Source organism: Helianthus annuus, chromosome 4 (genome assembly GCF_002127325.2).
Source record: "Helianthus annuus cultivar XRQ/B chromosome 4, HanXRQr2.0-SUNRISE, whole genome shotgun sequence".
NCBI lineage: Eukaryota > Viridiplantae > Streptophyta > Magnoliopsida > Asterales > Asteraceae > Helianthus > Helianthus annuus.
Genome location: NC_035436.2, coordinates 165,459,486 through 165,603,664, shown reverse-complemented (window position 1 = coordinate 165,603,664; position 144,179 = coordinate 165,459,486). Strand labels below are relative to the sequence as shown.

Below are 144,179 nucleotides of genomic sequence, written 5' to 3'. Positions count from 1 at the left end.
GTTTTGTATATGAAATACTTACAACATCGTTGTTTTAGGAGGGGTTTGCCATCCTTGATTCTTAAAGGGGGAGAATAAATGATGATCGCGCAGAGGAGGTCGTGTCCGACTTTCGTTCTTATCCCAAGGAACCATTGTTGCCAGACCTGAACGGGGTAAGAATTTATTTACTTATTTGAGTTAGGCATTAGATTTACCGTCGCCTTTTAGCCATTGACGTTTTTCCGTTTGATGTGCCTGGCGTTGAATACGCTTACGGATATCCGGGTTACGAACATGGGTATGAAGCTGACGATGAGGATAACAACTCATGTTGACCTTCCGGTCGACTACGACCTCTCACCACCGCCGCTGCAGCAGCAGGGGGTGCCTCAGTACCCCCAACACGTTTATTACGACGATTTGCATCCAGCTATGGCTGTGGCGTTACAGCGGATGGAGGACCCGCAGGCCCGGATAGACGCCCACCACACATGTATCGAGGACCTTTTGTTATGGGTGATTCGGGGGTATATCCAGATAGATGTGCATCGTGGCCTCCAACCCCTACCAATACCGGAGCGCCGACCCTTTCTGGCTTATTAGCTTCCGTCAGGTGCTGGTCAGGATCCGCAGCCGTTAGGCGCAGGTCTAAATCTCATTCACAATAAGGTTATTTATAAGGTTTAAGAAGGTGGGATGATGACAAATCATTCCTCCATCCCAGAAAATAAAACAAAAAGTTTGCTCCTACTAAAACTCTCTGCACTAAAACCTGTTTATTTTATATTTTAATTTGTGCCAAAATGTAATCTAGTAAATGTACCAACAATAATAGCTGTAACTTACCATTAATCGAAAGTTGTGAGATATTGAGTATGTTTGGCAAAAGTAGTTGGTACTGGTGACTGGAAGCTGGTAGCTGGTAGCTGTAGCTTTTTAGATATATTTGATGTTTGGTAGAGTAGCCGGAGCTTTTAATAAAATATATAAAATGACAAAAATAGACATCACTAAAAATTTAAAAAGTTTGTGCATTAAAAAGTTTATTATCTTTAAAGGTTAAAATAGTCATTTTTCCCTAAAGGCTTGTAGCTCTTTCTAAACTCTACTTTTTTTTTTTGAAAGGCCTTTTTTTTAAAGGATGAGCGTTTAACCAAAAGATTCAAGCTCCTAGCCTAAAAGCTTTAAGCTCCTTCAACCAAACAAGGTTTTTATTGTGTATAAGCTTTTTCTTAAAAGTTTAAAGATAGAAGCTATAAAAGCTTCATACCAAACATATTATAGTCGTAACACAAGAGCAAAAAGGTAAGAAAAAGTAGCACAAGCCCCTTAAAAGTATTTATACACTCCTGTAAAAAAATATAGGTTACACTAACGGGGCAAACAAAAATGTAAAAAAAGCTTATGGATAAGAAAAATCCAACTCGTTTAAGAAATCGAAACTTAGTAAAGACTTGAGATAGGTTATAGGCCTGAGTCATGAACTCATGGCTCAAATCTATATATTGCTAGCCCAAATAAAGGTCCAATGGATTAAATAAAATTCCAAAATTCATGGCCCAAATCTAAGTGTAGCTAGCCCATTTCAACTTCCCCGTATAATTACGAAACAGCCCTTATCTATTCTCTGTCGATAAGGCTATTGAGAGAAGAGGATAACATAACAGCAACCAAAAAAACACATCAGGAAAACAATGGCGTGTGTATCCTCTCTGTGTACAACATTTGCAGCACAGAGTACAATACCTTCCTTCTCTCTCCTCAATTCTGCTCGAGCTACACGAAGCTCTCTCTCTCTAAAACAAACTGCTACTTCTGCACTGAAACCCTCAACTGCATCAGGCCTTCTTCACTGCTCCTTCGTATCTTCATCACTCTCTCTCTCCTCTTCTTCATCCGCATTCTCCGGTAACTTTTCATTGCCCTAATTTTGAAATTAGAGTAAAATTAGCAATTCATTCACGAAATTTCATGTTTTATTGTTCAATATGTTAGTCTGTTAGGGTTAATTTGGTTAATTTATCGATTAATTTCATGTAGATAGTTTAAATTTTAATATACTGTGCAAAGTTAGGGTTTTGCATGTTATAGTGTATAGGAGATTCTTGTTTTGGGGTTTGTTGACTTTAAAAAGTCAAAGCAGTATGCAATGGTTGAAGAATAGTTGCAAATTGATTATAGGTTCATCGTTGGGGTTGGACTTGAGTTCTAGGAGTGGGTTGGAATCGGAAAAGAGGCGTGTTTTGGTGGTTAGGGCTGGGAAGAAGTTTCAGCTTGCTCAAACAAAGAGGAACAAGTCGCGAAAGTCGTTGGCACGCGTTCATGGTTTTCGTTTGAGGATGAAGACTACTAGTGGACGAGCGGTGTTGAAGCGTAGGAGAGCGAAGGGCCGTTGGATTCTCTGCACTAAATCGAACCCAAGCAGTGGAAAACGGGCTTGATTGAGTGAGTAAGTTGCTGCTTTAGGTCAACTACAGTGGCCTATTTTATGCCGTTTTTTTGTATTTGTGTAATCCTTGTTTTACATTTTGATGTCATGTCACTTGTTGAAACATCTCTTATGTGACCATTTCTGTTAAGCAATATATCTTCAATAGTTGTAACTTTCGTATAGACTTTTGTTTTATGCATACTGACCCCTTGAAGGTTATATAGACGTTATCATATTGGGAATGCCCTAAGAATTGATGATAGAATAGCATTTCATTTATGGAATATGTACACAAGTTCCTTTCACATCTTTTAATTACAAACATATGTATGAACAAGATTACATATAAAACATTTCGAGTTGTGAGGAAAGATAGATTGTGAGCAACACAAAGACCTTGAATACTTTCATCAACCTTATGCTGTTGGATAAGATGAATCCATAGCAATACCACACAGGCCTTCTTTAGCACTAACATCTCTTTCCATCATTATGTATCCGTTATCTCCCCAAGTCGCACCCCATGAGTTCTTCACCAACCAATACTTTGTACCATCATCGGCTATTCCATACCCGACTGCTGTTACACCATGATCCAAATCAGTCCCACAATCTCCAGTAAAAACTCAACTCGAGTAAAACTGAAAATCAGCTCCACTTGCATCTATAGAAACTGACACGGGTTGATTCGCCACTTCCTGTAACAATGCCTTTTCACTGTTAGCCGGCACCTTTTCATACCCACTAATTTTGGCAGCGTGAACGGATTCTTCCTTGGTGTTGCAGGTTCCATCCGCAGCTTGGTATGGGTATCCTGCTTCCGTGTTGATGCCTTTGTTTTTTATGATGAACTCAAACCCGTCTTCCATGTATCCGCCTTCGCATCCTTGGTCTTCGCTTGTTTTGTCACAATCTACTATCTCTTGCTCAGAGAGCGAAATCAATTTTCCGGTTGTGATTTGAATGATCCCTTCAGTTGCAGCTATTGTTGAGAATGCCCAGCAGCTTCCTGTTTATAAGTATAATGGAAATTATTTAAATGGAACAGCTTCATGCTTAATTGTAATTTACAAGTTCCGCTAACCGTTCGTTTGCATATAAGAAATATATATTTGGACGTTTAAATAGCTTACCGCATTGACCTTGATCTTTGACCGGGGTAACCGCGCCTTTTTTCCTCCAATCCATGCTGGACGGAATTACAGTCACGTTTTTCATACCTAAATGGTGTGGCCCGAGTTGATTCAAGATCAGAGGGGACCTTGAAGCCGTTACGAGCAGCCTTGAACTCCTCATTTGTTTGGTCAGCAAACTGGTTAACACTCAGCTTGTAAGGACGGTTTCTGGCATTGTTGAATGATTCTATATATTCGACATTGTTGCTGAATATCTTGAATCGCATTTCTTTCTCCACATCATCTCTATATACACGTCCATACTGAGCCATCCATTGTTGGTGCTGTTGTAACATGGTCTCTTGATTTAGTGTCCGCGATGTGACTTGACATGCACACATCACAAAAACAAGCAGGGCTGCTACGATAACCGATCTTGATGATGAACTCATGACTAGTTTTGGTTTGCACAAGAGGGCTATGATTAATGTAAGGTTTGATGCTCTAAAATGAAGAAAGTTGGTTTATAAATAGTGAAAAGGAGCTTGACTACGTAGTTGGTATGGCAGGGAAAGATGTAACAAAAGACTACGTCGAAACTGTCTTGCCACAAAGTTGAACCATGATTTGTTTTTCTCTTAGGAATTCGTATATCATAGAAAATATTACTTAGAAATATTGCAATTTCATTTATAGGTGTTTAGTCATATGGGTCAGCTTGTAATTACATTTTTAACGGCAAACTAAACTGCTTCTAAATATCCCTATATCTGCAACATGCACCTAACATGATTTGAACTCTTCACCTCTTAGATAGAAGGAAGACACCTTACCACCACAAAATGCGTGTTGGGGACGACTTTAGTTTTCTGTAGTATCATAACCCAGTTATTGGGAGTCATGTAATATCTTACTTCTAATAAACGATTTCAAAGAATGGTATGCGTCAACACCATATCATCTCTCATAAAATCGTTTTTAATTATAAATGAGCTTTTTTTTATTATTTTTAAATCGGGTTAATATCACATAGCATGACAACATTGTCTTTTAAAACCCTTACCTTAATATCCGCCCTTACTTTAAATATATCTTTAAGTTACCATTATTTTTGTTAGATTAGATCTTGTAACACCCTGAAAATTTCGTCCAATTACGTAACGACATGTGTCCAATTCTCCAACTAATCCCGACTACGTGGAGGGAGAAGCCTCCAACTAATCCCGATTATGTGGAAGGAGGAAGGACCTACACTGTACGTTCACTGAAACGTGTCCCGAATCCCCGACTGATCCCGAATCTAGGAAGGAGAGGGACTATTATTGTGCGTTAACTAAAACGCGTCTCAGATATCCAACTAATCCCCACTGTGTGGAAGGACAGAGACTAATATTGCACATATCAATAACTTATTAAACCGAAGGTGTCTATTAGTCAACCATCTATTCAAAGAGTATATTTTGTATTTATTGTATTATTATTCGTGTATATCCTCTGATTGATACATTCCTACTTTAGCCTATAGTTAGTTAGGGTATCTTCTGTATATATAGGTGCTTTATGTTTTGAATGAGACACACAGAAAGTATTCGATCCCTTTTCATGGTATCAGAGCATTGCTCTGAACCCTAACTAACTCTCCGATTCCTTGTGAGGCTATGGTCTCACCTTCTTTCTTCTAGTTTTTTTCACTGTTACCTTCCCCTTTTGTCTGCACTATGGGCGACAAAGGAGAAAACTCCAACAAACCTGCACTTGCTGCCCTTCATCCGGTTTACACCGTGAACAAAATATTCAACACAAAGTCTGTGTGTTGGATGGCACCAAGGTTACTTACTCATCATGGGTAAAGTTATTTCAGTTGAATGCCCGTGGCTACAAGGTTCTCGACCACATCGATGGAACCAAGCCACCGGCAAAAGAAGATCCAAACTACGAGTTATGGATGGAGATAGACGCAATCGTGGTACAGTGGATCTATGGATCCCTGTCGGATGAGATCCTTGTTCGCGTTCTTGAACATGAGTCCACTGCGCTTGAAGCATGGACTCAGATCAAAAACATTTTTTTGAACAACAAAGGATCCCGGGCTGCGGCTTTGGAACATGCTTTCACAAACCTCACTCTAAAATCCGTGCCTTCCTTCCAAGCATACTGTCAGAAGCTAAAGGAAATTGCTGGGCAATTGTCAGATGTTGAAAGCCCGGTAAGTGAAAACCGTTTAGTTATCCAGCTTGTTCGCGGACTCCCTCCGGAGTATGACACCGTGGCCGCCCAACTCAACCAGTCACTCCCCTCGTGGGAGGTGGCTATTAACCTATTAGATCTTGAAGAGCGCCGTCAGTCGGCTCGGGAAACCCCACCCATTGTTGCTGCTGCCATTGAACCACCCCCACCCGCTCCTGCCAATGATCAACAGCCTCCGCATCGGGACACTGGAAGGCGTGGGCCATCCAGATTCTCCAACCAGCAGCGCCGCCACAACGGGCCCAGGCCCAATCGCAACAATCCTTCTCAGTCTCCATCACAGGCCCAAGGTAACACCAACTCTAGCCGTAATGGACCCTGGAATGCTCCTAACAACTATGGGCCCACTCCCTGGTGGGCCAACTCCTATGGGCCGCCTACAGGCTGGGCTCCACCACCGTGTCCATACCCAACCCAAGCAGGTTGGGCCACTCCTTGGCAACAAGGCCCATGGCAGCCCAATAGCAAATCTAACACCAACCGGGCCTCATCCTCTCGTGCTCCACCACAGGCCCACTTAACAGACTTCGAACCTCTCCAGCCTACTGATATTGGTGAGGCGTTTCAAGCTTTGGCTGTCGACTCGGATGATCTGGAATGGCATATGGATACCGAAGCTTCCAATCACCTAAGTGCAGATCCAGGTATATGTTCCAACTCTCCTAATGTTAATTCCATTAAATCCATACTTGTCGGTAATGGCCACAAAATGCCAATACTTGGATCGGGAAACATCAATTTCCCTCATTCCCAACATAACCTTCGCCTTAACAATGTCCTTTATGCTCCGAAAGTTATCAAAAACCTTATCTCTGTTAAACAATTTACACGTGATAATCTTGTGTCTGTGGAATTTGACCCCTTTGGATTTCATGTGAAGGACTTCAAGACTGGGAGGATATTGACCCGTCACAACAGTGATGACAGCCACCTCTACCCTGTCATTGTCCCCGCTACTGTTCCCGCACCATCCGTTTTTGCTGCTACTGCTCTCGACTCATGGCATGATCGACTAGGCCACTCGGGAGTTTCAATTGTTGATTTCCTTGTTTCAAATAAATTTATTTCAAGTAATAAAACTAGTCGAATGTTTTGCAATTCTTGTCAACTCGCCAAGCATAAACGCTTGCCTTTTGCTTTATCTAATTCCACTACTGTTTTACCTTTTGATATTGTGCACTGCGATTTGTGGACGCCACCAATTGTGTCAAAAAGTGGTTATAAATATTACATGATCATAATTGATGACTATACAAACTATACATGGCTCTTTCCTCTTAGATACAAATCTGAAACCGTGACAAAATTTATAAAATTCTACACCTACATCAAAACCCAATTTCATTTGCCCATAAAATCCTTCCAATGTGACAACGGTGGCGAATTTGATAATCAGCAATTTAAAAATTTTGCCTCCACAAACGGTATTCAGTTTCGTTTTTCGTGTCCACATACCTCACAACAAAATGGCAAATCCGAACATATGATCCGCCGTATCAATGAAATCATGCTATCCATTCTTACTCACGCATCCGTCCCAAGCACATATTGGGTCGAAGCCGCGCATACGGCGGTATATCACCATAATATTTTGCCCACTAAAATCCTAAACCAACACACTCCTACCGCCGCTTTGTATTTACGACACCCAACATACGATCACCTACGGGTGTTCGGGTGTGCATGCTTTCCAAATCACTCATCAACTCGTCCACATAAGCTCTCCCTTCGTTCTTCTTTATGCGTTTTTCTTGGGTATCCCGCTGATTACCGTGGGTATAGATGCTTAAACATCCAAACTGGGAAAACTTTCTTTTCCCGCCATGTAACTTTTGATGAGACCAGCTTCCCCTTCTCTCAAACTCATCCCATCTCTGATTATTCTCCTCTTGAACAAGACCTATCCACAACTATTTTCACCCATCCCAACACATTCCACTCTCCAACACCTAAGTCAAACCCCACTGTTCCTATTAACTCTACCAACCCGATACTCACCACTCCTCTCAACCAAACCCCTCATACAAACGCACCTCAACACATCGATCCTCAAACCACTTCGGCACAATCCTCTCCGCCGACCCAACCCACTTCGTCGGCCCAACCCACCTCGCCGACCCACTTCACTTCCGCTCCCCATTTATCTCCACTACCTCCGCCACCGACCCACCACATGACAACTCGTCTCAAAGCCGATATAACCAAACCGAAACACCCTATCAACCTTCACACCAACATCCAACCCACCATCTCCCCTATTCCTAAATCACACCTCACCGCCCTTACCGATCCAAATTGGCGACAGGCTATGAATGATGAGTATAGGGCCTTAATGGAAAATAACACATGGGAGTTAGTTCCCCGACCGAATGATGCACACATCATCCGTTGTATGTGGCTTTATCGACACAAATTTCATGCAAATGGTTCTCTACAAAGGTATAAAGCTCGCCTTGTAGTTAACAGAAAACCGCAACAGGTTGGCATTGATTGTTTTGATACCTTCAGTCCGGTAGTAAAACCCACAACCATTCGGACCGTCCTTAGCATTGCCGTTTCACGAAATTGGCTCATTCACCAACTAGACGTCAAGAATGCTTTTCTACACGGGGACTTGAATGAAATGGTTTATATGTTCCAACCACCCGGGTTTGTGGACAAACAACATCCGTCTTTTGTTTGTCGGTTACGAAAATCTTTGTACGGTCTGAAACAAGCCCCGCGAGCTTGGTATCACAGGTTTGCCACTTTCATTACGCGATGCGGTTTTCTAGTACCTCATGTGACACATCTCTGTTCGTCTATCGCAAAGGATCACGCTTGGCATACTTATTACTATACGTTGATGATATTATACTAACAGCTTCTGATGACAGCTTTCTTCATGATATAATTACTTCTCTGTCAACAGAGTTTGCCATGACAGACTTGAGCAACCTACATCATTTCTTGGGCATTCAAGAAACGAGGACTCAAGATGGCTTACTTCTGTCCCAAGGCTCTTATGTTCGAGATATACTTGCGCGCGCAAACATGTCAACGTGCAAGCCATGTAACACCCCATGCGACACAGACTCAAAACTAAGTGCTAATATAGGTGCTCCAATGTCCGACGGTACACTTTACAGAAGCCTGGCCGGGGCATTACAGTATCTAACTTTTACTCGGCCCGACATCTCATACGCAGTTCAACAAGTGTGTTTATTCATGCACGCACCCCGCGAACCCCATTTTCAATATCTCAAGCAGATTCTCCGATATTTAAAAGGGACTGCCGATCATGCTCTTCATATTAAACCCTCCAAGTCGTTTAATCTAACAGCATATTCAGATGCGGACCGGGGGGGCTGCCCAGACTCGAGGCGTTCTACTTCCGGTTATTGCGTTTTTATGGGAGATAGTCAGGTATCTTGGTCCTCAAAACGTCAAAACACTGTATCTCGCTCGAGTGCCGAAGCCGAATACAGAGGTGTCGCAGACGCAGCAGCTGAAACGAGTTGGCTTCGTAATCTACTACTTGAACTACACATACTAACACACGAAACCACCATCATATTTTGTGACAACGTTTCTGCCGTGTATTTATCTGGTAATCCGGTTCAGCATCAACGAACAAAACACGTAGAGATTGACATCTATTTTGTTCGAGAACGAGCTCGTATTGGCGACATTAGAGTTTTACATATTCCAGCCGATTACCAGTATGCAGACATTTTCACCAAGGGTCTCCCTAAGCAGTTATTCAACAGATTTAAGTCCAGTCTGTGCGTTCGTAACACTTCCGCTACGACTAAGGGGGCCTATTAGTCAACCATCTATTCAAAGAGTATATTTTGTATTTATTGTATTATTATTCGTGTATATCCTCTGATTGATACATTCTTACTTTAGCCTATAGTTAGTTAGGGTATCTTCTGTATATATAGGTGCTTTACGTTTTGAATGAGACACACAGAAAGTATTCGATCCCTTTTCAGTGTCAAATGTGCAAAATTCTTATTCTTGAAGTCCTTACGGACCGTAAGGCCTTGTGGCTTACGGACCGTAAGGCATTTGAAATATTGTGCGCCAAGAGGTCTTACGAACCGTAAGGCATCAATGCTTACGGTCCGCATGGTAGAGTGATGGGCAAGTAAAGCTAGGTTCTTACGGACCGTAAGAGCATGATGTTTACGGTCCGTAAGGGACCTGCAGACAGCAAACACCTGGCTGTCTTTGCTGCTGTTCTGCCACCTTGCAACTATTCTTGCCACCATCTTTTCCCTTCTTCCACATGCATGAGCACTTGGCAACACCTGAGGACCCCTGGAAACACTTGGCATTATCCTCTTCACCTCCATTGGCTATAAATAGCAAGCTCCTACTTGCTTATTCACTCTCATCTCTCTAAACCTTTCTTAGAGCTTTCCTTTGGACAAGAGGACTCCCCTCTCAGTAGTTTTCTGCTCAACACTTCCAAGTAAGTGTTTCTCCTAAGTTCTTGTATATTTATTTTGATTATTTGAAGTTTAAAGTTAAACAGTTGACTTTCTGTTTGACTTTAGCTTCTGACCAAATTGGTCAAGGTAAAGTTCAACCCGAACTTTCCTATGTGATCGTAATAACGTTGGTATGATCGCTCTATTATCATACCCTCGGATAATCACGTTTACTAGTTGAATTGTTAAGTCGAGCGTGCTACGTAAAAGTTAAATTTTTGACTAAATGGCAAATGGTTTCTATAACTTATAATTAAATTGTTTTAACATATATACAAGTTTTACAACTTATATAAACTAATAATAGCATGCCCAACTTGTTCACTTCAATATAGAACTTCATTCTATGTCAAAAGTCAATCAGTTTGACTTTTGCTTTAACTTTTGATTCTGACACGTTTGGTCAACGTTTAAGCCTGTTTTAAACTTTCTTTAAGCCAAAATTATTGTTGAATATAACTCTCTGATGTTATACCATATATTGTCGAAAATGACCACAATACCCTTATGTGGTCAAAGTAGCTAATAAAATGGTTTCAATCTAAACTAAGTTATAAACCGACTTTTGAACAGAATATATATCAACTAAAGATATAATTTTGATGCTTAGACTTGTCATAAGCCCATCCGACTTTCCGAACCCGTCTTACGCGCATAACTAGTTATGCGAACCTAGTTCGCATAAATTAGGCTTAATGGTTCAAAACCTTTTAAAACCTTTCAAAATCAGAATATTGGTTTTACTTAACCTTTATCCAATGAGTCCTTATACTCGGATAAGTATGAACCACGGTTCAAAACCTTTTAAAACATTTTAAAATTAGAATATTGGTTTACTTAACCTTTATCCAATGAGTCCTTACACTCGGATAGGTATGAACCACATTCTAACCGATCTACGTTTAATCTAGCAAACCGATCTTATTCTTAATTAACGGGTCGTGTCTAAGGAACTAACCTATGACCCGTATACATTCTAACTAATAACTGAATCTGTTCACTCCGGACTATAGAACCCCCCCCCCCCCCCCGATATTCTGAATTGAGTTTTAATACTTTGACTTTACGACTTTTACTATACTAAAACCGTTATCAGTTGGAAGCTAGCAAAAAGGTAAATACTCTTAACTTATTTTGTTTTTAAACTTGGGGTATGGCGAATATGCCACTTGGAGCGAGTATTACATAAATGAGTCGCCTATGATAACTCATAAATGTAAGAACTCGGTTTAATCCGTTTTATCTGATAACTAAAACAATTGGGGGTTATTGGTACCGTGTCCGGGCATCCCGACTCATGAACTATTATGGCTATACAGAATAACGCGTCGGGGTAGGCATACTGACTGTAGACATGTTATTCAACTTTGGTGTGTACCTTAATCATTATAGCACTGAAAATGACCGGCTTTGATATCTGGTTCCCATTGTATGACAAATATGTAAATCTGGTGACAAGATTAAATCCCAAGAAATATTAAATGATTACCTACGGGTTTTCTCTATGTACAAAATCATTTTTGAAAAACTATTTTCAAAATGAGTCAGTTAATTGTATTTACCAGCGAAAGCTTGCGTATTTTCAAAAGATTGAACTGCATGTACCAAACCTTGATATTAGGCTGGGAATCCGGGTCAGCTATGATAAAGGCTATGGAATTTGCAACTCCTAGCTTAAGGCCTATGATGTCTAAGCTTCGTTTTATCTCGATCCCGCTTGTGGGCTTAAACTTGAACACTTGAACAACTTTTATTTGTATATTCCACACTTTTTATGTTATGAATATTTTTACACTTAATACTTCCGCTACATTATTATTAAATTGTGATACTTTTATCCAATCGTCACGACCATCCGGGCCCACCGGAAATCGGGGTGTGACAGATCTGCTAAACATTCCCCCAAAATCCACCCTTACTTCAAATATATCTTTAATTTATATTTTATAATAATATTGTTATTTTTTTTTATTAAACCTTACCAAAAATAGATTTTTATGATTTTTATATTATGATGATAATGATAATTTTTAATTATATTACCAAAAAAACGCAGAATCAACAATTTTTTTTTAAGTATAATGATAGATAGCATGATACATTTGAAACAAACTTTGAGTTACAATAAAGAATGATTAAATGTAAACGCAAACATGAGTTTAGATATTTTTACCATATTTAAACTTATGACGTGGTCAACAATTTTTTCATATTTAAACTTAGGCTATAGGGTATGGTCATGATCTTTATGGACTCCATGATCCTCCACATCAACGCCATGTCACTTGCTTTTAATTCATCATTCAAAACCACTACCCTATGGGTATGGTCATGACCCAAACCACTATTCTTTTATTTTAATTTATTTATAAAAAAGGAAAAAGAAATATTAAAAAAGGAAAGGAGGCTCATGGTTGCCATGGTTTAATCCATGCCAACCATGGTGGATGAAGCAAGGGGATGGTGTAGCAATTTATTAATGATCCTACATGGCAATTAATGACCCAATCATGCTACGTTTAACAGTATAGTCCAACGGTTTAGTAATATAAACCAACAATTTTTGAAATCATACGTGAAGCAAGAGGGTTAATTGTGTAACAAAATAATGACAAATAAATATATAGGTGATATCTAAGTATTTTTTTAAATGTTTAATTACATGATGTAAATTTATTTAAGAAGATTCTTAAAGAATTAATGATTAAGCACTTTATACCTTCCTTGGCTACTAATTAGTATAATTAAGAGGTTGCAAATTTGTGTCATAATTATCAAGGGCACCTAACTACTTGTCTTATCATGCTCTGCAAACAACCGGTTTTCATTATTTAACTTGTGTAATAACTATCATCTAGCTACATGATATAGAACAACGGAGTGTAAAATATATCAAAAACTTTTTTTTTGAGAACGGCAAGGAACGACGTGCCAACCACCGTGACACCGCGCGCTGTGGCCAAGGTCGACCACTCGAGCGCCGCCAGCCCATTGGCTCTCCCAGATGCGCGGAAACCTGACCTCCACCCGCCCGAAGGCACGACAGTGGAATAATCGGTAGAACCTCACCTCTAGGGCTGGCAATTTTACAAGAATACACGACACGAACCTACACGAAGTTAACAGGCATCGTGTATGGCCTTAACAGATATCGTGTACCAAACAGGTAGACAAGAGATTACCTGTTAATTTTCGTGTATAAACAGGTTAAATACCTGTTTACCTGTTAATACCCGTTAGTACAGGATAAGAAATTAAATTAAATAAAACTCACCAGCCATGTGCGTGTGGTTCCTTAATTCCTTTCTATTTGCATTCCTCATTCAATTCAAAAAAAATTAAAAAAAAAAAATAAAAAAATAAAATAAAATAAAATAAAACCCTAAACTCCCTCTGTAACTCTCAGATAGCATGTCGTGTTCGTGTTTTTGTTCGTTTTAACAAATATTAACAGGTAATTTTCGTGTATAACAGTCGAACAATCATGTTAACAGGTATTAACAGGTAATTTTCGTGTATATCGTGTCGTGTTCGTGTTTGAAAAAAAGGACACGATAAGTTATCGTGTCGTGTTCGTGTATGGGATTTCGTGTATCGTGTCTTATCGTGTACCGGTATACACGATATGCCAGCCCTACTCACCTCCCATCCAAGACGAACCGGCACCACCTGTATTCGCTCTTCACCTGGATGCCGCAGGAAATAATGGGAACCTGGGTCACAGAGAACACCAAATCTTTCCCCAACAACTCCACCAGTATCTCATTGGCAGAATATATCAAAAACTAAAAAAGAATCATAGCAATATACAACATTGGTTTAAACTATTGACATCCCAAGTACTCAAGCAAGATGATATTATAAACTAGAAGTACTACCTAAGTCATAAGAGATAGTACCACCTGTGTAGTCAAGGTGAGCACCATATCTAACCCGAGTAGTGGAAAACTGGCTTGATTGAGTAAGTTGCTACTTTGGGTCACCATATCTTATGTGACCATTTCAGTTACACATTATATATATCTTCTAAAGACTTCTAAAGACCTCTGGCTTAGGTTGGTTTTAAAGGGTGCCTCACACATCACTCTGCATGAAGCGCGCATTCTAAAATCAAGATGTTTACCACTGCGTCACCCCTTTAACTGTTATACGTTTACATATTGGAAATGGTCTATGAACTAAGAAGCATGATAATAGAATATCATTTCATTAATGGAGTATGTACACAGGTTCTTTTTCACATGTTTTAATTACAAACATACATATGAACATGATTACATATTCAACATTTCAAGCTGTGAGGTAACATAGATTGTGACCAACACAAAGATCTTGAATACTCTCTTGAACCTTATGCTGTTGGATAAGATGAATCCATAGCAATCCCACACAGGCCTTCTTTAGCACTAACATCTCTTTCCATCATTATGTATCCGTTATCTCCCCAACTCGCACCCCACGAGTTCTTCACCAACCAATACTTTGTACCATCATCAGTTATTCCATACCCGACTGCTGTTACACCATGATCCAAATCAGTCCCACAATCTCCAGTAAAAACCCCACTCGAGTAAAACTGAAAATCAGCTCCACTTGCATCAATAGAAACTGACACGGGTTGATTCGCCACTGCCTGTAACAATGCCTTTTCACTGTTAACGGGAACCTTTTCGTATCCACTAATTTTGGCAGCGCGAACGGATTCTTCCTTGGTGTTGCAGGTTCCATCGGCAGCTGTGTATGGGTATCCTGCTTCCGTGTTGATGCCTTTGTTTTTTGTGATGAACTCAAACCCGTCTTCCATGTATCCGCCTTCGCATCCTTGGTCTTCGCTTGTTTTGTCACAATCTACTATCTCTTGCTCAGAGAGCGAAATCAATTTTCCGGTTGTGATTTGAGTGATCCCTTCTGTTGCAGCTATTGTTGAGAATGCCCAACAGCTTCCTGTTTATAAGTATGTAAGGAATGGAAATTATATAAACTAGTTTTTTAGGTCGTGCGTTGTGGCGAAACCGAGCAAATGATAATGTAAAACAAACGTGATTTAAAAATAACGCATGTTGTTTAGAAATCCAAACCATTAGAATAATCTAGTCGTATCGTTTTATGATACCAAATAAATACTTTATTTAGAGTACAACTTCGTTTTTAACAAAACATATAGCATAATGTCAGGAAAAAAATCAAGCACAACTCCGTACTTAAGTTTTTAGAAAAAAGTTATAAATGTAAATTACTAAAGAAGTATCAAATTTATCGATAAATTAATATATGTTCTAAAAAAAAGAAAAAAAGAATTATTAAAAAATGATATAGGAAATATATGGTTTTAAAAAAGGGAAAAATAAAAAAAAATGTTATTAAAAGTCAGTATAATAATAAACTATTATCATATATTAGATAAAAGAAAATAAAAAAAAACTATATATTTTTCATAAAAATAAAGTTACTATTTATCGTCATTCGTTAACAATATTTATATAATATAATTTATATAATATTTTTTTTTGAACGGCAAATTTTGAACACTGACGGATTACTGGAGTATCATCGTGCCATCAGCGAAACCAACCGATCATATCCGTCTCCACTAGGCATAAAACCGATACACCAATTCAGGAGGAAACCCTATAAGAAATCCCCCTTGTGGGAATTGAACCTAGGACCTATTGGTCCCAAAACCTTATCCCACCCTAAGATGCCACTAGGCCTAAAAAGTCATGGGCAACAATATTTATATAATGGAACAGCTTCATGCTTAATTGTAATTTACAAGTTCCACTAACCGTTCGTATGCATATAAGAAATATATATTTAGACGCTTAAATAACTTACCGCATTGACCTTGATCTTTGACCGGGGTGACCGCGCCTTTTTTCCTCCAATCCATGCTGGACGGAATTACAGTCACGTTTTCATACCTAAATGGTGTGGCCCGAGTTGATTCAAGATCAGACGGGACCTTGAAGCCGTTACGAGCAGCCTTGAACTCCTCATTTGTTTGGTCAGCAAACTGGTTAACACTCAGCTTGTATGGACGGTTTCCGGCATTGTTGAATGATTCTATATATTCGACATTGTTGCTGAATATCTTGAATCGCATTTCTTTCTCCACATCATCTCTATATACGCGCCCATACTGAGCCATCCATTGTTGGTGCCGTTGTAACATGGTCTCTTGGTTTAGTGTCCGCGATGTGACTTGACATGCACACATCGCAAAAACAAGCAGGACCGCTACGATAACCGATCTTGATGAACTCATAACTAGTTTTGGTTTGCACAAGAGGGCTATGATTAATGTAAGGTTTGATGCTCTCAAATCAAGAAAGTTGGTTTATAAATAGGGAAAAGGAGCTTTACTACGTAGTTGTTATGGCAAGGAAAGATGTAACAGAAGACTACGTCGAAACTGTCTTACCAGAAAGTTGAACCTTGATGTGTTTTTCCTTTTGGAATTCGCTTATTACAAAAAAAATAATTTAGAAATATTGCAATTTTATTCAACGGTAGCTTAATTAAGACACAAGACAAATTAAACACACATATATAAAACAAATCAGACGTCTTTCTTTCTTGAGCTCTCCACCTCACCATGTCCCGTGGGGACGGCTTCGGTGTATGTAGATAATCTAATTATTGGGAGTCATGTAATATTATATAATATAGAATAATGGAGTATAGAACACATTGGTTTAAACTATTGACACACAAGTATTCAAGTAGGATGACATAAAGTAGGATGACATAAAATACTGTTATGTGATTATGTCCAAGGTTTGATGCAAAACTACAATTGAGTTGGTGGTCTCACTGGAAGCTGTCTCTCTATTTCAACAGGGTAGCTAGGGGTAAGGATGACTTTATCTTACCTTCCTCAGACCCAACTTAGCTTTGCCATTGGTGAGATATATTAAGTATGATGATGATGAAGATGATACTACCTAGGTCATATTTGAAAATACCACATTGTAGTCAAAGGTGAGCACCTATTTAGCCTAGGCGTATAGAACAAACAAAAGGCGGCTTCGTGATCAGGCGAGGTTAGGTGAGCGCCTTGTCCCTTGCATTGATATGGTCTGAACCAGCCTAAAGATGTCAAAATATGACTGCACCATTAAAAGTTGAGCTAGACTAGTCTCCTGTACGTGGCAGAAACAGTTAATTTGAATGAGTTGTTGCTACTCTAGTCTCCTCCTTAGAATCCTTATCTGATTGTTATATTGTCACTAAGAACTTTTATGTTTTATGAGGTGAGATAGGTTGAGATTTAAAGACATTACATGTTTACTACTGAGAACCAAATTAAGTTGAATTTTAAATCTTGAAATCTAAAATGTTTAAAGACATCACAAGTTTACTATTGATAACTTGAAATAAATTAAATTTTAACTCAATGCCACCAAGAATCCCAGAATCCACCATGCTTAAAGAGAGATGACAGTCATTCACGAGTTGCAAGTAAAGTTCATTTGAGCCTGTGAGTTTTCTCTGGACTCTTGGTGATAGGATGAGATACAGTGAGATCCGTTTTGTGGTCAAACAAAAAATAGGACTTTGGATATACATTTCTAAGAGCTATAAAACAAAAACAGCACGTAGTTGAATAACCATTTGTGTGTTCTCACAAAATGTAGGACTTGGGATATACATTTCAAGACTCGAAGATGGATACATATGGATGCAGGGAGATATCGAACCTAAAGAAGGGATATGTGTGCTATGATCGCTTCTTATCAACTACCTAAATACGCAGCCTTGAATATATCAGCATAATGTATACAAATTGGGAAACTCAGTTTGATTAAATGAATAACCTTTAACACCCCAGATTGCACCTACCCTTTTCCCCTTCTACTTCACCGGCGAAATCAGTTCAGCTCTGGCGAACGGCCACCGACGATTGCCCCAATCAATGATAATGGAATCCACTGTCGAGTTGCACAACGAACATGTCCGTGGTACATATATCAAGCACATTTTATTACACCAGTGTTGATTTCAGTCCACTGTAAGTTAGGGATCACTACCGTCGTTTTGATTAAAAATCCCTTCATTGATAATGTGGTCGTTTGTTTGTGTTTATTCGATTGTAGCTGGAGTAATGGTCGAGAAGACCAGCAACCACCGCACAGTGGTTCTGGTCAGGGTGGTCCTGCGGTGCTTGAACAACATTTCTATTAACTTTGGAGCGGTGTTCCCTCAATCGCCCCAACAATCACGTCAACAGTCCCCATCACCACAGAATGCCATCATCCCAATGTCCGGTCCGACTTCACCACCACCACCATCACCAGAACAGAGCATCACCCATCTTCCCAAGACTAGTGTAATACTAGTCTTGGTTATTTTGATTAATGCTCCTATTATTTAGTGATATATAATTATGACATGGATACATATAATTATGGTTGGAATGTGTGTACATTTGCTTAACTTAAACTTTTGTTTTCTATAATTATGGTTAAGATAATGATGATTATCATTTGGATGTCTTAATATATATAAATCTAGTGTGAGGTTCATTGGGGAACACTAAAAAAGTGGGGAACAGTGGGAAACCGACTCAAACGAACTCCGATTGGACTCATTCCAGCGGCGTTGGAACTGGCTCGTCGAATCCTAACTAGGATCTCTTAACCCTAAACCCTAAATCATAACCCCTAAACCCTAAATATAGGGTTTGGCTTTTAGGGTTTAGCTTTAGGGTTTAGCTTTAGGGTTTAGGGTTTAGCTTTAGAGTTTAGCTTTAAGGTTTAGGGTTTAGCTTTAGATTTAGCCTTTAGGGTTTAGCTTTTAGGGTTTATAGTTTAGATTTTACGATTTAGCTTAGGTTTTAGCCTTATTTTTTAGCTTTAGGGTTTAGAGTTTTGGAGTTAGGATTTAGGGTTTAGGGTTAAAAGATCCTAGTTAGGGTTCGACGAGCCGGTTCCAACGCCGCTGGAATGAGTCCAATCGGAGTTCGTTTGAGTCGGTTCCCCGTTGTTCCCCACTTTTTTAGTGTTCCCCAATGAACCTTCCTCTATAAATCTATTATGATTAACTGTATGATGATTATGTTTTGTGATGAACTATATGATGATGATGCTTTATGATGAACTTAATAATGATATATGATTAAGTGTACGATGATGCTTTATGATGATGATGATAATACGATTAAGTGTATGATGATGATTTATGATTAAACTTTATTATGATGATGATGTATGATGATCATGATCACACATATGGTCATAATCAAGATATTTCATTACCATCTGATCCATGAACCTCCCGCTTGCAGTATGCACATATAATGTATGTATGTGTGGGTGCTCGGGAGGCAAAAGTGAAAGTGCACTATCGTTAAAAGATGGGGATGGTTAATCATGCATCATGTGGTGGCGTTGATAGCCAAAAGACAAGGGGTACATGCACTAATCGGCATTTGTCTCAATTGTTGAGTGTTATGTGCCTTATGTTCAAGGCTTGATGCAAAATTACTATCGAGTCGGGGCTTTCACTGGAAGCAGCTCTCTATTCTGCGGGGTAGAGGTAAGGCTGTCTACATCTTACCCTCATCAGACCCTACTTTAGCTTTGCTATTGGTGGGATTTACTGAGTATGATGATGATGATCTGATCCATCAACATGATCATAATCATACATATATACATCATAATGTGCATAGTGTGATGTATGACGATGATGGTCATATGTATGTCTTTCATTGGTCATCTATATGATGATGATGATGATGATGATGATGATGATGATGATGAACATCATGGTCATGATCATACTCATACACATGATCCTCATAATCCTAATAATGTGCATAGTGTGCATATGTGATGTATGATGATGATCATCATATATATGACACTGGTCAACTGGATGATTCTTGGGCTATGGATTCTGGTTCTTTGTTTCACGCCATGCACAGCGGGGAGACGATGGTGAATCTGAAAAAAAGGAGACTTTGGAAAGGTACGATTAGCTAACGGTCATGTTCTTAATGTTACGGGTATGGGAGATGTCAATCTGAAGACTCCATTGGGCACTACATGGAACTTAAAGAACGTCAGGGTAATTCCAGGTTTAACGAAGAAACTTATTTCTGTTAGTCAACTGGAGAAACAGGGACTAGATGTTAAGTTTGGTGGTGGGAAGTGGAAGGCGATTGATGGAAATCTTGTTGTTGCCTGTGGGAGGAGACGAGGATCGTTGTATCTAGTTGAGATACCTGCTGAGGGAGTAGCCGTCCCTCTACAACATAAAGTCTGGTTCACTGAATCTAGTAAGCGGAAGAGGGTTCAATTTGCAAACTTGAATCCTGGTGCTTTGGGGATGTCAGTTGAATGTGGTCGGGGGTCTAAGTTTAAGCCAGTCAGGGGATTTGGTGATAGTGGGAGCATGGGTCGTGTTTCGGGTACAATCACAAAGAACCGTTGGGTTTTGAAGACGAAGATTCCGACTGAAGAAAAAAGCTCTCCTGGAAATGGTTTGCAAAATGTGGAGAGTGGTATTAATTCTCGGTGTATCTCTAGAGCTGCTGGATCGTGCAAGCCAGTTGAGATAGAGAATGGGTCTGATAAGACTGTTGGGTTGGAGCTTGTGGGAGCTTCAACTGGTCTCTCAGTTACTTGATGAGAGGTGTGGTTGCAACTAGGTGGCTTGGATGTGACTGAAGTCTTAGCTTGTTCTTGGAACTGGAGGCTGGGAAGACTTGAACGTAAAGATTACTGAAGTTACTGGTGATGGGTTTCTTGGATGCACTTTGTGGACTATGCAAAGCCTCCGAGTGGGAGATTGTTGGGTTCGTAGGCTTTAGGGTAGACGACCCTAATTAGGGTTAGCCTGCCCTAGTTAGGGTTAGCCGGCCCTAGTTATTAGGCCCACTTAGTTAACTTGTTGACCAAGTAGGAAACCCTAATCTTGTTCTATAAATATCTATGATGTAATTGTAGTCTGTATCATTCTGAAAACAGTTGTGAGCATCTAATAAAAGTGAAACCCTAGTTGCAACCCGTGGACGTAGGTCACCTTGACCGAACCACGTAAATTCTCGTGTTCTTTATTTTCTGCTAGTGTGTGTGTGTTTGTTCCGCTTCCGCTCGAGCCTACTCTGATCCGATACCCCTAACAGATACGCGTGGAAAAGGTGTGCTTTAAAGGTACGTGACTGTAGTCACGTTAAATTATGCATAAATGTTTGGGTTTATTGTATAAAATGAAGTTGTAGAGTAATAGATGTGTTTGATGTGTCTTAAGTGGCGTAGTTCACTCGACCATCAAACGGGTCAAAATAAAGGTTTGGAATTGGGTTTGACTTGTTAATAAAGTGATGGTGTTCACTAGATAGTCAAACGGGTCGGATCAATGCCATAAAAGGGTATTATGAAAGTAGCGACTTGAAGGTCTCGTAAGTTGTTAAGTGTTGGATTGCACTACGCTTACGAAACTAGCTATGATACTTTAAGTTGTGAATCCGGGGTATTGGGTCAAATAATAAGAAGTATGTTACAAAGGTCGTTTAAAACGGAATGTTGAATTCCGAGGAAATGAGCTTTTAGTTCCAAGGAAACATAAAGCCATGAATGACGCAAATACACCAAGATGTACAAGCCCGGGGACTTGGGTAATTGCATCTAAAAGGTTTTAGAATGAGAAATTGGAATTATGCACATATAGTTAACGAGTCGAATAATTTAAAACAAGGATTTTGTAAACCATTTATTTGTAATTCGGTTTTTATAATATGAAATTGACATGGGTAGGTCTGTAATTTTATTACGGACTCATAGGAAAAAGAATCGGTTAAAACGGACTAGCGAGTAAAAAGTTATGACCTTTTGAAGTTGGAAAATGTAAATTTCCGGAGCTGGGCAGAAGTGCATGTTTTAAACCTGCACCTGCTAGAAAAGGGGTTCTTCCGCGCCACCCGGAAGATCTCATTCGAACCTCCGCGACACTCGGAAGCCGCCGCGACACGCGCGGCCGACGAGAATTCTCTCGCGACACGCGGCAGAACAGAAATTGGAAAATAATTATTTTTTATTATTTTGACACAGGAACTTGTTTATGCATTTCGTTTAAATGTCAAAACTAACATTTTAACTGGTTTTGACCCTAGGTAATGATGTGGACATTCCGGATGGTGATCAAGCATGCTTTCAAGAACCGAACACTAATTTTTGAAGCTTCCGCGTTAAACTTAACTTCGTCTAGACTATAATGATATTGTAAATGATTTGTTAACTATGTTTTGGAATGTTTAAACTAGTCGGTGGTTGACTAGTAGGTATTACCTTAAAACTTGTTTGGTATGTTTCATGAATATGTATGGTCTACAATGTTGATACATGATGTGTGGACGCGACTCGACGTGACACAACTCGTCTTAACAACGACTTTCCTCCGTCGTGTGTAAGAAGATCACAAGCAGACCAAGGCATCAAAGGATTATGGATCTTAGTCCTTGGACTGGAAAGCTAAACAGATCAGCGAAACAAGAAATGACTTGGGCTTAACCATCTCGGCGAAACACAATTGGGCCTAAGCCCATGAACGACGAAACATGATGGATGTCGGCGAAACAGAAGTGTTTCGTCGACCTTGATTGCATTTCGTCGATAGTATGTGTGTTTCGCCGTAGTTCTGATTCGCCAATTTCGTTTCGTAGTGTCTGGTGCTATAAATAGTCTGAAGTCAGACAGAACTCATTAGGAGAGCACACAGAGAGCACTGAACACACACACGAGAGTTTGAGAGAGTTTGCAAAATACAATTGTAAACATTGCTTTGTAACTGACCTTTCATACGTATTAATACAGAGGTGTTAATTGGTGAATATTGTGTGTTGTTTATTTGCGTGTTCTATCTCGGTTGGATTCCGCACAACCGGGGTGGTTTGTATACAAGGATTAGGCGACTAGATCCTCCTAGCCGGACCTACAAGTGGTATCAGAGCCTTGGCTCTTCTCCTTGTTAAAACCGAGGTGTTCTTGGTTTGTTTTTCGGGTTTTGAAAAGTTAAATTTTCTGGAAAGACATCTTAAATCGGAGTAAATCTTGGTGTTTTGCTTTATGTTTTGTTAAAAACCTTGTTATTTCTCATGCTCACATGTTAGTTTTTGGTTTTTATTAAACATTTTAGCAAAATCGAGTGTTTCGGAAAGTTTGGTTTCACCGGAAAACTCATAGTTTTACCGGAAAGTTCATAGTGTTCTTCACAATCTTCAAGTGTTCTTCATAAAAATCTACTTTTTGATCCTTGAAAGTTACTTGTGAAACTTGTTTGTGTGTTGGAAACTGGTATTTGATTAAAATATTAGAATCCATACTTGTTTGGTGAAACAAGTATGTCCTGAGCCGAAAGTAGCGTACTGTTGTGTCAGAAAAGGACAAGGCTTGAAAAGTTTACCAACCACTGACATCTTTTTCGACAAAACAGAGAATCAACGAAACAAGTTTGTTTCGCCAAACATCTCATCGACGAAACACAGATTTGTTTCGTCATTCTGATAGGGCTTGTTTCGTTGAGATCATCTTGGGCCCAGAATCCAATTTGTTCTGTTTCGTCAATTATTAAGCCCAACATCCTTTTCGTCGCTAAGTTTAAAAACCATTTGTTTTCGTCAAGTGTTGGGCTCTGTTTCATCAAGTTGAAAGCCCAAAGGGACTACTCGCCTGTTTCGTTGACACAAGAAAGCCCAAAATTGTTTAACTTGTTCCGTCAATTGTCAAGCCCATATTAAAAACTATTTCGCCGATTACTTGGGCCAAAATTCTCATAACTTATTTCGCCGACAGTGACTGGGCTTCACTTGTTTGTTTCGTCAGCCCATATCAATTTCTTGTTTCGTCAAGTTTAAGATTACCAAGCCTGTTTCGTGGAACTTGTTTCGTCGAAACACTTGTAATTTTTAAACAGAAGGTGTGCAATTGTGATTTAACTGTTTGTTTGAGGTGTGATTTTCAGGTATTCATTTTTCTTTATCAAATATGAATCCGAGTTGGTGGGGTACTCCGTCTCCGGATGAGGAAAAGTATAGGAATACGAGTTTATCTCCTTCATGGGCCGAATCTCCCGTATCGGTATCTTCGCAATCCAATGCTGTATCTACCGGTCAATGGGCGTTTGTATCAAATCAGACACCTAGTATTCAAAGCATCCTATTGAGCGAGAGCGAAACCGGAAGTTTGAATCGACCTCCAAAGTTGATGCATTTAAATGAGTATCCGGGATGGGTTGATAGGTTCTACACATACGTGCTGGGGCAAAATACAGAATTGTGGTTACGTTTCACCACAGATTTTGATCAAACGATAGAGGTTGCCGGTTTATCTGCTGCTACGTTTGCCGATCTTCCTGAAGATCAGAAAAAGACGTATGATCTGGAAAAGAAAGCATACGCCATTCTTACTCAGGCATTAAGCAAAGATATTTACCATCAGTTTGTCAGTTTCAAGACAACGAAGAAATTGTGGGATGCGTTGAAGACCAGGGGGTAGGAAATGAAGCAACACGCCAATTGCGACACGACTTACTCAAGAAAGAATTCGATGGCTTCACATGTATGGATAAGGAATCGTTGGGAGACATGACAAGTCGGTTCTATCACTTGCTTACAGAGTTGGGTAATTTTGGAGTAGTGACAACTCCAGTAGAGGTAGTGAAGAAGTTTCCTGATGCGTTGCCACCCCAATGGAATAGTTTCTTGGAGATTTTAAAATACAATGGAGTTTTGGCTATAACAAACATCAACGACTTCGTGCAGCTTTTGGAGAACAAGGATCAAGAAGAAACTCTAAAGGCAAAGAAGGTTCCAGTTCCACAAAATCCAGAAATGTATTATGGAACCTCCAGCACCTCTTCTGCAAGACCAGTCTCTCATGCTCCTCTTCAGACGGCATTTGTAACAAGCACAGATCTATATGGCAATCAGATACAGGTTCCTGTCAAGCCAGCTCCAACAACAGATCTGTATGGAAATCCTCTACAGCCAGTTCCACAACAGCAAGTCTATCGGCCATCTACCGTAGTAATTGATCTATACGGGAATCCACTTCCTGCACAACAACAAGCATGTTATGGAAGCACGTCATCTGCTGGTCAGCCATCTAAGCCAAATACAGTACGGCTCGACACTTCAAGCTTTTCGAAAGTCAGTGTTGAAGTAGCTAAAGAACATATGGAGCTACTAAACACTTTGGTGAGCGCGTATTGTGGGTTAGTAGAAGGTCAGATTGGGAACATCAATCTGACACAAGAAGACTATCAGCAGATTGATAAGGAGGAGATGGATTTGATGGACATCAAATGGGCTTTCGCAAGTGCTGTAAGGAGGGCAAAGGATTTCGTGGAGAGAACGGGCAGAACCAGCTTGGAAAGCAAGAAAGACACTAAGTATGGGTTCGATAAGCAGGCTGTCAAGTGTTTTGACTGTGGTGAACGTGGTCATTTTAAAAGGGAATGTACAAAGCCCGCTCAGCATGGAAACCAGAATCTGTTCAGAAATAAGGGCAACCAACAGAATCAGAACAGGAACAATGAGCGTACGTTGATACCTGTCAACAACCCAAGTTAAGCAGGACCATCAAATGCCAACCAGGCTCTTGTGGTTCAAGTAGATGAAGGTTGTGATTGGTCAATTCAGTTGAGTAATGATACTCCGGATGGAACAGCTTGTTTTGCTGAGGTTGTCAAGGGTTTAAATCACACCAGTGGTGGAGAATCTTCCGCCAATGGTGGTGAATCTTCCGAAGATGAGGACACTTCTGGTTACAGTAGAAGTTCAGATGAAGAATCCTCGAGTTCAGGCGATGATCAGGTGGATGACACATCAAGTGCGTCAGTTGATGCAGATATTGATGAGCTTTTGGAAGAAGCTGCAGCAGGAACAAATAGAAGATCTATTTTGGTGGATCAAGCTGCTTATTCTTCGTCTTCTCTGCATTCAGCCTTTATGGCTAATGTCGACAGTTCATCAAGTCAGGTATGTGTCGATGAACCCACTGCTGTTATCTGTGACAATTGTGATAGTTTGAGTGTTAAATGTGCTGATTTAGAAGCAAACATGTCTGAGTTGCAAGGCAAACATGATGCTTTACAAGCTAGTTTGTTTGACTTGCAAGACAAACATGTTTCATTGAATGCCAAGTGGTGTGAATTGCAAAGCAAACACGAGGCTTTGCAAGAAAAGTATGATGTGACATTCATCCACAACCAGAAATTGACCGTGGATCTTTCCAAGTGCACAGAAGCCAACATGTTTTATGAAAACCATGAAAAGGAGTTTAAATCGGTAATTGAGAAATTAAAGAAAGATAAAACCGAATTAACTAAAATGGTTTCCAGAAAGCAAACTGACATTAATTTGTATATAACTCGCCTTGAAATAATGCAAAAAGAGATGGCTTGTGTGAAAACGGAAAGTGAGGCGATCCAACTTAAGCTAGACAGTTATTTGAGCTCTAGCTATGTGTTGGATCACCTCATTGATGTTCAGAAAGAGAAACGGGATGTCACATGCATAGGTTACAAGAAATGTCCACCACCCGTGAGACACAATTATGATGCCATGCCTGACGAGGAAGATAGAACTTTCTTTGAACCATCTGTTCCTTTGGATGTAAAGGAATTTGCAACAGGGCTTGGATACAGGAAAGAAGTATCATCCGATTCAGATGTGTCAGCAGATACATGTGTGTCTTCTGCTGAACCGAATCAGGATCCTCCAGTTATTATTGAGGATGCTGATTCTTCTGATGATGAATCCGATGATACTAACGCATCAAAGTCTGATGCGGAAATCAAAGAAGAGGACATACCTCTTGAGAATCATATTCTATGTGATCCTGCTGCAAAACCCGCTAAGACTGTTGCAATAGAGTCCTCGTCTGCAAACGAGTTGGAGAGTGTGAATTTGCTGTACACTCTTGTTGGTGATGATAAAATTTATTCTGACAAAGATTTTCCTATTAAGAATGTTAATCAATCCTTAATCAATAAAGTCTTTGAAAATTCGACAAGTAAGTTTTTGGGAAAGACAGGATCACATGTTATAGTAACACAGTGCCCTCCTATTCCAAAGGCCGAAGTTCGAAAACAATATGGCAATCAGAAATTACCGACTGAGAGAAAGCAGCAAAATCATACTAAAACAAAAGGAAAATTACCGGCTCAAGGTCAAAAGAAGCCGAATTAAAAGAAGAACAAGCAGGTGGACTTTGTGAAATCAAAGGGAACGGACAAAATCGAAACATTTGAAAACAAATCTAACTTAGATTTTGTTAAACAAGCAACAATTTTGAAAAGAAATGAACCAAACAGTTCGAAACCTAGTACCTCGGGATCACAAAGTTCATCATCGGCAAGACGATCACATGATACTTCGGGGTTTGTTGAACGAAGATCATGTTTTGAATGTGGTACAATTGGACATGTAATTCGAAATCGTCCATATCTTCATAAACAAAAAGGCAAAGTTGATGATCCCCGTGACCAAACTGACCGCAAGCGATCTGTTTCTGTAAAACAAGATCCCCGTCTTGTAAAAGAAAGGGAAAAGAAACAGAAACGCCAACAGGTCAAGAAAATTGAAAAAGGCGATTAAGACCGATGTGGTTAACAAAACATCTGTTTCTGTCAAACCAGAAAATTCAAAAACTTCAGACAATCATGAAGTTAAGATTTTAATGAATAACACTGGTAAAACAAAACAGACCTGGAAACCAAAAACGGTTATTGAATCAGGGGGATCATCACAGTTTACGAATCATCAAAGAATAGAAGTTATTGTTGTTGATGAAAATGGAAGACCCAAGACCACAATGGCTTGGGTCCCCATCTCCAACTAATTATGTGAGTTCATGTGTAGGGTGTTCCAGGAGGAACTATCAGTAGTCATTGGATTGTTAGTGGGGCATCCAGGCACATGACAGGCGACATGAAGCTTCTCTACGATGTCAAATCTATTAGAGGAGGTTATGTTGCTTTTGCTGGAGATAAGGGCGGATATATTACGGGTGAAGGAATGATATCCAACGGGGTTGTAAGCTTTGATAAGATCAACTTTGTGCAACAACTTGATCACAATCTTCTTAGCGTTTCACAAATCTGTGATAAGCAGTTCTCAGTACACTTTGATGCTAATGGATGTTATGTGCTGAAACCCGGCTTCAAAATTCCAAAAGAATGGATTCTCTTATCTGCTCCAAGGATAAATGATTTGTATGTCCTTGATATGAGACAAGCTATCACTACGTCTGCACAAGCAACCTGTTTCATTTCTAAAGCCACAGAAAAAGACTCAATCTCTTGGCACAGACGAATGGGTCACATTCACTTACGCAAAATGAATCCTTTGGTATCAAATGAATTGTTGAATGGTGTTCCTCTTAAAAACTTCCATCTTCAAGACGTCTGTGTTTCGTGCCAGAAAGGAAAACAAACGAAGAAGCGACACCCGACTAAGAAGATCAACACGGTGGCTGTTCTCTTGAACGCTTGCACATGGATTTGTTCGGTCCTGTCAAGCACAAAAGCATTCGGAACGATCAATATTGCCTCGTAATAACTGATGATTATTCAAGATTTTCTTGGGTGGCGTTCATGGCACACAAGAGTGAAACCTTTGGTTTTATCAAAAACTTGATCATTCAGATTGAGAATTTGTATAAGTTGAAGGTTAGGCGGATACGTAGCGACAATGGTACTGAATTTAAAAATCATGCCATGGCGGAGTTTTGCACTTCAAAAGGTATTCTTCATGAATTTAGTGCAGCTTATACTCCTCAACAGAATGGCGTCGCTGAACGTAAGAACCGCACATTGATCGAGACTGCTAGGACTATGTTGGTAGAGTCGCAGTTGCCCATTCCATTCTGGAGTGAAGCTGTGGCCTCTGCATGTTATACATTGAACCGAGTCCTTACAGTCAAAAGGCACAACAAGACCTGTTATGAGCTTCTTCACAAACGGAAACCAGATTTGTCGTATCTTGAACCGTTTGGAGCTCCATGCACAATTATCGATCCTAATGGAAAGTTTGGGGCAAAAGCAATTGAGGGATACTTTCTTGGTTATGCCACCCCGAACTTAAGAGTCTGGAATCTAGAGACAAAAAGGGTCAAAGAATGGTCTGAAGTCAGAGTACAAAGGCACACATTGCCAGTCAAATGTCCTGGTCAGCCTTGGATGTTTGAGTACGATGACGTTTTCAATTCGATCAATGTTGACGCAGTTGAAGAAAATGCCGCGGCAAGGATGTTTTTCGAGAGTGACAATGCAACAGTTTCACCGGTGGTTCGTCCAATTCTTGTCAATCAAGAACCATCTTCAGTGAACAACAATGCTCTCGACAATGAGGATTTTCACGATGCTACCGAATTGAACGAATCTTCAGAGGATGATGAATATCTAGATGCAGATCAAGAAGCTCCTACAACAGCAGTTCATGGTACTTCAGAGGGTACTCCTCCAGTGGACGCCCCTAGAACAGCTGAAGCTACTGCATCATCCTCTTCGTCAATTCCGGGCATTGATTTAGTTGTTGATCTCAATTTCAACAATCTGGGTATAAATATTCTAGTTCAAGATAATCCAGAAACAAGGATTCACAATAACCATCCTTAACAAAACATCATCGGAAACGTGCAAAGTGGCGTTCAAACAAGAAACATGTTGCGGAACAACAATAATGCAGGCCTGTATGCAGCTATTCGAGAATCTGGGCAACAAAATGATTGGTCTTTCACGTGTTATGTCTCACAGGAAGAGCCAAGAACTTGGAAAGAAGCTATGAAAGATAACTCTTGGGTTGAAGCAATGCAGGAAGAACTGCAACAGTTCCAGAAGCTTGGTGTATGGAAGCTCGTAGAGAAACCTGCTGGTTACAAGAAGATTGGTACCCGTTGGGTGTTGAAATGCAAAAAGGATGACCGTGGGGTAGTTATCCGAAACAAAGCACGTTTAGTCGTTCAAGGTTTTCTTCAGATAGAAGGGATCGACTACAACGAAGTGTATGCACCTGTTGCACGTCTGGAAGCAATTCGGATCTTTCTGGCTTATGCCTCATTCAAAGGATTCAAGGTTTACCAGATGGACGTCAAAAGTGCATTCTTACATGGTGTGGTTGAAGAAGAGGTGTACGTCGAACAGCCTCCAGGCTTTGAAGATCCTATCCATCCCGATCGGGTTTGGTTGCTCAACAAAGCTCTCTATGGTCTACATCAAGCACCACGGGCTTGGTACGCAACCTTATCTAATTATCTGTTGGAGAATGGATTTCGCAGAGGTCTTATCGATTGTACTCTCTTCATCAAAGAACAAGATGGAGATCTTCTACTGGTACAGGTATACGTTGATGATATTATTTTTGGTTCTACTAATGATGTTTTGTGTAGGAATTTCGAGCGCATTATGCAGGATAAATTCGAGATGAGTGCTATGGGGGAAATGACCTTCTTTTTGGGCCTACAAGTGCAACAAACTGAGTCTGGGATATTCATCCATCAGACTAAATGTGTTGGTGACATCTTGAGCCGGTTCCAGATGTCTGATGCAACGCCGATTGGTACCCAATTGCCGCAAAATCACGGAATTACTCCAGACTTGAAGGGTGAATCTGTTAGCCCTTCATACTACCGCGCGATGATCGGATCTCTTATGTACCTCACAGCATCAAGACCAGATATAATGTACCCAACGTGCCTGCTTGCCAGATATCAAGTCAACCCGAAGGCCTTACATCTTGCAGCTGTAAAAAGGATTTTTCGTTATTTGAAGGGTTACCCTGACACCGGTCTATGGTACCCTAGGGATAATACTTTGATTTGATCGCTTTCAGTGATTCTGATTTTGGCGGATGCAAAATCGACGGCAAATCCACAACGGCTGGATGTCAGTTTTTAGGAAATCGCCTAGTCACATGGCAGTGCAAGAAGCAGACGTGCGTCGCTACATCAACATGCGAAGCTGAATACATTGCTGCCTCATGTTGTTGCTCCCAAGTCCTGTGGATCCAACAACAATTACGCGACTACGGTTTTGAATTCCTAACTACTCCTATTTACGTTGATAATTCTTCTGCCTTACAGATCACTAGAAATCCTGTGCAGCATTAAAAGACCAAACACATCGAAATCAAATATCACTTCATACGTGATTGCTTTGATAAAAGGCTAATCGATGTTGTTAAGGTCCACACCAATGACCAACGTGCCGACCTTTTTACCAAAGCATTTGACAAATCAAGATTTGACTTTTTATTATTGGTAAACGTCATTAAGGTCAAGCAAGAGTAAAACCAACATCGGAAAATCATTTTTGTAAATATCTTTGTGTCTTTTAAATTTATCTTAGTTTGTTGATTTTAGGGGGAGTAAATCCAAATTTGAAAATCCAAAAACATCGAAAAAATTTCAAAAACACAAAAACAATAGAAAAACAAAAATGAGTTTCCTGGTGAGAAAAAGAGAAAATGATAGTACATCAGTGGTCTATCCAAACCTCTTTAAACCTAAACTGAAAAACGATAAGCAGCTCTATATAAGATGTATCGGTAGGCTCACAATCATTTTAAAGTGTGCAGGGTGATATAAACCTAAACCGACTGAAGACCAGGTGGGAATCATTCATTGGCATATGGTCTTAGTACCGAAATTTCGTTTGAGAGATTGCCGAGGTTCTGAGATATTCGGTCTTTATGCTGCTTATCATCTGGGTATCATGGTTGTATCTTTTACCCAAAAATAACGGGGACGCAAGTCTAGATCTTCCATGATACTATACATACGTGTACATATTGCATTCGACCTCAATAAGTGATAAACAATCACATGTCCAAACAAATAAGTGATAAAATATCACATTTCTCCGGGAGTCAAGTTCGTCTCTCTACTGTACGAAAGTACTGACCTGTTCACGGACTTGCTCCTGTGCCCTCATGCATATGAAAATCAAGTTCCTCATCAATAAGTGATTATATCACATAGAGCTTGTTTTCAATCAAAATAAGTGAGTTTCTCACATCATATACGGTCAAACAGATGATAATCGGTATACTCACCGGTAAGATGAACCCTCGTGCATACCTTGATACGGGAATGTGTCGTGATGTGGATGAAAACCGGTCGTTAAGTATAAATCATACCTTAACGTATCCCCTCGCCATGATTACATCTGATAAGTTTAGCTTATGTGGACAACAATACCGATAATTGTTATAGGATGCTTATTTTAATGTTAACTAATTGAACAACAAGAGCGTTTTGGCATGACCGTACACTGATATGATTCTCTTACCCTCGAAACTCGCAAAAAGAATGTCTGTAAATATTTATTTACTGCTTTCAGTCTTTACATTTCGAAATATTCAAAAATACCAAAAAGATTTTAGGTGTGTTTTAATATAAACCTTATAAAAGCCAAAAAGATTTTATTTCTATTTTATTTTCGATCGTACGATGTTGGATCTCGAGTCTTTGTTGCCTGAAACCTGAATGAAAACCAAATTGACTAAATCTTCATAAACGTTCAAAATTTGAAAGTTTTGAAAGTTGAAAACTAACATTGACAAATTTGTTAAACTTTCAAACTGTCGGACGGTAGTTGATTGGAACATGGTCATTCGTGTGTCGCTTGTTTATACTAACTATATTCCAAGCAGTTGTTCTCATTATGCGTTTAGATTTCTTGCATGTGCAGATTCTAAAGGCAAGGAGAACATGGTCGATGACAAGCTTCGGAATGAAGACACGACGTGAAGGCACTCAAATGATGAAGATGATCGAGTTGCCGCTGACCATCGTCAACACCACAAGGATCTCAAGCACTATTGATTAAGTCATTCACGAGCATAACTCAAGGGGGAGCTTATGTTAAGGGGGAGTTTGTCAATACACTTCCTACATGAAACGGGGAGTTTGTTGATACACTCTCTGCTTTCAAGACGTGAAGACTTTGAAGATCCTCCGACATAGAGGACATGAAAGGCGAATCTCGCGAGTAGCGTCCAAGGGGGAGTTTGTTGATACATGATGTGTGGACGCGACTCGACGTGACACAACTCGTCTTAACAACGACTTTCCTTCATCGTGTGTTAGAACATCACAAGCAGACCAAGGCATCAAAGGATTATGGATCTTAGTCCTTGGACTGGAAAGCTAAACAGATCGGCGAAACAAGAAATGACTTGGGCTTAACCATCTCGGCGAAACACAATTGGGCCTAAGCCCATGAACGACGAAACATGATGGATGTCGGCGAAACAGAAGTCTTTCGTCGACCTTGATTGCATTTCGTCGATAGTATGTGTGTTTCGCCGTAGTTCTGATTCGCCAATTTCGTTTCGTAGTGTCTGGTGCTATAAATAGTCTGAAGTCAGACAGAACTCATTAGGAGAGCACACAGAGAGCACTAAACACACACACAAGAGTTTGAGAGAGTTTGCAAAATACAATTGTAAACATTGCTTTGTAACTGACCTTTCATACGTATTAATACAGAGGTGTTAATCGGTGAATATTGTGTGTTGTTTATTTGCGTGTTCTATCTCGGTTGGATTCCGCACAACCGGGGTGGTTTGTATACAAGGATTAGGCGACTAGATCCTCCTAGCCGGACCTACATACAAACATGAAAACTTTTTGTAAACTCTGATTTAGTATGAAATTCATGTAAATTAATATTAAATCTCGTCCTTTTAATAAGGGTCTTACATTATTTAACAAATTGGGGACACAGTAACCTAAATGTTAAGTAGAGGGTGGTGGAAGCTAAAGTGAAAGTTGAGAGTGTCAACGGGCAAAATTGATTAGTTAGGGGTGATAAAATTCATTTCCCCTTAAACTTATGACGTGATCAACTTATAACCCAACAATTTTTATCAATATGACCCAATGGTTTATTAATATAACCCAACAATTTTTGAAACTATAAGTAAAGCAAGAGGGTTAATTGTATAACAAAATAATGACAAATAAATTTATTGGTTATATCTAAGTATTTTTTTTCAATGTTTAATTACATGATGTAAATTTAATTTAGTAGATTCTATAAAAATTGATGATTAAGCACTTTATATCGTGGTTGGGTACTAATTAGTATGAGCAAGGGTTGAAAACTTGTGGCATAATTATTAGGGACACCTAACTACTTGTCTTATGCTCTGCAAACAAACGGCTTCGTTATTTAGTCTGTGTAATACACGGGACTATCATCTAGCCATATGATATAGAATAACAGAGTGTAGAATATATCAAAAACTGAAAAAAGAATCGTAGCAATATACCACATTGGTTTAAGCTATTGACATCCCAAGTACTCAAGTAAGATGATATTATAAACTAGAAGTACTACCTAAGTCATAAGAAAAAGTACCACCTGCATGTGTAGTGAAAGGTGAGCACCATATCTAACCCGAGTAGTGGAAAACGGGCTTGATTGAGTAAATTGCTACTTTGGGTCAATCACAATGGCCTATTTTATGCCGGTTTTTGTATTCATGCAGTAATCTTTGTTTTGAATTTGATGTTACTTATTGGAACATATCTTATGTGACCATTTGAGTTGAGCAATATATCTTCAATAGTTGTATCTTTTATATAAAGACATCTGTTTTATGCATAGCGACCTCTGGCTTACCTTGGCTTTTAAAAGGCTCCTCATACGTCACTCGCGCATGAGACGTTCATTCTAAAACCAACATGTTTACTACTACGCCACCCCTTTGAAGGTTATACGTTATCAGATTGTAAACGGTCTATGAACTAAGAAGCATGATAATAGAATATCATTTCGATAATGGAGTATGTACACAGGTTCTTTTTCACATATTTTAATTACAATCATACATATGAACATGATTACATATTCAACATTTCAAGCTGTGAGGTAACATAGATTGTGACCAACACAAAGATCATGAATACTTTTTTCAACCTTATGCTGTTGGATAAGATGAATCCATAGCAATCCCACACAGGCCTTCTTTAGCACTAACATCTCTTTCCATCATTATGTATCCGTTATCTCCCCAACTCGCACCCCATGAGTTCTTCACCAACCAATACTTTGTACCATCATCGGCTATTCCATACCCGACTGCTGTTACACCATGATCCAAATCAGTCCCACAATCTCCAGTAAAAACCCCACTCGAGTAAAATTGAAAATCAGCTCCACTTGCATCTATAGAAACTGACACGGGTTGATTCGCCACTGCCTGTAACAATGCCTTTTCACTGTTAATGGGAACCTTTTCGTACCCACTAATTTTGGCAGCGCGAACGGATTCTTCCTTGGTATTACAGGTCCCATCGGCAGCTGTGTATGGGTATCCTACTTCCGTGTTGATGCCTTTGTTTTTTATGATGAATTCAAACCCGTCTTCCATATATCCGCCTTCGCATCCTTGGTCTTCGCTTGTTTTGTCACAATCTACTATCTCTTGCTCAGAGAGCGAAATCAATTTTCCGGTTGTGATTTGAGTGATCCCTTCGGTTGCAGCTATTGTTGAGAATGCCCAACAACTTCCTGTTTAGAAGAAAATAAGAAATGAAACTTCTCCTCTTGATTGTAATTTACAAGTTCCGCTAACTGTTAAGTAAAAACATGGATGCTTAAATAACTCACCGCATTGACCTTGATCTTTGACCGGGGTGACCGCGCCTTTTTTCCTCCAATCCATGCTGGACGGAACTACAGTCACATTTTCATACCTAAATGGTGTGGCCCGAGTTGATTCAAGATCAGACGGGACCTTGAAGCCGTTACGAGCAGCCTTGAACTCCTCATTTGTTTGGTCAGCAAACTGGTTAACACTCAGCTTGTATGGACGGTTTCCGGCATTGTTGAATGATTCTATATATTCAACATTGTTGCTGAATATCTTGAATCGCATTTCTTTCTCCACATCATCTCTATATACGCGCCCATACTGAGCCATCCATTGTTGGTGCCGTTGTAACATGGTCTCTTGGTTTAGTGTCCGCGATGTGACTTGACATGCACACATCGCAAAAACAAGCAGGACCGCTACGATAACCGATCTTGATGAACTCATAACTAGTTTTGGTTTGCACAAGAGGGCTATGATTAATGTAAGGTTTGATGCTCTCAAATCAAGAAAGTTGGTTTATAAATAGGGAAAAGGAGCTTTACTACGTAGTTGTTATGGCAAGGAAAGATGTAACAGAAGACTACGTCGAAACTGTCTTACCAGAAAGTTGAACCTTGATGTGTTTTTCCTTTTGGAATTCGCGTATTACAAAAAAAATAATTTAGAAATATCGCAATTTTATTCAACGGTAGCTTAATTAAGACACAAGACAAATTAAACACACATATATAAAACAAATCAGACGTCAGTTTTCTTTCTTGAGCTCTCCACCTCACCATGTCCCGTGGGGACGGCTTCGGTGTATGTAGATAATCTAATTATTGGGAGTCATGTAATATTATATAATATAGAATAATGGAGTATAGAACACATTGGTTTAAACTATTGACACACAAGTATTCAAGTAGGATGACATAAAGTACTGTTATGTGCTTATGTCCAAGGATTGATGCAAAACTATAATTGAGTTGGTGGTCTCACTGGAAGCAGCCTCTCTATTCTTACAGGGTAGCTAGGGTTATCTTTGCCATTGGTGAGATATATTAAGTATGATGATGATGATGATACTACCTAGGTCATATTTGAAAATACCACATTGTAGTCAAAGGTGAGCACCTATTTAGCCTAGGCGTATAGAACAAACAAAAGGCGGCTTCGTGATCAGGCGAGGTTAGGTGAGCGCCTTGTCCCTTGCATTGATATGGTCTGAACCAGCCTAAACATGTCAAAATATGACTGCACCATTAAAAGTTGAGCTAGACTAGTCTCCTGTACGTGGCAGAAACAGTTAGTTTGAATGAGTTGTTGCTACTCTAGTCTGCTCCTTAGAATCCTTATCTGATTGTTATATTGTCACTAAGAACTTTTATGTTTTATGAGGTGAGATAGGTTGAGATTTAAAGACATTACATGTTTACTACTGAGAACCAAATTAAGTTGAATTTTAAATCTTGAAATCTAAAATGTTTAAAGACATCACAAGTTTACTATTGATAACTTGAAATAAATTAAATTTTAACTCAATGCCACCAAGAATCCCAGAATCCACCATGCTTAAAGAGAGATGACAGTCATTCACGAGTTGCAAGTAAAGTTCATTTGAGCCTGTGAGTTTTCTCTGGACTCTTGGTGATAGGATGAGATACAGTGAGATCCGTTTTGTGTTCAAACAAAAAATAGGACTTTGGATATACATTTCTAAGAGCTATAAAACAAAAATAGCACGTAGTTGAATAACCATTTGTGTGTTCTCACAAAATGTAGGACTTGGGATATACATTTCAAGACTCGAAGATGGATACATATGGATGCAGGGAGATATCGAACCTAAAGAAGGGATATGTGTGCTATGATCGCTTCTTATCAACTACCTAAATACGCAGCCTTGAATATATCAGCATAATGTATACAAATTGGGAAACTCAGTTTGATTAAATGAATAACCTTCTAACACCCCAGATTTCACCTACCCTTTTCCCCTTCTACTTCACCGGCGAAATCAGTTCAGCTCTGGCGAACGGCCACCGACGACTGCCCCAATCATTGATAATGGAATCCACTGTCGAGTTGCACAACGAACATGTCCGTGGTACATATATCAAGCACATTTTATTACACCAGTGTTGATTTCAGTCCACTGTAAGTTAGGGATCACTACCGTCGTTTTGATTAAAAATCCCTTCATTGATAATGTGGTCGTTTGTTTGTGTTTATTCGATTGTAGCTGGAGTAATGGTCGAGAAGACCAGCAACCACCGCACAGTGGTTCTAGTCAGGGTGGTCCTGCGGTGCTTGAATAACATTTCTATTAACTTTGGAGTGGTGTTCCCTCAATCGCCCCAACAATCACGTCCATAGTCCCCATCACCACAGAATGCCATCATCCCAATGTCCGGTCCGACTTCACCACCACCACCATCACCAGAACAGAGCATCACCCATCTTCCCAAGACTAGTGTAATACTAGTCTTGGTTATTTTGATTAATGCTCCTATTATTTAGTGATATATAATTATGACATGGATACATATAATTATGGTTGGAATGTGTTTACATTTGCTTAACTTAAACTTTTGTTTTGTATAATTATGGTTAAGATAATGATGATTATCATTTGGATGTCTTAATATATATAAATCTAGTGTGAGGTTCATTGGGGAACACTAAAAAAGTGGGGAACAGTGGGAAACCGACTCAAACGAACTCCGATTGGACTCATTCCAGCGGCGTTGGAACTGGCTCGCTGAATCCTAACTAGGATCTCTTAACCCTAAACCCTAAATCATAACCCCTAAACCCTAAATATATAGGGTTTGGCTTTTAGGGTTTAGCTTTAGGGTTTAGCTTTAAGGTTTAGCTTTAGGGTTTAGGGTTTAGCTTTAGAGTTTAGCTTTAAGGTTTAGGGTTTAGCTTTAGATTTAGCCTTTAGGATTTAGCTTTTAGGGTTTATAGTTTAGATTTTACGATTTAGCTTAGGTTTTAGCCTTATTTTTTAGCTTTAGGGTTTAGAGTTTTGGAGTTAGGATTTCGGGTTTAGGGTTTAGGGTTAAGAGATCCTAGTTAGGGTTCGACGAGCCGGTTCCAACGCCGCTGGAATGAGTCCAATCGGAGTTCGTTTGAGTCGTTTCCCCGTTGTTCCCCACTTTTTTAGTGTTCCCCAATGAAGCTTCCTCTATAAATCTATTATGATTAACTGTATGATGATTATGTTTTGTGATGAACTATATGATGATGATGCTTTATGATGAACTTAATAATGATATATGATTAAGTGTACGATGATGCTTTATGATGATGATGATAATACGATTAAGTGTATGATGATGATTTATGATTAAACTGTATTATGATGATGATGTATGATGATCATGATGACACATATGGTCATAATCAAGATATTTCATTACCATCTGATCCATGAACATCCCGCTTGCAGTATGCACATATAATGTATGTATGTGTGGGTGCTCGGGAGGCAAAAGTGAAAGTGCACTAACGTTAAAAGACGGGGATGGTTAATCATGCATCATGTGGTGGCGTTGATAGCCAAAAGACAACGGGTACATGCACTAATCGGCATTTGTCTCAATTGTTGAGTGTTTTGTGCCTTATGTTCAAGGCTTGATGCAAAATTACTATCGAGTCGGGGCTCTCACTGGAAGCAGCCTCTCTATTCTGCGGGGTAGAGGTAAGGCTGTCTACATCTTACCCTCATCAGACCCTACTTTAGCTTTGCTATTGGTGGGATTTACTGAGTATGATGATCTGATCCATCAACATGATCATAATCATACATATATACATCATAATGTGCATAGTGTGATGTATGACGATGATGATCATATGTATGTCTTTCATTGGTCATCTGTATGATGATGATGATGATGATGATGATGATGATGATGATGAACATCATGGTCATGATCATACTCATACACATGATCCTCATAATCCTGATAATGTGCATAGTGTGCATATGTGATGTATGATGATGATCATCATATATATGACACTGGTCAACTGGATGATTCTTGGGCTATGGATTCTGGTTCTTCGTTTCACGCCATGCACAGCGGGGAGACGATGGTGAATCTGAAAAAAGGAGACTTTGGAAAGGTACGATTAGCTAACGGTCATGTTCTTAATGTTACGGGTATGGGAGATGTCAATCTGAAGACTCCATTGGGCACTACATGGAACTTATAGAACGTCAGGGTAATTCCAGGTTTAACGAAGAAACTTATTTCTGTTAGTCAACTGGATAAACAGGGACTAGATGTTAAGTTTGGTGGTGGGAAGTGGTAGGCGATTGATGGAAATCTTGTTGTTGTCTGTGGGAGGAGACGAGGATCGTTGTATCTAGTTGAGATACCTGCTGAGGGAAGTAGCCGTCCCTCTACAACATAAAGTCTGGTTCACTGAATCTAGTAAGCATAAGAGGGTTCAATTTACAAACTTGAATCCTGGTGCTTTGGGGATGTCAGTTGAATGTGGTCGGGGGTCTAAGTTTAAGCCAGTCAGGGGATTTGGTGATAGTGGGAGCATGGGTCGTGTTTCGGGTACAATCACAAAGAACCGTTGGGTTTTGAAGACGAAGATTCCGACTGAAGAAAAAAGCTCTTCTGGAAATGGTTTGCAAAATGTGGAGAGTGGTATTAATTCTCGGTGTATCTATGGAGCTGGTGGATCATGCAAGCCGGTTGAGATAGAGAATGGGTCTGATAAGACTGTTGGGTTGGAGCTTGTGGGAGCTTCAACTGGTCTCTCAGTTACTTGATGAGAGGTGTGGTTGCAACTAGGTGGCTTGGATGTGACTGAAGTCTTAGCTTGTTCTTGGAACTGGAGGCTGGGATGAATTGAACGTAAAGATTACTGAAGTTACTGGTGATGGGTTTCTTGGATGCACTTTGTGGACTATGCAAAGCCTCCGAGTGGGAGATTGTTGGGTTCGTAGGCTTTAGGGTAGCCGGCCCTAATTAGGTTAGCCTGCCCTAGTTAGGGTTAGCCGGCCCTAGTTATTAGGCCCACTTAGTTAACTTGTTGACCAAGTAGGAAACCCTAATCTTGTTCTATAAATACCTATGATGTAATTGTAGTCTGTATCATTCTGAAAATAGTTGTGAGCATCTAATAAAAGTGAAACCCTAGTTACAACCAGTGGACATAGGTCACCTTGACCGAACCACGTAAATTCTCGTGTTCTTTATTTTCTGCTAGTGTGTGTGTTTGTTCCGCTTCCGCTCGAGCCTACTCTGATCCGATACCCCTAATAGATACGCGTGGAAAAGGTGTGCTTTAAAGGTACGTGACTGTAGTCACGTTAAATTATACATAAATGTTTGGGTTTATTGTATAAAATGAAGTTGTAGAGTAATAGATGTGTTTGATGTGTCTTAAGTGGCGTAGTTCACTCGACCATCAAACGGGTCAAAATAAAGGTTTGGAATTGGGTTTGACTTGTTATTAAAGTGATGGTGTTCACTAGATAGTCAAACGGGTCGGATCAATGCCATAAAGGGTATTATGAAAGTAGCGACTTGAAGGTCTCGTAAGTTGTTAAGTGTTGGATTGCACTACGCTTACGAAACTAGCTATGATACTTTAAGTTGTGAATCCGGGGTATTGGGTCAAATAATAAGAAGTACGTTACAAAGGTCGTTTAAAATGGAATGTTGAATTCCGAGGAAATGAGCTTTTAGTTCCAAGGAAACATAAAGCCATGAATGACGCAAATACACCAAGATGTACAAGCCCGGGGACTTGGGTAATTGCATCTAAAAGGTTTTAGAATGAGAAATTGGAATTATGCAAATATAGTTAACGAGTCGAATAATTTAAAACAAGGATTTTGTAAACCATTTATTTGTAATTCGGTTTTTATAATATGAAATTGACATGGGTAGGTCTGTAATTTTATTACGGACTCATAGGAAAAAGAATCGGTTAAAACGGACTAGCGAGTAAAAAGTTATGACCTTTTGAAGTTGGAAAATGTAAATTTCCGGAGCTGGGCAGAAGTGCAGGTTTTAAACCTGCACCTGCTAGAAAAGGGGTTCTTCCGCGCCACTCGGAAGATCTCATTCGAACCTCCGCGACACGCGGAAGCCGCCGCGACACACGCGGCCGACGAGAATTCTCCCCCGACACGCGGCAGAACAGAAATTGGAAAATAATTATTTTTTATTATTTTGACACAGGAACTTGTTTATGCATTTCGTTTAAATATCAAAACTAACATTTTAACAGGTTTTGACCCTAGGTAATGATGTGGACATTCCGGATGGTGATCAAGCATGCTTTCAAGAACCGAACATTAATTTTTGAAGCTTCCGCGTTAAACTTAACTCTGTCTAGACTATAATGATATTGTAAATGATTTGTTAACTATGTTTTGGAATGTTTAAACTAGTCGGTGGTTGACTAGTAGGTATTACCTTAAAACTTGTTTGGTATGTTTCATGAATATGTATGGTCTACAATGTTGATACATGATGTGTGGACGCGACTCGACGTGACACAACTCGTCTTAACGACTTTCCTCCGTCGTGTGTAAGAAGATCACAAGCAGACCAAGGCATCAAAGGATTATGGATCTTAGTCCTTGGACTGGAAAGCTAAACAGATCGGCAAAACAAGAAATGACTTGGGCTTAACCATCTCGGCGAAACACAATTGGGCCTAAGCCCATGAACGACGAAACATGATGGATGTTGGCGAAACAGAAGTGTTTCGTCGACCTTGATTGCATTTCTTCAATAGTATGTGTGTTTCGCCGTAGTTCTGATTCGCCAATTTCATTTCGTAGTGTCTGGTGCTATAAATAGTCTGAAGTCAGACAGAACTCATTAGGAGAGCACACAGAGAGCACTGAACACACACACGAGAGTTTGAGAGAGTTTGCAAAATACAATTGTAAACATTGCTTTGTAACTGACCTTTCATACGTATTAATACAGAGGTGTTAATCGATGAATATTGTGTGTTGTTTATTTGCGTGTTCTATCTCGGTTTGCTATCTCGGTTGGATTCCGCACAACCGGGGTGGTTTGTATACAAGGATTAGGCGACTAGATCCTCCTAGCCGGACCTACAAGTGCTATCAGAGCCTTGGCTCTACTCCTTGTTAAAACCAAGGTGTTCTTGGTTTGTTTTTCGGGTTTTGAAAAGTTACATTTTCTGGAAAGACATCTTAAATCGGAGTAAATCTTGGTGTTTTGCTTTATGTTTTGTTAAAAACCTTGTTATTTCTCATGCTCACATGTTAGTTTTTGGTTTTTATTAAACATTTTAGCAAAATCGAGTGTTTCGGAAAGTTTGGTTTCACCGGAAAACTCATAGTTTTACCGGAAAGTTCATAGTGTTCTTCACAATCTTTAAGTGTTCTTCATAAAAATCTTCTTTTTGATCCTTGAAAGTTACTTGTGAAACTTGTTTGTGTGCTGGAAACTGGTATTTGATTAAAATATTAGAATCCATACTTGTTTTGTTGCGATAGATGTTGGTATGTTCCGTTAATCAGCTTTTATTGTTCGTGCATCCACTTAGTAACTTGGCAAGAGCTTCTATCAAAGATTTTGGCTCATAAACTATGTCCACTTTCAGATCATGCATTGATTCAACATGCGTATGCGTATGTAGGGTATAAAAATAAAGTAAAAAAAAATATAAAACATGTTGTTAAGATTGTGAGAAACCTATATACCACATAGACTATTCCTTGGGCAGCCAAGCATTTGATATCTACATGAATTTGACCATTTGTTGGCATGAAATATATTCACACGCCTGCAAAAATCAATATACACAGAATTTAGTTTATCCAACATTGAAACTCAAAATTGTATCCATCACTCACATTGTTTTTAAGACGATTATCGAGATGCCCGTAATTTCTATTTAGAGCATATGTGATGGCGGTAACAAAGCAAGAGGCCAAAAAGCCACTAGTTTCTTGATTTCGTTCCATCCTAAAATTTCAAAGAAAAAAACAGGTTGATTTTGTATTTCCTTAAATCGGTAAAACAAATTACCAAGTATTACTGAACAACAATTCATGATAACTAGTGGAATAACAACATAATAGTTCACCTTACCCATAATTCACATCCCAAAGTAAGTCGATCATTGGTGGATATTACTGGAAGAACTAGACTTTCTATTGGAATCTGTGAAACACGTGAAAATAAAAATATTGTAGCATCCAAAGATTGAAAGAATATCCATGCACCTGAAAAGAAAAAGTTACCAAATGCTGGAAAAAGTAGTTTAAGTTAGATAATTTCATTCAAATTCTTTCACAACATGTTGCGTAATCTACTTGGCTCCATATGTTTAGTATTCGTATTACTTTTCTCACAAAATTAAAGAAGGATTATTTAGTTAATAAGATAATTTAACCAAAAAAGCACGGTTATGCATACCTGCCTGTTAGGATCTGAGTTTGGTTTTGATTGTGTTTTACGTTTGAAATAAGATGAAGATGAATGAGTTGTGCAGCGGAATTAAAATGGAACAAACTTTTCACAATCAAACAGGAGAAATGCTTTTAACATACAAGTTTAACATAGAATCAAATGATTGAATTTATTTTCAACAACGATTACAATATGCAAGTATGCAACAAACTCCCCCTCAGCCTGAGCTCACAGAATTTGTTCGTGCAAGAAGATGATGGTGAAGAGCTAATAGAACAGTACAGAGCACTGTTCTATTTATAGGCACGAACAAACCACTGAAGCATCTAAGCTGACGTCACCATGAAAGTGACATCTAACCTCCTAACGAACTCTAACCTCTGATCTATACAACCTCTGCTATGCTAACTACTGATATTACATTACATTACATAAAGTAAACAAAACTATTGCTGCATCCTTCCACTGCTGTGAACCCAGCAGTACTTGTCATGATCAGCAGTGCTTGACTCAAGGCAGTAGATTGGGCAGCAGGGCTTTAGTTCTTCATCAGTCTTTGACTTGATCAGTAGTTGTAGGTCAGCAGTTTGTATGATCAGTAGATAGGAGGTCAGCAGATGTTGAATCCACTTTCAAGGGGAGAGACTTGTATACATAACATCTGCTTATTCTGGATCCACTACCTAATCCAGTTTTGGCTTTAATTATCTGTTCCTCTGGTAGGGTTCAATCCCAACAATCTCCCCCTGGAACAGATAATGCCAAAACTCTTCATTATTGTAGATCTTTATTGCCTCATCAGCAGTTCCTTTATTTGCCCTTTGAGTTGAAGTTCAAAGGCTAAGGCATCTATGTCATCATCATCCCTGCTAAGTGGAAGACCAAGGAGATCCTGCAAATCTTCAAGACTCAGGCCAAGAGCTTGTTCCCTTGATATATTCTTCACTTCTCCACTAGACTTGAGCAATGTCAGTACGTGGGTCTGTTTGTCAGTTTTCCACTTTAGTACTTTTGAGTCTGATGGGTTTCTTGGGTGATTTTTATTTGAAGAGGTGTTTGGTGATGCAGGCCTATTCATGACTGTCTGAGCAGTGTTTGCAGATTGTTCCAATCCAAGATCTTCTTCAATCATTACTTTAATACCCTCTTTTACAAGGTCATCACCAGCCATTAGATCTTGGATTGTTTCAGCACCCAACTATTTTTGTGGCCTTCTTTTAAAGATGGCTGCACCAGCTGGAGTAGTGGATCTCCTGATTTGCAGCTTAGATGGTCTTTTTGAAACCTCTGCTTCAGGATAGTCAGGCTTTTGTGGAACTGTTGGATCTTTCTTCCTAAGTTCCTCCAGCTTTTTGTAGGTGGCCCTGACCCTATCTTCTCCCCACTTTGACACAGAATTCTTTGACCCATAATCAGCTGCTATCAGCTCCTCTTTCATTCTCTTCAACTCTAAAGCTTTGTCAGATACAATCTTTTTGAATTTTTCTGGAGGAGTGTGTTTGACCTTATTTTTAATCATTTCTTGGATCCTGGCTGCTTCATTTTCCAGCTCAGAAATGGTCCAGTCTTTGTACATGTATTTCTCTCCTTTGTATTTCTTGTAGGCCATGATGTTATCAATGTAGTCTTTTCTCAAGGACTCATCTGCCCTTTCTGAGATTTGCTGACATACATTTTTAGCAAATTGCTCCAAAGATCTGACCTGTGTGAGTAGAAACTGATAATTTTGCTGAAATTCTCTATCAGATTTCCCTTGTTTATTCTTATTTGAGATATCCTCTGCTTGCTTAGCTTTGATTTTCAAATATTCTTCAATATTGTTTGGCCTGGGATATGCTTCAACTGATGGCAAACTCCTTTTAGCAGGGTCATCCTCATAATAGAAAGATTTGATTTCTTCCCTAACTGCTATGAGTTCCAAAGGAAATAAAACACCTGCAGGAGGTAATGGCTTTTGAATTTGAGCTGAAGAGAGAGGAATGAGATTTGGAATTGTGACAAGTGCTTGAGATTTTGAAGATGTTGGTGGTGGTGAAGGTGGTGATGGTAAGGCAGTGGTTGTAGTGTGTATTGAAGTGGTGTGTGTTGAAATAATAGCAGATGTTGAAACAACTGAAGTACCAGCAGATGTTGATACAACAGGAGTTACAACAACTGTTTGGGTGGAGGTTTGATGTTTGGGGCTTTTGGACGGTGGTTTTGAAGTATGCTTTGTGAGTCTGGATGGTGTGGACTTGGGTTCCCTTACTTTTCTAGTAGGATTTCTTTTTGGCATTGGATTTTGAACATCCTTTAGCCCAGAACAACCCTGCGCATTCAGCTCTATGTAAGCTCTTTTCTCCTCATTCCACCTTGATATATCCTTTGCCGCTCTATCCCTTTTTACACTTATTACTCCTTCATCAAGTGCATTTTGGGTAACATCAACCTTCTTGCTACCATCTGGCAAGGGAATTTTTCTGAGCATAGCATCCTTTTCTGGCTCAACATATAGACCATCATCAATCCCCTTCTTCCTCCACTCCTGAATTTTCTCCCCCTTTTTGGCATTATCTGGGGGAAGTTGATCAATAAAGAGAACTATTAGAGGAGCAGTGCCAGTGGTTGTCAACAGATGGGCCTTTATAGCCTTGATGTCAGCTTGTGTGTTCCTGAAGCTAGACTCCATTGTGTTTCTCAGCTCTTGGACATGTTTTTCATGTTGCTGATCAGCCAGTTGTTGTTGTTGTTGGAGAAAAGGTTGAAAGAAGTTCTAGAGCTCATTTGCAACAGATGCTTGTGGAGCAGATGTTTGAGGTGGAACAACTGTTGTATCAGCAGGGGATTGTACCTTTTGTACTGTTAACAACTGTTGTAGCAGTTCTTTGATTTCTGCAACCGAAATATCCAGTTTTTCAGCACGTTTCGTCAATTCTTGGTACTTTAAACCATCACCCAATTTAATAGGATCATCTGATTTCCCACTAGCGGTGGTTTTATCAGAGTTTGAGGTAGGTGTTGGACCGTCGTGTGACCCTAAATAGTCAGTATGAGTAGTTGTTCATCAAGTACAAAGGCGGAATCAATGTAAAAGATGTCAACACAGCTTGTTCCTTCCTAATTATCTCTTTATTGATCAATCCTGAGCTTTTACACATTCAAATGACAAACGGACAGCACCTCGACTCAGAACATATGACGTGATTCCGCTTCAAATGACACCAGCACACACATATATATATAGTGTGACATCTCGTAATTCGAACCTATTTTTGTGTAACGTTACGTGCTTATGTGAATTATATTAATTGACTGAATCCATGATTATGTTATATGGTATGTGTATTAATTGAATCAATCGCACAAGACTCACCGATCGCACAATGCACGTTCGACCGCACAAGCCCAATTGGGCTACACTCTTATAACCGAAACCGAATGGGCAGCCTAGGTTGGGTTCGGCCTATCCCCCTTTGACCAATTAACAATTAGAGTGTTTGTAACCATCACACATTGTTACCAATACACTTCACACACACAAGTTTACAAACCCTAGTGCTCTCTTTCCCTCTCTTGAAGCCGACGGCGAACATCCCCTTTCGGATCGAAAATCGTTGTTGATCGGATCATTCCCTTCACACTCTTTTAATCGGTTAGTGTTTGGATTCTTCGGTTACCTGTTTGATGATGTTTTGATGTGTGTTTACAATTTTGTATGTTGATCTAGAATTACTGTAAACATGATTGATTGTGTTGATTGTTCATGTTATAATCGGCTCATATATATATATATATATATATATATATATATATATATATATATATACATCTATACTACTTTATAAAGCATATAGGAAGGATAGAAATGGTCATTTGCCACTTTACAAGTCTTTGAAGCCCATTGTACAAACCTGTTAAGCACAAAGTGTTGAAAACTTGTTTTCAACACCTGATGATACCCACGCGGATCTTACCGGATCAACTTGACCCGTTTTTAGTCTGATGGATCCAATATATTCTTTCTATCACTCTCTAAACCACAATTATTTCATCTGCCGCTCCACCTTTCTCTACAAACCCTAGATCCTCCACCGCACCTCCACCTTTCATCCATGGAACCCGTTGTTGCCATCACCGTCTTCTCCCCTTTCATCCATGGAACCGGTACCGTTTTTTACCCTATCTTGTACGTTTTTTTTTAAATCTTTGTCAGATCTGTGATAATACTTTTAAATCTGTGATAATACTTTTAGATCTGTGTTGGTTTTGTGATTTTTTTAATGTTCTGTGAATGGATCAACATAGAGAGTATATATTTTTGTATTGATTAGGGTTTTTGTTTTCTGGAAATTTGAATATAGTTGAAGACGAAGACCGATGAACAGGTGAAAGAGAGAACACTGCGGCTTGGTTCAAGAACCTTCAAATTCAGCCTTAGTGGTACCGTTTTTTACCCTATCTATAGTTTTGTTTGTTAAATTTTATATCATTTAAGTTTTTTATAAACATCAAGGCTGTTAAAGTGAAGAACAGTATATGAGGTTTAAATCACCAGTCTTGCAAAAATGCTAGAAAAGAAAAGAAAAAAACAACATAAATCTACACATTATAAGAAATCTACATATTAGTGAAGTTGGTGCTGTTATTTGGTTTCATTTAAATTCATGTTAAGGTAAGTTAATTGGCATATTACTGTTACCCAACTTGACCCTGCGACACATCTGTTTTCCTATCTTTATTTGTATTAACCTAATTTTTTGGCTTAGTGATTTGGTGGCTACAGCCAAAACTAAGGGATATGCCCAGTGAGGTTCTAGAAGAGGAGGGTTGGGCTCTTGTGTATGACAAATCTGGATAAACTGAGCGGGCCTAAACTACTGAATATGTCGGAACCATCGCAGCTTATGACTGAAGACACACGGGCTGCTCTTTATGTTGCACTCCCGGTTCTTAGTCGAGGAAAGAAATGGGTCCTGCTGTACAGGTATTGCATTTGATTTTGATTGTGTTGTATGGAAGAATTTGTAGTGTTATGTTATTTTTATTTTGTATTTGGTTTTCATATGCAGTACATGGAGGCATGGTATATCTTTGTCAACTTTGTATAGAAGAAGTAATCTTTCCCCCGGGCTAAGTCTGTTGGTAAGTCCGAATTCAACCTGTTTATATCTTTGGGTCAAACTGGTCACAAGGCGTCCAAAGTGTATATTTTAGACATAAAACCTTCTAAATTATCTTTAAACTGAAACTTGATTAACAAATTTCAGGTTGTCGGAGATCATAAAGAGGCGGTGTTTGGTGGTTTAGTTGAGGCACCCTTGAAACCGTTAACTAAGAAAACATATTAGGTATGCTTATTTGAGACCTCCAACCAAGAAAAGATATGAAATATATATTGATTAACTTCTTTTTATTTTTTAATCATTCTTTCACTGGTTGGTGAATACTATACAGGGATCAAATGATACATTTGTTTTCACAAATACCCCTGGTTGTCCTGTTATATTTCGTCCAACAGGTACTGCAATTTTTCTCAATACAGACTTTCCTTGAGATTAGTAGTGGCAAAATGGGCGGGTTGAGAAACATGTGAAAACAAATTTGGGTCAAAACAAATTTGGTAATGAATAGTTGTATTTTTCGTTTACGTGTTGTTTTGATCTGACTGATTGATTCGAGTTCCTTAATTCATTTTGAATGTGTTTGATTTTGTTATGTTTTTTGTGTTCCCTCTAAAGATACACACGCACAGATTCGCATGCTTCCTTGCTGACATGAAGAGAAAGAAAAAACGGCCCACAGCGGCTCAGGTGGTAGTACAACTTCAAAAGGCTTGAAATTTCAAGTAAGTTTATCACTTGAAACTCATTTTGTTCAGTTTATATTTTTCAGTACCTGAAATAAATCAACTAAAATGGAAACCATAACGGGTTTTTAAAATTAAGATGAATAAGAAATACTTTTAATTCTTCAAGTGATATACGGGAGGACTATGAAATATGGAGAGTCAAATTGCCTAGAAACCACAATGAAATACTTAAGTTTTCAAAGTCTCCTGATCTTTACTTCACCATGGGGAAACAGGAAATCACAAGGAATTCCATAATGGAATCCTTCTTAAAGATGACACACTGGTACATAGTTCATTCTCACAAGTTGTTTTGTGTTCAACGGTTTTTTTTTTCTAATTTTAAACAGTATTGAATCAATGATAACAACTTTGCCATCTCTAGACAAGATCGGCCATAAGGCTGGTGGGTATGGAGAGCCTCATCCCCAATGGGATGGGCCCCCACGTCACCGCAACGTAGGAGGGGCTTGAAGGGGATGGACCTAGGGGGTGGGGGGTGAGCCCCTTTATGTATATATATATATGTATGTATGTATAGGTATATGTGAGAGAAGGGAGGCACGGCGAGACTGGCGAGTGGGAGCCGTTTGGATGGGCCGGACCGAGGGGGGCAGTGTGGAGGACCGGCGCCGGGCCTAAGCCGGCCCCCATAACGTCTGGTCTAATTCAGTGCCTACACAGAATAAATATCTGTGCTCTTACTTTTTTTTTTACCATAACTACTTTTCTCTAATTTATAATATTTCACAATTTATATTAACTCAGCAAAATGGGCGGGTCAGGTTGTGTCCCAATCCAAAATGGGTTCGGGTCAAAACTGATTCGAGTGAAAAAGAGCTGAGGTTGGAACATGTCGCTTTAAAAAATATCATTTTTCTTTGGGTCAGAATGATAGGGGTGTTAATTGTTCGGTTACAAACCAAATTAACCGAAAATCAAACATCGATTGGATTTGACTATGGACTACTTTAAAACTTTGACTACTGCTGACTCCAAGCCAGATCTTGATTAAGATCTGTCTAGAACAAATATGAATGTGGTTGACTTCAAATTTAAATTCACTTTCAACATCATTCATCTGTTAACTGACTTTGCCAATACTCTTTTGGTGAGACTTTGTCAGCAGTATACATCAGTATAACGTTCCAGCTCTTTTTGGCCTCATCAGCCATCATATTATACCATATTCACAATTCATCATGGCATCTACCCTCATCCACCTTATACCACCAAGTAACCCGAAAACCCATTGTCCCAGCAAATTTGACTAATCACTCGTGACTGACTCAAATAGAAACTATAAAGGCTTAGACTCATTATGAAAAGACAAAGGGTTTCTAGGTCATGGAATGAACATTAAATTAAAAAAAATGTATTGAGGAGTTATGCATCAAAATAAAATCTAATTTGTTTTGTTGTGTATAACAGTGGTTTTCAATCGGTGATAATGGAGAAAGAAATGATTTCCGGTGGCCGATGATGGCTTTACGCGCAACTTTCAGGTATGTTTATAACCTTTCTTCATCTTATGGTTCAACCACATTGATCCCGAAGCTATTATAAGCTGAATTTGAGAAGAGTTAAACTTAAAAACCATCATGCAGAGGTTAATTAGGCACCTTTGTGAGCATCATGTTGGCTGGAGACAGTTAATTTCAACAGCTGCAGGTAAAAAAAGTCTAAATGTTTCAAAAGTCAACAAATAAAGTGCATAAATTCATTATTGTTAGATTTGAGCCAGGAAGATACGACAGTTAAAAAAGAGCCTGCTGAGTGAAGTGTTAAGGGAAGAGCTTATTGGAAAAGAGTTAAAAAGGTATGGTTGGCTGTTTGACCAAACACGTCGACTTTGACCAAATCCGGGAAAATCTTGAAGACCCAGCAAGTCTATTTTGCTTTTAGCAATTATATGTTGCACACCCAGCAAGTGTATTTTGCTTTTAGCAGTTATATGTTGCATTTTGATATACATAAAGATTGTATTGATGTGTTGCTCATTTGGGTTGACTATAAGCACAAAAGAGTTTGGACGGTTTGTGGTTTAAGAATCTTAGGGTGGAAGGGGTACTCCCCATATCCTTTTTTGAGGATTCTTAGTACCGGTATTTTTGGTACCGATTGGTACCAAGCTCATCCCTACGAGAAATTCTAACATGTGTGTAGGACAACATTTTACTTTAATAGTTGCGCGGCATATACATAAGACCCCGAAGGCCAAAACAATCATTAATAGTGCATAGATTTTGACCATTGTCATTTTGATACTAGATAACAAAATAAATTTGTATAAAAATTATTTATCTCAAAGTAAAACGAATTTGCCTAAACTCACGTGACATAAAAATACTCTTTTTTTAACTATTGGACTAAAATAGATATTTTGAACAAAACACAGTGACTAAAATAGTATTTAACTCTATTTAAAATGAGTCTATTTAAAATGGGTCGATTTTAAATTCTAAATGATTATGTTTATGATAAATATTTTCTCCTTCGTGTGTTAATTTATTGTACTGGGGTAATAATTACCAAGAGTAGTTGACAACTTTTGTGTTAAATTATCATTCTTTTATAAAATACAATACGGATAAGAAATCTAACAGAAGTACCATACAATACGTCACGTGAGGATTGATAAACTAACATAAACGTAGATTGCGTTGTAAATTGTCTCTCCCATCGCATCGCGCGGGTTTCCTACTAGATTTTAGTTATGACCCAATTGAACTGAACCTTCTCATGCACACCCTTAGAATTACTAACAAGTGTTGTGTTTTCCTTTGCATCGCGAGTTTGGTTTTGGTTATGGCTCAAAACCGATCCGCCCTGTACATAGCCCTAAACTTACCAACCTAAGTGATATGTTTCCCGCCGCATCGCGCGGGTAAAAAACTAGTATATATATATATATATATATATATATATATATATATATATATATATATATATATATATATATATATTAATTAGATTATGTTCATATAAATCGGAATTGTATGATAAGGATCTAGAACCGAATGCATGGTTGATATGATGAATCGGTTAGGGTTACATGCTAGTCTTTGAGTTCAATAGTCGAACGATTAGGTTGTATGTTCATATGATACTGATTCATTGTTCTGGAATTGATATGAACGTGTTTGAATGTTGAATAATTGTGATTTGATCTGATTGTGAAACTGCCAAAGTTGTTAGCAATTGTTACGGAGATAATGGACTACAATTAAGGAAAGCTGTTACACACCTAGTCTTGACACGGATTGCGAGTCGAGAACTCACTGTCTCGACTCGAGACCACAACACCGACACAAACAACACAACCCGAGACCACGGTTGCGGGTCCGGTTGCGACTCGAGACCGTGTAGTCTCGACTAGTACATGATGACCCGAGACCTCCTTGTTGCGACTCGAGACATTGAGGCCAGCACAACTCGAGACCGCCTAGTCTCGACTCGAGATCCCTAGTCTCGACTCGAGACCATGAACACGTGCACACTGTTTTGGACTTTGCACACTGTTACAAGCCCAACCATTTGGGCCGCATACTTGGATTTGTTTATGTGACTGTTCTGTTAATGAACTGCTTTAACTATACGTGCATGCTATTATTATTACTTGTGTATAATACGTGTAGAACATAAGTGCACCATTTGATTACGAACCTGACTTGTATGGTAACCATGGTAGGACGTGGTTGACCACTCTTAGTTCAAGTGACCTTTTTGTGTATCTGCCGAGCAAACCAAGGTGAGTTCACACAGCCAAGGCATGGGATTCCCGGGTTGGGAATGGGTTGGAAGATTTGAATTGGATAATTACTCGTACTTACTCTATTTCTAGGCTATATACCATCGTCCTCAGGCTAGTTAGGACACTTACGTAAAACCTACGTAAACTAGTATCTACCACTGTCTCCCGGGTTGGGAGGACACTTACGTAAAACCTACGTAAACTCATACCTACTACTGTCTTCCGTGTCGGAAGGACACTTACGTAAAACCTACGTAAACCCCACGCGTACCACTGTCCTCGGGGAAGGGCACTCACGTAAAACCTACGTGACCTTATACGTATTCCTGTTCTCGGGCTAAGAAGAACACATGGTTGCAAATAGTCTAGTAAGTATAAACATGGGAAGCCCCCAATAGTAAAGATAAATGTGGGAATCCCCCACTGGAAATAAATGTAATCATGGGAAACCCCCTGCTAGTAATACATATAATCAGGGAAACCCCCCCCCCCTCTAGTAGTACATACATACATGGGAAGCCCCCACTAAATGAACATATGATTTGTTATTACGAACTTACTTACTGTGAACTCGCTCAACTAGTTGTTGACTCTCTGCTGCATGCCTTGCAGGACCTTAGGTACATATGGAGCTTGCACAGGGAGGAGCAGGTCGTTGTGGGACATGGATCAAGGATGCCATGTTAAACGTTTAAACATTTGAACTTATGATTCACTTTGGGTTTACATACTTATGCTTCCGCTACTCAAATTATGTTTTGTTTGGTTTGAACATCAATTGTATTGAATTGGGTTTTACGAACTACTTTAATTATTATACACTATGTTCAATATGATTGATGGCTTGATCCTGGTCATGTCACGCCTCCAAGCGGTGGTACTCCGCGTGTGGATTTTGGGGGTGTGACAGATTGGTATCAGAGCCATTGGTTATAGAGAACTTGGTTTTGATAAGGGGAAAACGTTTTTATTAAAACCAGACTATAACCAGTACAGTGCTCTCAACGATCCACAACGACGCTTCGCTCCACGTGCAAGACTCAACATCCTAGGTAATATGGTTTATATTTATTGCCTACATGCTAGAATTACATAGAACTTTGCTCGTAGTATGCTTAGATACACATGATACTATTGCATGAGAATACCTATGTGCTTACACTCTTCTGTCATCGCACTACTCGCGAACCATTCTCACTTATGCTACTTTTACTATGAAGATCATGTCTGGACGTGTTAACATGACTCAAGCCCAGTTGACGGCTCTCATTAACAAACAAGTTGCTGCGGCACTTGCAGCCGCACAAGCAGGAGGTATATCCTGTAGTTATAACTCACTAGGATCTTTAGATCCTACACTCCTAAACCAACTCTCGTGTTTAAACTTTGTCCTATTCGTACGCAATAGGTCAACCCGCACAGCAACCTATCTGCACATTCAAGAACTTCATGGACTGTCGTCCAGGCACATTCAGTGGCACGGAAGGAGTAGTGGGACTACTCCATTGGTTTGAGAAGCTCGAGTCAGTGTTCGAGATGTGTGAATGCCCTGAGGCTCGCAGGGTCAAGTACGCCACTGGCACGATAGAAGGAATTGCGCTAACTTGGTGGAACGCGCAAGTTCAACTCCTAGGGTTGGCAGCTGCTAACGCCACCCCTTGGAACGATTTTAAGGAACTCATTAAAAGGGAATACTGCTCACGTGACGACATCCACAAGTTAGAGGTGGAGTTTTTCAATCAAAAGATGACGGGGTCGGAGATTGAGGCCTACACCAAGCGGTCGAATGAGTTGGCCGTTCTGTGTCCTACTATGGTGGACCCACCTATCAGGCGAATTGAGTTATATCTCAAGGGATTAGCGCCAGAGATTTAGAGCCACGTGACATCGGCTAATCAACAACGTCCAGGATGTTCAACGCCTAGCTCATCGTCTCACTGATCAAGCAGTGGATCAGGACAAGCTACCGAAACGTATCAGCGCTACTACTGCTACCACATCAACCGCTACTCCTGCTACCCCCAGTGACAACAAAAGAAAGTGGGAAGGGGATTCTAGCAAAGGTTCAGCAACAGTTCAGTCTCAGGCTCAGCAACAGAAGACTGACCACTACCAGAGTCCTAGCCAGCAGTCTTCTGGTAGTCGTGGGCAGAGAAGATATCAGGGAAATCATCCAAAGTGCCACAACTGTAACAGGCACCACAGCGGCCAGTGCAGCAAGGGTCGTTGCCAAAGGTGTCTCAAGATGGGCCACGAGGCCAAAGACTGTAGGAGCCCACGGCCTGCGAATCAGAACCAGCAACCGCAACTACCAGCTCCACAAAACCAGCAACAGCGAGGCAACAGGGGATGCTTTCAGTGTGGTGCTGAAGGCCATTTCAAACGTGATTGCCCCCAGTTAAACCAGAACCAGAATCGCAACAACAACAACAATCAGGCAATGGTAACAACGGTGGGAATAATAATGGCAATGAAGCTAGGGGTCGTGCTTTTGTGCTAGGTCGGGGTGACGCAAGGAACGATCCTAACATAGTTATGGGTAAGTTTCTTCTTGACGACTTTTACGTTACTGTTTTGTTTGATTCGGGTGCGGATACAAGTTATATGTCTTTGAAAGTTAGCCAACTGTTAAAACGTGCACCAACTCCCCTAAACACCAAACACGTCGTAGAGTTAGCTAATGGTAAGAGTCTAGAGGCCACGCACATAGTTCAGGGTTGTAATCTTATCCTTGCGGGTCAGACTTTCTCGATCGACCTCATTCCCATAGTTTTGGGTAGTTTCGACATCGTCATCGGGATGGATTGGTTGTCCCAAAATCACGCAGAGATCTTGTGCAAAGATAAGATTGTTCGTACCCCTCGTTCCGGTCAGGAACCTCTCGAAGTTCAAGGCGACAAGAGTGGTGCTGTGGTTGGCATCATCTCCTTTCTAAAGGCTCAGAAGTGTTTACGTAAGGGCCACACTGCCATTCTGGCACTTGTTACCGATGCATCAGCAAAAGAAAAGAAATTGGAGGACATTCCAATAGTTCGCGACTTTCCTCAGGTGTTCCCAGAAGATTTACCTGGCCTACCGCCTCATCGCCAGGTCGAGTTTCAAATCGAGCTAGCTCCTGGAGCAGCACCTATAGCTCGTGCACCGTATCGACTAGCTCCAACAGAATTGGAAGAACTATCAAAGCAGCTACAGGAACTCTTGGATAAGGGATTTATCCGACCTAGCTCTTCGCCTTGGGGAGCTCCAGTGCTATTTGTGAAGAAGAAAGACGGTACTTTCAGGATGTGCATTGACTACCGTGAACTGAACAAGGTAACGGTGAAGAACCGTTATGCTCTTCCACGTATTGATGACTTATTCGACCAGTTGCAAGGGTCGAGCTACTACTCCAAGATAGACTTGAGGTCAGGTTACCATCAGCTGAGAGTCCGGGATGAGGACGTCTCCAAAACAGCATTCAGAACTCGCTACGGCCATTACGAGTTTCTAGTCATGCCATTTGGGCTAACGAACGCACCGGCAGTCTTTATGGACCTTATGAACAGGGTGTGCAAACTCTATCTAGACAAGTTTGTGATTGTATTCATCGACGACATTCTGATCTACTCCAAGAGTCAGGAGGAACATGAGCAGCACTTACGGCTTATCTTGGAACTTCTTCGAAAGGAACAACTGTACGCCAAGTTTTCCAAATGCGACTTCTGGCTTCGTGAAGTCCATTTTCTAGGCCATGTGGTAAACAAGGATGGGATTCATGTTGATCCATCCTAAGTAGATTCGATTAGGAACTGGCCTGCACCGCGTACACCAACGGAAATACGCCAATTCTTGGGTTTGGCAGGTTACTACAGGCGATTCATCAAAGATTTCTCAAAGATTGCGCAGCCGCTTATGTTACTGACACAGAAGGGTGTCACCTATCGTTGGGGTAATACACAGGAAACCGCTTTTCAGCACTTAAAGGATAGACTTTGCAGTGCACCTATCCTCTCATTGCCAGAAGGCACGGACGACTTCGTGGTTTATTGTGATGCATCCATTCAGGGTCTTGGATGTGTGTTAATGCAGCGCGACAAAGTCATTGCTTACGCTTCACGCCAACTTAAGGTTCACGAACGGAACTACACGACGCACGATTTAGAGCTGGGAGCTGTTGTTTTCGCGCTTAAGATATGGCGACATTACCTGTACGGTACCAAGTGCACTATTTACACTGATCACAGGAGTCTCGAGCATATCTTTAAGCAAAAGGATTTGAACATGCGTCAACGAAGATGGGTCGAACTTTTGAATGATTATGAATGCGCCATCAAGTACCATCCAGGCAAAGCCAACGTTGTGGCTGACGCTCTCAGTCGAAAGGACACTTTACCTCGACGCGTACGAGCATTACAGCTCACTATTCAGTCTAGTCTTCCTGCACAGATACGGGATGCTCAGATGGAAGCATTGAAACCAGAAAACGTAAGGACCGAAGCCTTACGCGGCTCAAGGCAACGATTAGAACGGAAGGAAGACGGCGCCTACTATGTAACGGGGCGTATTTGGGTCCCACTATATGGCGGTTTACGAGAACTTGTGATGGAGGAAGCACACAAGTCTCGCTACTCGATACATCCTGGTTCGGATAAGATGTACCACGATATCAGGACGACGTATTGGTGGCCTAGCATGAAGGCCCACGTTGCAACTTATGTCGGCAAATGTTTGACCTGTGCGAGAGTCAAAGCGGAATATCAGAAACCGTCAGGCCTACTCCAGCAACCCAAGATACCACAATGGAAATGGGAAGGAATTTCCATGGATTTTGTTACTGACCCGCCTAGATCCCAGCGTGGGAACGATACCATTTGGGTGATCGTGGATCGACTCACAAAGTCTGCTCATTTCCTGGCAATCAAAGAAACAGACAAGTTTTCCACACTAGCAGACATATACTTGAAGGAAGTAGTCTCAAGGCACGGGGTGCCCACCTCTATTATTTCGGATCGCGATGCACGATTCACTTCAGAACTATGGCAAGCAATGCACAAAGCTTTTGGCTCACAGCTAGACATGAGCACCATATCACCCTCAGACGGATGGACAGTCTGAGCGCACGATACAAACCCTAGAAGACATGCTTCGAGCATGTGTTATCGATTTCGGCAACAGCTGGGAAAAACATCTCCCTTTGGTGGAGTTCTCGTACAATAACAGTTATCACACCAGTATCCAAGCCGCTCCATTCGAGGCATTGTACGGACGTAAATGCCGGTCACCTCTCTGTTGGGCAGAGGTGGGGGATAGTCAGATCACGGGTCCGGAACTTATAGTGGACACCACGGAAAAGATTGCACAAATACGATAGCGCATGGCGGTGGCTCGTGACCGTCAGAAAAGTTACGCTGATAAGCGCAGGAAACCACTCGAATTCCAAGTTGGGGATCGAGTGCTACTCAAAGTCTCACCCTGGAAGGGTTTGGTTCGTTTTGGTAAACGGGGCAAGCTCAATCCGCGGTATGTCGGACCGTTCGAAATCATAGAAAGAATAGACAAAGTAGCCTACAGACTAAACCTACCAGCTGAACTCGGTGTAGTTCACAACGTATTTCACGTGTCGAATCTGAAGAAATGTCTGTCAGATGAGACCCTCATAGTTCTTGTGAAGGAGCTCACTATCGACGAGCAGTTGCGATTCGTCGAGGAACCAGTTGAAATCACGGACCGGGATGTCAAGGTCCTCAAGAACACGAGAATCCCTCTTGTTCGAGTTCGTTGGAACTCCCGTCGTGGCCCAGAGTTCACCTGGGAACGTGAAGATCAGATAAAAGAAAAGTACCCCCAATTGTTCGCGAACAGTACAACCACTACTGAGGCTGAAGCTACCACGGAATTTCGGGACGAGATTCCAGATCAACGGGGGGAGGATGTGACACCCCAGTAAAACCAGTAAACGATACAACTTACCTAGCTTCCTCAGTGAGTACGTACCAAATTTCGGGACGAAATTTCTTTTAAGTTGGGGATAATGTGACAACTCGTAATTCGAACCTATTTTTGTGTAACGTTACGTGCTTATGTGAATTATATTAATTGACTGAATGCATGATTATGTTATATGGTATGTGTATTAATTGAATCAATCGCACAAGACTCACCGATCGCACAATGCACGTCCGACCGCACAAGCCCAATTGGGCTACACTCTTATAACCGAAACCGAATGGGCAGCCCAGGTTGGGTTCGGCCCATCCCCCTTTGACCAATTAACAACTAGAGTGTTTGTAACCATCACACATTGTTACCAATACACTTCACACACACAAGTTTACAAACCCTAGTGCTCTCTTTCCCTCTCTTGAAGCCGACGGAGAACATCCCCTTTCAGATCGAAAATCGTTGTTGATCGGATCATTCCCTTCACACTCTTTTAATCGGTTAGTGTTTGATTCTTCGGTTACCTGTTTGATGATGTTTTGATGTGTGTTTACAATTTTGTATGTTGATCTAGAATTACTGTAACATGATTGATTGTGTTGATTATTCATGTTATAATCGGCTCATATATATATATATATATATATATATATATATATATATATATATATATTAGATTATGTTCATATAAATCGGAATTGTATGATAAGGATCTAGAACCGAATGCATGGTTGATATGATGAATCGGTTAGGGTTACATGCTAGTCTTTGAGTTCAATAGTCGAACAATTAGGTTGTATGTTCATATGATACTGATTCATTGTTCTGGAATTGATATGAACGTGTTTGAATGTTGAATAATTGTGATTTGATCTGATTGTGAAACTGCCAAAGTTGTTAGCAATTGTTACGGAGATAATGGACTACAATTAAGGAAAGTTGTTACACAGCTAGTCTCGACACAGATTGCGAGTCGAGAACTCACTGTCTCGACTCGAGACCACAACACCGACACAAACAGCACAACCCGAGACCACGGTTGCGGGTCCGGTTGCGACTCGAGACCGTGTAGTCTCGACTAGTACATGATGACCTGAGACCTCCTTGTTGCGACTCGAGACATTGAGGCCAGCACAACTCGAGACCGCCTAGTCTCGACTCGAGATCCCTAGTCTCGACTCGAGACCATGAACACGTGCACACTGTTTTGGACTTTGCACACTGTTACAAGCCCAACCATTTGGGCCGCATACTTGGATTTGTTTATGTGACTGTTCTGTTGATGAACTGCTTTAACTATACGTGCATGCTATGATTATTACTTGTGTACAATACGTGTAGAACATAAGTGCACCATTTGATTACGAACCTGACTTGTATGGTAACCATGGTAGGACGTGGTTGACCACTCTTAGTTCAAGTGACCTTTTTGTGTATCTGCCGAGCAAACCAAGGTGAGTTCACACAGCCAAGGCATGGGATTCCCGGGTTGGGAATGGGTTGGAAGATTTGAATTGGATAATTACTCGTACTTACGCTATTGCTAGGCTATATACCATCGTCCTCAGGCTAGTCAGGACACTTACGTAAAACCTACGTAAACTAGTATCTACCACTGTCTCCCGGGTCGGGAGGACACTTACGTAAAACCTACGTAAACTCATACCTACTACTGTCTTCCGGGTCGGAAGGACACTTACGTAAAACCTACGTAAACCCCACGCGTACCACTGTCCTCGGGGAAGGGCACTCACGTAAAACCTACGTGACCTTGTACGTATTCCTGTTCTCGGGCTAAGAAGAACACATGGTTGCAAATAGTCTAGTAAGTATAAACATGGGAAGCCCCCAATAGTAAAGATAAACGTGGGAATCCCCCACTGGAAATAAATGTAATCATGGGAAACCCCCCGCTAGTGATACATATAATCAGAGAAACCCCCCCCCTCTAGTAGTACATACATACATGGGAAGCCCCCACTAAATGAACATACGATTTGTTATTACGAACTTACTTACTGTGAACTCGCTCAACTACTTGTTGACTCTCTGCTGCATGACTTGCAGGACCTTAGGTACATATGGAGCTTGCACAGGGAGGAGCAGGTCGTTGTGGGACATGGATCGTGGATGCCATGATAAACGTTTAAACTTTTGAACTTATGATTCACTTTGGGTTTACATACTTATGCTTCCGCTACTCAAATTATGTTTTGTTTGGTTTGAACATCAATTGTATTGAATTGGGTTTTACGAACTACTTTAATTATTATACACCATGTTCAATTGATTGATGGCTTGATCCTGGTCATGTCACGCCTCCAAGCGGTGGTACTCCGCGTGTGGATTTTGGGGGTGTGACATATAGTTCTGATTTCGCTTGAAGATGACATGTCAGTTTCAAGCGGAATCAACATGTTAATTTCGCTTGAACGGAACATTGTTACTTTCAAGCGGAATCACCCACTTTAACATATTCTAGCTCTAAATTCAACCCTGTTGTGTGCTCAATTATCCTATCTAGACATAAGACTCGATTAAGACGAAGTTAACAGACACTAGATGCACCAACAGTAGGGAGTGTACTCCAAACATCAACCACTGATGCCCCTTTTTTCTTGGTACTGGGGTCTTCTTCTTTCAACACTTGATAATCTTTTGATGGAACCAGTGGTCAGAACAAACTCGCTAGCAGATATCAGAGGTGTTATAGAAGGAATTGCCTCCAAGGAAGTCTTATTGATGTAACCCCTGTCCAAGTGTAAACCAGTGGGTTCAACACTTGTAGTGGCTGCTTCACTTGGAATACCACCAAGAGTTACTTGTAACTCAAGGGGTGTAACCTCCTCAGGTTGTGTTGGTGGGTTAGTAAAGATTGATGCATCAGGCCCAGTCTGTTGTTGAGGCATATTCTCATGAACAGGTGATTGAGAAGGACTGGGTTGTGCCTGGTTCAAATCAATTGCATCCAACAAAAGTTTAGTTGGTGTGGGAATTCTGGATGTAAGGCTGGGTGTAGAAAGAGAATTTGCCCCGGGCAGTGGGCTGTGGATGATGGAAACGAGTGATTCCAGAGCATCATAGAGTGGTGTCCCTTGTTGTACAACCTGTTCTTTTTTAGAAGAGACAGGAGGAGTTTCAGCTATGGTTTGAGATATTTGTACCAACTGCTGTGAGGAAGTAGCAACAGTGGTTTATTATGACTTTTGTGTTGTCACAGGCAGTTGCTCTGGTATCTCATCCTCCAGAGTTGCCTTTTTGATGTGTTTGGGGGGTTTTTTAGTTTTCTTTTTCTGTGTCTTTTTGGGGATTGTAGGTGTGGGTTTCAAAGCAGTTGTTTTGCCACTTTGATCACCTTGAGCAGTGGGCTCAGCAGCAAATACCTGAGGAGCAGTGTTTGCTGCTAAATTCTGCTCAGGCACCTCTGCTTGTGTTTTGCAAGGTGTTGACATTCTTGTAAAAGTTTCAGCAGTTAAGCTGTGCATTTGAAAAGAGTCACCTTGGTTTATTAAAGAAAGATCATCCTTACTGAATTTCTTTTCAAAATAGTAGCTTAGAAATCTTGGAAACAGTAAGAATGATTTTATTTCAACATTTTTAACCATATCATTAAAGATTACCTGGGAATAATTAAAATTTTCTTCTTGAAGAATAGCTTACCCCAGGTTTTGAATCTTTAATGGTATTTCATTAAAGGCAGTGGTTTTATTTGAAACACACATAAGGAGGGTATGGAATAAAAACCTTGTTGCAGGAGGAAAGAAACCTTTTTGTAAGGTACCCCTCTTCATCATTATGTTTGCATACCCTCTTTCAATGAAGTCAATTTTTAACTTATTTTTAGGAAAAGAATTTTTACCTTCCTAGTCGTTGAGTTGAAAGACCTCCGAGATGGATTGTGGTGTTATTACGACAACTTTTCCCTGTAGAGTAGAGTTAATGGCTTTGACATCTTCGCCTTGTTTGTCAAGGGTACAATTTTTCCAAAACTCTCTCTGGGTTTGAAGGTAGATAGGAGCATCTGTTGTAAGCAAAGTTTTGTACTTTAACGCAGTGATCATGTCGAGGATGGAATCAAAGGTATCTATGGTGCCGGGTTTTGTGAGAACACCCAGAAGATTATGAGAGGGTTTGTGTGGAATTTTTGTGGGTGTAGCCTTTTGAGAGGCCCCTTTTGAAGATGAAGTGGATTTTGCGGAGGACTTCGATTTAGTCATTTTTTAAGAAGGCAATCGAAGAAATTTGCGAAGAAATTTGGAGGAAAGTGATGGAAACTGCTTTGAGAAGAGAATTTTTATGAATTCAATTCGACAATAAGAACCCTATGTGGGGTTTGAAAGGGGATTTTATGGAGAAAAAGTGAATGCTGACGTGGCAGCGGTTACGAAAGGACTGACCACTATGTACTGTCCATGTACCATCCCCTGATGAAGTGAAGGACAATACTTTTATGAAAATTACTGATGAAGGCAGTGGATGTAACGATACTGAAGGCAGTGGATGATTTTTGCTATCAGTGGATACAACACTGCTTTTGAACAACAGTGTTTATCAAAGGAATGAGAGAGTAGGGGATGATTTTCAGCAGTGGACAGACTTTTGAAGTAGAACAGACTTTTGAACTCATCAGTGGTTATGGCAGACTTTTAAGGATTTTAATGAAAACTTCATTTTTAGCTATTTTTAAGGATTGAATTTTGATTTTCTGAAAACATTTTAATGCTTTTATTCATAGAAAAACAGGATTTTGTCTGTTATTCCATGTTTAGCATGCTAATCCTAGAGATCAAGCTTTCAAAGGTGGATGTGTCTAATCCTTTGGTTAGCACATCTGCCAGCTGATCCTTAGTTGGAACATGATGCGGAGAAATCAAACCTTTTTCATAGCAATCCCTCACAAAGTGATGTCTGATGTCAATGTGTTTGGTGGTAGAATGAGAAACTGGATTTTTGATGATATTTTCTGCTGCCTGGCTATCCAACATGAGTGGTGTCTTCAAGGCAGTGATACCAAAATCCAGCAACTGATTTTGAAGCCAAAGCAGTTGGGCTGTACAGTTTGCAGCAGCTATATATTCTGCCTCAGAAGTGGATGTGGAAACAGCTGCTTGCTTTTAGCTTTGCCAAGACACTAAGGAATTGCCTAGGAATTGGCACCCTCCTGAAGTGGACTTCCTTGTCTTGTCACATCCAGCAAAGTCACTATCTGAGAAACCTGAAAACTTAATTTTACCATCAGCTGGATACCAGATACCAAGTGTGGGAGCACCTTTGAGGTATCTGAATATCCTTTTTACAGCAATAAGGTTTGACTTTCTAGGGGCTGATTGGGATCTTGCACAAACACATGTTGCAAACATGATGTCTGGTCTAGATGCAGTTAGGTACAATAAAGACCCAATCATGCTTCTATATAAGGTCTGATCAACCAATTTATCCTTCTCATCAGACATGACTAGTTTATTGGTTGCAATTGGTGTACTGCATGGCTTACAATCATCCATATCAAATTTCTGTAAAAGTTCTTTGGCATATTTGCTTTGATGGATAAAAGTGCCATTTTGCAATTGTTTTACTTGGAGACCAAGAAAACACTAGAGTTCACCCATTGCACTCATTTCAAACTCAGCTGTCATGAGTTGCCTAAACTCTTCACACATTTTGTTGCATGTGCTTCCAAAAATGATGTCATCCACATAAATTTGGACAATCATCAAATCCTTCCCTCTCCATTTTAAAAACAGTGTTTTATCAACTCTGCCTCTGGTGAAACCAATGGAAAGTAGAAAGGTGGAAAGAGTTTTATACCAGGCCCTTGGTGCTTGTTTCAGGCCATACAAAGCTTTATTCAGCTTGTAGACATGATTTGGATTAAATGGATCCTCAAAACCTGGAGGTTGACAGACATAAACCTCTTCTTGAATCTTACCATAGAGGAATGCACATTTGATATCTATTTGATACACCTTGATGTTGTGGTTGACAGCAAAGGCCAGAAATAATCTGATAGCCTCAAGTCTTGCTACAGGGGCAAATGTTTCATCATAGTCAATGCCCTCTTCCTGTCTGCTTGGCTTTATTCTTAACAACAATGCCCCTTTCATCAGTTTTGTTTTTGAAGACCCACTTTGTGCCAATAGGACTTGCATTCTCTGGCAGTGGTACAGGCTCCCATACTTGTTGTCTTTTAAACTGTTGGAGCTCCTCTTGCATGGCTTCTACCCAGCTGTTGTCTTTCAGTGCCTCTTGGTACTTGACTGGCTGAAGGAGTGATAGAAAACCAGCAAAAAGACAAACGTTTTGGGATTGAATTCTTGTGAGCACCCCTTCATTGATGTTGCCAATAATTTGATCTGGTGGATGAGATTTCAAGAAGATTAACTCTCCTTGGTATGGAACAATGGCATTTTGTGGTGAAGGCTGCAGATGTGAATCATTTGAGCTAGCCACAGCTGGTGACTTTGATGATCCAGCAGTGGCTTCAAAAGCTGGTGGAATAGGAGGTAAAGGTGTGGACACATGCTGACTTTGATCTACTGTTTGTGGACTTTTATCAAGAGTGTTTGATGATGTGGAAGCAGGGGTTAAGGGGCTACTTTGGTCAACAACTATTGAGGTAGCAGTGGTTGAGCTTTGACAGCTGTTTTGAACATCTACTGCTCTTCCCATTTTGACAGACTTTTGAGGGATGATGATTTCATACCCATAGTCTGGTGTTGAATCCTCTGATGGACCTGCACTGTTAGTCTTGACAGAAGTGTTTTCAAAAGTGAATTTATCAAGATCAAACAAATCAGCAGGATTTGCTGGGATTTTCATTGATGAAAGTTCATTAAACTTTACATTCAAAGTCTCCTCCACTGCTTTGGTCCGTGTATTAAACACTTTGTAGGCCTTGGCAGTGGTTGAGTATCCTAGGTGATATCCACAATCAATTTTGGCTGCAAACTTTGAGATAGAATCTTTTAAGTTTAAAATGAAGCATGGGCAGCCAAAAACTTTGAAATATGAGATTAATGGGTTTATTTTATACAGTAGTTCATAGGCAGTCTTTTGATGCCTGGGGTTGATCAAAACTCTGTTTTGGACATAGCAAGCAGTGTTTACTGCCTCTGCCCAAAAAGTTAAAGGCAAACCTGAATCTGCAAGCATGGTTCTGGCAGCCTCAATCAAAGTTCTATTCTTTCTTTCAACAGCCCCATTTTGTTCTGGTGTTCTTGGAATGCTGTATTGCCTCACAATTCCTTTTGACATACAGAAATCATCCAACTCGTTATTCCTGAACTCTGTGCGATTGTCACTTCTAAAGATTTTCACTGGAAGGTCAAACTGCTTTTCAACCTGTTTCAGAAAGTCTTGCAGAATGCCTGCAGTCTCATCTTTTGAGTGTAAAAAGTAAGTCCATGTAAACCTAGAAAAGTCATCAACAATAACCAAACAATATCTCTTTTTCTTTAGACTCGTGACTTTAACTGGGGCCAAACAAATCCATATGAAGCATTTGCAAACATTTGGTTGTTTTGGACTCATCAATTGATTTGTAGGAGCTTTTATGTTGTTTTTCCTTTTAGACAGGAAACACAATGCTCAGGACAGGAGAACAGTTTTTGAGGTAAACCCCTTACCAGTCCTTGTTTTGAAATGGCAGTGATTGTCTTAAGATTTGTGTGCCCCAATCTCCTGTGCCATAGTTCTGTCTCTTTGCTTGAAGCAGCTGAGAACAGACAGGCATCAGCTCTGGGGCACTCTTTTGACATATCAACAACATAAACATTACCACTTCTTTGAGCAACAAGTTTAGTTGTGCCTTTGTTGATTATAGCTTCAATCTTATCAACCATTTCTGGTCCAACAATCCTACAACAATCCTTTGTGAAGAATGAGCCAAACCCTTTATCACTCATTTGTGACACACTCAGGAGGTTGAATTTTAGATTGTCTATAAGATTGACATTTTCAAATTTTACATTACCAGATTTCACTGTACCAGACCCCAGAACTTTCCCTTTACTATTATTACCAAAGGATATATCACCCCCTCCATGGATTTTGAAATCTTGAAGAAGGGCTTTACATCCTGACATGTGCCTGGAGCCTCCACTATCTACATACCAAAGACTATCTAAGCATGCAGAAGCTCCCTTGGCAGCAGCCATCATGGCACACTTACATTGATGATCACCTTCTTCATCAGCTCTCCCTTCTACCTCACCAGCTTTCTTCAACTCTTCTTTCTCTTTGTCTTCTTTGGACCAAGGGTCAGACAGTGGTTCAATCAGGGTTTCTGAATTTTCTCCCAGCAGTAGTTCACCAGCAACTGCAGTAACCACTGCTTCAGCAACTTCATCCACTGTTTCAGCACTTAGCTGTTCACCTTCAGTTTCTACCCCTTCTGGTATTGACTCTAATGCCATCAAACAAAATTCATTATCAAAAGTATCACTAGAAGCATAGAGAGCAAAATTTGCATCACCAAGTTCATCAGGCATGCTGCTCCAATCAACAAAGCCTTGTGTGAAAAAGCTTTGCTGATCTGGTTGTGTCACTGTTGGAGCAGCTTGTTGAGGTGCAGCAGGTTGCACTTGTGCCTGAGGAATAGGGGCCTGAACATACTGAATTTGTGGAACAGTGGTTTGAACATAATGCACAGGCACAGGGGTTGCAGCATAGTGAGAAGTGTTAACATGTGTTGCAGGGGTATATTGGGTATAGTGCACAGTGCTTTGTTGTTGTGGTCTAGGGTTTGAGCTGGGATGAGTAATTATTGGACCAGTGGTTTGACTCCTGCATTCCCTAGCAAAATGACCTAGCCTATTGCACTTGTAGCACTTAATTTTTGACTTATCCAACCCCACTTTTAAATTCCCATGAAGCCCTGGGAATTTTCTCCCTGTTCTTTTGTAGAATTTGCTTGTTATCACACTAAGCAAAGCCAATTGATGCAAAGTGTCCATCTCTTCTAAGTCAGTGGGATCAAAATGTTGCAAATCATTGAGTTCAAGCACAAGTTATCTGGCATCTGGTTTTCACTATTTGCAGTGAAAGCATAATTTGCAGAGTGAGGATCAGAGTTGTTTAAACCAACAGTTATGTCAATAAAATGATCAAAACTCTGATCCTTGCTGCTGCTACCAGATTCTTCCTGACCAAAAAGAGCTGTGCGGCCAAATGAATAGTCATCTGCAACTTTTCCAGACTCTTGCAACCTCCTTTTCTGGTTTATCTCCCTTTCATAGGTCAGGAGTCTACCATGGAGTTGGGTCAGGGTCAGATCCTTGAACTTAGCTGAATTTCTAGTAACAAATGCAATTGTGTCCCATTTTTCAGGTAGTGATCTAAGAACCTGCTATTTTGAGTTGCATTTGAAAATGTAACTTTAACAAGCCTTAGTTCACTAATGAGACAGCTAAAACGTTCAAACTGTTGGGTTAATGATTCACCCTTGATGTGACAAAATGTATCATACTGCTGATTCAGAATTTCCCTGTTGTTTTCAATAACCTCTTCTGTTCCCCCAAATTGTTCCTTCAATGCATCCCACAATTCTTTGGCACTGTTACAATGTAACAGTCCAGCATAGATTTCATTGGGTAATGCAGAAGCTATGATGCTAAATACTTTGGCATCAAGTTCAAACTTTTGAAAATCAGTTTTAGTATAGTTTTCAGTTGGTTTAGGGACGAACATCTTTGTATCCTCAGCACTTGGCACCATAGGAACATGGGGACCAAAGACAACAGACCTCCAACATCCAGTATTCTGTTGAGAAAGGATGTAACCCATCCTTCTCTCCCAGATGTTGTACTCATTACGTTTAAGCATGGAAGGTAAAGAGAGCCAATGTTATTCTTATCATCTTGTGATTGTGACGTCATCCTGGTTGTTTTATAGGCACTGATTAATCAACTTTAATGGTGATTAAACCTTGCTCTGTTTTTCAATAAAACGAACAAACTATCAGTATCAACGATTGTGAGCTGAACTATTTATGTCAAAATGATTGTTAAATCAAATTCGACTGTCCAAGCTCTGATACCAATTGTTAGGATCTGAGTTTGGTTTTGATTGTGTTTTACGTTTGAAATAAGATAAAGATGAATGAGTTGTGTAGCGGAATTAAAATGGAACAAACTTTTCACAATCAAACAGGAGAAATGCTTTTAACATACAAGTTTAACATAGAATCAAATGACTGAATTTATTTTCAACAACGATTACAATATGCAAGTATGCAACAAACTCCCCCTCAGCCTGAGCTCACAGAATTTGTTCGTGCAGGAAGATGATGGTGAAGTGCAAATAGAAAAGTACAGAGCACTGTTCTATTTATAGGCACGAAGAAACCACTGAAGCATCTAAGCTGACGTCACCATGAAAGTGACATCTAACCTCCTGTAGGTCCCTCGTGGAGGATGAGGTTAAACCTTAACCTTGTTATATTAACACACTAGCAAGTGCGAAATCCAAGCTAGAGTGCAACCGAGTTGAGACAAGTATAAACACAAGACACACAAGGTTCACCGATTAACACCACTTGTATTAATGCGAATGAAAGGTTCCGGTTACAAGCACAAGGTTTACAAATCTGTTTTGTAAACTCTCTAACAGTGTGTGTGTTCTTGACAGAATGCTCTCACTATCTCTCGAGTGTATCTTTCTGTCTCGTGTCTCTTCTGTCCTCACTGAAATGAACACACTGCATGGGTTTATATACCCAACACAGATTGCATGCTTCGAAGGATAAGATAGTCAGTTCGAAGGATCATCTATCGACCAGAATCATACCGAAGGATCTATACATACCTCGAAGGATGATGTATCCTTCGAGGTCCATCTGTATCCATCGAAGGTTGTCTTTCGAGGTGATCGAAGGATATAAACCATCCTTCGATCACATCCTTCGAAGCAAACAAACTTACATACTTATTGTTGACTGTTTGGCCAAGTCAAACCAGGAGGATGGTTGACTTGGTCAAACTTACAGGACTAACAAGGACATCGTATTACATCATGACCGAATACAGACAAAGTACAGACACAAGTGCACCAACAAACTCCCCCTTGGCTGTAGCTTTGTCTCGATCTTGATCATCTTTGATCTTCGTGTCTTCAAGACTCTGATGTCCTTTCAAGTGTTCAATGTCGGAGGATCTTCAAAGTCTTCACGTCTTGAAAGCAAAAAGTGTATCAACAAACTCCCCGTATCATGTAGGAAGTGTGTTAACAAACTCCCCCTTAACATAAGCTCCCCCTTGAGTTATGCTCGTGAATGACTTGATCTTCAACGCTTAAGATCCTTGTGGTATTGATGATGGTCCGCGGCAACTCGATCATCTTCATCTTTTGAGTGCCTTCACGTCGTGTCTTCATTCCGAAGCTTGTCATCGACCATGTTCTCCTTGCCTTTAGAATCTGCACATGCAAGAAATCTAAACGCGTAATGAGAACAACTGCTTGGAATAGTTAGTATAAACAAATGACACACGAATGACCATGTCACAATCAAACACCGTCCGACAGTTTGAAAGTTTAATAAATTTCTCAATTTTAGATTTCACTTTCAAAGCTTGCAAATTTCGACCGTTTATGAAGATTTAGTCAATTCGGTTTTCGTTCAGGTTTCAGGTAACGAAGACTCGAGCTCCAACATCGTACGATCGAAAATAAAGTAGAAATAAAATCTTTTTGGCTTTTACAAAGTTTATATTAAAACTCACCTAAAATCTTTTTGGTATTTTTTTGAATAAATTAAAAGACAACAATTTTAATATCCTTTGAGTGTTATCAAACGACATCACCGCTAATGTCGTGCTGATATGCATCAAACGACGAAACTGTTTAAAAATAAAACAATAAAAGTTAAGCAGTAAATAAATATATACAGACATTCTTTTTGCGAGTTTCGAGGGTAAGAGAATCATATCAGTGTACGGTCATGTCAAAACACTCTTGTTGTTCAGTTAGTTAACATTAAAATAAGCATCCTATAACAATTATCGGTATTGTTGTCCACTTAAGCTCAACTTATCAGATGTAATCATGGCGAGGGGATTCGTTAAGGTATGATTTATACTTACCGACCGGTGTTCATCCACATCACGACACATTCCCGTATCAAGGTATGCACGAGAGTTCATCTTACTGGTGAGTATACCGATTATCATCTGTTTGACCGTATAAGATGTGAGATACTCACTTATTTTGATTTGAAAACAAGCCCTATGTGATATAATCACTTATTGATGAGGAACTTGATTTTCATATGCATGAGGGCACAGGAGCAAGTCCGTGAACAGGTCAGTACTTTCGTACAGCAGAGAGACGAACTTGACTCCCGGAAAAATGTGATATTTTATCACTTATTTTGAATGAACATGTGATTGTTTATCACTTATTGAGGTCGAATGCAGTATGAGATATGTACACGTATGTATAGTATCATGGAAGATCTAGACTTGCGTCCCCGTTATTTTTCGGTAAAAGAAACAACCATGATACCCAGATGATAAGCAGCATAAAGACCGAATATCTCAGAACCTCGGCAATCTATCAAACGAAATTTCGGTACTTAGACCATATGCCAATGAATGGTTCCCACCTGATCTTCAGTCGATTTAAGTTTATATCACCCTGCCCACTCTAAAATAATTGTGAGCCTACCGATACATCTTATATAGAGCTGCTTATCGTTTTTCATTTAAGGTTTAAAGAGGTTTGGATAGACCACTGATGTACTATCATTTTCTCTTTTGCTCGCCAGGAAACTCATTTTTGTTTTTCTATTGTTTTTGTGTTTTTTGAAGTTTTTCGATGTTTTTAGATTTTCAGATTTTTGGATTTACTCCCCCTAAAATCAATAAACTAAGACAAATTTAAAAACACAAAGGTATTTACAATAATGATTTTCCGATGTTGGTTTTACTCTTGCTTGACCTTAATGCCGTTTACCAATAATAAAAAGTCAAATCTTGATTTGTCAAATGCTTTGGTAAAAAGGTCGGCACGTTGGTCATCGGTGTGGACCTTAACAACATCGATTAGCCTTTTCTCAAAGCAATCACGTATGAAGTGATATTTGATTTCGATGTGTTTGGTCTTTGAGTGCTGCACAGGATTTCTAGTGATCTGTAAAGCAGCAGAATTATCAACGTAAATAGGAGTAGTTAGAAATTCAAAACCGTAGTCCCGCAATTGTTGTTGGATCCAAAGAACTTGGGAGCAACAACTTGAGGCAGCAATGTATTCAGCTTCGCATGTTGATGTAGCGACGCACGTCTGCTTCTTGCACTGCCATGTGACTAGGCGATTTCCTAAAAACTGACATCCAGCCGTTGTGGATTTGCCGTCGATTTTGCATCCGCCAAGATCAGAATCACTGAATGCGATCAAGTCAAAGTTATTATCCCTAGGGTACCATAGACCGGTGTCAGGGTAACCCTTCAAATAACGAAAAATCCTTTTTACAGCTGCAAGATGTGAGGACTTCGGGTTGACTTGATATCTGGCAAGCAGGCACGTTGGGTACATTATATCTGGCCTTGATGCTGTGAGGTACATAAGAGATCCGATCATTGCGCGGTAATATGAAGGGCTAACAGCTTCACCCTTCAAGTCTGGAGTAATTCCGTGATTTTGTGGCAGTGGGGTACCAATGGGCGTTGCATCAGACATCTGGAACCGGCTCAAGATGTCACCAACATATTTAGTCTGATGGATGAATATCCCAGACTCAGTTTGTTGCACTTGTAGGCCCAAGAAAAAGGTCATTTCCCCCATAGCACTCATCTCGAATTTATCCTGCATAATGCGCTCGAAATTCCTACACAAGACATCATTAGTAGAACCAAAAATAATATCATCAACGTATACCTGTACCAGAAGAAGATCTCCATCTTGTTCTTTGATAAAAAGAGTACAGTCGATAAGACCTCTTCAAAAACCGTTCTCCAGCAGATAGGTAGATAAGGTTGCATACCAAGCTCGCGGTGCTTGATGAAGACCATAGAGAGCTTTGTTGAGCAACCAAACCCGATCGGGATGGATAGGATCTTCAAAACCTGGAGGCTGTTCGACGTACACCTCTTCTTCAACCACACCATGTAAGAATGCACTTTTGACGTCCATCTGGTAAACCTTGAATCCTTTGAATGAGGCATAAGCCAGAAAGATCCGAATTGCTTCCAGACGTGCAACAGGTGCATAGACTTCGTTGTAGTCGATTCCTTCTATCTGACGAAAACCTTGAACGACTAAACGTGTTGTTCCGAATAACCACTCCACGGTCGTCTTTCTTGCATTTGAAGACCCATCGAGTGCCAATTTTCTTGTAGTTCTCAGGTTTTTCAACAAGCTTCCAAACACCAAGCTTTTGAAATTGCTGCAATTCTTCCTGCATGGCTTCAACCCAAGCACTGTCTTTCAATGCTTCTTTCCACGATTTTGGTTCTTCTTGTGACACGTAACACGCGAAGGACCAGTCATTTTGAAGACCAGATTCTCTTATAGCTGAATACAAACCAGCGTTCCGGTTTTTTTCTCAGCTGATTACGCGTCTGCACACCGTGATGGACATCTCCTATAATATTCTGCTGGGGGTGGGTATCATGAATCCTCATTTCAGGATTTTCTGGCACACGTGCATTGATACCCAAATTATTAAGATTAAGATCAACAACCAACTCCACACCAGGAATGTGTGTAGAAGTGGATGCATTCCCTTCAGCAGTGTCTACATTCTGCATATGAGGTGTATCAACAGAGGCACCTTGAACAGGAGCAACTGGAGCCGAAGATCCTTCAGCTGCATCATGATATTCATCATCTTCAGAAGATTCATTATAATCAGCAGCATCTTCATAAACCTCATTTTGAACCATATTGTTGACAGACGAAGAAGCTTGAGGGTCAACAACAATAGGTCTAACCAAAGGCGAGACAGCAGCGTTGTCACTTTCCAACAACATCCTAGCCGCTGCTGACTCTTCGTCAAAGGTTGGCAGATTGAAGGAGTCAAATAGCCCATCATAATCGAACATCCACGGATCACCCGGAGCCCTAACAAGACTCGTGTACCTTTGAACCCTCACTTCACTCCATAGCTCAATCTTTTTGGTAGCCAGATTCCAAACACGAAAATTCGGAGTAGCATATCCAAGGAAGAAACCCTCGATAGCTTTTGCTCCAAACTTTCCATCCGGCTCAATCATAGTACATGGAGCACCAAACGGTTCTAGGTAAGAAAGATCCGGTTTCCTTCTCTGAAGGAGTTCGAAGCAAGTTTTGCCATGTCTCTTTACTGTAAAGAACTCTGTTTAACGTGTAGCATGCAGCCGATACAGCCTCCCCCCAGAATTGAATAGGGAGTTCCGACTCTACTAACATTGTTCTTGCAGTTTCAATAATCGTTCGATTCTTCCTCTCCGCGACACCATTTTGTTGTGGAGTATAACGAGAACTGTACTCATGAAGAATGCCTTTAGAAGTACAAAACTCATCCATAACTTGATTCTTGAATTCGGTTCCATTGTCGCTTCGGATCCTCTTCACTTTCAACGAATAGAGATTCTCCAACATTGTAAGAAGATCCTTGAGTATGCCAGGAGTTTGACTCTTGTGTGCCATGAAGGATACCCAAGAAAATCTAGAATAATCATCAGTAACAACTAGACAATAAGCATCTCCGAATGTTGTCTTGTGTTTCATGGGTCCAAAAAGATCCATATGAAGACGTTCGAGAGGCATGCTGACAGTGTTGATTTTCTTCAAAGGGTGAGACTTCTTTGTTTGCTTCCCTTTTTGGCACGAGACACAGATATCTTGTAAATGAAAACTTCTCACAGGCACACCATTCACAAGATTATTTTTCACCAAATGGTTCATCTTTCTCAAGTGAATGTGTCCCATTCTTCTGTGCCAAGATATAGACTCCTTTTCCGTTGCTTTCGAGACAAAGCAAGTGACTTGTGCAGATGTTGTAATCGCTTGCCTCATGTCAAGAATATAAAGATCATTAACTCTCGGAGCCGATAAGAGAATCCATTCTTGTGGAATTTTGAATCCAGGTTTCAGCACATAGCAGCCGGCATCATCAAAATGCACTGAGAATTTTTTATCGCAGATTTGCGACACACTGAGAAGATTATGATCAATTTGCTTAACATAATTGATCTTATCGAAGCACACAAAACCATTTGAGATACTTCCCTCTCCAGTGATGAATCCGCCTTTGTCTCCCGCAAATGCGACATACCCTCCTCTAATGTTTCTCACGTCGTATAGGAGCCGTAAGTCGCCAGTCATGTGCTTGGATGCTCCACTATCAACAATCCAGTGACTGTTAATAGTTCCTCCTAGAACACGCTGCACATGTCATTTAAAAACATCAGTTGAGGATGGGGACCCAAGCCTTAGTGGTCTTGGGTCGTCCCTGAGCATCACGAAACGTGATATCAATCTCTTGATGGTTTTCAAGAACAACTGCTCCCCCTGAATTGTCACCCGCCTTAGGTAACCAGGTTTGTTTTTGCCCACCAGTTTTTGAAGATTCTGGTTTTTCAGGTTGTGACACACTTGGTTCCCTTTGAACTGTTTTAACTTCAGATTTTAAAGCTTTTTCAACAGTTTTCATGTTCTTACGTCGTTGTTTAGTTTCTTGTTCTTTTACAGTTCGTTTATCATGTTTAGGTAAAACTGACCGACGTTGAGGATGAACTGTTTCAGGTGGAGCTTTCTCAACAAATTTATTCTTTGGAGCATTTGGGCAGTTTTTGATGATGTGCCCAATTTCTCCACATTTAAAACATGTTCTCCTTTCAACAAATTTAGGAGAACTTGATTGACCACAAGATGTCGAACTCGTGGAACCCGAGGTACTAGCCTTTTCATCACACCCATTTGTGCGTTGAGTGTAATTGTTATTACTGTTACATTTTAAGATTGTGACTTGTTTTACAAAATCAGTGTTAGATTTGTTCTCAAAAGTTTCAATCTTATCAGTACCCTTGGATGACACGAACTTGACATCTTTTGCTTTCTTTTGAAATCGAGCTCCTTTTGTTTCAGACTTCATCTGAGAGACTTTATGCTTTTGAGCTCGTTTGACTGGTTGTTTACCATTAGAAGCACTAGGTTGTTGAGTGGTTGAAGATTTTTGATTACCAAACTGTTTTCTAATCTCAGCCTTAGGAATTGGATCACATTGTGTTACAACAATTCCCGGAAGTGTTTTTCCCAAAAATTTGTTTGTGTTGTCTTCAAAGACTTTATCAATCAAAGATTGATTTACATTTTTAATTGGAAAAACGTGATCTGAGTAGATTTTATTATCTCCAACCAATGTATACAACACATTACTGCTTTTAACAGTAGACACACATGTCTTATCAACTTTGATAGAATCAATCACTTGTTTCTTAACAGATGAGACATCAGGAGTATCAGGATCACATAGAATGTGATTCTCTCGTGGAATAACTACTCCTTTCATCTTGTTAAGTGATTTATTCTGATCACTTACATCCACTTCTGATTCATCATCCGATGTCTCATAGTCCTCGATAATTGGAGGACTTTGCTTCATGGATGATGAAGTTTCTTGTTCCTTAGAGGATGTGTTTGAAGAATTGTCCGGTTTGAACCCTAGGCCAGCAGCAAATTCCTCAACATCAAGAGGCACACTGGGTTCATACCGAGGCATTTCCTCCTCATCAGGCATCTTGGTATAATTATTCATCAAAGGGGGCGGACATTTCTTATACCCTATGCCTTTCTGATTTCCCTTCGGTTGTTGAACATCGATGATGTGATCTAGCACAAATTGGGAGTTAGAATAACTCTCCAATTTTTGTTTGATCGCATCATGCTCGCATTGGGCAATGGCTAATTGCTTCTTAGTTTCTTCCACAATGTTAATGTATTCATTTATACTTACTTGCTTGTGGTAAACTACTTTGTTCACTTCGGACACATTTTTCTTTAATGTTTCAATTACTGATTTAAAATCTTTTTCGTTCCGAGTTAAAGCCATATTTGCCTCTTTGCATTTGGAAAGTTCAATAACCAAATTTTGATTATGACTATGAAGCTTTTCTAGTTCAAGCTTCATTTCAGCACATGACTCACAAACACTAGGAGCAGGAGGTTCGGAATTTACCTGACTCGAAGAGGCTGACACATTTGTCATAAAAGCAGTTTGAAAAGAAAAAGATCCGTCTTCAGAAAAGAACTTTTCCATTTCCCTGGATGTAGTAGCAGCCTTCTTGATCAGAATTGATTTCTGACATATGAGATCATCAGCTTCATTCAATAAATCCTCAACACCAGAACCTGCTTCCTCCTTCGCATCAGACTCTGATTGATTATCCCCAGAAACAGAGCCTTCTTCATCAGAACTTCCAGAATAACCAGAGCTGTCATCACTTTCAGAGACCTCTTCTTTATGAACATGCTCGATGATCTTTGCATAACAAGCTGTTCCACTTCCCTGATCACCTTCACCAAACTGCACAGACCAGTCACATCCCTCATCAGCTTGAACAGCCAAAGCCCGATTGGGATTTGAAGTTCCAGGCTGGCCCTGATTGTTATTAACTGCCACAATCCTCCTTTCACGGTTTTCTTGTTGGGCATTCACATTTGTATTACTCGTCTGGTTTCTGAAAGGGTTGTGATTGCCTTGTTTTGTTGGTCGAGTGCACTCACGTTTCAAGTGCCCTTTATTACCACAATTGAAGCATGTTACGGCATTAATGTCAAACCCATACTTCGTATCTTTCTTTCCTTCCAACGAAGTTCTTCCAGTTCGAGCCATGAAATCTTTTGCCCTTCTCACTGCACTAGCAAAAGCCCATTTGATATCCATCAACTCCATTTCTTCCTTGTCGATCTGTTGATAATCTTCATTGGTCATGTTGATGTTTCCAAGCTGACCTGCTACCAAACCACAGTAAGCACTGACCATTGTATTGATAATTTCCATATGCTCCTTAGCAACTTCAATGCTGATGTGTGAAAGGTTTGAATTATCGACTCGGATTGTGTTAGGGTTTTGAGGTTGAGGATTGTTTGTATAATGAGCCTGCTGTTGTTGTTGTGGTGGTTGGACTTGTGGCTGTGTTGGGACGGGAATGTAAGACCTCGGATCAAAAGCCGGAGCAGCAGTTGATTGAGGAAACGGAAGAGAACTTGTGTTGGACACAAATGCAGTTTGCAGTTTAGGTTGCTGAGCTGCAGCGGATCTTGCCAAAACATCGAAGCCTGGAAGGTACATTTCTGTATTCTGAGGAGCGGGAGCTCGCTTTGCCTTCCTGATTTCTTCATCATTTTTATGTTCCAGCTTCTGAATGAACTCATAGATGTTAACCGTGTCTAGAGTTCCAGTATGCTTCAACAACTCAATAAAAGAACTCCACTTTGGAGGTAAGGCGTCAGCAAACCTATTCACCATGTCTTGTTGAGTAGAGACAACCCCATAAGCACACATTTCACTAATCAGATGATAGAAACGTGTTGTCATATCATTTAGAGTTTCGTTTTCCAAAAATTGAAACGATTCAAACTCTTTCTTCAACAAATCATGACGAGACTTTCGAGTAGCTGCATTGCCTTCTCCTCTAGCAACTAAGGCATCCCACAATGTTTTCGTGGTCTTGCAGTAGGAGAACTGATGATAGATATCTTTGTTGAGTGCTTGTGTAAGTGTAGCAAAGGCCTTTTTCTCCAATTCATAAGCCTTCTTGTCATTTTCGAGCATGTTAGCATAACCTTCTGAAGTGGACGCTGCAACCTCAAGATTAGCATTGAATGCATTGATGAAACATGTCCAAAGATCGGTGCTTTGTCCTTGAACATACGTGTGAAAGCGGTTTTTCCATGATGGAAAGTCGTTCATATGGTTCAATTTTGGTGGACGGTTGTTGCTGCCCGTTTCGCTTTCACTAATCAAAAGATTTTGAATGCTTTGACTTTGATTGGATACCAAAGCCCATTGACTTGGACTGATTGATGGCGGTGGAAACATACTTTTTGCCCAAGCTGCAGCAGAGGTTAGCTCTTGACTAGATTGTGAGTCAATACTCCAGTCCCAAGGACTTGTACAACTCATTTTGATGAGATACTAATTGGAAACCTTCACAAACACAAACCTGTTAGATTCAAACAGACAAGAATTGAAAGATACAGACTTGTTCGAAGGATCAAGACTTGTTCGAAGGATCAACAGTGTTCGAAAGATCACTGTTGAGTTTCGAACAAAGACTTCGAAAGATTCACAATTTGACAGATCCTTATCTTTCGAATAAAGATTTCGAAAGATTCACTATTGAAAGATCCTTACTTTTCGAACAATGATTTCGAAGGATTCACTATATAAAGATCCTTATCTTTCGAATCTATCTATCTTTCAACTAGATTCCCTGTATCGAAGGATAAGTTACCAACTTCGAAGGATGGGTCGAAAGATGATTATCTATCGAGCCTTCCTTGATCGAAAGATGATCGTTCGATATCGAAAGATATCCTTCGATCGCTTCTGACACAACTGCCAAAAAGGTGACAGGTTGGTGAGAAAGGTGATTGGTTGGTGAACCAACTTTCGGCAGAAAGGATGTTCTGACCTCAACTTTTCACCAACTTTGATTTTCAAATAAAATATGCCCAAAATGGCAAATCTTATCCAGAAAGTCCGGTCACCGGAACACACCGGAATTTGACCGGAAATCACCAAATTTCGTAAAAACAAGTTGTAAGTTACCCAACCCGCTCTTGAACACACCCGGTTAGTTTAGAACACGTTTTTATGTTTAAAAAAAAAACAAGAAAACCACCAAAAACGGGTACTAAACCAAGTGTCCAAACACACCAAGACTTGAACAAACCCAGTTTTTAACAAGGTAAAGAGCCACGGCTCTGATACCACTTGTAGGTCCCTCGTGGAGGATGAGGTTAAACCTTAACCTTGTTATATTAACACACTAGCAAGTGCGGAATCCAAGCTAGAGTGCAACCGAGTTGAGACAAGTATAAACACAAGACACACAAGGTTCACCGATTAACACCACTTGTATTAATGCGAATGAAAGGTTCCGGTTACAAGCACAAGGTTTACAAATCTGTTTTGTAAACTCTCTAACAGTGTGTGTGTTCTTGACAGAATGCTCTCACTATCTCTCGAGTGTATCTTTCTGTCTCGTGTCTCTTCTGTCCTCACTGAAATAAACACACTGCATAGGTTTATATACCCAACACAGATTGCATGCTTCGAAGGATAAGATAGTCAGGTCGAAGGATCATCTATCGACCAGAATCATACCGAAGGATCTATACATACCTCGAAGGATGATGTATCCTTCGAGGTCCATCTGTATCCATCGAAGGTTGTCTTTCGAGGTGATCGAAGGATATAAACCATCCTTCGATCACATCCTTCGAAGCAAACAAACTTACATACTTATTGTTGACTGTTTGGCCAAGTCAAACCAGGAGGATGGTTGACTTGGTCAAACTTACAGGACTAACAAGGACATCGTATTACATCATGACCGAATACAGACAAAGTACAGACACAAGTGCACCAACACCTCCTAACAAACTCTAACCTCTGATCTATACAACCTCTGCTATGCTAACTACTGATATTACATTACATTACATTACATTACATAAAGTAAACAAAACTGCTGCTGCATCCTTCCACTGCTGTGAACCCAACAATACTTGTCATGATCAGCAGTGCTTGACTCAAGGCAGTAGATTGGGCAGCAGGGCTTTAGTTCTTCATCAGTCTTTGACTTGATCAGTAGTTGTAGGTCAGCAGTTTGTATGATCAGTAGATAGGAGGTCAGCAGATGTTGAAACCACTTTCAAGGGGAGAGACATGTATACATAACATCTGCTTATTCTGGATCCACTGACCTGATCCAGTTTTGGCTTTAATTATCCGTTCCTCTGGTAGGGTTCAATCCCAACACTGCCATTGCTAAAAGTAAATGGTGCTTTTGTTCTTTGAGGAATCTCCAATAAAAATAGTACTACTAAAAAGCCGTTTCAAGAATATACAAAAAGTGTAAATAAACAACGGCAAAACATACCAGCAAGTGAATTACAGTAAAAACTTAAAAAATAAGTGCATAGGCGCATAACAATAGCAAGAAACCTGGCTTTGAAAATAGGCGAGAAAAGAACAAATGGTTTCTCTGTAGGGCTTGGAAACGTCTTTCCATAAAGGATGATACCCTTCCACAATATTGTACCTATTCAATTATCAGCTGTTGATAGTACGTTATCTATATTGCACTTAATACGATCATATTTTTTTGTTGGTTCTAGAAATAGATACCATTCTAATTTGGCTTCCTATGCATCAAGAGGAAAACCATAACCAAGTAACGTTCACACTACAAGAGCCTCAGGTGTACTTTGATCAGACAATCTTAAGCACCTTGATCATATATCTCCAACCGCTGGACCACTTGATACATGAGAATCAAGAATTTTCAATCAAATCCCAAGAAAACAGAGAATTAAAAAAAGAAATATCCAAATTATATGAACTGCAATGCTAGGACAAAGTAATTATACGTGTTGGTTTCAGAGCACAATATAAATTACCCAAAACACGAACAATCTCAGCCGTACCTCCACCATCATCAGAAACAGGAAGAAGATGAGCAACAGAAGTAGTCAACTTCTTTAGTGTTGGGACTAATCTTGTCCTAACTCAAAAGTTGGAGGATCTTAAATGTTTTAAATTATTTTAGTAGGAAGATTTAGTTTTATTTTATAGTTAAGTACACAGATGGACCCTGTGTTTCATAACCAGTTTTCTTTGTGGGTGCTAACTTTATTTAACAAGTTTAAGGCTTGTAGTTATCAGTTTGTAACGAGTTTGGGTAGTAACACTAAATTCTGTTGATTTTTCTGTTAAATTTGATTAGAATGACTAAAATACCCTTTGGTAACAACAGGGACCATTTGTGTAATTAACTTGATTTCAAACCAAGGACCATTGTCGTAATTACTCTAATGAACGTGTGAAGAACCCTAACTCTCCAATCCTCAATTAACCCTTTGAATGGGAAATGATCAAAGTGTTACGAAGAGTAAAATGCATAAACTAAATGCACCGCGTTTCGTTAGGATGAGTGAAATTGAGCTTGGCTGGAATCTAAAAATTTCGGCGTGATCCAGGAGTTCACATTGGACAACTTGAAGAAATTGTAAGCGATTAAGGTGCGTAAATGTCTAAAAGGCATTTTTGTTTTGTTATTTATAACCAATTTTAACCGACACCAATATGAGTTTGAATGGTGTTTATGACCGACGATAATGGGTCTTTGAATTTTGGGTATTAATTAGCAAATTATTGTATGTGAAAATGCAGATGATAAACATGGTATGTTAGCTAGACGTTTCGAATTGATCCACAGATTAAACATGCGTTGATTTTGTGTAACGGTATTGCCGGAAAAATAAAAAACTCGCCGGAATGATGGTCAACGTCGGAAGCGAAAGGATGGAGCGGGGTTTTGATGTTGATTTAAATCAAGTTTGGCTGAAAGGCGCACCAGGTCCCAGTTGTTTGAGGCCTTTTTCAAAATGATACAAACTTATTTCATATAACTAAATGCAACTTCTAATATATTCAGAAAATGATCCTTAATTTGAAATTATGGTCCATGTAGTTACCAAAGGGTTTTTAATCATTCTACTCACATTTAATAGAAAAATAACAAAAGTTGGTGTTCATATCCAAACTCGTTACAAACTGATAATCACAAGCATCAAACATGTTATAAAAAGTGAGTACCCTTATTTTATTCGTTTCCTTATCGGAGTAAGTTACTTATTCTCCAAGGGGGCTGTCTAGTATAAATAGGGGTTATATGTTTAGGGTTTATACACTTTCAATTTTAATGAAAGTATTTTTTTCTTGTTAAATCTATTGTTGATTATATTGAAGAAGATCTATTAGGATCTGAGTTTGGATTGATTGTGATTTGCGTTTGAAATTAAATGAACAAGTGAAAGAGTGGTGCAGCGGAATTTATATGAAACAAACTTTTCACAATCAAACAGAAGAAATGCTTTCAATCATACATTTTCAACAACGAATCAAATGATTAAATTTATTTTTAAACTTTGATTACAATGCAAGTATGATATGCAAACTCCCCCTCGGCCCGAGCTCAGTGTTTGTTCGTGCAGAAAGAAGATGGTGAATGAGCTGAACAGAACAGTATAGAGTACTGTTCTATTTATAGGCACTTGCAAACCTCTGAGCATCTAAGCTGACGTCACCATGAAAGTGACATCTAACCTCCTAACAAACTCTAACAACTGATCTATACAAATACTGCTTATGGTAACTACTGATATTACATTACAATGCATAAACCAAATATAAATTGTTGCTGCATCCTTCCACTGCTGTGAGCCCAGCAGATGTTGTCATGATCAGCAGTGCTTGATCCATGGCAGTAGATTGAGCAGCAGAGCTTTAGTTCTTCTATCAGACTTTGTCTAGGTCAGTAGTTGTAGGTTAGCAGATTGCATGATCAGCGGATAGGAGGTCAACGGATGTTGAAACCACTTTCAAGGGGAGAGACTTGCAACCAAACATCTGCTTATTTTGAATCTACTGATGTGATCCAGTTTTGGCTTTTATTATCTGTTCCTTTGGTAGGGTTCAATCCCAACAATCTCCCCCTGGAACAGATAATGCCAAAACTCTCCATTATTGTAGATTTTTATTGCCTCAACAACAGTTCCCTTATTTGCCCTTTGAATTGTAGTTCGAAGGTTAAGGCATCTGTATCATCTTCATCCCTGCTAAGTGGAAGATCAAGGAGATCCTGCAAATCTTCAAGTCTCAGGCCAAGAGCTTGTTCCCTTGTAAATTTCTTCACTTCTCCATCTGCCCTGACCATAGTCAATACGTGGTTCTGTTTGTCAGTTTTCCACTCTTGTATTTTTAGGCGAGATGGGTTTCTTGGGAGATTTTTATTTGTTGAGGAGTTTGGTGAGGCTGGCCTATTCATAACTGGCTGAGCAGTATGTGCAGATTTTTCCAGTTCAAATTCTTCTTTCAACATTAGCAACGTGCCCGTTTTCAGAACAGCATTTCCAGTAAGAATCTCTTGAACTATTTCAGAACCTAACTGGCTTTGTCTCCTTCTTTTGTAGATGGCAGTACCAACAGGAGCAGTGGTTCTTTTGAGATGTGGCTTTGATGATCCTTTCGAAACCTCTGCTTTGGAGTAGTCAGGCTTTTGTGAAGCTTTTGGATCTTTCTTCCTTAGCTCTTCCAAACACTTGTAGGTGGCCCTGACCCTCGCTTCTCCCCACTTAGACACAGAGTTCTTTGACCCATATTCAGCAATTATCAGCTCCTCTTTCATTCTCTTCAGCTCTAAAGCTTTATCAGCTTCAACCCTTTTGAATTTTTCTAGGGGAGTCTGCTAGACTTTATTTTTGATCATTTCATGAATCCTGGCTACTTCCTTTTCAAGCTCAGGAATAGTCCAGTTTCTGAACATGTGCTTCTCCCCCTTGTATGTCTTGTAGGTCATGATGTTTTCAATGTAGTCTTTTCTCAAGGACTCATCTGCCTTTTCTGAGATTTACTGACATACATTCTTTGCAAACTGTTCCAAAGCTTTGACCTGTGTAAGTAGAAACTGATAGTTTTGCTGATACTCTCTATCAGATTTCCCTTGTTTGTTTTTTATTGAGATATCCTCTGCTTGCTTGGTCTTGATTTTCAAGTATTCTTCAATATTGTTTGGCCTGGGATATCCTTCAATAGATGGCAAACTCCTTTTGGCAGGGTCATCCTCATAGTAGAAGGATTTGATCTCTTCTCTGACTGTTACAAGTTCAAGAGGAAATTGAACACCTGCAGGAGGTAAGGGTTTGTATAGTTGAGCTGAAGAGAGAGGAATGGGTTTTGAAACTGTGACAAGTGCTTGGGATTTCGAAGCTTTTGGTGATGGTGATGGAGAATCATCATCTGATATGACAACCCTTCTCCTTTTTATATTAGGGAGGGCAGATGATGTTTTAGGCGAATCAGTGGTTTGTGGTTGACTAACAGCTGTTGAAACAACTGGTGTTTCAACCACTGTTGTCATTACAGCAGATGTTTTGTCATCTGCTGTCTTCTGCTTTAGGGCAGGAACAGATGGTGGTAGTAAGGCAGTGGTGGTGGTGTGTGTTGAAGTGGTGTGTGTTTGAGTGGGAGCAGTTGTTGTAACAACTGTTTGGGTGGAGGTTTGATGTTGGTGGCTTTTGGACAGTGATTTTGGAGTGTGCTTTTGAAGGCTGGATGGTGTGGATTTGGGTTCCTTACTTTTCTAGTAAGATTTCTTTTTGGAATCGGATTTTGATCATCCTTTTCACCAGAACAACCCTGCGCATTCAGCTTCATGAAAGCTCTTTTCTCCTCATTCCACCTTGCTAGATCCTTTGCCACTCTATCCTTCTTTACACTTATGACAGCGTCATCAAGTGCATTTTTGGTAACATCAACCTTTTACTACCATCTGGCAAAGGAATATCTCTGAGCATTGCATCCTTTTCTGTGTCAAGGTATAGCCCATTATCAATCCCCTTCTTTACCCACTCCTTCCTTTTCTCCCCCTTTTGGCATTATCTGCAGGGAGGTCATCAATATAAAGTACAGTTGGAGGAGCAGTGCCAGTGATTTTCAGCAAATGGGCCTTAAGAGCCTTGATGTCATCATTTGTATCTCGGAACCTAGACTCCATTGCCTTTTTGAGCTCTTGAACATGTTTTTCATGTTGTTGCTCGGCCAATTGAAATTGTTGATGGAGAAAAGGTTGAAAGAGGTTCCGGAGCTCATTTGTAACATCTGCTGGTGGTGGAGCAGGTGTTTGAGATGGAACAGCAGTGGATGGTACCTTTTGAATTGTTAACAACTGTTGCAACATTTCTTTAATTTCTGCAACAGATGTGTCCAATTTTTCAACACGTGCCGTCAATTCTTGGTACTCTAAACCATCACCCAATTTAATGGGATCATCTGATTTCCCACTAGCAGTGGTTTTATCAGAAGTTGAGGTAGGGAGTGTACTCCAAACATCAACAACTGATGCCCCTTTTTTCTTGGTACTGGGGTCTTCTTCCTTCAACACTTGATAATCTTTTGATGTTACCAGTGGTTAGTACAAACTCACTGGTAGATAACAGAGGTGTTATAGAAGGAATTGCCTCCAAGGAAGTCTTATTGATGTAACCACTGTCCAAGTGTAAACCTGTAGGTTCAACACTTGTAGTGGCTGCTTCACTTGGAATACCACCAAGAGTTACTTGTAACTCAAGGGGTGTAACCTCCTCAGGTTGTGTTGGTGGGTTAGCAAAGATTGATACATCAAGCCCAGTCTCTTGTTGAGGTATTTTCTCATGAACAGGTGATTGAGAAGGACTGGTTTGTGCTAGGTTCAAATCAATTGCATCCAACAGCAGTTTGGTGTTTGGTGGAATTGGGGATGTGATGGTAGGTTTAGAAAGCGGAATTGCCCCGGGTATTGGGCTGTGGAGGATGGAGACGAGTGCTTCCAGAGCCTCATGATGTGGTGACCCTGTGTGTACAACCTGTTCTTTTTGTGAAGAGACAGGAGGAGTTTCAGGTATAGGTTGAGATATTTCTACCAACTGCTGTGAGGAAGTAGCAGCAGTGGTTTGTTGTGATTTTTGTGCAATCACAGGCAGTTGCTCTGGTATCTCATCCTCCAGAGTTGCCTTTTTGATGGGTTTGGGGGGTTTTTGATTTTTCTTTTTCTGTGGCCTTTTGGTAATTTTAGGTGTGGGTTTCAAAACAGTTGTTTGGCTTCCTTGATCACCTTGAGTAGTGGGCTCAGCAGCATATACCTGAGGAGCAGTGTTTGCTGCTAAAATCTGCTCAGGCACCTCTGCTCGTGTTTTACAAGGTGTTGACATTCTTGAAAAAAGTTTCAGCAGTTAAGTTGTTCTTTTGAAAAGAGTCACCTTGGTTTATTATGGCAATATCATCCTTACTGAACTGTTTCTCAAAATAATAACTTAAAAATCTTGGGAACAGTAAGAATGATTTTGTTTCAACATTTTTAACCAAATCATTGAAAATTGCCTTGGAGTAGTTAAGATTTTCGCCTTGTAATATAGCATACCCCAAGTTTTGAATTTTCATTGGTATTTCATTAAAGGAAGTGGTTTTGTTTGAAACACACATGAGAAGGGTATGAAATAAAAATCTGGTTGCAGAAGGGAAGAAACCTTTTTCTAAGGTATCCCTCCTCATCATTGTGTCTGCATACCCTCTCTCAATGAAGTCAATTTTTAACTCGGTTTTAGGAAAAGAGTCTTTACCTTGCTGATCATCGAGTTGAAAGACTTCAGATATGGATTGCGGTGTTATTCGGACTGCTTTCTTCTGCATAGTAGAGTTAATGGCTATGACATCTTTTCCTTGTTTTTCAAGGATGCAATTTTTCCAAAACTCTCTCTGAGTTTGCAGGTAAATTGGTGCATCAGCGGTCAACAAAGTTTTGTACTTTGAAGCGTTGATAATGTCGAGCATGGAACCGAATGTATCGATATTGCCGGGTTTTGTGAGAAGACCCAGTAGATTGTGAAATCGTTTGTGTGGGATGTCGATGGAGGTAGCCTTTTGAGAGGCCCTTTTGAAGAAGATGATTTCGATTTTGTCATTTTGAAGATGAGGATCGAAGATGAGATTGGGGAGTGATTTGAAGAAATGTGATGAAAACTGCTTTGAGAAAAGAATTTTTGAGAATTCAATTCGACAGTGAAACCCTGTTTGGGTACTGAAAAGGGGTTTTTATAGAGGAAGAGTGAATGCTGACGTGGCAGCAGTTACAAAAGGTCTGACCACTAAGTACTGTCCGCATGCCATCCCCTGGTGAAGTGAAGGACGGTACTTTTGAACAGTACTTTTTGTGAAAACAACTGGTGAAAGCAGTAGTTACAATGGAAATGGAGGACAGTGGATGCTTTTTACTATCAGTAGATAGCTCGTGGATGCAACACTGATTATGATCATCAGTGGTTATCAAGAAAAATGAGAACAGGGGATGACTTTCAGCAGTGGACAGACTTTTGTAGTAGCACAGACCTTTGAACCCAATCAGTGGTTATGGCAGACTTTTAGGATTTTAATGAAAAATTCATTTTTAGCTATTTTTAAGGATGGATTTTTGATTTTCTGAAAACATTTTGATGCTTTTATTCATAGAAAAACAGGATTTTGCCTGTTATTCCATGTTGAGCATGCCAATCCTCGAGATCAAGCTTTCAAAGGTAGATGTGTCTAATGCTTTGGTTAGCACATCTGCCAGCTGATCCTTAGTTGGAACATGATGCAGAGAAATCAAACCTTTTTCATAGCAATCCCTCACAAAGTGATGTCTGATGTCGATATGTTTGGTGGTTGAATGGGAAACTGGATTTTTGATGATATTTTCTGCTGCCTGGCTCTCCAACATGAGTGGTGTCTTCAAGGCAGTGATACCAAAATCCAGTAACTGATTCTGAAGCCAGAGCAGTTGGGCTGTACAGCTTGCAGCATCTATGTATTCTGCCACAGCAGTGGATATGGAAACAGCTGCTTGCTTTTTGCTTTGCCAAGACACTAAGCAATTGCCTAGGAATTGACACCCTCCTGAAGTGGACTTCCTTGTTTTATCACATCCAGCAAAGTCACTATCTGAGAAACCTGAAAGCTCAATTTTACCATCAGCTGGATACCAGATACCTAGTATGGGAGCACCTTTGAGGTACCTGAATATCCTTTTTACAGCAATAATGTTTGACTTTCTAGGGGATGATTGGGATCTTGCACAAACACATGTTGCAAACATGATATCTGGTATAGATGCAGTTAGGTACAATAAAGACCCAATCATGCTTCTATATAAGGTCTGATCAACCAAATCATCCTTTTCTTCAGACATGACCAATTTGTTGGTTGCAATGGGTGTACTACATGGCTTACAATCATCCATATCAAATTTCTATAAAAGTTCTTTTGCATATTTGCCTTGATGGATGAAAGTGCCATTTTGCAGCTGCTTTACTTGGAGACCAAGAAAGCACTGTAGTTCACACATTGCACTCATTTCAAACTCAGCTGTCATGAGTTGTCTGAACTCTTCACACATTTTATTACATGTGCTTCCAAAAATGATGTCATCCACATAAATCTGGAAAATCATCAAATCCTTCCTTCTCTATTTTAAAAACAGTGTTTTATCAATCCCGCCTCTGGTGAAACCAATGGAAAGTAAAAAGGTGGAAAGAGTTTCATACCAGGCTCTGGGTGCTTGTTTCAAGCCATACAAAGCTTTGTTTAGCTTGTAGACATGATCGGGATAAAATGGATCCTCAAAACCTGGAGGTTGACAGACATATACCTCTTCTTGAATCTTACCATAGAGGAATGCACATTTTAATCCATTTGGTACACCTTGATATTGTGGTTGATAGCAAAGGCCAGAAAGAGTCTGATTGCTTCAAGTCTTGCAACAGGAGCAAAAGTTTCATCATAATCAATTCCCTCTTCTTGTCTGTAGCCTTGAACCACAAGCCTGGCTTTATTCTTGACAACAATGCCCCTTTCATCAGTTTTGTTTTTGAAGACCCACTTTGTGCCAATAGGACTTACATTCTCTGGTAGTGGTACAAGCTCCCATACTTGTTGTCTTCTGAACTGTTGGAGCTCTTCTTGCATGTCCTCTACCCAGCTGTTGTCTTTTAGTGCCTCTTGGTACTTGACTGGCTGATGGAGTGATAGAAAGCCAGCAAAAAGACAAATGTTTTGGGATTGCTTTCTGGTAAGCACCCCTTCATTGATGTTGCCAATGATTTGATCTGGTGGATGAGATTTCAAGAAGATTAACTCTCCTTGGTAGGGAATGATGGCATTTTGTGGTGAAGGCTGCAGATGTGTATCATCTGAGCTAACCACTGCTGGTGACTTTGATGACCCAGCAGTGGCTTCAAAAGGTGGAGGCATTGGAGGTAAAGGTGTGAACATCTGCTGACTTTGATCCACTGTTTGAGGACTTTTGTCAGCAGTGTTTGATGTGGTGGAAGCAGTGGTTAAGGGGCTACTTTGGTCAACAACTGTTGAGGTAGCAGTGGTTGAGCTTTGACAACTGTTTTGAACAACTGATGCTCCCCCTCTTGAGGCAGACTTTTGAGGAATGATGATTTCATATCCATAGTCTGGTGATGAATCCTCTGATGGACCTGCAGTGTTAGTCTTGACAGCAGTATTTTCAAAGGTGAATTTTTCAAGATCAAACAATTCTGCAGGATTTGCAGGGATTTTCAGTGATGAAAGTTCATTGAACTTTACATTCAAAGTCTCTTCCACTGCTTTGGTCCATGTATTAAACACTTTGTAGGCCTTAGCAGTGGATGAGTATCCCAAGTGATATCCCATATCGATTTTGGCTGCAAATGTTGATATAGAATCTTTTAAGTTCAAAATGAAGCAAGGGCAACCAAAAACTTTGAATATGAGATTAATGGCTTTATTTTATACAGAATTTCATAAGCAGTCTTTTTGTGCCTGGAGTTGCTTAAAACTCTGTTTTGGACATAGCAAGCAGTGTTTACTGCCTCTGCCCAAAAAGTTAATGGCAAACCTGAATCTGCAAGCATGGTTCTGGCAGCCTCAATCAATGTTCTATTTTTTCTTTCAACAACTCCATTCTGCTCTGGTGTTCTAGGGATGTTGTACTGCCTTACAATCCCTTTCTTCACACAGAAGGCATCCAACTCCTTATTTTTGAATTCTGTGCCATTGTCACTCCTGAAGACTTTTACTGGAAGGTCAAATTGCTTTTCAACCTGTATCACAAAGTCTTGCAAAATGCCTGTAGTCTCATCTTTAAAGTGTAAAAAGAAGGTCCATGTAAACCTAGAGAAGTCATCAACAATAACCAAACAATATCTTTTCTTTTTGAGACTCATGACTTGCACTGGGCCAAACAAATCCATGTGCAGCATTTGCAAGCACTGGGTTGTTTTGGACTCTTCAATGGACTTAAAAGAGCTCTTGTGTTGTTTTCCTTTTAAACAGGAAACACAGTGTTCACGACATGAAAACATTTTTTGTGGCAAGCCTCTTACTAAGCCATTTTTTGAAATTTCATTGATTGTTATTAGATTTGTGTGTCCCAGTCTTTTGTGCCATAGCTCTATCTCTTTGTTAGAGGCAGCTGAGAACAGACAGGCATCAGCTCTGGGACACTCTCTTGACATGTCAACAACATAAACATTGCCACTTCTTTGAGCAACAAGTTTTGTTGAGCCTTTCTTGATTATTGCTTCAATCTTACTAACCATTTCTGGTCCGACAATCCTACAACAATCCTTTGTGAAGAATGATCCAAACCCTTTATCACTCATTTGAGACACACTCAGGAGGTTGAATTTCAGATTATCAATAAGATTGACATTTTCAAATTTTACATTTCCAGACTTTACAGTACCAGACCCCAGAACCTTTCCCTTACTATTATTACCAAAGGATATATCACCCCCTCCATGGATTTTGAATTCTTGAAGAAGGGCTTTACATCCTGTCATGTGCCTGGAGCCTCCACTATCTACATACCAAAGACTATCTAAGCATGAAGATGCTCCCTGCACATGAAGTAAAGGATTAGTTCAAAAAGGTTTTCAAAGCCAACAGGGCTTTGGATGGGGTCTCAACAGTGTCTGGGATGGAGGCAGATGCATGCACAGTGGTTAGCTCAGGGGTTTGTACATTTTTGGGAATGTATTTTTCTAACCACTGTTGGGAGTCTTGACCTATCATCTGTTGATAACCGAAAGGATGCCTGTTCACTTTTGGTTTAGAGGGCTTTTTGTAAGTCTCATAAACGTGTGGAATCCTTTGGTATGATGCTTTTTCCTTGCCTTTTCTGAATTGATTGGCTGGAGGTGCATCTGTCACCTGTACATCCCTTTGAACAGATGTTTGGTTCAGCTGTTTTGTGACAGCAGTTTGGACAGGGATGAATAGTGGTTGTTTCTTGGTGAACTTAACAGATGATGCTGATGAACTTAAGGATGTTTTTGCAGTGTACTCTTTCTTCTTTTCATCAAAGTTTTTGAGATACACACATTCCTTAGTTTTGTGGTTATTTTTACCACAGATGGTGCAGCTGGCAGCAAGTGAAATGTTGCTTGTTTTGTTTATATCATATGCTTTTAGATGAAAACAATCTTTTGTTAGATGATTCTTCTTTTCACAGAATACACAAAACAAGTTTTTGATCTTTTCTCTTTTCTTCCTTTTCTCAGATTCCTTTGCAACAGAGTTTTGAACCTCTGTTGGGATATCTTTGACAGGAATGACTCTTGCTTTTGGAGCTTTGACACCATCAGTGGTTGTGAAATCCATTGGTTTGAAATTTTCAAGGATATCACACTCATCAGACCATGTGGGTTTAAATTGGTATTTCTCAATTTCCTCAAAAGTTGAGGATCCCACAGATCTTTCTAGAGTAATTTTGTTACCAAGTTTGTCGGTTATTTTAACCTCTTGGCCATTTTTGTTGGTTGGTATGATTTCAGAAGAAACAGCTTGCATTGCAGCAGTGCTTGCAATGTCATCATATTTTCTATGACCTATACCAAACTTGACATTGCTTTTAAGCTATTTCTCAAGCATAACCTCATACCCTTTGCAAGACTCCACCCACCTTTCACAGGTGATCTGGGTAGACTCTAACTCCTTTTTGCAAACTTGGTATTTTTCTACCATAGTTTGGAGTTGAGTTTTGGTTATGCTTTGTTCTTCTTTCAAACTGCTGATCTCTTTATCTTTTTCAGTCAATTTGTTTTTCAGTTCTTTCAATGATTTTTCAAATTTGACTTCATCAGACAAGATTTTATCTCTAAGGTTTTCATTCTCCTCTTTTATGTTAGCAAATGCAATAATACAGTTGTCTGAACACAGTTTTTCAAGAACTTGAGGTGACACCTTAGCAGCAGCCATCATGGCACAATCACATCGATGATTATCTTCGTCATCAGCTCTCTCTTCTTCATCACCAGCTTCCTTTGGTTCTTCTTCCTCTTTGTCTTTTTTGGACCAGGGGTCGGTCAGTGGTTCAATCAGGATTTCTGAATTTTCTTCCAGCAGTAGTTCACCAGCAACTGCAGTAACTACTGCTTAACCACTGCTTCAGCAACTTCATCCACTGTTTCAGCACTTAGCTGTTCATCTTCAGCTTCATCCCCTTCTGATATTGACTCTAATTCCATCAAACAAAATTCATCATTACAAGCATCATTAGAAGCATATAAAGAAAAATTTTCATCACTAAGCTCCTCAGGCATGCTGCTCCAATCAACAAAGCCTTGTGTGAAAAAGCTTTGCTGATCTGGTTGTGTCACAGTTAGAGCAGTTGTTTGAGGTGCAGCAGGTTGCACTTGTGCCTGAGGGACAGGGGCTTGAACATACTGAATTTGTGGAACAGTGGTTTGAACATAATGCACCGGCACAGGGGTTGCAGCATAATGAGCAGTGTTAACATGTGCTGCAGGGGCATATTGGGTATAGTGCACAGTGTTTTGTTGTTGTGGTCCAGGATTTGTGCTAGGGTGAGTTATTATGGGACCAGTAGTTTGACTCCTACATTCTCTAGCAAAGTGACCTAGCCTACTACACTTGTAACACTTGATTTTAGATTTATCCAACCCCACCCTTAAATTTCCATGAAGCCCTGGAAATTTTCTCCCTGTTCTTTTATAGAACTTGCTTGTTCTTACACTAAGCAAGGCCAACTGATGCAATATGTCCATTTCCTCTAAGTCAGTGGGATCAAAATGTTGCAGATCATTCAGCTCAAAGCACAAATTATCTGACATCTGGCTTTTAGAATTTGCTGTGAAAGCATAATTCGTAAAGTGGGGATCAGAGTTGACAAAGTTACCCCCAGATGTTATGTCAATAAAGTGATCATAACTCTGATCCTTACTGCTACTGCCAGATTCTTCCTGACCGAACAGAGCTGTGCTGCTGAATGAATAGTCATCGGCAACCTTACCAGACTCTTGCAACCTCCTTTTTTGGTTCAACTCCCTTTCATAAGTCAGGAGTCTACCATGGAGTTGGGTCAGGGTCAGATCTTTAAATTCAGCTGAGTTCCTGGTGACAAAAGCTATTGTGTCCCATTTTTCTGGCAATGATCTACGGAACCTGCTATTTTGGGTTGCATTTGGAAATGTAACCTTAACAAGCCTTAGTTCACTGATGAGACAACTGAAACGTTCAAATTGTTGGGTTAGTGATTCGCCTTTGATGTGACAAAACGTTTCATACTGCTGATTCAGAATTTCCCTGTTGTTTTCGATAACCTCCTCTGTTCCTCCGAACTGTTCCTTCAATGCATCCCACAATTCTTTTGCACTATCACAATGTAACAGTCCAGCATAGATTTCGTTGGGGAGTGCAGAGGCTATGATGCTAAACGCTTTGGCATCCAGTTCAAACTTCTGAAAATCCAATTCAGTGTAATTTTCAGATGGTTTAGGAACGGATTTTTTGGCGTCCTCTGCGCTGGCACCATAGGAACATGAGGACCAAAAACGACAGACCTCCAACATCCAGTGTTTTGTTGAGCGAGGATGTGACGCATCCTTCGCTCCCAGATGTTGTACTCATTTCTTTTCAGCATAGGTGGTTTAAACAAAGAGCCAATGTTATTTTTATCATCTTGAGATTGCGACATCTTTCCGGTTGTTTTACAGGTACTGATTAATCAACTTTATCGGTGATTAAACCTTACTCTGTTTTTCAACACAACGAATAAACGATCAGTATCAACAATTTCGAGCTGAACTATTTACGTCAAAATAATTGTTAGATCAAGTTTGACTGTCCTAGCTCTGATACCAATTATTAGGATCTGAGTTTGGATTGATTGTGATTTGCATTTGAAATTAAATGAACAAGTGAAAGAGTGGTGCAGCGGAATTTATATGAAACAAACTTTTCACAATCAAACAGAAGAAATGCTTTCAATCATACATTTTCAACAACGAATCAAATGATTAAATTTATTTTTAAACTTTGATTACAATGCAAGTATGATATGCAAACTCCCCCTCAGCCCGAGCTCAGTGTTTGTTCATGCAGAAAGAAGATGGTGAATGAGTTGAATAGAACAGTACAGAGTACTGTTCTATTTATAGGCACTTGCAAACCTCTGAGTATCTAAGCTGACGTCACCATGAAAGTGACATCTAACCTCCTAACAAACTCTAACAACTGATCTATACAAATACTGCTTATGCTAACTACTGATATTACATTACAATGCATAAACCAAATATAAACTGCTGTTGCATCCTTCCACTGATGTGAGCCCAGCAGATGTTGTCATGATCAACAGTGCTTGATCCATGGCAGTAGATTGAGCAGCAGAGCTTTAGTTCTTCTATCAGACTTTGTCTAGGTCAGTAGTTGTAGGTCAGCAGATTGCATGATCAGCGGATAGGAGGTCAGCAGATGTTGAAACCACTTTCAAGGGGAGAGACTTGCAACCAAACATCTGCTTATTTTGAATCTACTGATGTGATCCAGTTTTGGCTTTTATTATCTGTTCCTTTGGTAGGGTTCAATCCCAACAAGACCTGATTTACAACAATTGGTATCAGGGCGGTTCATTAATTTGGGAGGTTTGTCATTGTCATTAGATTATCAAGTGTGTAAGTGTGTGACGGGCATCGGTTATTGATTCTGAAATGACGGCAAAATGATAATAATAAGGGTTATGTTTGAAAGTAGTAGGAACCGGTGTTTGATTGAGGGTTTTTATCATTCGCGATTTTGATCAGAAGCAATGGCAATTGAATCAGAAGAAACAAAGATATCAGGTTTCAAGTTCATTGATTCGCTATATCAATCCCAATAAGAAAACGTCAAGGTTAAAACTAAAAAAAAAATGGGTGGACCATTATAAAAGGTTTGTATTTTTTGTTTTATAAAAAGAACAAAGGTCACAATCTGAAAGAAGTTTTGGAATATTAAAAAAAAGTCTCGAAGGAGTTTGTGAAATATTTAAGTCAAAGTTTTTCAACCAAGTATGGATCGACCGGTTAATCAGGCGTTGGTTACTATTAAGGAGAAGAACATTATGGCTCTTCAATGTCCGGTGTTATCTTCAACAAACTACATTGTATGGGCTTTGAGGATGAGGGTTATTTTTAATGTTCACGGAGTGTGAGAGCAAATCAAACTGGGTATGGGTGTGGATGCCAAGCAGAATAATATTTTAATCACTCTCATGTTTCAAGCTATACCCGAATAGCAGAATTTGCAAGTTAGAAATCTAAAAACAGCAAAAGAGATGTTGGATGTTCAAAAAACTTGCCATTTGGGTGCAAATTGGATCTGAGAGGCAAGACTGCAGCCTTTAATGGCAATGTTTGAAAATCTGAATATGAAGGATCAAAGTGCCATAGACAAGTTTGCTAATAAGTTGTTCGGGTATGCCTCTAGAGCCGCCTTACTTGGCTCAGTTATAGAAGAAACCAAGTTAGTCAAGAAGTTTCTGAACGGGTTACCGAAGCGGTTCATTCATAGGTGGCTTCAATAGAATAGGTGGTGGACTTGAAGACCATCGACTATGGTGATATCGTGGGTCAGCTTAAAGCTTATGTAGAAAAGGATCAAGGATGAGGAGGAGACTTAATCCGGAAATCTAAACCAACTTTTATTCACCAAATTAGATAAATAAACAAAGGAAAATGAGCACAAATGTGAGCATCGCGTTTGTGGAAACTCGAATTGAGAAGATCTTGGACGAGGTCGAGGTAGATGTCGGGGTCCGGGAGAGATCGAGGAGATGGTCAAGTACCATGGGTCAAAAGCCATGTTAGGTGTTACAAGTGCAATGAGTTCGCCCATTACATATTGGAGTGTCCAAAGTGGGAGAAAAAGGAGGAAGCCAACCTTACCCGATACGAGGACAATGGACCTGCTCTAATGTAATGAACAGTGTTTGACAAGATTAGGGGGGTGATTGTTGGGACAAATCTTGTCATAACTCAAAAATTGGAGGATGCTAAATGTTTTAATTTAGAGTGAATTACAAGTTATGTCCTTTACGTTTACACCAAATTGCAGGCGTTGTCCTTTAGCGCAAAAGTTAACGAGTTTTTTCTTTAACGTTTCAAAATCCTACACGTTATGTCCCTTAGCTCGAACCTAGTTAGATTTTTTGGTTAAATCTGATCACCCAAGGGCATTTTAGTCCTTTTACCCCATTTATTTAATAGTATTTAAAAAATAAAACAAAATAATTTAAAATATTTTCAATCGAAATCCAAAATTGTGAAATCCTCATCCTGCTACAACTCGGGCTCCAAAAACTTGCTTTTTCCCCTTTCTAAAACATACAAATCATTCGCTTCAATTCGTTAAATCTCATATCAATTCACCTCAAAATCATATTCAATTTCACCTTCTGCTTGATGCAATCGAAGAAATGTCTGAAACCAACACGAACAACCACCATCATTCATCAATCCACGACTCCGTAAACCTACAACCAACTAATCTCCACTACCATCATCAACATCAACATCAACATCATCCACAACACAATAACAACGATGTGGTTTTTCAAGAAGACGATGATGTTGCAGGTGGTGGTGAAGAGTCCATAGATAACCCTAGCCAGATCTAGCTAAATTAGGAGATGTAAGAGATTTGGATCGCTAAATCAGGAGATGTAGGAGATTTGGATCGCTGGAAAACATCGGTTGGTCCATTGTGGCCGAAAATGGTGTCGGTTTTAGGTGGTGGTTGCTGGCCAAGGCGGTTTGAGGTGGCGATGTTTGTCGTAGAGAGAGATGAATAAGAGAAATGGGGAGATCTAACTACAAATCACCTGAGAGAGATAGAGAGAGATTTCAGATGAAAGGGGGAAAAACAAGTTTTTGGAGCCCTAGTTTTAGCAGGATGAGGATTTCACAATTTTGGATTTTGATTGAAAATATTTTAAATTATTTTGTTTTATTTTTTAAATACTATTAAATAAATAGGGTAAAAAAACTAAAATGCCCTTGGGTGATCAGATTTAACCAAAATATCTAACTGAATTTGGTCTAAAGGACATAACGTGCAGGATTTTGAAACGTTAAGGACAAAACTCGTAAACTTTTGCGCTAAAGGACAGCGCCTTCAATTTGGTGTAAATATAAAGGACAAAACTTGTAATTTACTCTTTAATTTATTTTAGTAGGAAAATTTATTTTTATTTTATTTGTTTCCGAGTAGGTTACTTGTTCTCCAATGAGTTTGTTTACTATAAATAGAGGTTATATGTTTAGGGTTTATATACCTTCAATTTTAATCAAAGTATTTTTTTTCTTATTAAATATATTGTTGATTGTATTGGTAAAGGCCTGATTTCCAAAATTTAGGGGCTGTTTGGCAACTTATGAATGGTTAAGTGCTGAACCAGTAAGAGGTCTGAATCATTAAATGCTGAACCAGTAAGAGGTCTAAACCATTAAGAACCAGTATAATGCTTAACCGTTCAGAGGCAAATGTCTGACCAATTCAGATTAGAGGTCTTAACCATTCAGACTTTGTATAATTCTTAACCATTTAGAGGAAAATGTCTGAACCATTCAGACATTTGCTCGCGAAACACAGTCTGAACCATTAAATGCTAAACTAGTAAGAGGTCTGAACCATTAAGAGTCTCATTAGGAGGTAAACAAACAGCCCCTTAAGTTTTCAACAACACCATTAAAAGCCCCTACAAACTCCATAAATCAGAACTACACACAACTTGATTACACCATTTGTTGAAAATTATTACTTCCTTCCTACTAAGAGCAATGTGTGTAATCAACGGATATTATTCTAAACTCAATCATTCAAAGAACTACAAGATGGGTTTTTTTTTTTTAATAAAACCCTAACTATTGGTAAACAAGAAGTGAAATCAAATGGGGGTTGATTTGTACCTGAGAAAACAAGAACAGAAGGTTAGGGGAAGTAGGAGAAGGAGAATGATGAATATTAATGGAATAGAGGGACGACATGAAAAGGGATCTTGAAGATAGAGAGAATTGAATAAGAAGTGGCGTATGGGTGCTGAATTTCAACAAATTCTCTACCATTGTCACCTTCTACGACAATTGCTTCAATTGAGATTGGATTGAATGGACTCTGTTCACCTTACCTTAACGGCTTTCTAACCTCGATAATCAATATGTTTCTCATGTCAAAAAGTTGTTGGCTGTTTTGGTACCCGCTCTAACTTGGCACTTGTTACGGGTCGTGTATTGAAGTTATGAGGTGGCCTAGGTCTCCCATGGATCATCTTTTATTGATATGGGTCATTGGTTTTGTCTAGGGGTTGTTAATCGTTGAAATCGTCCACTAGGACATGTAGGAGTAGCCAGTAAACCCAAAAGGTTCAACACAATTTGAAAAGGTGTGATCTTTACACACTTTTCATGTCACACTTCTCATAATGTATGAATGTCTCACTTAGTAGGTAGTGATCATAATTTCACTTGTCAATAAGATATGTAGGAATCATTTTGTACATGTTACCACAACTTATTTATTTCTTGTTATTTAATTTCCAAGAAGTTGGGTATGTGTTTCTTAATGATATTAGGCGTTCAAACAAAAATCTTGTTATAATACCGAAGGAACCACAATTAATCTTTCGATTTCTAAACAACTGATCATCTTAGTATAATACTAATATAGATTGATGTTCTCTTAGTCTTCTTCTTATTTTGATTTCAAAGTGAATTATATGTTTTTAGATTTTTGAAAAATTTAGTTTGCAATAGTTGAAGGACAGATTTCAAAATGACATCGTGTTTTCTCAATATGCGAGGAAGAATAATAGATAATTGTATATAATAGGAAATTATTGATGTATATCTCTCCTCAATATGAGGAGATTTCATTGTAACCTATATATATTTGTTTATGATTAATGAGAAGGCAAGGGTTTTTGAATTCTTACATGGTATCAGAGCTAATAGCCGATCCTAAACCTAAATCGCCGATCTCGTTCTTTCTTCCCTGCTTCCCTGCGCCGTAAACATCTGTCTTCTCCATCATGTCTTCTTCTTCTACTCCACACCCTGCAGTCACCGTAACCTCTATCAAAAACTTCATACCGGTTACGTTGGATATCGAAACTGGGCACTATACCACTTGGCCAGAGATGTTCAAAATCCAATGTAAAGCTCATCTTGTCTATGACCATCTTCAACCCAAATCGGCCACTGAGACCTCATCATCCTCAGATACAAGTAAAGACAAGGACAAAGACAAGACTGCCCCTACCGAAACATGGGAGCGCCTTGACACCATTGTTTTACAATGGATTTATAGTACCATCTCCACTGACCTGCTGCATACGGTTCTTAAACCTGATACAACTGCCCACGACGCCTGGACTACTATCGCCAACATCTTCCAAGATAACAAGGCCACCCGAACGATTGACCTCAACAACAAGTTTGCCAACACTCATCTGGATCAGTTTCCAAATATGTCAGCATATTGTCAGGCACTCAAGGTGATTTTTGATCAATTAACAAATCTTGGTTCCCCTGTTACGGATGAGCAACTGGTTCTGCAACTACTCTCAGGCTTCGGCGGTCTATTCAACAGCGGCAACAGCAACTCTCAGGGACACTCTTCCATGGCCGGTTACTACCCATGGCCGTTCTTCGCACCATGGGCCGGCCCACAACATACAACACCTCCACAATCCCCTTGGGCCTCTTGGAGCCACATAGCTCCTTGCCCATACCCAACAATGAACAAGCCCAACAATAGCTCGGCGGGTATTCTTGGCCCTCGACCGACTCAATCCTTTGCTGCTACTCACATGCCCACGGATCTCAATCAAGCCATGTATGCAATGTCGCTCCACGACCCCTCTTGGACTACGGATACAGGTGCCACAGGTCATATGACTTCTAACTCTCACCTTTCGTCTGTTTTTAATAAAAGCATTAATAAAAATATTATTGTGGGAAATGGTCAAACCATTCCCGTGCATGAACAAGGCAACCTTGCCCTACCCCCTCCCCCCCCCCCCACCATTCAAATTAAACCATGTCCTTTACGCCCCATCTCTAATTAAAAATTTACTTTCCGTTCGTCGTTTTACTACCGATAATAAATTATCCATTGAATTTGACCCTTATGGTTTTTTGGTGAAGGATCTCAAGACTCGGACCCCTATCCTACGATGCAATAGCTCGGAAGGACTCTACACTTTTGATCCATCCCAAGTCACCAAGATAATCTCTCCCACCGCTCTCACTGCAATTTCTCAAGACACATGGCATCAACGTCTCGATCACCCGGGATCTTCTTTATTGCATTCAGTTAAAAATTCTAGTTTTATTTCTTGTGGAACTTTGAAAAATAACGTTTGTCAATCTTGTGTGTTTGTTAAACATATTCGGTTACCTTTCTTTGATTCTAATAATATTACAAACATGCCATTTGATATAATACACAGTGATCTTTGGACTTCCCCAGTACTTAGTACGGGGGGTCATCGTTACTACATTCTCTTTCTAGATGATTATTCTAACTTTCTATGGAATTACCCTCTCACAACTAAATCGAATGTTTTCTCCACCTTCACTACCTTTTATAACATGATCCATACTCAATTTGAATGAAGAATCAAACAATTTCAATGCGACAATGGAACGGAATATAACAATCATGCGTTCCACCAATTTTGCAAATTAAATGGCATGCACTTTCGTTTCTCCTGCCCATATACCTCTTCTCAAAACGTAAAAGCCGAATGCAAAATTCGATCAATTAATAATATTATTCGAACCCTTCTTGACCATTCTTCTTTACCTAACACATATTGGCACCATGCCTTGGAAGTTGCCACCTATCTACACAACATTTTACCTAGCAAAATCCTTTTCAATATTTCCTCTACTCAGAAACTATATAAACACATACCCTCATATTCCCACTTACGTGTTTTTGGATGCCTATGCTACCCTCTAATACCTCACACTAACATTAATAAACTTCAATATCGTTCTATGCCATGTGTCTTCCTTGGCTACCCCCTAACCATCGAGGTTATAAGTGCCTTGATCTTGCCACTCTAAAAATTATTATTAACAGACATGTGATTTTTGAGGAAACTCTCTTTCCTTTTGCTAATACTCCTACACCTTCCCCGTCCACATATGACTTCCTTAATGACTTCGTTCACCCACTGCATATGTTTGGTTCCCAACAAAATACCCACCCCACCACTCATGACTCACCTCGTTCCCCTACACAACCTTCGGCCCAACCTACCACCCATTGCCCCATCCCACTTACACCCAATCCTTCATACTCCTCTTAACCCACTGCCACAACCGCCCAGCCCACAAAATACATTTTCTTCCGGCCCAAACTCACCCCACGGCCCATCCCTCTCTACTTCCATCGCCCCACCTTCACCTATATCCAGCCCATTACCCATCTCCTCCTCCGACTTTGTTCACTCTCCCATCCCCGGCCCCTCTACTCAATCGACTGCCTCATCCTCCACCCCACCCCCTTCCCCCCCTCCACCCCCACCACCACCACCACCCACTCGTACTATTCGTACCCGTTCTATGGATGGCATACATAAACCAAAACATGTCTTTAACCTTAATTCCTCGTGCATTGTCCCTATTCCCAAAAACCCAAAGGATGCTTTGTCCAGCACGGAATGGCATAACGCCATGACCACTGAATTTAATGCTCTTATTAAAAATAAGACCTGGGTGTTAGTTCCGAGGCAACCTCATATGCATGTTTTACGTAGTATGTGGCTCTTCCGCCACAAATTTCGGTCGGACGGTACGTTGGAGAGGTATAAGGCTCGTCTTGTTTGTGATGGGAGTAACCAACAGATTGGGGTAGACTGTGGTGAGACATTTAGTCCGGTTGTCAAACCCACTACGATACGTATTGTATTATCTCTGGCTTTGTCGTAATCATGGCCGATTCATCAACTGGATGTTATCAACGCCTTCCTTCACGGTAACCTCAATGAGACTGTTTATATGTATCAACCCATGGGGTTCCGGCATTGCCAATATCCTGATCATGTGTGCCTTCTACAGAAATCACTTTATGGATTAAAACAGGCTCCGCGTGCATGGTACCGACGATTTACTGATTTTGTTCTCTCCTTGGGGTTTCAACAAAGTAAATGTGACAATTCACTTTTCACATATCAGCACAACGGCAACACTGCCTATCTTCTTATCTACGTTGATGACATTATCCTCACGACATCGACAGACTCTCTTCGCGTTCAGCTAATGTCTCGACTAGCAGTTGAATTTGCAATGAAGGATCTCGGGCCTTTAAGCCATTTTTTGGGTATTCACGTGAACCGGCAAGGTAACAAAATGTTTCTTTCTCAACAGGCATACGCGAAAGAAATCATAGACAGGACTGGCATGTCATCGTGCAAACCTGCTGCCACACCAGTTGATACCTGTAACACCTCGAAATTTTGTGTCCAATAATGTGTTAACACGTGTCATTTGTTTACACGTGGCATTAGATATTAAATAAAGGACTAAAGTTGACAAACCTTGAAAGTATGTAAATTCAAGGGTTATAAATGTCAACAAAGGGTGAATATACTGTATAGTAACCCTAAACGATGCTCGTACCTTCAAACGAATAAATCATGGATCGTACGGAAGCAAAACGCAGAAGAAAGTGAGAGATTACAAGCTTCAGGGGGTTAACTGTGTCAACATGTTTAATTATACCTCTGAGTGACCCTTTGACGAACCCGAGGCTTTGTAACAGTAAAATACGCTCACTAGAATGTAGTACATAAATTTCGCGAAGTTCCGTTTTAAAACGAGAAAGTTATGATCAAATTCGTACGAGAGGGGTTAAAAGCGTCAACAATGAAAGTTAAGGCTTTCTGGATAGTAATTAAATTAACCGGGGACTTGACAGTGCGGGTAAAAGACACGAGGCCCTTAATTGTAATTAACCGAGAGCCAAATCGCAAAGTTACCCCTTCAAACCCGAAAGGTCAGGTTATTAATTACAAAGATTCGGTTAATCATTACAAAAGATTTAAAAATCTTTGAAAACAGGCCTCAGGCGGCCCGCCTGAGTGAAACACATAAGTTGAAGCGGGCCGCGAGCCATCTGTGGATACGCGTCTGACATGAAGATTCATGCGGCCCGCGTACAAGCTGCATGAAATCTAATGCGGGCCGCGTGAACCACCCAGATGTAGAAACTTTGGACAGATGCATGATTTGAGCTTGTGAACGATCATTGCTACATTAATTGAAGCATGGGCGCCCTCTACATGCCCCCTAGCACCCAGGGCCACCTGCTGATCATCCATGCTCCCTTGTAGGTTGAGTTGTTGTGATCTTGTGCTTGGAAATCCACTATAAAAGGCACTACATTGCACACTAATGAATCACACCTCAAACCTGCATTCTAACTCACTTCTGGAGCTCCAAAGCTTTCTTCTAGCATCCTAATTCGTGCACCAAGCTTCTGTAAGTTTCCTAACCCTTTGTGGTTTCATTTTTCAATAGTTTTAGCCTAAAAGTCAATCCGTCGTAATTAACGATTGACTTTGCGATAAATCACGAATGGTCCAGTTGTTTGTCGAATCAAAGATAGTTATATGATGGTGATCATGTGGTGTTGGTGCATGTTTGTGACACTAGCTTAGATTTGGTCTTTGGATATCTTGTAATTAGTTAAACGATAAACAGTTAGCGGGTTTAGCTTTGTAATAGTTAGTTGTAAATGTTTGGGCTAACTAAACCCAAAGAATTGGGTGATGGGGGGCGAATTGGGCCTGTCCAATTCGCAGCCCATGAGTCTTTAACCTAGCCCAGTTGTGAACCTTGTGTTATATAAACAAGGTTAGACATTAGGGTTAAGGTTAATCAGCCAAAACAATATTTGAGAGAGTAATTTCGTGAGAGACTAGGTCTTGGACGAATTTGGATAGTTGGTTAGGGTTTGATTGATTGTAATCAGTCTTGATAGATAATCAATAAAACCCGGTTTGATTGAATTGCTGTTTCTGTTCTTCTACTTGTTTTCTGCTAATTCTGATCAAGAGGATTCCGCACTCTTGATTGGAAAGACGATTCTGTGACGATCCATAGACTCAAGGGGACCTACAATTGGTATCAGAGCGTTAGGCTCTTGATTGCCCGGTTCAGAATTGTGCTTGGCAGAAGAAATTTTCGAATTTTGGTGAAACCTGAAAAATTAGGGTTTTTAAAAATTTTCGAAATTCTTGTGGGTTTGATAAAATTTTCGAAAATTTTTGCCATTTTGATCTTTTGGTTTGTTTGTTTGCTGATTTGCAGGTTTTCAGGATCGTTTCTGGTTGACTGTTTGAAGGATTTTGGCTAAAAAGACTTGAAGATTCGAAGATTATTCTTCGTGTTCTTCGCGTTCTTCGTTCGGTTTCTTGTTAAATTTTCGAAAATCACTAATATTTGGCTGTTGTGATTGTGCAGATTTGTGTTAGAGAGGAGATAAGATCTTCAAAATTTCGGAAAGATTGGATTTCCATACTGAGTTGGCGATTTTGATTAAATTTGCTGACTGACCAGCGAATTTAACTGATCCAGCATATTTACCAGCGAATTTGGGACTAAATAACCCGGTCATCGGCGAACTTAAATCCAAAGGCGACTTTGGTAATCGTGTTAGTTTCCACAGCGAAATTACCACGGTTTCTGCGAAATTAAGCAGCGAATTTGACCAGCGAAAGTAGACCAGCGAATTTAGCCTTTTCAGCGAAATAACCAGCAAATTTAAACTGATCAGCGAATTAAGCAGCATAACCAGCGAAATTAAGTGGATAACCAGCGAATTTAAGCCATAACCAGCGAATTTAGTAGCATATTTAAGGGTTGGAATTTCAGTTGGCAAGCGTCGGAATTCGGTTTTTGACATTATATATCATTGGATTCGTCTTTTCGAGACGATTCTAACGGTATAATTTGGTAACCACTGTTTTCGGACAACTTTTGTACGGTTTTATCAGTACGGTTACGGTAAAACGTGTTTAAAGATGATTAAAGTGGACAATGTCGAGAAGTGGCCAAAGCTTACAAATGTTAACGAATATGCTGTCTGGAAAGAGGAGTTTGAATTGGCTGTGAAGAGCGAAGATACCAGAATGTGGTATTGTATTATAGATGGATACATGGCTCCTACACGTCGTGTTGAAGGAAGGACAAAAGTGATTTCTTATGACAAGATGGATGAATCTGAGAAACTGATGGTTGATGCTGAGAAGAAAGCTTTAGCAGTGATAAAGATGTCCCTGCCTGAGGGAATTAAACATACCATCAAGCACTATGGGAATTCTTATGATCTGTGGGAAGCTTTACGAAAACGTTATCAGAATTCATCAAGACAGAGTGTAGGAGATCGTGCGTTAGATGAAGAAGCAGTTGCTGTGAAAGAAGAGACGAAGAAAGCTCTTGAACAGAAGGTTGAGAAGAAGGCTGCAGAAGTTTCAAAGTGCATGGATGGTGTGAATGAACTTACAACAGAGGTGAAGGTAACACCAGAACCTGTAAGTCATACGTGTCATAATTGCACTGAACTACAGGGTGAAGTTGACAGACTATCGGAACAAAACAAAATTTTGTTGGCTGATTTGGAAAACCGAAAAGAGTTAAATGTTCTTTTGATTAAACGAGAGTCAAACTGTTTGGAAAAACTCAAATCAAATGAACAGGAAATTAGCAGTTTAACAAGCAAAGTCAATGAACTGTTACAGGTCATTGATTTGGCTCGTGAAACTGTGAAAGAAACGAATAACGAGCTTTCAGAAAAGTGCACAGAATTGGCTGATGCACAAGCCAAAATTGTAGAACTTCAGGGGAAGTTACATAATTTTGGGAATTCTTCGTTAGTCAGAACTCAAATTCAAAAAGGTTTAAAAAGAAGTAATGATAAAACAGGGGTGGGGTTTACTAAAGCTTCATCTTCTGACTACTCATTTTTACCAACTGAAGATGAGCTAACTGATTTTGTAACCACTGCACATGTAGTGGATCCGATAGCTGTGGACTTGCCAAGTAGTCCAGTTTCTTTGAAAGAATCTGTTGGGTCTAACAGTACACCTCATAAAGTGGATGAGGATACTAAAGACAAAAAGGCCAACACATTTAAAAAGGGATCAAACAAAAAGAAAAATTACAAGAAAAGATCCTGTTTTAAATGTCACAACAAAGGGCACGTGGCGAGTTGTTGTCCTTTGAAGAAAGGTAAGCAAAAAGTTGATGTGGTGAAAGAAGGGAATCAGGTTGGGTCAAGCAATAATGTAAAATCAAGTTCTCAGACAAAGAAACCTGAATTTCAATCTAAACCTTCAACTTCGAAAAGATTTGATAGACCAAGAAGTATTTCTCCACAATTTAGTCATTATAATGGTAAATCAAATCGATTTCAAAGTCAAGATAAAAATTTCGGATATCAAAATCGATACCATACTTCTTGTAATCAAAATTTTCAAAGAAGAAATGAACATAGGAGTTTTTGTAACTCAAATGTTCAACAACATCCAAAATTTTTCAAGAATTCATGGTATGATAATGGTAGAAGTAGGTTTCAAAATCAAAATTTCCAAAGGTCAAATAGTCCAAACACACATAGGAACCCTCAGGACCAAAGACCTAGTGGAAGTCAAAATCAATTTCCAACAGGTCTAAGATCCAAGACTCCAGTTAGGAGTAATGGATATTGGATGGATGTTCCAGTTGTTGGTGAATTTGGACGACCCAAGACCATTAAGGCTTGGGTCCCCCAATCTAACTAATTTCTTAAGTTAGTGTGTGCAGGAGCTGCTAAGGAGGATTATTAACTTATGTTGATAATGGCTGCTTCAGGCACAGGTCGGGGGATGTGAGATTAATGATATATTTTTTTTAAATGATTTAAATTGAAGTTCAAAGTGCTGAGTCGACACAGAGGATAACCTGGCAGATCTTTATACTAAAGCATTTGACAGGGCTCGCTTTGAACACTTAGTCGAACTCAACGGGATGAGGAATCCTGAATAACTGGTTTTTCATAAGAATTTTTGTAAATACTTTACTGCTTTTCATAAAAATCAAAAACATAAAAAAAATTGAAAAATCAAAAACATAAAAAAAAATAGAAAAATCAAAAATGAGTTATCACTGTGTGAAAAGAAGAAATGATAGTACATCAGCAAGTTAGACTGTCACACTGAACTTGAAATTAAATTGCTTAAGTGTGATAGCAACTTCATTATATGATGCACCAGTAGGCAAAAGCATGAAATAATCAACTTACCAATGTGATATAAACTTAAATGAACTGAATATGAGTGGGGAACACATTAGTGGTGTATGGTTTAATGACCTTAATTCTTGCGTTGATAGATTGCCAAAATCTGAAGTTTTGGGTCTTTATACTGTTGTTTCAACTAGGGATATCTTGGCTGTCTGTCTGTTAGAACAAAAATTGTACATGACCCCAGGAAAGATAGTCACTTGGAATTAGCTCATTTCTATTTGAATGTCTGTATATTTCCCGATACACACAATTTTGATCTGATTCTGAAATCTTCTCTGTAAAAAGTCGTGTACCTCCTCTGCTGCATCCAGATATATGCTGACCTGGAGGTGCTAGGCAACGACAGCTTCTGCTGCATCCAGATACATGCTGACCTAGCTGTACGTTGTCGCGCTATAGATCTAATACACCCGAAAGAGGCCCTCAAGTGCCCAAAAGAAACCCAATAAACCTATATCAAACTGAGAAAATCTCATTTGATCTGTATATTATACCATCTCTACTAAAGATCTATTCTGTTCTCTTCTCAACCTATTCCCAGTTAAGATTTCAGAACTCAGGATTGGACTTGTGAAATATGTGGTAGGGAAGATACTTGCATGATAGAGTGTGCTGTTTATATTTCCAGGATTTGATTAGTATTTATTTGGGTGTTCATGGTTACGAAATCAAAACATGATAAAACAGTTTAAATGAAGAACTAGACACAGTCAGAATATCTTGAAGGATGATATCAGTATACTCACCTACTACGATGAATCTTTGTGCATACCTTGATCGTGGGGGTATATCCTGTTGTGGGACACGCTCGTATTTCAGAAAATAAAATTACCTTAACGTATCATATGGTAATGGTACTTGAAATGTTCATGCATTTTGTTTAAGTGGACAAACATACTGGTAATCGTCTTGAACTGCTTTTCACGAAATATTAAATAAAGAATTATATGATTGTGTGAAACAGTTTGCTTGTGCTGATATGATCTTCTTACCAGTGATTCTCACAAAAATAGAGTGTTTATTGCTTTTGTATTTACTTGCTTTCAGAAAATATAAAAATCCAAAAATAGTGTCTTTTTTTCTGTTTAAAATTCTTAACGTACGGAAAACTGTTATTCTTGGAGGAATTGTTACTGATAGGGGGAGACGGTGTTAGAAAGTGAGTTCAAAATTTTCAATCAGACAGGTTCTTCTGTGTTGGACAAAAAGTTTTGCGTGTTGGTGATAAGTTGAAAACGCTTAATCTGTGATACAGTTTAACTATCTCTTGAAAAATAATAATTTATTTAACCTTGTTGAAAAATTCTTATGGTTTCTCGAGATGTTTGTTTTATAGTATACAGATTGAAGCCGTTTGTTGCTGAGAAGTTGTTGTGAAGTGTGAAGATGAGAGTTTGATTGGATGCATGGTAGAACCTCCTTTCTATATTGCAGACAAGATTGAAGAGTTTGAAGATTGCTGTGCAAATGCTGAACTGGAGTTTACTCAAACGCTAACGTGTTGAAGATTTGGTGATTGGATGCATCAGCTTAGGGGGAGTCTGTTGCTGACAGAAGCTGTTGAAGCTGAAGCTATCCAAAGACCAAAGACAGTGCAACATTACTTGAAGACTGCAAGAAGACCGAAGACAAAGTTTTGACTCAAGACAAAGTTTTATGAAGCTATTGTCAAGGGGGAGTTTGTTGGTGCATGTTTGTGACACTAGCTTAGATTTGGTCTTTGGATATCTTGTAATTAGTTAAACGATAAACAGTTAGCGGGTTTAGCTTTGTAATAGTTAGTTGTAAATGTTTGGGCTAACTAAACCCAAAGAATTGGGTGATGGGGGGCGAATTGGGCCTGTCCAATTCGCAGCCCAGGAGTCTTTAACCTAGCCCAGTTGTGAACCTTGTGTTATATAAACAAGGTTAGACATTAGGGTTAAGGTTAATCAGCCAAAACAATATTTGAGAGAGTAATTTCGTGAGAGACTAGGTCTTGGACGAATTTGGATAGTTGGTTAGGGTTTGATTGATTGTAATCAGTCTTGATAGATAATCAATAAAACCCGGTTTGATTGAATTGCTGTTTCTGTTCTTCTACTTGTTTTCTGCTAATTCTGATCAAGAGGATTCCGCACTCTTGATTGGAAAGACGATTCTGTGACGATCCATAGACTCAAGGGGACCTACATGTGGGCATTAAACCCCTAAAAGGGCACCCTCTAATTCCCACTCTAACTAGATCAAATGTCGAGTCAAACGTGCTTAGAAAAAGTCAACAGAAATGTCATTTTGCGATTTCTTGCATAATCTGTAATGTAGATGATATGTAACCTGTTTGAACACTCATAAAACATGATAATAAGTGTATAAACTAGTCTAAGCTTGTTTGATCCAACCATTTATTGTTTTGACCCGGTTCGGAGCCGAAAGTCGCAAAAGTTTGACTTTTGCATTGACTTCAGTTCTGACCCGTTAAAGTTTGAAATAGATATGCCTTAGGACTCTCTTAGGACCAGGTTACATGATGGTATAACCCTCTGTGACCGGTTCAATGTTTGTCCGAGTCTTTTACACATTTCCGTTAAATGCTTAAAAGTTGACCGTAACGCCCTTTTTAAATTAAAACGAGAATTTCGGACACGTGAAAGGATCATAACCTTGGTTACTGATTTCTAAGCATGTCCCTAAAATTTCACGACAATCCGAGGTCCAGAATATGAGTTATGCTAAATAGCGCAAATTGCGAAACCTTAGTAATTAAATAGCGCAATTAGCATAACGCCTATCTAAACCCGGATTTCGACGCCAAACCTTTTACTCACTGTTGTAAAATAATATTTTGAGATTTTTAAAGATTTTTAATTATTTTTAACCTGCTCATAACCTGCGGTTATGGCAACGGTTCGGTAAATACCGAATATACCCTTTTCGGCCATAACTTGAGTTCTACAAGGTCTTTTGACCCGATTCCAGTTGCTACTGATTTTAAATAATAAATAAAGTATATTAGACTTTATAAACTGTCCGGGAAACTCAGATTTCCTGTAGAACTCTAAAACCTCTTTTATAATCTTTAAAAAGACCGAAATACCCCTACGGGGCATATTATTAACTTAAACTCGTTACGGGCATTACGGAAGGTATCCTACTGATACCACAACCTCTTTAAGGCATGTTGACTTAGGAAAACAGTGTAGGACTCTTTCGGTTACCCGTTGCGCCTTTTGCGCACACGGTTCGGCTTATGTAACTAGTTTACATAAATTAGCCGAAACGGGTCAAACCATATTGTTTGGACCCCAAAATCCAGAGTATGATTATTATACCCATATAAAACAAGTCTTCAAACTTGTTGGGTCAAAATCACACTCCATTCACGGTTTTCGCCTTTCACGCGATTAGACCGTAACTATACTTTGAAACTAACCGGTCTAGGCTACGGCAAATATAAAGACCCGTTAGGATTCTAATAGGTTATTTTAAAACCTTCGTTCTAGAATAGGAGACCAGTAAAAGCTATATGTGATTTACTCAATTAAGGATTATACTTGCAAAGGCAAATACTTTTAACTTATTTTCCGTTATACGGGCTTGGGTTACGGTATCTAAAATACCGCTTGGTCGGGCAATTGACCCCAACTCATTAGTAGTTGGGTATTATCAATGTGACCCGTTTAAAAATTGTTTTGTTGGCTTAAAGCCTTTGGAGGCTTAATGACCATGTCCCGGATATCCTTGGCAGCATTTATGAATGGCCACGACCTCTGTGACAACTCGTAATTTGAACCTACTTTCTGTAACGTTACGTGCTTACGTGAACTATGTTAATTGAATGTTATGTGTTATATGTTATGTGTATTGTATGTAACGAGCCAAACTGCGCAAGACTCACCAACCGCACAAGCCCATTTGGGCTACACCTTGTAGTCGGATCAATGGGCAGCCCATTGAGAGTTCGGCCCACTCCTTCTTTAGGTCGCATAACATTTGGAAGGGGGTGTATACTCCTCAATGGTTACCAAACACTATCACACACTAAAACCCTAGTTTCCTCTTCTCCTCTCTTGTTCGACGGCAACAACTCTTTCAACCGGAGCCTCGTATCTTGATCCACTACACACGCACACTCCTGTTAGTTTAATACTTTCGATTTAGTTGCCACGATGTTATGATTTCTGTGATATGATGTTGATTGATGTTATTGTTCCACGTTTTTGTTTCAGCCGATTAGGGTTAATTTTATGAATGGTTTTCGGGTTGTTGTAGAACCGGATTAGTGTTAATCGGTTGTTGTATGATGTGACAGTATTCTAGCCAATCGGATATGCTATTGATTGTTGTTGTTCGGTTATTATGATTTGTTGTTAGGATTGAACATATAACCGGTTGAATGTTGGTGAGTGGTCATGGATCGAGACTCTTGGATTCACTTATAAACGATACATTGACTTTGATTATTATTATGAAACGATTGCTAAACGATTGCCTGCTTCCGCTACACAACATTTGAGAATTGATATCGTGTTGACATCTTATTTTAGTAACTAATGCCATGACTTATTTAAATACTTAACATTGGTTCAATGTGATTGGTGGCTCGAACTCTGATGCGTAACACGCCTCAGGGGGTTTCCACATGTGGAATTTTGGGGGTGTTACAGTTGGTATCAGAGCCATTGGTTATAGTGAACTAGGTTTTAAAACGTTTTTGTAAAACCAGACTATAACCGAACACCTTCGAAAATCGATCATGACACTCAGCTCCAGATTGCAAGGTTCGTCTTTCCTATACTCATTGTACTACGTAACTAGTGGACACTTACATATGATATTGCATGCTGGTGCACGTTAAACACGATAGTATGAACTTACGTATCCCTTGCACGTGTTATATGACTAATAGGGTGGTAATTCCCTAAACATTCGTGACTTATGTTATGTGATGCTCTTTGTTTACTATTCGAGTTGGGGGAACCATTCGACATGAGTTAGGAGGAGCTGAGATGAGCATGCAAATCACAATATTATTGTGGGTGCATACATAATAATAATGTGGGGTGCATGCGAGTCCCAGTGAGGCTTAACAAGTGAAGGAGGGGTTCCGCCCTGTTAATTGATCAGTGTGAAATGTAACAAACTAATAGGAGTCATAACAGTGATCGTCTCCTACTCAAATGTGACTTTCTCACCTCTCTTTGAATCCTTTTGAAATCACAATGCTATCGAGTATTACTTGAACGTCCCTTTGAACGCCTAGCGAACTAAGTAGAATGCTAGGTGCTTGTACGAACGTCCCTGAGTGGATGTTGCAGCGTCCATGATTGGTTTATACCCCTTTTCTTTCCCCCTCACTCCTCTTTGTTGTTGGAACTCAATATACTCACATCTCAGACCCTGAAGGGCGGTCACACCTGCAACACTCTGGAAACCTACCGTGTTTTACCCAGTCAACTTGTAGGAACGATGGCATAAGGGTAAATATAGTACTCTACCGACTTCAGCATTTGAACGACTCCAATTATTGACAATGAACATCAATGATTTGACTCCAAACGAATCCTTAATTCTAGTCAGCAACTTATGGGAGCCGACTTTTATGAATCAATCGAAACGTAAACGATGACAATCGACCAGGATGTGGACTGTGTAACTTCCAACACAATGAGTAGCACCCTGGAACTTAGCACGAAATATGAAGAGATGGACATCGTTGGTGAAGGATCGTAGAGTCCTGTTTCGAGCAACAACACTAGAAGCAACAACTATCGTGACATCAAGGTACTTGTCATAGTAGTTTACAGTATGGAAATGAAGGTGCCTACGGCATGTAATGGCAGTTGATAATTCAAGACGACAAGAACCAAGGGAGCGATGACAGTATGGTAGAAATCCGTGTGATTGTAACAATAACACCGGCAGTGGTGCTCGCGAAAGGGTATTTAGGATTGACGTGGGCGACGACAGGACAATAACAACATGGTAGTTTGGATGGATAGCAAATCGCTTCGGCTCGATTCCGTTTAACCCTGATGCTTCTTGAAATCAAACCTGTTATGAAACCGGCTGATGGCAGGTCAGCGGAAACCGCATATGTTAGTTGGGATGCAAACTCGATATTGCGGGGGACAGACATTCGACACCGGTGTTACCTCTGCTATCCTTGGTAGTTACGGCGCAATAGTTAGTGTTGATGGGTTATTAGGACATATCGCCCGGACGTACCCTGTAAGAAGAAACTTAGCGTCACTATATGCTCTAAAGTACCAGAGTGGTGAAAAGATTAGCATCATGTCAGTAATGACAGCCTCGAAAGCGCCTATGGAAGGAGGACCTCACTGTATTAGCAACTATATCTAATGATCAGACTAAGTAAGATAGGATCGAGGACCCACCGATTGTTGTGACTCATCTCAAAGTGCAATTGGAGGAGCTTTCAGGTCTACTACCACAACTATTAGTCAGAAACTCAGTGATCTCGCGATTAGAGGGAGCTCCGAATACTCATACTCTTACCGTCTTACACCAGGAGGGTTGCAAGAACTGTGTAATCTACTACGAGAATTGTTGCACAAGAGTTTGTTGGACCTAATTCTCACTTTGGGAAGCCCCAGTTATATCCGTGAAGATAAGCCTTTTTGTGTGTACGTACCAATTATCGAGCACCCATCGAGACGACAGTTGAGAACCGTTTGCCGCGGCCATGTATCGAAAACCGATCGACTAGTTACAGGAGACGAGCTTTCATTCGAGGATTAAATTACGAGCGCATTATTATCAGATGGAAATCCAAGGGAAGAAAGTTCTTAAAGAAGCTTACCAGACGCAATTCGGCCATACAACTTCGTACTCCATGACCTTTAGAGTGATCATCACGCCAGCAGCCTCATAGATCATGCAAACCGACCATGCTAGTGGGTGACATTTTGAACCCTTTTCAGGAGAAAAGAACATCATGGACAACTTTGTATCTTATCTGAGAGCTCCTGAGGGGGGAGCCACACCGCGCGAATTCTTGATAAAAGTAACTTCTGAATGCGAGATGTACCCTTTTTGGGTCATATAACCAACGAAGTGGGAATGCACGGGGATCTCGCCAAGATGCATCCTGTTAGAAACGGACCGACACCAAAGGTTCCTTCTGGGATGCAGCAACTCCTTGGCCTTGCTAGATACTATCGCAGCTTACTCACCGGACATTCGAAGGTTGCACAGCTTAAATCTCTTTAGTGCAGCAGGGTGTTGCGTTTGTGAAAGACAAAACAGCAAGGCGTCTTTTCAGTGCTACAACTCACTAAGCATCATCTTTACCCGAGGGTGCGGGTGATTCAGTGGCATACCACGATGGTCCGAATCAGAGTCCCAGCTACACGCCGACGCAACACGAGAGAATAACGACTTTCGTACTGAAATTACAAAGAAGAACTGCATGACACAACTGGTGGTGGAAACCGTGGTCTTTGGAGTTACACGGAGGCATTACTTGGACGGTACCAAATGCGTTACTTAGACCGATCACAAGGGCCTTCCGTGTACTCTGGTTTCGAAAGAGCTAAAACAGTAAATGGCATCGTTGGATGGAACTTCTGGGGGGATTACGACTGTGGAACCTGAACGTGTATGGACTTTGCAGCTCGCCATCGACTCTAACCCACCTGACCCAACTCGTTCTGTACAAACTAGGGAACTAACGGGAGAGAATCTTCAAGATGAGTCCATGCGGGGCATGGAAGAGCAACCTTGGTGAAACGAACGATATTCATTAACTCATAGAACGACTATAAATCTCATTTCACAGCAACGGCAGGGGGTTGTGGTTAGCAAAACACACCGGCTTCGAAAATTCTATTCAACTGGATTTTAAAGAAAGATGTTTGGGACATGTAAATCTTGTACTGATGATTGGGCATGAAAACCCGTCTAACAATGTATGGGTATGACTTTCGACCTTGGGAAAAGTCAAGGCGAAGTATAAGAAACTGGCAACACCTATGTGGAAGATGGGAGCAGACTGCTATGAATGCTGCCACTAGTCTATTTACAACTCGAAATGGAAACACAAACAGTAACAATCGTTGATCGCTGGATGTGACCAGCACACCTCCTTGCAGTCAAGGGAACTGATGAGTCTTTTCAGCTTGTGAAAATTTCTCTGGAAGAGACGGATTATAGGCATGAGGTGCCAACTTCTATTACCTGTTGGACTATACCTAATTCAAGGCGGGCATGGCGCACACCTTTGACTCACGTCTTTACATGAACATTGCTTATTACTGTAGGACAATCGAGCAAAGTGACGAACCATCTGAGCACACGAAGGCATGTTGTAAGTATGTGCATAACTGACTTTAGTAAACGTTTGGGAAGGACACTTATCTAGGGGAGAAGCTCTAATGCAGCTGCACCATGATAGTATGCATACAGCCCAAGCTGAGGCATAACCTGGACAGTAACTCTAATCTCCTTGCTGGACTAATGTAGTTGACAACATAATCGCAGGTCCAGGACTTGAGCTCAAAACTCTCGAACATTGCTTAGATCGGAAATTGTTTGATGGCAGCGCATGAGCGCTAGGAAAGCTGATTAGCTTAGGAAACACTGGGAGTTTGTTGTAGGAAAACGTGTCATAATCGAAAGCATCACCCTGGGGGGGGTGCGGTATGCTATAGAAACCATGGCAAGCTTACTTTACGACGCGTGAGACATTCGGATTACTGGAACAAACGGTGACTTGGCTCACAAACTCAGGCTAATTGATGAAACGGGATAACTATCGTAATGGTATGTATGCCCTAGGTTTAAGGCAGTGGTTGCCCGATGAAACCCTGGTGATACCCTTACCGGAATTTGAGGTCATCGGATCAGTTGTATATATCAGGGAATCTATCGAAAGCATGGGCTAAGAAGTCAAGGTTCGCTAGCATGGGTCATATGACAATTGTGAGGGCTTGTTAGACTTCAATACGTGGACTGAAGTTCACATAGGAACGGAAGGATATGTTAAAACTTCAATGTTCTCAATTGTTCAAGGGATTGAACCAACTCTTGATATCACTGGTAAATTTCGGGACGAAATTTCTTTCAAGTTGGGGAGGATGTGACACCCCAGGAAAACCAGCAAACGATATAACTTACCTAGCTTTAACTTATCTAGCTTTCTCAGTGAGTGCGTACCAAATTTCGGGACGAAATTTCTTTTTAGTTGGGGATACTGTGACAACTCGTAATTTGAACCTACTTTCTGTAACGTTACGTGCTTACGTGAACTATGTTAATTGAATGTTATGTGTTATATGTTATGTGTATTGTATGTAACGAGCCAAACTGCGCAAGACTCACCAACCGCACAAGCCCATTTGGGCTACACCTTGTAGTCGGATCAATGGGCAGCCCATTGAGGGTTCGGCCCACTCCTTCTTTAGGTCGCATAACATTTGGAAGGGGGTGTATACTCCTCAATGGTTACCAAACACTATCACACACTAAAACCCTAGTTTCCTCTTCTCCTCTCTTGTTCGACGGCAACAACTCTTTCAACCGGAGCCTCGTATCTTGATCCACTACACACGCACACTCCGGTTAGTTTAATACTTTCGATTTAGTTGCCACGATGTTATGATTTCTGTGATATGATGTTGATTGATGTTATTGTTCCACGTTTTTGTTTCAGCCGATTAGGGTTAATTTTATGAATGGTTTTCGGGTTGTTGTAGAACCGGATTAGTGTTAATCGGTTGTTGTATGATGTGACAGTATTCTAGCCAATCGGATATGCTATTGATTGTTGTTGTTCGGTTATTATGATTTGTTGTTAGGATTGAACATATAACCGGTTGAATGTTGGTGAAATCGGATCTTGTGATATGCTTTAGTGTTAGGATTGTTGTTTATGTTCCTGATACATGTTATAACGGATTAGGGTTCATGAGAATTTAAATGTTAAAACCCTCATTTGATCGAATGTGGGCATGATTTAAAAGAGATTAATTGTTGATTGGTAAATGATAAATATGGAAACCGAGTAACTGTTGATTGATTGTGTAAAAGTTGGAAACTATTAAGTTGTAACCGATTGCATGTTTTTCCGGAAATTTAAACCGATCGCACAAGGTCTCTTGGTCGCACAAGAGGCCCACTCATACAAGACTTGATCCATTCGCACAAGTCACAGATCGCACAAGTCACAGGAGTACAACTGTACATACACTGGGTACAACCCACTTATGCATGATCGCACAACATCTTGTGGATCGCACAAGCTGGTGCTGATCGCACAAGATGTTGGGCCACACACATATCCGTTAAATGTTGTTATGCTGTTGGGCCGAACAAGCCCAAACTGCCAAATCGCACAACCACTTCAATCGTACAACCCGGATCGCACAAGACTTGTGATAATTTGGGCCGACGTGTTTTGATCTGTTATGATATGCTGGGCCGAGTATTTTTATATTTGGACTTCGTTAGGTTGGGCTTTATTATTTGGGCCGAGAATGTTGTTGGGCTGGTCATATGATTTGGGCCGGGCACAAGGCTGATCGCACAACCCATTGTGGATCGCACAAGTTGTGCTGATCGCACAATCGGTTGGGCCGCTTGTTATCGGACTTTATATTTGGGTGTGTATAAGCGTTAGTATGATATGAATTTGACTGTCAATATGTGATATGTGTTTACCATGATCTCTACGTGTTTGTCACGTGTTAACTCTGTGTAACCGTACGTGCTTTACTTGAACCCAACCTGACTTGTATGGTAACCCTGTTAGGACGTGGTTGACCATCTTTAATTCAAGAACTTTTTGTGTATCTTACCAAGCAAACCAAGGTGAGTTCATTGCATTTCTCTAGCATGCGTCCCGGTGGTTTGGGACAACTGGTAAACACTTGGAAGGGAAACTCTGGGTAAACAATTAACTTGGGTCTTGGTTATGTTACATGAGATCGATCATTTCCAATGCTCGGTTAGGAGCATTGGGGTTGTTAAGGGGCACACTCCCCGGATACATATGGGCACACTCCCTTGGGTATCTAGCATGAGCAATATTGTATCGCAACGTTGAATCGCATTAACATACATATGGTAACAAAACACGTTAACAAAACCTTGAACTCACCAGCGTAGTCTGATACACTTGTTTGCATGCTTGTAGGTCGTTAATTTTGGAACATGGACTTGTTATCTGGAAGTGCTGGAGTGGTCATGGATCGAGACTCTTGGATTCACTTATAAACGATACATTGACTTTGATTATTATTATGAAACGATTGCTAAACGATTACCTGCTTCCACTACACAACATTTGAGAATTGATATCGTGTTGACATCTTATTTTAGTAACTAATGCCATGACTTATTTAAATACTTAACATTGGTTCAATGTGATTGGTGGCTCGAACTCTGATGCGTAACACGCCTCACGGGGTTTCCGCAGGTGGAATTTTGGGGGTGTTACAACCTCGACATCCCGGTGTAGGCGTACACCCGGCATTATGTCTATAACTATAAAAGTGTAGCCGTTGGTTACCCGCCACAGTTTTACACTATGTGGTGTGTCTATTAAACTTTAACCCGATACGACTCGGGCGACCAAACGCATAGTAACATGTAATTCTTTACAAGATTTGATTATAAATTATCCCAAGTTATAAAGAGTTTGTGCCTTGAGCATTTAAACTAATTTTATTAAACATTTTACAAAAGTGTCAGTTGAATGTATTTACCAGTGTAAACTGACGTATTTTCCCCAAAAAGACTAAATGCAGGTACTAGGCGTAATTGGCTGGGATTTCTCCTTAGCATCATTAGAAGTCTCGCAAGCTTAAGATGCCTGAAGTCTGTTGAACAATACTTTTTGTTATTATTATTTGATCCCCTGCAGATTATTATTTCAACAATGGTGATACACTGATATTACACTAAATGTTGAAATACATTACCTTATTGCTTCCGCTGTGCATTCATATATATTGTGTGGTTTGACTATAATGTTGCCAACTACGTCACGGAAATCCCCCACCGGGCCCACCGGTGAGACACGTGGAAATCGGGGTGTGACAGGTTGGTATCAGAGCCAACATTGAGTGAATTAAACACTAGCCTTTGTGTTTAATCTCAGTTACACAATTGCACATACTTGAGTCTAGACAAGAACATAGGACAAAATTCGAATTGCTATTCCAAGTTTGTCTTTTTATTGTTATTGTTATTCAAAGTTTTGAAAGCAGGAATATGCCACCTGCAATCGGACGAGGAAGAGGACGAAGAGGCAGAGGAACGATCATTACTCACAATGATCACGAAGCTGGACCTTCGAACACGCGAGCTCCTTCCAGTACAAGGAGTGAAGAACCACAGAGACGAAGAAACCTTTTTGAACCTGCGAGACATTCTACCTCGCATAGCTCAACACCCTCATACCGTCATTCGTTTGGACCAGATTCGGAAAATAATCCCAATAACCCTCAACCATCCTTTTTACCTCTACAGCGATCTGCTTCGCAGCGATCTGCTTCGCACCATTCTTACAGCGATCCATCACCTTTCTTTGTAGGACAGTTCAACCCGGCGGATTATGTCCAAGAGCCTATAGGGTATAACCCTCTAGGACCAGAGGATCACTTTTCTGAAGATAATGCAATGGATATGGACGAGGATACAGACCCCGTCGAGCCTGCAAGGGGAACTCCCACTCATCCAATCGAGATCTCGGATGGGTCATCCTTCCATGGAACGCCCTATCAAGGTCCCGATAGTTACCAGGCGAGGTTTGACCAATGTAATTGGTACTTTACACCATCACATCATTACTCGCCTCATGATCAACAGCAACAGCAGGATCCTTCTGAGGATTCGCGGTTCGTGGCCGTTACGCCACCACCACCGCCACAGGTTCAACCAGTAATTCCAGATCCGCCAAGGCGTTGAAGATCAGGAGCACGGATGTCTACCCGAGGAGGGGAATTCCATTTCAGCACCCCTCGCCACTCGAGTGCTAGTCACTTTCCGTCAGTACCTGAAGAAGGACCTTCAAGTCCAGTACAGGAGGCGAACTCCGCACCAGTTGCACCATCTTCGCCACCATTTGGGTATGACCACCCAATAACTGCGTACACGGGTCCAACGGCATACAACCCGTTCGAACAGCCGTCGCACGCGCATTACAATTACAACTATGATCGCGACCCATATGTGATAGCGGCTAGGTATAATGCCCGCTATCCCGACGGAGCTTTTGGAAACCTAGGGATACCGGACTACTCAGCTCATGGGTATCCAGCACCTCCTAGACCTCCAGTTCCGCAACCGGCGCCACAACCACGTTTCTCTCCTCCTGAACAAGAAGAGATCCTCCACCGATTAAGTCGTGTGGAACAAGATTTCGAGGAAGAACGAAAGAACAACAGGGGATTCCTTAAGGGTCTAGCGAACCTGTTGAAGGGCAAGAAGAAGAAACGAGACCATTAGTCTCTTTATGTAATGTGGTACTTCCAATTTAGTCCCTGCGTGGACATTTATCGTATTTCAGTCCCTACGTGGACTTATCTTTTAGTCCCTGCGCGGACATCTATCTTGTGTTGGTCCCTGCGTGGACTTGTTTTTCTACAAACCTCTGCGTAAGTACTTATTTAATTATAAAGTCCCGTTTAGGGCAGCGTGTAATCGTATTTGAAGTTATGGAATGTTATGTTATAAATTTCATTTTTGTGATTACTATATATGAAATAAATCAAAATCATTCCTTTTAAATTTAAATCTGCCTAAATAAAGAGTCTTAAGAGTGAAACCTAGCCAAGTGTCTTTTTAGACCCGGCCAAGATGGTAAGACCTGATTAAAAGATTCAGATTCCCTGTTAACCTCTGTAATCATGTTAACATTCATGGCAGATGTGATTCGTTAAAAATCGCACGCGTCATTCTGTATAAAAATCCTTCTAAGGATTTCAAAACCCAAATAAATGATTTATAAATCGTGGGTTAAATCATCAATAAAGATGATCATTATTAAACATCCATTAGCGATGTAGTGCCTACGGGCCAACCTTATTAAACATCCATTAGTGATGTAATGCCTACGGGCCATAGTTATTGTCATATAAGACAAAAGACAGTGGTGGTTTATGACTCCCTGTCAGAAAGGGTAAAAGGACTACGGTTCAAACCTTCATACCTTGGTTCGCTGTAATCTCGGCTAATATTATAATAACGTCCTCATGACTAGGCTTTTGTGCCAATAACAATATTATTTGTAATTAGGATAAGTATGTTCAAATCCTAAATAAAAGTGAGTAACAAATTAACCAGATATGGTCTCTGTTACCATGGTTAATGAATTGCCATAAAAGACAATTCCATAATAAACTCCTAAATAAAATTTTCGTTATCTTCTGTAACAGATTCAAGTTACCATGGCTGACCCTAGTGGAGAAAATAGCCACTCGAAGGAAGACGAATATGATAACGCCCAAGTTCATCTGACGGGCGCAGAGTTGAAAGCTCTTGTCGATAATGCTGTCAAGGCAGCTCTGGATCGACAATATGAGGAATATACTGAATCTTGGAGCCGAACCACACTCAAAGCCGAAGACCCACACCAAATCTCACAGCAAACCGCTGTCCAAGCCTAAAAAGGACGATGATAATCATTCGTCCAATGAAAACAGTGTCCGTCAAGAAAGGATATATACTGACGCATCTCGCGCCAGAGGCTGCACCTACAAGTACTTTGTATCGTGCAAACCCCGGGACTTCACTGGGGAGAAAGGAGCAGTCGATTGTATGACGTGGTTCGACGAGATGGACACCGTGGTGGACATCAGCGGCTGTGCAGAAAGGGATGTGGTAAAGTATGTGTCTCAATCTTTCAAGGGCGAGGCCCTGGCTTGGTGGAGGGCGTTGGTTCAGGCCTCGGGAAAGGTTGTTCTATACAGCATGACATGGGAGGAATTCGTTTCTCTCATCAAGGAGAATTACTGCCCTCAACATGAGGTGGAAAAGATAGAATCCGATTTTCTATCATTGGTGATGACAAACCTTGACTGCCAAGCTTACCTGACGAGCTTCAACACGATGTCCCGGTTGGTTCCATATCTGGTAACCCCGGAGCCAAAAAGAATCGCTCATTTCATCGGTGGGTTAGCCCCCGAAATAAAGGCAAGCGTGAAGGCCTCTCAGCCAGCGACCTTTCGATCTGTAGCCGATATATCTTTATCCCTTACTCTGGATGCGGTCCGACAAAGATCGCTAAGGAACAAAGAAGCTGAAAAGAGAAAGCGTGAAGATGATACTTCACGGAGGTCGGGCAAGAAGCACCGTGGAAACGGTGATAACATGAAGGGGTCGGAGTCAAGGAAGGATGGGCAACAGTCTGGTGAGAAGCCCAAGTGCAAGACTTGCAAGAGACATCACTTTGGAAAGTGTAGGCTCGAGTCAAACTCGCAGACCCAGTCGAAGTCGTATGCTTGCGGGTTGTGCAAATCCAAGGACCACAAGACCGTGGACTGCAAGAAAATAAAAGATGCAACCTGCTATAACTGCAAAGAGAAGGGGCACATTAAAAGCAACTGCCCTAAATATGCCAAGACGCCTGAAGAGGCCAAAAAGAACGATGCTAGAGTCTTCAGGATGGAGGCGAAAGAAGCAGTGCTGGATGACAACGTAATCACAGGTACTTTTCTCGTAAATGATATCTTTGCAAGAGTACTTTTTGATTCGGGCGCTGATAAGTCTTTCGTAGATAATAAATTTTGTAAATTGCTGAATATGCCTGTCAAAACCTTAAATGTGAATTACGAGGTAGAGCTAGCAGACGGCACCATAGAAACCGTCTCCACTGTGTTAGATGGATGTGTGATATCCATTAAGAACCACTCTTTTCCTCTATCTCTACTTCCCTTTAAATTGGCCGGTTTCGACCTAGTATTGGGTATGGACTGGTTATCTCACAACCAGGCCCAAATCGTCTGCAACAGAAAGCAGATTGTGATAAAGACTCCGGCTAGTGAATCGCTTACCATTCGGGGAGATACCCAGTACGGATTGCCTGAGCAAGTGACTATGCTCAAGGCTTCTAAATGTCTAAAGAAAGGTTGTGTCATCTACATGGCACAGGTGATTATTGAAGAGCCTAAACCAAAGATAGAAGACATTCCCGTCATTTCAGAGTATCCAGAAGTTTTCCCTGAAGATCTACCTGGGTTGCCACCAGATAGACAAGTTGAATTCAGGATTGATATCATCCCTGGAGCAGCACCTATTGCTAGAGCACCTTACAGGCTAGCACCAACCGAAATGAAGGAGTTGAGGACCCAGCTGGATGAACTACTAGCTAAAGGTTTCATCAAACCTAGTTCGTCTCCCTAGGGAGCACCTGTCCTGTTTGTTAAGAAGAAGGACGGATCGATGCGTCTGTGCATCGATTACCGTGAGCTTAATAAGGTCACGATAAAGAATAGATATCCCTTGCCGAGGATCGACGATTTGTTCGATCAGTTACAAGGGGCAAGTTATTTTTCGAAGATTGATTTGAGGTCAGGCTACCATCAACTGAAAGTCAGAGATGAAGACGTGCATAAAACCGCATTTAGGACTCGTTACGACCACTACGAGTTCCTAGTGATGCCTTTCGGGCTCACTAATGCACCGGCTGCGTTCATGGATCTCATGAATCGCTTCTGCAAGCCGTACTTGGACAAATTCGTCATCGTTTTCATCGATGACATTATTATATACTCGAAGAACCAAGCTGACCATGAGAAACACCTTCGTTGTATTCTCAAGCTGCTACATCATGAGAAACTCTATGCCAAATTCTCCAAGTGCGAATTCTGGCTACGAGCAGTCCAATTTCTGGGACACGTTGTCAGCGAGCATGGAATCTAGGTGGATCCCGCTAAGGTTGAGGCTGTCATGAATTGGCAAGAGCCAAAGACGCCTACAGAGATTTGTAGTTTCCTGGGGTTAGCAGGATACTATAGGCGTTTCATTGAAAATTTTTCAAGGATTGTTGCGCCCTTAACTTCCCTGACCAAGAAGAAGATAAAATTTGTTTGGGGCCCTAAGTAGCAAGAGTCCTTTGATATACTAAAGCAAAAGCTGAGCAACGCTCCTGTGCTGACACTACCGGAAGGTACCGAGGAGTTCGTAGTTTACTGCGACGCATCACACACCGGCATGGGATGTGTGCTCATGCAGAAAGGCAAGGTTATTGCCTATGCTTCGAGACAGTTAAAGGTGCACGAAAAGAATTACACCACTCATGACTTGGAGCTGGGTGCCGTTGTGTTCGCACTAAAACTGTGGAGGCATTACCTGTACGGTATCAAGTTTGTGATCTATTCTGATCACAAGAGCCTTCAACATCTGTTTAATCAGAAGGAGCTAAACATGAGGCAACGCCGTTGGATGGAGACTTTAAATGATTATGACTGTGAAATCAGATATCATCCCGGCAAGGCGAATGTAGTCGCTGATGCCTTAAGTAGGAAGGAGAGGGTGAAACCCATCCGAATCAATGCCAAGAGCATTGAAGTAAAGAATAATTTGATTGAAAGGGTGTTAGCTGCACAGAGAGAAGCTGTGTTGGAAGCTAACTATCTTCAAGAGAAGCTGGGAGTAACTGAGGAGCAGTTAACTCTTAGCAAGGATGGAATTTTACGATTGAATGGGCGAATATGGGTTCCTATTTATGGAGGACTACGAGATGTTATCCTCCAAGAAGCCCATAGTTCCAAATATTCTGTCCATCCGGGAGCAGATAAAATGTATCAGGATCTAAAGGCGAATTATTGGTGGATAGGCTTGAAAAAGTCTGTAGCCGCTTGTGTAGCCAAATGCTTAACTTGTGCGCAAGTCAGGGCTGAGCATCAAAAGCCATCTGGCTTGCTACAACAGCCTGAACTTCCTGAATGGAAGTGGGAATGTGTAACTATGGATTTTATTACCAAGTTACCCAAGACAAGGAAAGGAAATGACACAATATGGGTTATCGTTGATAGGCTGACTAAATCAGCGCATTTCTTACCCATCAAGGAGACTTATAGCTCCGACATGTTAGCCCAGTTATACGTAGATAAGATTGTAGCCTTTCATGGCATACCTGTGTCTATTATCTCTGATCGGGATACTAGATACACGTCGCATTTATGGAAGAGTTTCCAGCAATCTTTGGGCACACGTTTGAATTTTAGTACGGCTTACCATCCTCAGACAGACGGTCAGAGTGAGCGTACTATTCAAACGTTAGAAGACATGCTGCGTGCATGTGCTATCGATTTGGGTGGTAGTTGGGATAAGAACCTACCACTAATCGAATTCTCCTACAGCAATAGCTACCATACCAGCATTAAGGCTGCGCCTTTCGAGGCATTATACGGTAGAAAGTGTCGATCGCCTGTTTGTTGGGCGGAAGTTGGAGATGTCCAGTTATCAGGACCAGAGATAGTCTTTGAGACAACGGACAAGATTGTCCAGATTCGAGACCATCTCAAAGCTGCCCGAGATAGGCAGAAGAGTTACGCGGATCCAAAGCGTAAAGATTTTCACTTCGAAGTAGGTGAAAAGGTGCTACTTAAAGTATCACCCTGGAAGGGGGTGATGCGTTTCGGTAAGAAAGGCAAACTAAGCCCGAGATACATAGGACCTTTTGAGGTTATCGAACGGGTCGGGTCAGTTGCCTATAAGCTAAACTTACCGGAGGAGCTCAATGGAATTCATAATGTGTTCCACATCTGCAATCTAAAGAAGTGCTTCGCTGATGAATCATCGGTGATCCCACATACAGATGTGCATATAGATGAGAGCTTGAAATTTGTGGAGAACCCTTTGTCGATTGAAGATCGACAGGTGAAGAAGCTTCGAAGGAAGCATGTACCTATAGTAAAGGTCAAGTGGGATGCCCGTCGAGGTCCCGAATTCACGTGGGAACTTGAAGCCACGATGAAAGAGAAATACCCTTATTTGTTCGAGTAAATCTCAGGTCGAGATTTATTTTAAGGGGGTGAGGATGTAACACCTCGAAATTTTGTGTCCAATAATGTGTTAACACGTGTCATTTGTTTACACGTGGCATTAGATATTAAATAAAGGACTAAAGTTGAGAAACCTTGAAAGTATGTAAATTCGAGGGTTATAAATGTCAACAAAGGGTGAATATATTGTATAGTAACCCTAAACGATGCTCGTACCTTCAAACGAATAAATCATGGATCGTACGGAAGCGAAACGCGGAAGAAAGTGAGAGATTACAAGCTTCAGGGTGTTAACTGTGTCAACATGTTTAATTATACCTCTGAGTGACCCTTTGACGAACCCGAGGCTTTGTAACAGTAAAATACGCTCACTAGAATGTACTATATAAATTTCACGAAGTTCGTTTTAAAACGAGAAAGTTATGATCAAATTCGTACGAGAGGGGTTAAGAGCGTCAACAATGAAAGTTAAGGCTTTCCGGATAGTAATTAAATTAACCGAGGACTTGACAGTGCGGGTAAAAGACACGAGACCCTTAATTGTAATTAACCGAGGGCCAAATCGCAAAGTTACCCCTTCAAACCCGAAAGGTCAGGTTATTAATTACAAAGATTCGGTTAATCATTACAAAAGATTTAAAAATCTTTGAAAAAAGGCCTCAGGCGGCCCGCCTGAGTGAAACACATAAGTTGAAGCGGGCCGCGAGCCATCTGTGGATACGCGTCTGACATGAAGATTCATGCGGCCCGCGTACAAGCTGCATGAAATCTAATGCGGGCCGCGTGAACCACCCAGATGTAGAAACTTTGGACAGATGCATGATTTGAGCTTGTGAACGATCATTGCTGCATTAATTGAAGCATGGGCGCCCTCTACATGCCCCCTAGCACCCAGGGCCACCTGCTGATCATCCATGCTCCCTTGTAGGTTGAGTTGTGATCTTGTGCTTGGAAATCCACTATAAAAGGCACTACATTGCACACTAATGAATCACACCTCAAACCTGCATTCTAACTCACTTCTGGAGCTCCAAAGCTTTCTTCTAGCATCCTAATTCGTGCACCAAGCTTCTGTAAGTTTCCTAACCCTTTGTGGTTTCATTTTTCAATAGTTTTAGCCTAAAAGTCAATCCGTCGTAATTAACGATTGACTTTGCGATAAATCACGAATGGTCCAGTGGTTTGTTGAATCAAAGATAGTTATATGATGGTGATCATGTGGGCATTAAACCCCTAAAAGGGCACCCTCTGATTCCCACTCTAAGTAGACCAAATGTCGAGTCAAACGTGCTTAGAAAAAGTCAACATAAGTGTCATTTTGCGATTTCTTGCATAATCTGTAATGTAGATGATATGTAACATGTTTGAACACTCATAAAACATGATAATAAGTATATAAACTAGTCTAAGCTTGTTTGATCCGACCATTTATTGTTTTGACCCGGTTCGGAGCCGAAAGTCGCAAAAGTTTGACTTTTGCATTGACTTCAGTTCTGACCCGTTAAAGTTTGAAATAGATATGCCTTAGGACTCTCTTAGGACCAGGTTACATGATGGTAAAACCCTCTGTGACCGGTTCAATGTTTGTCCGAGTCGTTTACACATTTCCGTTAAATGCTTAAAAGTTGACCGTAACGCCCTTTTTAAATTAAAACGAGAATTTCGGACATGTGAAAGGATCATAACCTTGGTTACTGATTTCTAAGCATGTCCCTAAAATTTCACGACAATCCGAGGTCCAGAATATGAGTTATGCTAAATAGCGCAAATTGCGAAACCTTAGTAATTAAATAGCGCAATTAGCATAACGCCTATCTAAACCCAGATTTCGATGCCAACCCTTTTACTCACTGTTGTAAAATAATATTTTGAGATTTTTAAAGATTTTTAATTATTTTTAACCTGCTCATAACCTGCGGTTATGGCAACGGTTCGGTAAATACCGAATATACCCTTTTCGGCCATAACTTGAGTTCTACAAGGTCTTTTGACCCGATTCCAGTTGCTACTGATTTTAAATAATAAATAATGTATATTAGACTTTATAAACTGTTCGGGAAACTCAGATTTCCTGTAGAACTCTAAAACCTCTTTTATAATCTTTAAAAAGACCGAAATACCCCTACGGGGCATAATATTAACTTAAACTCGTTACGGGCATTACGGAAGGTATCCTACTGATACCACAACCTCTTTAAGGCATGTTGACTTAGGAAAACAGTGTAGGACTCTTTCGGTTACCCGTTGCGCCTTTTGCGCACACGGTTCGGCTTATGTAACTAGTTTACATAAATTAGCCGAAACGGGTCAAACCATATTGTTTGGACCCCAAAATCCAGAGTATGATTATTATACCCATATAAAACAAGTCTTCAAACTTGTTGGGTCAAAATCACACTCCATTCACGGTTTTCGCCTTTCACGCGATTAGACCGTAACTATACTTTGAAACTAACCGGTCTAGGCTACGGCAAATATAAAGACCCGTTAGGATTCTAATAGGTTATTTTAAAACCTTCGTTCCAGAATAGGAGACCAGTAAAAGCTATATGTGATTTACTCAATTAAGGATTATACTTGCAAAGGTAAATACTTTTAACTTATTTTCCGTTATACGGGCTTGGGTTACGGTATCTAAAATACCGCTTGGTCGGGCAATTGACCCCAACTCATTAGTAGTTGGGTATTATCAATGTGACCCGTTTAAAAATTGTTTTGTTGGCATAAAGCCTTTGGGGGCTTAATGACCATGTCCCGGATATCCTTGGCAGCATTTATGAATGGCCACGACCTCGACATCCCGGTGTAGGCGTACACCCGGCATTATGTCTATAACTATAAAAGTGTAGCCGTTGGTTACCCGCCACGGTTTTACACTATGTGGTGTGTCCCAGTTGGCCAGTCCCACCTCTACTCTTCACAGAGACCCGGGTTCGAGTCCAGGCAGGGGGTATTCTGCCACCTTCTTCCCAGAGGGAAACGGACTCAGCTCGGGATGGGGTATTCACCGCTAGGCAGCATTGGGACGTTGCTAGCTTGTGGAGTGGGATCACTCCAGCGGCCGGGAGGTCCGTGCAATAACCCCCCCCCCCCCCCCTATTAAACTTTAACCCGATACGACTCGGGCGACCAAACGCATAGTAACATGTAATTCTTTACAAGATTTGATTATAAATTATCCCAAGTTATAAAGAGTTTGTGCCTTGAGCATTTAAACCAATTTTATTAAACATTTTACAAAAGTGTCTGTTGAATGTATTTACCAGTGTAAACTAACGTATTTTCCCCAAAAAGACTAAATGCAGGTACTAGGCGTAATTGGCTGGGATTTCTCCTTAGCATCATTAGAAGTTTCGCAAGCTTAAGATGCCTGAAGTCTGTTGAACAATACTTTTTGTTATTATTATTTGATCCCCTGCGGATTATTGTTTCAACAATGGTGATACACTGATATTACACTAAATGTTGAAATACATTACCTTATTGCTTCCGCTGTGCATTCATATATATTGTGTGGTTTGACTATAATGTTGCCAACTACGTCACGGAAATCCCCCACCGGGCCCACCGGTGAGACACGTGGAAATCGGGGTGTGACAATACCAAACCCAAATTGGTTTGACCTCGGGTGCCGACTATGAAGACCCGACGTTGTATCGTAGTCTTGTGGGAGCTCTCCAATATTTAACATTCACGAGACCCGACATTTGTTATGCAGTTCAACAGGTGTGTGTGTACATGCATGCACCGAAAGTGGATCATTGGAATGCTCTTAAAAGAATTATTCGATATCTTCAAGGCACCTCCTCTCACGGACTAACTATCGGTGCCTCTACTGATTTCTCTTTACTGGCATACACTGACGCAGATTGGGCGGGGTGTCCGGATACCCGGCGGTCTACCTCAGGTCATTGCATTTACTTAGGCCCTAATATTATCTCATGGTCGTCTAAACGTCAATCAGTTATTTCTCGGTCCAGTGCGGAGGCCGAATATCGGGGGGTTGATAATGTAGTTGCGGAAATTTGTTGGCTTCGCAATCTTTTGCTGGAATTACACAGGCCATTAACCACCGCTAGTCTGGTATATTGTGATAATATCAGTGCAATCTATCTATCCTAGAACCCCGTTCAGCATCAACGTACCTGAAGGGGTAAGGTCCTAAAAACTTTGTGACAAGCACTTAGGACCATACTACAAACTCGTCTCTCAGCCCTTTTTTGACCTTGCGCGGTCGCGCGCTGGTCCTACAAAGAAGGCTTAAAAGACGGATAGCAGACAAGACTCACGCGCCCAAAGGAAATCATAAGTCCTTGCGCTTTACTCCATAAGCAAAGGATGAAATTCCTGAGATAAACACCTCCCGCTGAATAAATACCCAGACTTGGGATTTATTTAAGCTGACTCCACACGATAAGGAGTCACACCAGATTACAACAGTGATCTTCTAGAAGGACCCAATCGTGCACCACCAGACGGTTATAACCGTCTGGCCACGTATCACCATCCAAGACTCCCCTAAAGTCACAATGATGGCATGTAATTGGAGAGAAACCTCCACTTGATCACTTTCCACATGGCAAACCCCTAGCCATAGATCTAAGTCACGATCCGTGTGCACTCACGACGGATCAAGAAACTTAACGGAAGGAAATGTAATCGCTTACGGGGATAGCATCTTCCGTTAACTTTTCACCAACGGGTTTTCCCGCCCAAAAACTCTCGGCTATAAATATGAGAACAATTCAGGTATGAAATTTAAGTTACACACACTTCTTCAATACTTCTTCTTCTTCTTCATAAACACATACTTATTCTCACGCCGGAGTCGGGTCAAGGAGAGAACCCTTTTCTCCCCTTGACGTGGCTAACGGTGCTTTGTTTTGCAGAGTTTATCGGAGAAGAAGATCGGTAACATCGAATCAAATGAGAGAGAACAACCCCCCTTTATGCAGATCAAAACCCCCTAGATATTTCGATTCCGGTCGTTTATCTAGTGTTTCTTCGTTGGCGCCCACCGGTTTTCTCTATTCTACCAGTTTTATCTCGTTTTGATTCAGTTTTCTTCATCCTCTATTTTTTCATGACAAAGAATTCATCATCACACCCATCAAATCCTCGACCTGAATTCAAGGGTTCTACAACCCAGAATAATCAAATCGACGGAATCATGGGGATTAACAAAAGTAAAAGTCACTCAGACGAAAATAGTTCCTCAAATCAGTTCATAGAAAGAGCCCCAGAATACTGGTTCGACAGATGCCAAATTGCTGTTGTTCACGGAGGACAAACAAACGACACCATGATCAACAGTGGAGGGAACAGCAAGTCGTATTTCCTGTTGTTCCCGGAGGCCCTCAGGAAGAACGACCAATAATTATTACTGGCATCTTCGGCCATTACCGTACGGACTATATGTTTATAGATCCGGGAAGCTCGATGCACATCATATATGAGCAATGCTTCAAACAGCTTGATCCAGAAGACAAAGCACGTCTAGAACCGGTGGATTTCCCTCTCACCGGATTTTGTAATGAAGCTATATTCCTATTAGGGCAAATAGCTTTTCCTGTGACTTTATCTGATGGCGAGCATTCGCGAACAGTCACAGTGAATTTCATGGTCATGCCGGCAACATCACGCCATGATGTCCTGCTCGGCAGAAGGTCACAAAGAGAATTCAGCATGATCACTTCTATCCGACATGCTGCATGCGGATTTCCAACAGAAACCAGAGTAACAATCTTATACTCAAGCAAGGAAGTCATGTATGTGGATGACGAGCCACCAGCAAAGGTGGCCAAACCCTCAACACCAAACGAGCCGGAGAAATGGGTTCTGAAAAACAATTATCCAGAACAGACCATCCTGCTTGGCCACGCCATTTCACCAGCAACACGACTATAATTAAAAGAATTGTTGTCCAATAATAAAGACATATTCGCCTGGTGCCCAACATACATGACTGGAGTTCCGCGCGACGTAGCTCAACATTGTCTGAACATCCGACCCTCAGCAGAACCTGTTGCACAGGGGAGACGCAGCTTTAGCGAAGAAAAGGCAAAAGCCATGGACGAGCAAGTAACAGAGCTACTTAATGCTGGAATCTTGCGCGAGGTTCAATACCATACATGGGTTGCCAACCCAGTAATGGTACAAAAACACAGTGGCGGATGGAGAATGTGCGTCGACTTCAAAGACCTGAAGAAAGCATGCCCAAAAGATTGCTATGCGCTTCCTGAGATAGACAAAAAAGTCGACTCTCTAGCATCATTTCGATGGAAGTGTTTCCTCGATTGTTACAAGGGTTATCATCAGGTCCAAATGAAAGAAGAAGACAAGGATAAGACTGCATTCCACACAGACAAGGGCATCTTCTGTTACAAAAAAATGCCCTTCGGCTTGCGCAACGCAGGCGCAACGTACCAACGATTAATGGACACAGTCTTCAGAGGAGACATTGGTAAAACAATCGAGTTCTACATGGATGACCTCGTCATCATGAGTCATGAGGAAGAAACAATGTTGGCAAACATTCAACGCACATTCGACTCATTGCGCAGTGTAAACTTAAAGCTTAACCCAACGAAATGTTCCTTCAGGATGGAAGAAGGGAATTTCTGGGTTTCATAGTTACACGAGATGGATTTAAAATAAATCCAGAAAAAGTGCAGGCCATACAGCTAATGCCATCACCTGCAACAATAAAAGAAATGCAAAGACTCGCCAGACGCTTAGCAACCTTGAATAGATTCTTGGCAAATCATGCGGCAAAATTTTACCCATTCATCAGTACACTACGAAACTGCGCCAAGAAAACCCACTTCCAATGGACACCAGAAGCAGAAGCAGCCTTCAAACAAATGAAGGAATGTCTAATTCAGTTACCAACACTAACAGCACCACGAGAAAAAGAACCACTGATCTTATATTTATCTGTTGCGGAAGTAGCGGTTGGTGCAGTATTAATGGTGGAGAGAGAAAATGTTCAAACTCCAATTTACTATATAAGCAAGATGCTCACCGGACCAGAAACCCGCTACTCAATGATAGAAAAACTGGTCCTAGCATTAGTACATGCATCAAGGCGCTTACGTCGGTATTTCTCAGGACACGTCATCACAGTTCTCACCAATTATCATTTAGGTCAAATCTTATCCAAACCCGACGTAGCGGGATGATTGGCTAAATGGGCTATCGAGCTGGGAGGATACAATATCCTGTACAGACCAAGACCAGCAATCAAAGGGCAAGTTTTAGCGGACTTTTCCACAGAAGTTCCCATCAACAAAGTTCAAGAGTGCGAAGCAATCCAGAACCCTGTTCCTGTTTTCGACGATAGAGTCTGGACTCTACACACAGATGGAGCTTCCAATGACGACGGAGGAGGCGCAGGTCTTCGATTAGTCAGTCCTGATGATCACGAACTTACCTATGCCATACGCCTGGATTTCCGAAGCACAAACAACGAAGCAGAGCATGAAGCGTTCTTAGCAGGTCTCCTCTTAGCGCTTAAAATGGGGGCAAGAAACCTTGAAGCTAACGTTGATTCAAAACTAGTGGCCGAGCAGGTTAACGGGCACTATGATGCAAAAGGAGAAGCCATGGCGTTATACCTTGAACAAGCGCGGATATTAATCAGCCAATTTCAGACGTTCAAGGTTAACCATATAAACAGAAGCGAAAACAAGCACGCAGATGCACTAAGCAAATTGGCAGCCACCAGCTTCAAGCACTTAGCAAAAGAAGTGCGCATCGAGGTATTATCCAATCCTTCTGTTCATCTCAAACAAGTGAACGTTATAGAAATCGGGAATCCGGCCTGGATCTCTCCGATCATTTTATACCTTCAACATGGGAAACTCCCAGAAAGAAAGGCAGAAGCTCGAAAACTCCAACACAAGGCAATAAACTATGAAATGGCGGATGGCGTTCTGTACCGAAAGTCATTTATGGGACCATTGCTACGTTGTGTCGACAAAACAGATGCGCAATACTTGGTCCGAGAAATCCATGAGGGATTATGCGGAATACACGCAGGGCCGCGCATGGTTGTGGCAAAAATAATGAGCGCAGGATACTATTGGCCGGGAATGCACGTGGACGCAGTAGAATTATTACGGAGATGCACAGCTTGTCAACGCCATGCACCAAAAACACTTCAACCAAAAAATCCACTCGTACCGGTCACTTCCGCCTGGCCTTTCCAACAATGGGGCATCGATCTCGTTGGCCCATTTCCTGACGCGCCAGGCGCAGTAAAATTCATCATTGTAGCAGTCGACTATTTCACAAAATGGGTTGAAGCCAAGGCACTAGCCTCCACAACAGCAATGGTAATTCGCAAATTTATATGGGAATATATTATTTGCAGATTCGGATTACCATTGTGCATCATCTCCGACAACGGCACCAATTTTGCCTCAGAAGACTTTCAGAAATGATTCAAGGAAATGAAGATCGAGCACAGCTTTGCTTCCGTGGCACACCCACAAGAAAATGGCCAAGTCGAGAGTATTAACAAGCAAATAGTCGACGGCATCAAAGCGCGACTTGGGACAACGCGCAGAGGATGGGTTGATGAACTCCCAAAGCATCTTATGGGCCCACCGTACCATGCCAAAGACTAGCACAGGAGAACCCCCATTCCGTCTTGTCTACGGCTCTGAAGCGGTAATTCCAGCTGAAATTGGTCTCCCATCACCGCACATGCTCGCCTTAGAAAAACAAAACAATGAGAAGGAACGAAGAATGGACTTGGACCTTCTCGAAGAAAGGCGCGAGAATGCCGCCGTCGCAAAAGCAAGGTACAAATCCAAACTCGAAAGATACTACAACGCACACGTCCGCGTGTGCACATTTGTTCCTGGTGACTTAGTCTTGTGCGACAATGAAGCCTCCAACGCGGAAAAACCAGGCAAATTAGCGCCAAAATGGGAGGGACCATACATCATCAATGAGGTCTTAGGCAAGGGGGCGTACACCCTAAAGCGACTTGATGGGACGCTAGTTCCCCGCACCTGGAACGCGCAACAGTTGCGCAGGTGTTACATATAAGTCAAACCTTCCCACAAAAATCTAAGTACACAAGCAATGTATCTCTTTATTATCCTTTGTATTATCGGCCTTGCGCCCAATTAATACAAGTATCATCTTTACTTATTTACTGTTTGTTACAAATTCCATATAATTCTTTTGGTATACGCGAAAACAATATGGTAAAAATTGTACACCTCATGAACAGTTTAAAAAGGGCACAACCTCCCGCATTTTTAAACAAACGTTCACACATGAGCACAATACCATCCTCATTCGCTCTACCTATTCAAAGCAATTAAACATATGCAACATATTGTAATCCAAACCCTAACTGAAAGCAACCAAAGCTAGCATGCACAAAGTGCATCAAAAATTTACATTATCAAGTGCAACAGAAAGCACTTTAAAGCAAAAATTTACAAAGAACACAGCAAGTGTTCCTTAAAAATAAAAGTAGTACCGGCTACAACACAAACAACCTAGGAGAGCTGATCCAACACTTCATACATAGTATAAAGAACCTCACCATACTCAGACAAGGGGCGAGGATCCACAATCAAAGGATTGACATCCTCTTCATCATCTTCAACAGCAGCAGGAAGAGCAACACGACGACGACGTTGGTAAACAATCGATGAACTCCCCCTCCAACCAACCGGAAAAGATTCAGTCACGAGATGTGCCGATAACCGGGTAACTCCACCATTATTGTCATCTTCAAGGCGAAGACGGAGCCGGTCTTCAGGAGCTTCTCGACGATTTGCATTCTCGACCTTTTCATCTTCAGAAGCAGGAATAGTCACCGGTTTGGAAAGTAATAACAAACCATCAGCAGCATCGAGCACCTTCAAGACATCGGAAAGTCTCATCCATCGAATTTGACCATCGTCCTCCATTTTTCCAAAATTAGGAGAAGAGTATTATACCCAAAATAAATATATAGACCAAAGCAGCAATACTGAGATAAGAAGTATGATGATTGAGTGTCAAATCAAAGCCGTCTTAACGGCGCTGCCACTGCAACTATCACGTCTCATTTAAAACTCCTGACAGGGTCCACTCAAATTCCAAGGAACCACAGTTAAATCAGAAGACAAAGAGTCAACAGAACTTAAAGAAAATGACGTCAGATATCGTAAGCTCATAATTACAAACTCTTTTTCAAGAAAATGATAATTCAAGAAAAGATATAAATATCTTTTCCAAACTGTTCATCCATCCGAAGGTCGAAAGATATTCAAAGAGCAAAGGAAAGAAATCTTCTTATAGAAGATTCCCAACTTTCGCGCCCCAAAAGCATTTTCCTCTCATAAGTCCAGTGCTCCACTTACTTGCATAAGAGCAACACTAGACTGGGGGCACTTGAAGGGGTAAGGTCCTAAAAACTTTGTGACAAGCACTTAGGACCATACTACAACCTCGTCTCTCAGCCCTTTTTTGACCTTGCGCGGCCGCGCGCTGGTCCTACAAAGAAGGCTTAAAAGACGGATAGCAGACAAAACTCGCACGCCCAAAGGAAATCATAAGTCCTTGCGCTTTCCTCCATAAGCAAAGGATGAAATTCCTGAGATAAACACCTCCCGCTGAATAAATACCCAGACTTGGGATTTATTTAAGCTGACTCCACACGATAAGGAGTCACACCAGATTACAGCAGTGATCTTCTAGAAGGACCCAAATGTGCACCACCAGACGGTTATAACCGTCTGGCCACGTGTCACCATCCCAGACTCCCCTAAAGTCACAATGATGGCATGTAATTGGAGAGAAACCTCCACTTGATCACTTTCCACGTGGCAAACCCCTGGCCATAGATCTAAGTCACGATCCGTGTGCACTCACGACGGATCAAGAAACTTAACGGAAGGAAATGTAACCGCTTACAGGGATAGCATCTTCCGTTAACTTTTCACCAATGGGTTTTCCCGCCCAAAAACTCTCGGCTATAAATATGAGAACAATTCAGGTATGAAATTTAAGTTACACACACTTCTTCAATACTTCTTGTTCTTCTTCTTCTTCTTCTTCTTCTTCTTCTTCTTTATAAACACATACTTATTCTCACGCCGGAGTCGGGTCAAGGAAATAACCCTTTTCTCCCCTTGACGACGCTAATGGTGCTTTGTTTTGCAGAGTTTATCGGAGAAGATCGGTAACATCGAATCAAACGAGAGAGAACAACCCCCCTTTATGCAGATCCAAACCACCTAGATATTTCGATTCCGGTCGTTTATCTAGTGTTTCCTCAGTACCAAACACATAGAACTGGATATTCATTTTGTTCGTGACCTGGTTCAACGTGGTTTAGTTCGGATCCTACACATCCCCACGCGTTTTCAAGTCGCTGACATATTCACGAAAGGTTTACCTAAAGTATTATTTGATGATTTTCGATCCAGTCTCAGCATTCGGCCTCCTCTAGCTTCGACTGCGGGGGTGTAATAGATAATTGTATATAATAGGAAATTATTGATGTATATCTCTCCTCAATATGAGGAGATTTCATTGTAACCTATATATATTTGTTTATAATTAATGAGAAGGCAAGGGTTTTTGAATTCTTTTAAAAAAAAAAAAAAAAGAGCAGTTTTTTTGTATTCTTAGTTACTAGTTTTGGTGGTTTGGTAACAGAAATGGACAATTCATGTTAATTAGATGCAGTGGATCAAAAGTACGCGTTATTTGATTGTTTGTGTCATAAAACAGATATACAAAACACCCCTTGTAACTGCCTTGGCAATTAACCTCTCATAACTGTTTTGACAGTTAACATACGTACGTTATATATACTATTGTATGTTGTTATTTAGATGTGTCACTTTTGTATCATATGGAATAATAGATGGAAGATTCAATACAGATTTCCCAGTGGTTTTATATCATGTTATCAGCACGATTTGCTCTATTCATTGTAGATTTCAATCCTCTCTTTTCATCATTCACAAAAAGAAGAAGAAGAAAAATTGGTAGTTGTTTCACGCCGCTAACCACGTTATCCGATTCATCCGCACTTGTATTGCGCTTCAGAAATTGATCAGTTCGTCACATGTTCATCACATCCTGGTACACATTATCACAATATTTACTAAGCGTTCAATATGTTTCCATGTTATTTTTATTACGGTATCGATTTATGTCTCCAAAGGATAGATAAATCCTAATTTTTTTTTCAAAACCCTTCTGCTGTTGGCAATTTTTTTATAGACAAAAATAAATAAATAAATAAATAAATAAATAAAGGGCACATTCTTCAAACGATTCTTAAAATGGGATTTCGGATTTAGTCCTTTGGAACAACAGAACTATTTTTTTCCATCTAGTTCAAAATACCCATAATAGATTTGTCCATATGGGATCTTAGTTAGAACAAATAGGATTTCCCTTTGATTTGTTCTTACTGAAACAAATTTTACCCGAAAACTAATAAATGAATCGATCGATGATACCCAACGGCGGTCACTGCCGCCGCACACAAAACTCTTACCCGAAAACCTTCCTCCGGCTATTCAAGTCACCGGTTAACCGGCGCTGCTATCATCTTCAACCAGTCCGTCACATTCACTGGCAGAGACGACGCGGTTCCTCCGATCTCCGGCTGTTTAACCGTCGCTGGAGATGACAGTTTTTTGGAGATCCACTGTCCTACATCTGTTTCTTTTTCTCTCTCTATTACCACCGGAAAACCGCTCTATTTTCGCCGGTAAACAGCCCGTTTTCTGGCAATCTCTCCGGCGATTAAGTTCTGACTCACTGGTGAAATTTCTCCAATCTCTGTGTTTGAGGCGGCTGTTCTGAACGGTTGTTGAAGTATTGTTTGTGATCTCAAGATTCAATACCTTATAACAATATGTTTCAAAAAGAAGACTTTTGAAACCCTAGTTAAAACCGTGGGCTGGGCCATATTTTAGGCCTTAGTACGTACAAAGTTTCCTCAAGTTAATTTTTTTTGGGAGATTACTTATAAAATAATGTTTAAAAGGTTTATTATGTAAACTAAACTACACGAAAGATATAATAAAATTAACAGTCGGGTATTATTAAATTTCGAGAATTTTAATTTAAACTAATATGTTTATATTTTATTATCCGGTTCTCAAATCCGGTTGAACCGGTTTGATCGATCCGACCAGTAAACTATATATATATATATATATATATACACACACACACACACAAACTCATCACTACATATGAAAATTGTATTCTTGTATAGAACCCGAAGTTCTAATTATAAAGAACCCGAAGTTCCCATATAGTATCCGTTACACACACATGCTTGTTATTAAACACATTTGCCTTCATCTTCATGAAGACCTAAAGAGGGAAAACCGTACTGTCGAGTACTCTCTCGAGTTATGGAAAAACATTCAAGAAAGATTTGACCACCTGAAGTTGGTCTTACTCTCTAAAACTCGCTACAAGTGGGTTCATTTAAGGCTACGAGATCATAAGACTGTTAGTGAGTACAACTCTGCCCTTCTTCGCATCACCTTTGAGCTTAAATTATGTGGTGAACAAATCACCGACAAAGACATGATTGAGCAAACCACCGCACTACAGTTCCTTTTATCAAACATGCTCCTAGCGCAGCAGTACAGGGAACGTAATTTTACAAAATATTCTGAGCTAATATCATGTTTGTTGGTCGCGGAACAAAACAACAAGCTCATACTACAAAAATCATTAAATGTGTGTTATGTGATGATTTTTTAGACTATGTTTTTTTTCTTTTTTGTTTGGTTTTTATTTCAACTCTAGCGGTATCTTATGTTTTGAACTATTATTATGGTTTCACTAAAAATCTTTGTGATGTTTGATTCATATTTGTGTGATGTGATTTTTTTTATCATACTCAAGCAAGTAGTTCGTTATATTAATTTATTTTATTATTTCCAGAGGAAATATGTTTACAAGCTCCAATAAAGCTATTATTGGTGATGAATGTCTCGTAGATAGTGGTACTACCAGCACTATTCTCAAACATAAGAAATTTATCTCTGAGTTGTCTCCTGCAGAGACACTTGTTGGTACTATTTCTGGTGTATGTGATCTTATAGAAGGCTCTGGAAGAGCAAACATCATATTACCATCGAGTACTAAACTAATCATAAATGATGCATTATACTCTAGTAAATCAAGACGCAATTTACTTAGTTTTAAAAGTATTCGACAAAATGGTTACCACCTCAAAACAACTTCCGCCAATAATAATGAATACTTACAAATTACTTCAAATGAAAATGGCAAAGATACCATTGTAGAAAAGCTAAAAGCTTTATCCTCTGGATTATATTGTACTAATATTACTCCTATTGAATCATATATGGTGGTGAGTAACCAAAAGGTACTAGATAAAGACACATTCACAATATGGCATGACCGACTAGGTCACCCGGGTAACATAATGATGAGGCGAATAATTAAAAGTGCAAATGGGCACCCTTTTAAGAACTTAAAAGTCTTGTTATCACAAGATTTATCATGTGCGGCATGCTCTCTAGTTAAACTCATTACTCGACCCTCACAAACTAAGTTGACACAAGAAAACCCTCGTTTTTGGAAAGAATCCAAGGGGATATCTGTGGGCTAATACATCCTCCTTGGATTCTTTCCGCTATTTCTTAGTCTTAATTGACGCCTCATCGCGATGGTCACACGTGAGTCTTTTAGCTACCCGAAATGTAGCATTTGCCCGACTATTAGCACAAAACATATAGTTGAGAGCTCATTTCCCTGAAAATCCAATTAAAACCATACGAGTGGATAATGCAGGAGAATTCACATCCCAAGCTTTTAACGATTATTGTATGTCGATTGGGATAAAGGTTGAACATCCAGTAGCACATGTTCATACACAAAATGGTTTAGCTGAATCATTAATTAAACGATTACAAATAATCGATAGACCTCTCCTGATGAGATGCAAATTGCCATCTTCTGCATGGGGACATGCTATTCTACATGCTGCTGCACTAATCTGATTAAGACCAACTGCCGATCATGAATACTCCCCATTACAACTGGTCTCCGGAAGAGAACCAAACCTGTTCCACCTCAAAATATTTGGTTGTGCGGTATATGTACCGATATCACCACCACAACGTACCATTATGGGGCCACAAAGGAGACTGGGCATTTACATCGGTTTAAACTCCCCGTCTATTATTAAATATTTAGAACCATTAACGGGTGACATGTTTACAGCACGCTTTGCTGACTGTCAGTTTAATGAGACAGTATTCCCAGTCTTAGGGGGAGATAAGACTAAAGAAAGACTGGTAACACAAGAGTTAACATGGAATGCATCATCATTATCGAATCTCGACCCCCGAAGTGGTCAATGTGAATCTGAAGTCCAAAAGATTATACATTTGCAAAGAATCGCAAATGAATTACCAGATGCATTCACAGACACAAATAGGATGACAAAGTCACATATACCAGCATCAAATGCACCTGCTCGAATTGAAGTAATCCCAGAAGCAATTACCATACAAAGAAAACGTGGGAGACCAATAGGTTCCAAAGATAAAAACCCACGTAAGCGAAAAGAGCAAAATAAATCAGTTGGTGAAAATTTAGTAAATGAAACCCTAGAAGAGGTAAATGTCCTAGAAGAGACAAATATAATTCCAGAGGAAAATGAAAATCCAGAAGACGCACTGGTACCAAACGAAAACGAGATCTCTATTAATTATGTACAAAATAGTACAATATGGAACCGAAATGAAACACGTGTTAATGATATGTTCGCATACGCTATAGCAACAGATGTAATCAATGAAAATGATTACATACCTAAAACTCTAGAAGAGTGCATGCACAAAGTTGATTGGCCAAAATGGCAAGAGGCCATAAAGGCTGAGTTAGGTTCGCTTGAAAAGTGAAATGTTTTCGGACCTGTAGTCCGAACACCCATAGACGTCAAACCAGTAGGTCATAAATGGGTGTTTGCTATAAAAAGAAATGAAAGGAATGAGATTGTACGATACAAGGCACGTCTTGTAGCACA

General features: G+C 40.3%; 4 protein-coding genes, 2 long non-coding RNA genes and 2 pseudogenes across 12 annotated transcripts; 3 read left to right on the top strand and 5 right to left on the bottom strand.

Moving 5' to 3' along the window:
• The first annotated feature begins 1,614 nt into the window (after positions 1–1,614).
• Positions 1,615–2,632, top strand: LOC110937174 (50S ribosomal protein L34, chloroplastic). Its single transcript, XM_022179574.2, has 2 exons — positions 1,615–1,890; positions 2,164–2,632. The coding sequence occupies exons 1-2, from the start codon at positions 1,677–1,679 to the stop codon at positions 2,421–2,423; spliced, it is 474 nt and encodes a 157-aa protein (XP_022035266.1). The 5' UTR covers positions 1,615–1,676; the 3' UTR covers positions 2,424–2,632.
• A 54-nt stretch (positions 2,633–2,686) lies between these two features.
• On the bottom strand, positions 2,687–3,980 carry LOC110935021 (annotated as a pseudogene).
• A 10,457-nt stretch (positions 3,981–14,437) lies between these two features.
• On the bottom strand, positions 14,438–16,522 carry LOC110935020 (senescence-specific cysteine protease SAG39). The gene is made up of 2 exons (XM_022177648.2): positions 16,089–16,522; positions 14,438–15,197 (listed from the first exon to the last, which is right to left on the bottom strand). Exons 1-2 carry the CDS (start codon positions 16,516–16,518, stop codon positions 14,605–14,607), a joined length of 1,023 nt encoding a protein of 340 aa, XP_022033340.1. The 5' UTR covers positions 16,519–16,522; the 3' UTR covers positions 14,438–14,604.
• Positions 16,523–35,007: 18,485 nt separating this feature from the next.
• LOC110935019 (senescence-specific cysteine protease SAG39-like) lies at positions 35,008–36,310 on the bottom strand. Its single transcript, XM_022177647.2, has 2 exons — positions 35,877–36,310; positions 35,008–35,777 (listed from the first exon to the last, which is right to left on the bottom strand). Exons 1-2 carry the CDS (start codon positions 36,304–36,306, stop codon positions 35,185–35,187), a joined length of 1,023 nt encoding a protein of 340 aa, XP_022033339.1. The 5' UTR covers positions 36,307–36,310; the 3' UTR covers positions 35,008–35,184.
• A 7,292-nt stretch (positions 36,311–43,602) lies between these two features.
• Positions 43,603–100,970, bottom strand: LOC110933846 (annotated as a pseudogene).
• LOC110937173 lies at positions 48,290–52,239 on the top strand. Of its 7 annotated transcripts, none has more exons than XR_002590620.2 (10): positions 48,290–48,419; positions 48,617–48,695; positions 49,039–49,239; positions 49,325–49,397; positions 49,523–49,603; positions 49,710–49,773; positions 49,994–50,100; positions 51,535–51,608; positions 51,711–51,774; positions 51,848–52,239. It is a non-coding gene; the product is annotated as an uncharacterized LOC110937173 (long non-coding RNA). The 7 variants fall into 7 exon arrangements; XR_002590622.2 differs by having other exon boundaries at positions 49,022–49,239; positions 50,008–50,100; XR_002590617.2 differs by having other exon boundaries at positions 49,022–49,239.
• A 33,844-nt stretch (positions 100,971–134,814) lies between the features above and the next one.
• Positions 134,815–136,572, top strand: LOC110933845. Its single transcript, XM_022177048.1, has 2 exons — positions 134,815–135,227; positions 135,357–136,572. The coding sequence occupies exons 1-2, from the start codon at positions 134,815–134,817 to the stop codon at positions 136,570–136,572; spliced, it is 1,629 nt and encodes a 542-aa protein (XP_022032740.1).
• A 3,258-nt stretch (positions 136,573–139,830) lies between these two features.
• Positions 139,831–141,043, bottom strand: LOC110937172. The gene is made up of 2 exons (XR_002590615.2): positions 140,652–141,043; positions 139,831–140,227 (listed from the first exon to the last, which is right to left on the bottom strand). It is a non-coding gene; the product is annotated as an uncharacterized LOC110937172 (long non-coding RNA).
• Between the last annotated feature and the right edge of the window lie 3,136 nt (positions 141,044–144,179).

Coding starts and splice junctions, on each gene's coding strand:
- LOC110935020 (XM_022177648.2), bottom strand. CDS start 16,518: ATGAGTTCATCAAGATCGGTTATCGTAGCGGTCCTGCTTGTTTTTGCG. Junction 15,198..16,088: donor CAAAGATCAAGGTCAATGCG/GTAAGTTATTTA, acceptor ACTTATAAACAG/GAAGCTGTTGGGCATTCTCA.
- LOC110935019 (XM_022177647.2), bottom strand. CDS start 36,306: ATGAGTTCATCAAGATCGGTTATCGTAGCGGTCCTGCTTGTTTTTGCG. Junction 35,778..35,876: donor CAAAGATCAAGGTCAATGCG/GTGAGTTATTTA, acceptor TCTTCTAAACAG/GAAGTTGTTGGGCATTCTCA.
- LOC110933845 (XM_022177048.1), top strand. CDS start 134,815: ATGCCATCACCTGCAACAATAAAAGAAATGCAAAGACTCGCCAGACGC. Junction 135,228..135,356: donor GCATCAAGGCGCTTACGTCG/GTATTTCTCAGG, acceptor TATCCTGTACAG/ACCAAGACCAGCAATCAAAG.
- LOC110937174 (XM_022179574.2), top strand. CDS start 1,677: ATGGCGTGTGTATCCTCTCTGTGTACAACATTTGCAGCACAGAGTACA. Junction 1,891..2,163: donor TTCTTCATCCGCATTCTCCG/GTAACTTTTCAT, acceptor AATTGATTATAG/GTTCATCGTTGGGGTTGGAC.